At 45.8% G+C, this 137,989-nt stretch overlaps 12 protein-coding genes and 1 long non-coding RNA gene across 22 annotated transcripts in view; 3 read left to right on the plus strand and 10 right to left on the minus strand.

Moving 5' to 3' along the window:
• Positions 1-709: 709 nt before the first annotated feature.
• On the minus strand, positions 710-10,010 carry LOC309364600 (uncharacterized protein). 3 transcript variants are annotated; one of them, XM_081902251.1, is made up of 6 exons: positions 9,911-10,010; positions 7,021-7,402; positions 6,729-6,855; positions 5,776-5,858; positions 5,010-5,136; positions 710-3,227 (listed from the first exon to the last, which is right to left on the minus strand). In XM_081902251.1, the coding sequence occupies exons 2-6, from the start codon at positions 7,357-7,359 to the stop codon at positions 2,026-2,028; spliced, it is 1,878 nt and encodes a 625-aa protein (XP_081758377.1). In that variant the 5' UTR covers positions 7,360-7,402; positions 9,911-10,010; the 3' UTR covers positions 710-2,025. The 3 variants fall into 3 exon arrangements, with proteins under 3 accessions (XP_081758377.1, XP_081758378.1, XP_081758376.1); XM_081902252.1 differs by lacking the exon at positions 9,911-10,010 and adding an exon at positions 8,457-8,990 and having other exon boundaries at positions 6,729-6,834; XM_081902250.1 differs by lacking the exon at positions 9,911-10,010 and adding an exon at positions 8,457-8,988.
• A 2,423-nt stretch (positions 10,011-12,433) lies between these two features.
• Positions 12,434-23,741, minus strand: LOC309364366 (uncharacterized protein). 2 transcript variants are annotated; one of them, XM_081901459.1, is made up of 8 exons: positions 23,163-23,741; positions 22,826-22,952; positions 21,135-21,217; positions 20,254-20,529; positions 19,069-19,165; positions 17,868-17,950; positions 17,197-17,323; positions 12,434-16,025 (listed from the first exon to the last, which is right to left on the minus strand). In XM_081901459.1, the coding sequence occupies exons 1-8, from the start codon at positions 23,574-23,576 to the stop codon at positions 14,068-14,070; spliced, it is 3,165 nt and encodes a 1,054-aa protein (XP_081757585.1). In that variant the 5' UTR covers positions 23,577-23,741; the 3' UTR covers positions 12,434-14,067. The 2 variants fall into 2 exon arrangements, with proteins under 2 accessions (XP_081757585.1, XP_081757584.1); XM_081901458.1 differs by having other exon boundaries at positions 12,434-16,028; positions 23,163-23,740.
• Positions 23,742-27,813: 4,072 nt separating this feature from the next.
• On the minus strand, positions 27,814-51,647 carry LOC309361401 (uncharacterized protein). The gene is made up of 10 exons (XM_081896287.1): positions 51,524-51,647; positions 49,704-50,203; positions 49,068-49,200; positions 48,369-48,451; positions 41,984-42,110; positions 40,706-41,734; positions 38,368-38,507; positions 32,933-33,038; positions 31,300-31,487; positions 27,814-29,877 (listed from the first exon to the last, which is right to left on the minus strand). Exons 2-10 carry the CDS (start codon positions 50,115-50,117, stop codon positions 28,738-28,740), a joined length of 3,360 nt encoding a protein of 1,119 aa, XP_081752413.1. The 5' UTR covers positions 50,118-50,203; positions 51,524-51,647; the 3' UTR covers positions 27,814-28,737.
• Positions 31,353-38,981, minus strand: LOC309365205 (zinc finger and SCAN domain-containing protein 31-like). The gene is made up of 5 exons (XM_081903429.1): positions 38,188-38,981; positions 35,215-35,690; positions 34,958-35,035; positions 33,236-33,318; positions 31,353-31,487 (listed from the first exon to the last, which is right to left on the minus strand). The coding sequence occupies exons 2-4, from the start codon at positions 35,605-35,607 to the stop codon at positions 33,307-33,309; spliced, it is 483 nt and encodes a 160-aa protein (XP_081759555.1). The 5' UTR covers positions 35,608-35,690; positions 38,188-38,981; the 3' UTR covers positions 31,353-31,487; positions 33,236-33,306.
• Positions 51,648-54,124: 2,477 nt separating the features above from the next.
• On the minus strand, positions 54,125-62,667 carry LOC309364844 (putative zinc finger protein 75C). The gene is made up of 6 exons (XM_081902796.1): positions 62,494-62,667; positions 60,362-60,869; positions 60,092-60,173; positions 59,336-59,418; positions 57,033-57,159; positions 54,125-55,323 (listed from the first exon to the last, which is right to left on the minus strand). Exons 2-6 carry the CDS (start codon positions 60,776-60,778, stop codon positions 54,584-54,586), a joined length of 1,449 nt encoding a protein of 482 aa, XP_081758922.1. The 5' UTR covers positions 60,779-60,869; positions 62,494-62,667; the 3' UTR covers positions 54,125-54,583.
• Positions 62,668-66,179: 3,512 nt separating this feature from the next.
• Positions 66,180-71,707, plus strand: LOC309364655 (uncharacterized protein). Its single transcript, XM_081902365.1, has 6 exons — positions 66,180-66,261; positions 67,223-67,640; positions 67,803-67,884; positions 68,157-68,239; positions 68,952-69,078; positions 69,751-71,707. The coding sequence occupies exons 2-6, from the start codon at positions 67,242-67,244 to the stop codon at positions 70,812-70,814; spliced, it is 1,755 nt and encodes a 584-aa protein (XP_081758491.1). The 5' UTR covers positions 66,180-66,261; positions 67,223-67,241; the 3' UTR covers positions 70,815-71,707.
• Positions 71,708-76,847: 5,140 nt separating this feature from the next.
• On the plus strand, positions 76,848-80,530 carry LOC309364784 (putative zinc finger protein 75C; the record flags this gene model as incomplete). The annotated part of the gene is made up of 5 exons (XM_081902688.1): positions 76,848-77,261; positions 77,424-77,505; positions 77,794-77,876; positions 78,054-78,180; positions 79,346-80,530. 5 exons carry the CDS (start codon positions 76,848-76,850, stop codon positions 80,155-80,157), a joined length of 1,518 nt encoding a protein of 505 aa, XP_081758814.1. The 3' UTR covers positions 80,158-80,530.
• A 5,786-nt stretch (positions 80,531-86,316) lies between these two features.
• Positions 86,317-93,971, minus strand: LOC309364618 (uncharacterized protein). Of its 3 annotated transcripts, none has more exons than XM_081902286.1 (6): positions 93,698-93,971; positions 91,152-91,660; positions 90,591-90,666; positions 90,163-90,245; positions 89,138-89,264; positions 86,317-88,181 (listed from the first exon to the last, which is right to left on the minus strand). In XM_081902286.1, exons 2-6 carry the CDS (start codon positions 91,566-91,568, stop codon positions 87,046-87,048), a joined length of 1,839 nt encoding a protein of 612 aa, XP_081758412.1. In that variant the 5' UTR covers positions 91,569-91,660; positions 93,698-93,971; the 3' UTR covers positions 86,317-87,045. The 3 variants fall into 3 exon arrangements, with proteins under 3 accessions (XP_081758412.1, XP_081758410.1, XP_081758411.1); XM_081902284.1 differs by having other exon boundaries at positions 90,591-90,672; positions 93,698-93,970; XM_081902285.1 differs by lacking the exon at positions 93,698-93,971 and adding an exon at positions 92,318-92,788 and having other exon boundaries at positions 90,591-90,672.
• A 664-nt stretch (positions 93,972-94,635) lies between these two features.
• LOC309365309 lies at positions 94,636-97,796 on the plus strand. The gene is made up of 2 exons (XR_014165993.1): positions 94,636-97,375; positions 97,632-97,796. It is a non-coding gene; the product is annotated as an uncharacterized lncRNA (long non-coding RNA).
• Positions 95,932-104,261, minus strand: LOC309364798 (zinc finger protein 202-like). Its single transcript, XM_081902710.1, has 6 exons — positions 104,048-104,261; positions 101,703-102,126; positions 101,488-101,569; positions 100,654-100,736; positions 100,323-100,449; positions 95,932-98,573 (listed from the first exon to the last, which is right to left on the minus strand). The coding sequence occupies exons 1-6, from the start codon at positions 104,194-104,196 to the stop codon at positions 97,939-97,941; spliced, it is 1,500 nt and encodes a 499-aa protein (XP_081758836.1). The 5' UTR covers positions 104,197-104,261; the 3' UTR covers positions 95,932-97,938.
• A 2,489-nt stretch (positions 104,262-106,750) lies between these two features.
• On the minus strand, positions 106,751-115,189 carry LOC309365106 (neurotrophin receptor-interacting factor homolog). The gene is made up of 6 exons (XM_081903267.1): positions 115,042-115,189; positions 110,602-111,088; positions 109,867-109,948; positions 108,945-109,027; positions 108,131-108,257; positions 106,751-107,010 (listed from the first exon to the last, which is right to left on the minus strand). Exons 2-6 carry the CDS (start codon positions 111,055-111,057, stop codon positions 106,958-106,960), a joined length of 801 nt encoding a protein of 266 aa, XP_081759393.1. The 5' UTR covers positions 111,058-111,088; positions 115,042-115,189; the 3' UTR covers positions 106,751-106,957.
• Positions 115,190-122,935: 7,746 nt separating this feature from the next.
• Positions 122,936-137,989, minus strand: part of LOC309364504 (uncharacterized protein) — an 18,247-nt gene continuing 3,193 nt past the window's right edge. For 2 of the 5 annotated variants that reach the window (XM_081901955.1, XM_081901956.1), the window contains exons 3-7: positions 128,361-128,831; positions 128,084-128,165; positions 127,516-127,598; positions 126,144-126,270; positions 122,955-124,355 (exon numbers count right to left, since the gene is read on the minus strand). In XM_081901955.1, the coding sequence (XP_081758081.1) occupies positions 123,292-124,355; positions 126,144-126,270; positions 127,516-127,598; positions 128,084-128,165; positions 128,361-128,762 (1,758 nt within the window). In that variant the 5' untranslated portion in view covers positions 128,763-128,831 and the 3' untranslated portion in view covers positions 122,955-123,291. Of the gene's footprint in view, positions 124,356-126,143; positions 126,271-127,515; positions 127,599-128,083; positions 128,166-128,360; positions 128,855-129,970; positions 130,341-137,989 lie in introns of those variants that run through there. The other 3 variants (XM_081901954.1, XM_081901953.1, XM_081901952.1) reach the window with 3 other exon arrangements.
• On the minus strand, positions 132,670-137,470 carry LOC309365050 (uncharacterized protein). The gene is made up of 4 exons (XM_081903174.1): positions 137,322-137,470; positions 136,903-136,985; positions 136,413-136,539; positions 132,670-134,218 (listed from the first exon to the last, which is right to left on the minus strand). The coding sequence occupies exons 1-4, from the start codon at positions 137,353-137,355 to the stop codon at positions 133,071-133,073; spliced, it is 1,392 nt and encodes a 463-aa protein (XP_081759300.1). The 5' UTR covers positions 137,356-137,470; the 3' UTR covers positions 132,670-133,070.

Raw genomic sequence — 137,989 nt, forward strand, 5'->3', positions numbered from 1 at the left:
GAGCTGTCCCCCACTGCCTACACCCATGCAAAATAATCATTCCAGCGACTGGCAAGTCAAGAGAGTTTTAAACAGCTGCATAGGCAAGTGTGCACACCTACACACACACACACACACACACACGTCTTGGAAGAGAAGCGTTGAAGTAAAAAAAGAGTATGCCTGACTTGGTCATTCCAGAAAACCGGAAATCCAAGAAAGTGGGCAGCCTAAACGAGTGAGTGGCAGAAGATGGTTTGGTCACAAGTTGTAACCATGAAGGCGATTTTTGCCATCTGGTGGCATAGATTTCTAAGATGGACACAAGACCCACTGGCAATACAGACACCAGAGTTAAGAAAATTCCCAACCCCGGATCCACGGGCGACTTTGGGTCTTTTCTCTAAGGTAGTCTATTTTAAAGTTTTTATGTGTTTATATGTCTATTGCACTTTTAAACTTAAAATCCATTTTTGTATATTGTTTTAAACGTTTGTTTTGCTATTGGGATTGTAGTTCCATTTGTGTTTCTCAAGCTGGTCTCTGACCGTAATAAATTTCATGTTCGTGTTCAGACACCAGAGACACCTGCGGAACGCTGGAAAGCTCTGCAATCTCTATTTTTGTAGATTGACCATTAGTGCTTTTTACATTTGCCTTGTTTGTGCATAAAATCTTTTTTTTTTAAAGGGGGAAAAAACCAGCAAGGAAAGAGAAGCAGAGTCTGGACAACAATAAAAGAAATTGGACAGATTTATTTATATCAAAACTGGTGAAAATATGCAAGCTCAGCAACAGCTGAAATATAAGGACTGTATGAGTGACAGACCAGAGAACAATTTATAGATGGAAAACAAATTACCGTAACCAAACAGCTATCAAGGAAATATGCATATTACAAAAGGGCACCCACAATCCTGTCCCATGACTGAACTTTAACACAAGGATAGTTCTTTTATTTATCAGGCTGGACTAAATGTTTTCTCTATGCCTGAAAGTGCACGTTTAGAGTTTTTGGATCATTCTATTTTGCTTTTCTCCCAGGAGGGCAAGGTTGCATACATTGTATTCCCTGTGCCTTTTTAATATTTACAACAACCCTGTGAGGTAGGCTAGGCTGAGAATTAGTAGCTCAGGGTACAGCCCTAACCTAAGACCCACCAGGATGGGCGAGTTTTGATGTGGACGTAGAGCATCTCTGGCTCACTTGACTATGTCACATAATTCAAAACCAGATATACCCGTGTGATATGGCAGAGCCAGACAGGGGAGGACTTAAGGTGGGTCCTAATTCCATTTGACCTGGCAACCCAGAGGAAATCACACAATCCTTTTTACCAGTGTTGTCACACTTTTAAAAGAGGAAGCCAATGTAGGTTTCTTAAAGCCGGCTTTCTGGGAGTGGTACCAGGGAGCGGGTGGGGACTGGATTCTAATTCTGTTCAGTTTCTTCCTGTCCGGACTAGTTAAAATCCTTCTAGGAGTATGCTCAGCGGAAGCAGATTTAGGGGGAAACACATGAAAACAGCATTTCCTAAGAAACAGGATATACTACCAGGCAGAGGGCCTTCTTGGTGGTGGCGCCCGCAAGTTATTAATGTTTGATGTTTTATCATGTTTTTAATATTCTGTTGGCAGTCGCCCAGAGTGGCTGGGAAAACCCAGCGAGATGGGTGGGGTATAAATAATATATTACTTCTTATTATTATTATTATTATTATTATTATTATTATTATTATTTCTTCTGATGTTGGCAGAGAAGCATCACCACCACTGGTGCTGATTATAGATATGATTGTGCCATTTTGGGGTGAGAGCTCAAAATCAACGCCACAAGTGATGGTGCTTTAAACCGCTGGCAGAAGCAGCAGGGCAAGTGGGGCAGCCTTGGGGGGGGGGCCTTCTGCCACCTGAAGTAGGACCACTTCTGCCCTCAGGACTCTACTCAAGTCTTGCCCCACCCCCCATTCCTTGCCACTTTAGCTCTTCAGCTGTCTCAGACTCACATTCCATATTCAGACTGCTTCTACACTTTCCAAACTCCAATCATTTAAAAGGCTTCTCCCGTGTGTGAATTATTTGATGGGAAGTGAGATTTGACTTTCGAGTGAAGCTCCTCCCACACTGCATGCATTTATACGGTTTTTCCCCAGTGTGAATTATTTGGTGAGTGGTGAGATGGATCTTCTGTGAAAAGCTCTTTCCACACTCCAAGCATGTATGCGGTTTCTCCCCAGTGTGAATTCTCTGATGAGTAGTGAGATGTGTCTTCCTTAAGAAGCTGCTTCCACACTCCAAGCATCTGAACAATTTCTCCTCTACATGGATCTTCTGATGGGTAACAAGGGCAGAATTTCGATGAAAGCTCTTTCCACACTCTGAGCATTTATATGCTTTCTGCCCGGTATAAAGTCTTTGATGAGCAGAAAGATTTTTCTTCTGACGGAAGCTCTTTCCACACTCCAAGCATTTAAACGCTTTCTCCCCTGTATGGATCCTGTGATGATTAACAAGGGTAGAAGTGTTACGAAAGCTTGTTCCACACTCCAAGCATTTATATGGCTTCTCCCCTGTGTGAATTCTTTGATGCGATGTGAGATTCGTCTTCCGAGTGAAGCTCTTTCCACACTCCAAGCAGTTATACGGTTTCTCTCCAGTGTGGGTTCTTTGATGAGTAGTGAGATGTATCTTCTGACAGAAGCTCTTTCCACAGGCTAAGCACTTAAAAGGTTTCTCCCCTGTATGGATCCTCTGATGAGTAAAAAGGACATAATTTTGGTGAAAGCTCTTTCCGCACACTAAACATTTATATGCTTTCTCCCCTGCGTGAGTTCTTTGATGAGCAGTCTTCTGACGGAATCTCTTTCCAGTCTGCAAGCATCTGAACAGTTTCTCCCCTGTGTGAACTCTTTGGTGAATAGAGAGATGTGCCTTTCGTGAAAATCTCTTTCCACATTCCAGGCATTTAAATTGTTTTTCATCTGTGCGGATTTTGCAATGAGTTTTCAGTTTTGATTTAGAAGGGAAACCTCTCCAATATACAAAGCCCGTACTTGCTTCTTTTCTCTCTTGCGTATTTTCTGGGACTGGGATTTGATGGCTCACGCTGCCAGGAGAAGAAGGGGACTTATTCCTCCCCCTTTCTTCCCCTTCAGGTTTCTTTCTCGGAGCTTCTCTCTGTATACATGTGCTCCATTCTGCAAACACCCCATGTGGTTCTCCCTCATTTTTGGTTTTCCATTCATGTCCTGTCACAAAGAAGAGAAGAAACTGTTCAGAACCTGAGGTACAAATGGCGTTCCACAGCTAACTGGCAGTGACACATAAAGCTTGTGATAATGGAGGAATGGAAAGATCTTAGCTGCAAAGCAGGTCTTATCATCCATTTATCTGCCACTTTTAACACCATAACTGCCAGCCAGGGTTCTTTACTCTATTCTATTGGATCCATGGAGACCGGAACAAAACTGTCAGCTCAGACATGAAACTCCCTGCGGGATCTCAGGCAGCCACTCTCTGTCAGACTAGGGTTATGGAATGGGCAAACCATGGAACAATCACGTGTATTCTCTTTTGGCAGCAGCTCATTACAGTCATATCTCGGCTCCCGAACACCCTGGGAGTAGAACGTTCAAGCTCCCAAACGATCAAAAACAGGAAGTGTTCTGGTTTTCGAACATTCTTTTGGAACCTGAACATCGGAGGGGGCTTCCGATTGGCTGTAGGAGCTTCCTGCAACCAATCAGAAGACGTCCTTTGCTTTCCGAATGTTTCAGAAGTCGAATGGACTTCTGGAATGGATTGCGTACGACTTCCGAGGTACGACTGTAGTTCATTCATTGAATTCTACAGTTAAAGGATCTTGGAAGAAGCCCGTCAGTGATCTGAGCTTCACACATTGGAGAGATTCTGCGCCACAGCAGACAAAACTAGGTTAGGTGGTGTTAGGTAGGTTAGGTAGGCTATGGCAGGTGTCTTTCTTCTACAATGGCTTCTATCTCTATTTGCACTCATTGCAACTCTTGATGTTTCTTACAGCTTACTGTTATATACATTTTGTTGCCGTTTTACCATTTTGCCTCCTTGTGGTTTTTTGTTAAATGGAAATTAAGTGGTCAAAATAGAGAAAACCTTCTAGACTGATGGGATCCACAGAATGCTGTGTGAGATAGTAAGACTGCAGGCTTGAGGTTGCTAGCTGATGCACTACTTTCTATGAAAGTGCTGGGTCAGAATGACTCAGCAGTAATGTGCTGACAGTTGATTGGCTGTCATCAGTTTAAAAGGGAAACCTGTCCAGCAGTAATGTGGTGGTGTAAGAGGAGTGTGGTCAGAGAGAGAGAGAGAGAGTCTTTCTATTTGCCTTAAGGTGCAGCCAGGTACTCTGTTTGACTGTATGAACTGCTCGTGTATTATAGCCTGTAGATATTTGTATATATAAAGGTATATACGAAAGCAAGTATATATATTTGTATATATAAAGGGACCCCTGACCATTAGGTCCAGTCGTGGCAGACTCTGGGGTTGCGGCGCTCATCTCGCTTTATTGGCCGAGGGAGCCGGCGTACAGCTTCCGGGTCACATGGCCAGCATGACTAAGCCACTTCTGGCGAACCAGAGCAGCGCACGGAAACGCCGTTTACCTTCCCGCCGGAGTGGTACCTATTTATCTACTTGCACTTTTGATGTGCATTCAAACTGCTAGGCTGGCAGGAGCAGGGACCGAGCAACGGGAGCTCACCCCGTCACGGGGATTCGAACTGCCAACCTTCTGATTGGCAAGTCCTAGGCTCTGTGGTTTAACCCACAGTGCCACCCGTGTCCCTTTTTTGTATATATAGCTCACAATAAATATACTGCACTTACGAACCTGGAACTCTGAGCATTTCTGCTAAAGCGCCGCAAAGAATTCGCAACATAGACTGGAAGAAAGGGAACTGAGCTGCTAAAATAGAGGAAATGTGCAAACTGGCCCATTATTTTAGGCTCTAAATGCTATTCTCATCAACTCTGAAAACAAGGAGCCTTACCAAGAGAGAAAGCATTCCTACAATTCTCCTCCATGACTATTTTATGCAGTGCCCTTTGGTCAGCATCCAGCAGAGCCCACTCCTCCTCTGTGAAATCCACAGCAACCTCCTCAAACAACACGGGACCCTGTGAGAAAAGGAAATAGTTGCCTTGTTGTAGATAATCATTATTTTAAAGGTAAAGGTAAAGGGACCTCTGACCATTAGGTCCAGTCGTTTCTGGGGTTGCGGCGCTCATCTCGCTTAATTTGCCGAGGGAGCCGATGTTTGTCCGCAGACAGTTTTTCCGAGTCATTTGGCCAGCATGACTAAGCCGCTTCTGGAGAACCAGAGCAGCACATGGAAACGCCGTTTGCCTTCCCGCCAGAGCGGTACCTATTTATCTACTTGCACTTTGACACGTTTTCGAACTGCTAGGTTGGCAGGAGCAGGGACCGAGCAACAGGAGCTCACCCCATCGCAGGGATTCGAACCGCCAACCTTCTGATCGGCAAGTCCTAAGCTCTGTGGTTTAACCCACAGCGCCACCCGTGTCCCTTATCTTTATGTTATTTACCAGCAAAATCCAGACTACGCCTCAAAGTAAGATGACTTGAGTGTTATCCTGCAGAACTTAAACCTTCTTGAGGGGCACCCACAGCCTCCCTAGTGGGCAGTTTGACAAACTCAAAGAGAGAAGTTTACATTGGCCTACGGAGGTGAGCAGAAGACAGAGGAACCCAGGCTGCCCCCTAACGTCTCGCCCCACAGTGACCCTTCCCCCTACCTGATCTGGTGCCACAGCAACTGCTTCCTGTCTGTTGTGAACAGGAGACGGCTGAGCAGGTCTTGCCACCAGTATTTCTTCACCTGAGAGACAAAGATGGTGGGAAGGATGTAGCACGCGCTTGTCTCAGGGGCTAAGTGACATGTATCAGGGTAGGACACACTGACTTTACAAAAAGTCTCCTCCATTGTACTTATTTTTTTACCTACCTTGACATTATCTAATTAACATTAACACTGGCTATCTTAACATTATATAACATTATATATGAAAATGCAAGGCCCAATTCCACCTGGCCTAGGGGACGGGGCCCACACTCACCCTAAACAGCTAAAAGGCTCCTGGGAGGCTGGAGGGACATTGCTGGAACAACTCTTGGGTCCAGGCAACTGACTAAAATGTTTTTGCATGTTTTGTTGTTGTTTAGTTTAGTTGTGTCCGACTCTTCGTGACCCCCTGGACCAGAGCACGCCAGGCACTCCTGTCTTCACTCCTGTATGTTTTAAACAGTTCTAATTTTGGTTCCTCTGTTTCATTTTTGTTGTGTTGGTTAAATGTTTAGTTGAGGTTGGCAGTTACTTGAATTTGGGTATAACTGTAAATTGTTTGTTGTTGTTGTTGCTTTTATTTATTGGTTTGTTTGTTGCTGGCATAGGATATCTTGTTTTTAATGTTTGATGTTTGGCTGTGTTTTATATGTTGCAAACCACCCAGAGTGGCTGGGGAAACCCAGCCAGATAGGAAGGATACAATTAAAATATTATTGTTATTATTATTGTTGTTATTATTATTATTATTATTATTTATTTGTTCTCACGGCTTGAGGCCTCAAATACTGAAACCCACTCATTTTTCATCTTTGGAAAATGATGGGGGGAAGCATCTTCCCCTGAAAGTTTCGGGAGAATGTAAGAAGATCCCATACATTTCAGGAAGTTCAGGTTCATTCTTACTGAGTAATGCAGCACCTCCACTGCTTTCCAGAACGTTTCTCCTTAGCAGGAAGCACTCTTTCAAATCGAGTGAAGAACTCTCTCTCTCAGGGAAATTAGCTGCCACCTCCGCAAAGAGACCTTTTACCTGAAACAACAATGAAGATATCAAAGACAGTGAATGGGCAGAAAATCAGAGAAAAGGGCAAAACGTCAAGAGGAGTTTGGGACATTCCTCCGTGGATGGTTTCCAGGAAGTGATTGATTCACATTCTGGGCCCCTTGGAAGTAGCAGGATGAAACCCTCTCTCACCTGCTGCTCTGCCTGCTTCTTGTTCTCTGCCCAACTCAGGAGGAAACCTTCAGCCAGGGCCACCGCCTGGGAACTGGTCTCTGCTCCACATTCCCTCACCCAGCTCTCCATCTCTGAGGGAAGGACGGTCAGGAACTGATCCAGGATCACCAGGTCCAGGATCTGAGTCTTTGTGCATCTCTCTGGCTTCAGCCACTCATGGCAAAGGTGGTGGAGTCGGCTGCAAACCTCTCTTGGTCCCTCGGCCTCATGATAGCAGAACTTTCTGAATTGCTGGCGCCGCACATCTGAGCTGAGGGTCTTCTCCCCATCCAGGCCGGCTGAGTCTTGGTCTTCCATCTTTCTTACTGTTTCAAGATGCCTCCAACTGGGCTACAGACTCCTGAAAAGCGGAGATACAAGGTTGGATTAAGGAGCTGAGGGACCCTCCTTCCTCCAGGAAGGAACATATGAAGTAAAGTAGCACAAAATAATGATTTTGGTATCCTAAAGGTTATCAAATTTATTACCGCACAAGCTTCAGTATACTACAAAAGAAAACCCGTGGCATTTCACAACTCTCAGCATAACACCAACAGAATATATTTCACCACCCTTATAAAGAGAAAGAAAATACTCTGACCTTCCTTTGAGTTGTGCTAGTAGGTTTAATGGTTTTAGTCATCTCTTGTTGTTGGATTTTAATATTACTGGGATGAATGTTGTTTTATTGTTTCCTGCTGGCTTTATTTCTTACCTAGCAAAAGTTTTGAATTAAAGCTGCCATTCTGCTGAATGAATCTTAGTTGATTACTTTAAGATTTACTTAGAAATATTAACATTCATTTAGAAATATTCCAGTTGTTTACTGGAAACAAAATCATATTGCTTCCCTGTATCTGAGATCTAGTACACTGCTTCTCTAATGTGAATATTCTATTCCTCTCATTCACTGCAATATCTCTGGCCCAATATTTCCCTAACTGGACCAGGGTTTTGTCCACCTCTCTCTCTTTCCCTTTCTTTATCTGTATCATCGGTGGAGAAAAACACACCACATTTCTATCCAGTTGCGCTCCAAAATTTCTTTCAAGTATCACTGGCTAGGACTGTTCTCTGCTAGAGTTTACAGGCTCCATTTTCAGCCTGTAACCAAATGTCTGCAACTGTTTGTTGACTTTTGATGTATTGTTTTCAATTCTCTTTCATAAAAGCAGTTTGCTTCCTTTGAATCAGCCTCTCTCTACTGCCTTTGATTAAAAGGGCACAATTTTTCAGTAATGCCCATTGTGAAAAGATCCCCTTCACACTTCAGGGGTTTCCATGTCTGTAAGTGACCTTGTGCGGTTGTGTAACTAATGAATTCTCTTTTTCTCTCTCTCTCTCTATTTTGGTGGTGGGGTGTTCTATTTGAAATCAAAGTCCAGTTGATAGTTCACTTCTAAGCATCAACTCACCTGCTTCAAATCCTCCAAGCCCCACAAATCAGGGGCCTCCTGGCTTTGCAGAGGAGAGGAAAGACACTCCAGTCCCGGACACAGACAAGAAACTGTTGGTTATGTACATACGCCACATTAGTGTACCCTACCCCATGGGACTCTTGTGAAGATAAAAGGAGGAGCTGAAGAAAACATACACGCGGGAAACCCGTGCACGTTAAAGAAAGCCACTCAAGAGCTAATTCTCCACGATGCAGCTGCAAGGCACTTTGTGACTGCCTTGGCAGTGTTGCTGGACAGAACTGGCACAGTCAGGCTGCGTAGGTAAGGGGCTCAGGTTACAGCATTCAGAGTGGGAAAGGGAAGAGAGCATAGAGCACTCTGGAGAGAAGCACTGGAACTGACGCCTTTGAGGAAGAGTCGCAGGACTCCATTGCAAGAGAATTGCAAGAGAACTCTTGCCTTGAGGACTTTGGCACAGCAAGAGCTTCGTAAGCAAAGAAACCATCCGGGCTCAGAGAGGGAAAGCTGCTCGTAACATCTTGTAAATAAATAAGTGTGTATAAAGCGTTGGTGTTGGGCTAGTAAAGACTGCCCACCTAGCAATTCGAAAGCACGTCAAAGTGCAAGCAGATAAATAGGTACCACTCCAGCGGGAAGGTAAACTGCATTTCTGTGCGCTGCTCTGGTTCGCCAGAGGCGGCTTAGTCATGCTGTCCACATGACCTGGAAGCTGCCTGTGGACAAACGCCGGCTCCCTCGGTTTATAGAGCAAGATGAGCACCGCAACCCCAGAGTCGTCCGCGACTGGACTTAACGGTCAGGGGTACCTTTACCTTTACCTATAAAGCATTGGTGTTGGGCTAGTAAAGACAATTTGTGCTGTGTTTTAATTTGTGGGAAGCTGCCCAGAGCGGCTGGGGTAACCCAGTCAGATGGGTGGCATATAAATATGATTACAGTGGTACCTCGGGTTACATACGCTTCAGGTTACAGACTCTGCTAACCCAGGAATAGTACCTCGGGTTAAGAACTTTGCTTCAGGATGAGAACAGAAATTGCGGAGGAGCGGCGCGGTGGCAGCAGGAGGCCCCATTAGCTAAAGTGGTGCTTCAGGTTAAGAACAGTTTCAGGTTACTGAATTAAGTACTTAACCCGAGGTACCACTGTATTATTATTATTATTTATTTTCTGCTAAACAGCTGCTTCCTGCGATGAGCTTGATTGAGCTTCTGCAGTGCACACACCCAACACCCAAGAAGATGCACAAGCCATGGGCTGAAATAGGTTTGCTCTTCCTATAGGTACCCCTTTCCCCCTTTTAAACAGTTGTCACCTGGGCATCTCCCTTCCCTTCCCGTCGTATGTATTTTCCTGCCTTGCCTCTTGTCGTCCCGGCCCCCCATCCGCCTTTCAGCCCTCCAGACCCAGACCCACAAACTGGAGCCTCTAGGGCGAGGAAGGGGGCTCACCGGATCCCGCGGGGAGCCACCGACGCTGCGCTTGGGAGGGCGGGCCAGCGGCCAAGGCACGTCCCTCCAGGGGGAAAGTCCCGGCAGGAAGGCGAGTTGGGTGGGAGGGGCCTTCGCTCTGGAGGACCGGCCGCCCCTTCCCCCGCCCGCCTCGCCTTTTACCTTCCTCTCTAGGAATCCAGCTGAGCTCGTTTTAACCCTTAGGAGGCCACGCTGCAGGATCACTGAGGGACGCAGGCGACGAGCCCGGCTGGTGGACCAGTCTAGTCTAGCCTCTTACTCTTGAAATATTTTATGAAACAGCGGCCTAGAAACATATAATGTGTAAATAAACGAGGTAGAAAACCCACTCCAACCTCACCTCGAGTTGGGTGCCTTAATTATTGTTACCCGCTCTTCACCACGTGGTCCCAGACTACGTCAGAAAAATGTAAAACACAGAATTAAAAACCAAATTAGTCACAACTATATGGGTGTGTGTGAGAGAATGTAATTTGGTCTACACACAATATATCAATATATCTATATCTCCAGCACTTTAGCAATTTAACCTAGTGGTTATCAATCAATCAATCAAAATAATTATAATAATAGTACCCTGCCCATCTAGACTGGGTTTCCCCAGACACTCTGGACCCCGCTTCCAACATATATAAGCATATAAAACATTAAACACTAAGAAGCTTCCCTACACAGGGCTGCCTTCAGATATCTTGTAAAAGTTGTGCAGCTCTTTTATCTCCTTGACATCTGGTGGGAGGGAGTTCCACAGGGCGGGTGCCACCACTGAGAAGACCCTCTGGCTGGTTCCCTGTAACCTCACTTCTCTGAGTGAGGGAACTGCCAGAATACCCACGAAGGAGGACCTTGGTGTCCAGGCAGAACGATGGGGGTGGAGATGCTATTCCAGGCTTCAGGGCTGAGGCCATTTACAGCTTTCAAGGTCAGCACCAACACTTGAATTGTGCTTGGAAACATACTGGGAGCCATTGTAGACCCTAAAGGCGGTGTCAGCGATTCTATGGCTGTGATTCATTGAAGGGTTTAGAGTAGACCTTTTGGGTCTCTTCCATCTCTACAATTTTAAGGTTCTCTCTTGTGGGATGGTGGGGGATTATAGCTACCAGTCCAAGCAAGACATCCATCCCATTACTGCCCCCAAGCACTGGTCTAACACTTCAGCTGCCTCTCCTGATTCAGATGCAACAGAGAGCTAAAGCTTGGAGTCACTTGCATATAGATAATAGCTCCAAGAGGCTTCTTATAGTTGGGGGACAGGATGGAGCCCTGTGAGACACTCCCATGGCAAAGGTGCCATGACAACTTTCTGGAAATAGCCACAGAGAAAGGAACAGAACCACATTGCCCTAAATTAAACACTGGAATCAGAACAGTGGAATTCTGATAAATCTCAGCAGGGGCAACCAAAGCAGTTTCCGTATCATGACTAGGCTTGAAGCCAAAGTGGAACAGATTCAAAAATTATGCCAAAAATCCACCTCCATCTGCCGCCATTTTGTGACTAGTGGGCCTCAGTAATTTTCAGCCATCTCAAGTGGACCCTGGGAGTAGAAAGTTTGGGCACCTCTGCTGTGGACTGTTGCATTGGGTCCCTGGAGACCCAAGTTCAGATCCCAGCTCAGACATGAAGCTCACTGGGTGGACTTGGGCAATCACTCACTCACTCCCAGCCTAGTCTACCTCATGATTTTTTATTTTTATAGTTATTCATATTTTTATACTGTATTTTATGATGCTTTTATAATTAAGTGTTTTAAAGTGTTTTAAATTTGTTGTTAGCCGTCCTGAGCGCAGTTTTCGAACCGGGAAGGGCGGGGTATAAATAAAATTTTATTATTATTATTATTATTATTATTATTATTATTATTATTATTATTATAAGGTTGCTCTGCAGAAGAACCACAGAACCACTTGCCACTCTCTTCCAGAGCAATGGCAGGATACCGACATGATAAAATAAAGAGACCTTGTCATTTTCAGGCAGCAGGTCCTAAGGTGACTCCCTGACTTCTCCAGTTAGAGGATGTTGGAAGAAGCGCTTGGATGTGCTGGCACGAGGCCTTGGAGATGCTACCAGTCAAAGCAGGCAATACTGGCTTAGATATTGGGTGGTTTGGGGCAACGACCCAAAGGATCCTCTGGTCCCATACCTGGCAACTTCACTTTGCTGATGTGGGCACTGCTGAGAGTACCACAAGCACCAGATTGGACTGGACACCTTCATCTGCCCCAGCTGCAACAAAACATGTCTCTTCTGCATCAAGCTCTATAGCCACAGCAGGCGCTGCAGCCTTCTGGCAGCTTGACCTCATCCCAAAAGGCGCACTCCTCCATTGTTTCCTGAGACAGACGGATGCCAACATTGTGGCTTTGGAAATCCAATGCCCTTGTTCATTCCCTTACTGAAGGGCTGGATAACTTCCAGTCTACAATTTGTATATTCTGTATTTTATCTGTACTGTTACAAAACGCCTCAAAACTGTGAACTGATTTGTAAAATACTTCAACTAATTATTATCTTTATTTATTAAATACACAACAAACAACAACAACAACAAAATAACCCCCCAATACATTTTAAAGGCCATAGAATGGATCATTTAATCAGCCACAGGACTGGGTGAACAGGAATGTTTTTGCTTGGCGCCTAAGGATATTTAACGAAGGTGCCAGGCAGGCCTACTCAGGGAGAGCATTCCACAACAGGAAACCACTGGAGAAAAGGCCTACTCTCGTGATGCCACTATCCAGACCTCTAGCGGAGAGGGCATATGAAGAAGGGCCTCAGATGATGACCATAGGGTTCAGGCTGGTTCATAGATGGAGAAGTGGTCCTTGGGGTTATTACAACCTTTTTAAGGCTCTGTAAGTCATAACCAGCACTTTGAATTGGGCCTCAGATGACGATCGCAGGGTCATATGGAGATTGCTTTGTAGAAAAGCAGTCATTTGAGGTGGAGTATCTTCCATCAGCAAAGGGATGCGGGTGGCGCTGTGAGTTAAACCACAGAGCCTAGGACTTGCCGATCAGAAGGTCGGCGGTTCGAATCCCCGCGACGGGGTGAGCTCCCGTTGCTCGGTCCCTGCTCCTGCCCACCTAGCAGTTCGAAAGCACGTCAAAGTGCAAGTAGATAAATAGGTACCGCTCCGGCGGGAAGGTAAACGGCGTTTCCGTGCGCTGCTCTGGTTCGCCAGAAGCGGCTTAAGTCATGCTGGCCACATGACCCGGAAGCTGTACGCCGGCTCCCTCAGCCAATAAAGTGAGATGAGCGCTGCAACCCCAGAGTAGGCCATGACTGGACCTAACGGTCAGGGGTCCCTTTACCCTTTACCTATCTTCCATCAGCTTCAGTTGGTGGCCCAGCTGTGCCCCTATCTGGACAGGGATAGCCTAACACCTTTAGTCTAGACTCTGGTAACCTCTAGATTACTGCAGTGTGTCATATATGGGGCTGCCTCTGAAGATGGTTTGGAAACTTGAACTGCTGCAGAATTGAGCGGCCAGGTTGCTCACCGGGGCAAGACGGTTTGAGCATATAATGTCAATCTTGGCCCGATTGCATTGGCTGCCAGTTAGTTTCTTGGCCCAATTCAAAGTGCTGGTTATGAGTTATAAAGCCTTAAATGGGCCAGGACCGTAATACCCCAAGGACCACTTCTCCCTGTATGAACCAGCCTGAACCCTGCAATCATTGTCTGAGGCTCTTCTTCGTGTGCCTCCTCCACAAGAGGCCTGGAGGGTGGCAACATGAGAACAGGCCTTTTCAACAGTGGCTCCTCGTTTGTGGGATGCTATCCCTAGAGAGGCTTTGTAGAAATGACTTTGTTTTTACAAGTTTGTAACATAATACTACTGCTATTGGTGATAAATGGATTTATATCTCAGGCCATTCCATCAGGCTTGTCACATTCTACAACGGATCCAGTCTTCCAATCTGTATTTATCTCCAAATGGCCCTCAGGATTCTGCCAAGGCCAGGTCCCATCCCCCACCAACTCAACTCCAATCTGAAATAGGAGTTAAACTGGGACAGAATCGCATTCCATATTCCGATCATTTCTCTAGCTCCCCTTCTGAGTGAATTCTTTGAAGAGCAGTCTCTTATTACTGAAGCATTTTGTACACTCCCAAGAATTTATGGTTTCTCTCCTGCGTGGAATTTTTTATGAGAAACGAGACTTATCTTCCGCGTGAAGCTCTTTCCACATACCAAACACTTAAATGGTTTCTCCCCAGTGTGAATTCTCTGATGAGCAGCAAGTGATTCCTTCCGACAAAAGTTCTTCCCACAGTCCATGCATTTATGCGGTTTCTCTCCTGTGTGAATTCTTTGATGAGCAGTGAGCTGTGTCTTCTGACAGAAACTCTTTCCACACTCCAAGCATTTATATGGTTTCTTTCCTGTATGGATTCTCTGATGATTAACAAGGGCAGAACTATGGCGAAAGCTTTTTCCACACTCCACACATTTATGTGGCTTCTCCCCTGTGTGGATCCTTTGATGAATACTGAGGCCTCTGTTTCTCTTAAAGGCCATTCCACACTCCAAACATTTAAATGGTTTCTCCCATGTATGAATTATTTGATGAGTGGTGAGGTTTGTGCCTGTACTAAAGGTCTTTCCACATTCTAAGCACTTAAAGGGTTTCTCCCCCGTGTGAATTCTTCGATGATTACTGAGATTTATCTTCTGACAGAAGCTCTTTCCACATTCCAAGCATTTAAATGGTTTCTCCCCTGTATGGATCCTTTGATGGGTTACGAGGTCAGAATTTTGACAAAAGATCTTTCCACACTCCAAGCATTTATGTGGTGCATCCTTTCTGTGAATTCTTTCATGATAAGTAAGATGCATTTTCCAATAGAAGCTCTTTCCGCATTCCAAACATTTGTATGGTTTCTCCCCTGTGTGAGTTATTTGATGATGTGTTAGGCTTCTGTTTCTACTAAAGGTCTTTCCACATTCCAGACATTTGTATGGTTTCTCCCCTGTGTGAGTTCTCTGATGAGTGGTGAGATGTGTCCTTCGACAGAAGCTCTTTCCACATTCTGAACATTTATATGGTTTCTCCCCTGTGTGAGTTCTGCGGTGGGAAGCAAGATTTGTCTTCTGAGAGAAGCTCTTTCCACACTCCAAGCATTTAAATGGTTTCTCCCCTGTATGGATCCTTTGATGGGTAACAAGGAGAGAATTCTGAGAAAAGTTCTTTCCACACTCCAAGCATTTATGCAGTGTTTTCCTTGTGTGGATCCTTTGATGATAAGTGAGATGGATCTTCCAACAAAAGCTCTTTCCACATTGCAAGCATTTAAATGGCTTCTCCCCTGTGTGAATTCTTTGATGTGCAGTGAGATGTGTCTTCCGGAAGAAGCGCTTTTCACATTCCAAACATTGGTATGGTTTCTCCCCCAGGTGAATTCTGTGGTGGTTAGTGAGATTCCTCTTCTGAGAGAAGCTTTTTCCACACTCCAAGCATTTGTATGTTTCCGCCCCTGCGTGAATTATTAGATGAGTAGTGAGGCTTCCGCTTCTGTTAAAAGTCTTTCCACATTCCAAGCACCTATACAGCTTCTCTCCTGTGTGAGTTCTCTGATGAGCAGTGAGATGTGTCCTCCGACGGAAGGCCTTTCCACATTCCAAGCAATTAAATGGTTTTTCTCCGGTGTGAATTCTGTGGTGTGCTGTCAGATTTCTCTTCTGAGAGAAGCTCTTTCCGCACTCCAAGCATTTATGCGGTTTCTCCCCTGTGTGGACCCTTTGATGAATACCAAGGCTTGTGCTTGTATTAAAGCCCTTCGCGCATTCTAAGCTTTTGTGTGGTTTCTCCCCTGTGTGGATTTTGTAGTGAGTTTTAAGTTTAGATTTAGAATGGAAACTTCTCCAACATACAAAACATGTAATTGTTTCTCTTCTGTTTTGCGTTTTTTCTTGGACTGGGATTTCATTGGAGTCAGTGCCCTGAGAAGCAGGGGAATGATTCCTCCTCTTCTGTCCTTCTGTTTTCCTTCTCTGCTGCTCCCTCTTCATACATGTGTCTCTTTCTGCAAACACCCCAGGTAGTTCTCTCTGATTCTCAGTTTTCCATTCATAACCTACTGCAAAGAAGAAACGGAACTCTTAAGACAACGGAACATCAAATCTTGACAACCACACACAATTCTTTTAATAATGGAAGAATGCAAAAATGGAAAAGTCTTAGCTGGGAGGTAAATCTTCCCATCTGTTTATCTGCCTCTGTTAATACCTTGACTGACACCCAGTGTCCTATGTATTATTGGATTAGATCCAAAAGACCCAAATTCAGATCCCAGTTGAGACATGAAGTTCACTGAATTGTACAGTCATACCTCAGGTTACAGACGCTTCGGGTTGTGTGATTTCGGATTGCGAACCCAGGAGTACCAGAATGGGTTACTTCCGGGTTTTGGCACTTGCGCATGTGCAGAAGCGCTAAATCACGCTTTGCACATGCACAGAAGCGCCGAATCACAACACGTGGGTTGCGAATGCTGCAGGTTGCGAATGTGCCTCCCACACGGATCACGTTTGCAACCTGAGCATCCACTGTACTCAGCAATCATCCTCTTTAAGTAGCTCAACCCAAGCCACCAAACAACCCCATGCATTCTTTTCAGAACGCCTTGGAGCAATGTTGGGATAGAAGTGTGATCAAAATGCGGAGAGGCCCTGTGATTCAGAGCAATGGATTCAGAAGTACCCGCAGAGGGTCTTCAGAGGGTGCGTAACCCCATCAAGAGCAGGCTGTCTCCCACCCATCCGGTCTAGGGAACCTCTCTCAGTAAAGGTGTAAAGGGGAAGTAGGACTGTGTATCATGAGCACATTGTGGACAATGTACTCCGAAACCCCTGATAAGCACACTCAGAGGTTTCATGTGGATGTTAAGCAGCATGGGGGATAAAATAGAACCCCCCATGGAAGACTCCAGGGGACCAAATAGCAGTCCCCTAGCATCACCCTCTAGAAATGACTATCCAAGTAGACCTGGAATCACTGCAAAGCTGAGCAACCCACTCTGGCAACCACTCTAGAAGGACACCATGGTTGATGGTATCAGAGGCTGATGAGAGATGGAGGAAACATTCCCCCTCTCTCCAGACATAAATCATCACACAGGGCAACCAAAGCTGGGCCATAGCTGGGCCTAAACCCTGACTGATATGGATCTAGTAAAGTTATTTAAGTTGCTTATATAATATAGTCTAAATCATATAATCTTCAACCAAACGAACTGGGAGCCTTACTGAGAGAGACTACCATCCCACAATTCTCCTCCATGACTTCGTTATGCAGCGCCCTCTGGTCAGGATCCAGCAGAGCCCATTCCTCCTCTGTGAAATACACCGCCACCTCCTCAAAGGACACGGGACCCTGAAGAAGAAGAAGAAGAAGAAGAAGAAGAAGAAGAAGAAGAAGGAGGAGGAGGAGGAGGAGGAGGAGGAGGGGAGGAGGAGGAGGAGGAGGAGGGGAGGAGGAGGAGGAGTTCGGATTTGATATCCTGCATTTCACTCTCCTTAAGGAGTTTCAAAGCGGCTCACAATCTCCTTTCCCTTCCTCCCCCACAACACTCTGTGAGGTGAGTGAGGCTGAGAGATTTCAGAGAAGTGTGACTGGCCCAAGGTCACCCAGCAGCTGTATGTGGAGGAGCGGAGACGCGAACCCAGTTCACCAGATTACGAGTCCACCGCTCTTAACCACTACACAACGCTGGCTCTCCTTTCTGAAAGAAAAGGAAACGGTTGCCTCTTTACAGAGAACGTAAAAGATTATTGACCACCAAACTCCAGAAGATTCCTGAGGATTCTCCTGCAGAGCAACGAGGTGATCAGTTTGTTGAGGTCCAGGGAAACGAGCAGAAGACAGAGGTGCCCAAGTGGCACCTAGTTTCTGTTCCCCTAGAGATGAGCTCCCCTACCTGATCTGGGTTCACAACAGCCGTTTCCCATCCGTTGCCAAGAGGAGATGGCCAAGCAGGTCTTGCCAGCGACATTTCATCACCTGCGAGAGATGAAGTTGGTAGGAAGCCATTAGTTTGCCTCCGACATTAAGCAATGCACATCCAAGTACATGTTGGAATGACAAAACGTTTCATCCACCCTGTATATTTTGGATGTTAAGAGTGTAGGAAAGGGCTCTTGTTAAGAACATAAGAAGAGCCTCCTGGATCAGGCCAATGGCCCATCTAGTCCAGCATCCTGTTCTTACAGTGGCCAACCAGATGCCTTGAGAAACCCCCAAGAGTATCTGAGCACAAGAGCAGCTCTTCCTTCCTTTGGCTTCCAGCAACATGTGTTGAGAAGGATACTGCCTCTGACATGAAGACAGAGCATAGCCATCAGGGTTAGCAGCCATGAGAGCCTTATCATCCATGAATTTGTCTTATCTTCTTTGAAGGTGACCTGGAAACTACAATTAATCCAGAATGCGGCAGCTAGACTGGTGACTGGGAGCGGCTGCCGAGACCATAAAACATCGGTCCTGAAAGACCTATATTGGCTCCCAGTATGTTTCCGAGCACAATTCAAAGTGTTGGTGTTGACCTTTAAAGCCCTAAACGGCCTCGGTTCTGTATACCTGAAGGAGCGTCTCCACCCCCATTTTTCAGCCCGGACGCTGAGGTCCAGCACCAAGGATAGTTCCCTCCCTGCAAGAAGTGAAGTTACAGGAAACCAGAAAGAGGGCCTTCTCGGTGGTGGCCCTGTAGAACGCCCTCCCATCAGATGTCAAGGAAATAAACATCTGAAGGCAGCCCTGTTTAGGGAAGTTTTTAATGTTTGATGTTTTATCGTTTTTTAAATATTCTGTTAGGAGTCGCCCAGAGTGGCTGGGGAAATCCAGCCAGATGGGTGGGGTATAAATAATAAATTATTACTATTATATCCCAAGTCAGTGGCCCTCACTGATGCCACCAGAAATCCAAGGACTGATTTAAGTTCTCAAGTAATTAAAATACATCTATCTTTTGAAGTTTGAAAAATGCTGGGGATAACAGTCTTCCCACGATTAAACAACGCTAGGAGAAAGTGTTGCCCACCTCAAAGATTTAAGGGACTACAAAAGGATCCCATGAATTTCTTACATAATCAATATAGGGAGATCAATTTAATAATATTTACCCAATGAGATGGGATGTCCATCACTCTCCTGATTGTTACCTCTTTGCAGGGGACTTTCTCTTGTGTCGGTGGTCGCTTCTGCAGACAAACTCCTTATCTGAAATAAAAGAGGGTGAAATTCAAAGCAAAACTAAGGTGTTTGTTCCATCAGCGCAAACATTTCCGCTTGCCTGATGGAATGATCTCCCCTTTAGAGGCAAGACAAATGTTTAATGGTGAACAAAGGGTTGGGCCAATAATTCATTTCATCAGATATTAGGGGGGATAGTGGTGTAGTTTTGTATATTAACCAGAAATTGGAACCTAAGCAAAGATTAAAGGATGAGGAGGAGAGAATAATAGCAGTGGAAATTGGGAAGGGGAACATTTGTTAATCGTAGGAATATATGCACCCAATGAAAGAAAATCGGATTAAAAAAAAAACTAGAGGAATTTATGTTTGAACAATACAATGGCAAAATAATATTAATGGCAGATCTAAATGGAGTAACATTGTTAAGAGTTTGACGGGACAATACGTAAAACTGAAACAAAGGAAGGGAGATTACCCCATTCCTTTTCTGTATGGTCATAAACATGAATCTATTAGATCTATGGAGACTTAAACATCTGATAGACGTCAATTTACTTGTTACAGTGGTACGTTGGGTTACAGACGCTTGAGGTTACAGACACTTCAGGTTACTGACTCTGCTAACCTAGAAATAGTACCTCGGGTTAAGAACTTTCACTTCAGGATGAGAACAGAAATCGTGTGGCAGCGGCACGGCGGCAGCGGGAAGCCTCATTAGCTAAAGTGATACCTCAGGTTAAGAACAGTTTCAGGTTAAGAACGGACCTCAAGAATGAATTAAGTACTTAACCCGAGGTACAACTGTATTCCTTTGTGAAAAATTCTGCAAGCAGAACAAATGCCATATGGGCATCTAAAGTATTAGGGCCAAGGGTAAAAAAAAGTAGAGATATTACCAAGCATATTACCAATCTGGCCCAGTAAGGATTTCAAAGACAATAAATGTGCAGCTGAATTAGCAAAGGCATGATGGAGGGGAAAGGCCTTGGCAAGTTGGGACATTCCTTTGTGGTTGATATCCAGGAAAAGTGTGGCAAATATAGAGGGCTTTAAAATCCCCCCCTCCCCTATTCTGAGCCCTTTGGAAATGCCAGGATGCAACTCTCTCTCACCTGCTGCTTCCTGTCCTCTGCCCGGCTCAGGAGGAAACCTTCGGCCAGGGCCACCGCCTGACAGCTGGTCTCTGCGCCACATTCCCTTACCCAGCTCTCCACCTCCGGAGGGAGGACAGCCAAGAGCTGTTTCAGGATCACCAGGTCCAGGATCTGAGTCTTGGTGTGACCCTCCGGCTTCAGCCACTGACGGCAGAGATGGTGGAGTCGGCTGCAAACTTCATGGGGGCCCTTTTTGGCGAAATACACAGCAACATCCTCAAAAGACGCTCGACCCTGAAAGGCAGGGAGGTAGTTTCCCTTTTATGCAGCTCATAACGAATTCTTTTACTAGAATTCCAAAGACTACACAAGGAAAATTTTGACTTGCACTCATAAGTGGCCTCCGCAGCCCCTCCAGTAGGCAGCTTTGACAGATGCAAAGAAAATGAGATTCATTTGTTCAGATCCAAGAAGGTCGACAGAGCCTTTGTGTGCGCCCTCCTTGAGAGATCCGGAAGGTGGCAACACAAGAACAAGGCCTTCTCTGCAGTGGCTCCCTGTCTGTGGAATGCTCTTCCCAGGGAGGCTCGCCTGGCGCCTTCATTATACACCTTTAGGTGCCAGGCAAAAACGTTCCTTTTTAACTAGGCCTTTGGTTGATCCGATTTACATCCTATGCCCTTTTCAAATGTGTTTTTTGGGGGGCTATTGAGTTGTTTTTATTTTTAGTAGGTATTTTGTGATTTTATATCTTGATTTTATTTTGTGAACCACCCTGAGACCCTCGGGTACAGGGCGGAATACTACTACTACTGTACTACTACTACTACTAATAATAATAATAATAATAGGATGACACCCAGCCTCTCTTTCTCTCAATGAACCTTCTTCCCCCTTACCTGATTTGGTTCCACAGCACCTGCTTCCCCTTCACCACAAAGAGGAGACAGCCAAGAAGCTCTTGCCGGTTTCATTTCATCACCTGCGAGAGACAAAATGGTGGGAAGCCAATAGCAACTGCTTGTCCTACAGAAGGACACATCTCCAAGTATAAGTTGGCATTAGAAAATGGCGCATCTATCCTAGATATTCTGAATGCTCTAACCAGATAGAGGTTAAGTGGCACATGTTTTACGTACATGTTGACATTACAAAAATGTCATCCTCTCCATCGCACTAAGTCGTACCTTGGTTTCCGAACGGCTTAGCCACTGAACAAATCAGCTCCTGAATGCCGCAAACCTGGAAGTAAGGGTTTGCAAATGTTTTTCGGAAGCCAAAAGTCCGACATGGCTTGTGGTTGAGTGCAGAAAGCTCCTGCAGGTCCTGCAGCCAATCAGAAGTCAGGCCTAGGTTTTCGAACGGTTTTGGGAATCGAACGGACTCCCAGAACAGATTAAGTTCGAGAACCAAGGTACCACTGTACAGTCATACCTCTTGTTACTTTTGCTTCAGGCTGCGTATTTTCAGGTTGTGTCCCGTGGCGACCCAGATGTACTGGAAAGGGTTACTTCCGGGTTTCGCCGCTCATGCATGCGCAGACACGCAAAATGACGTCACACATATACGCAGAAGCAGCAAATCGTGATGTGCGCATGCGCAGATGCGAGTTGCGTTCCTTTCACATTGCAAACAGGGCTCTGGAGCGGATCCCGTTTGCAACCAGAGGTACCACTGTATTTGGGATGCTTCTACACATTGTACGTTTCATTTGTGGGAAACTGCAATTCTCCCTATTTGGGTTCTCAGCCAGAAAAAATGAGAGGCACAAATACACCTGGCTTGAGAGCAGTACATGTGAAAAGGATCTAGGAGTCTTGGTTGACCACAAACTTGACATGAGCCAACAGTGTGACGCAGCAGCTAAAAAAGCCAATGCAATTCTGGGCTGCATCAATAGGAGTATAGCATCTAGATCAAGGGAAGTAATAGTGCCACTGTATTCTGCTCTGGTCAGACCTCAGCTGGAGTACTGTGTCCAGTTCTGGGCACCACAGTTCAAGAAGGACACTGACAAACTGGAACGTGTCCAGAGGAGGGCAACCAAAATGGTCAAAGGCCTGGAAACGATGCCTTATGAGGAACGGCTAAGGGAGCTGGGCATGTTTAGCCTGGAGAAGAGGAGGTTAAGGGGTGATATGATAGCCATGTTCAAATATATAAAAGGATGTCACATAGAGGAGGGAGAAAGGTTGTTTTCTGCTGCTCCAGAGAAGCGGACATGGAGCAATGGATCCAAACTACAAGAAAGAAGATTCCACCTAAACATTAGGAAGAACTTCCTGACAGCAAGAGCTGTTCAAGGAGTGTGGTGGAGTCTCCTTCTTTGGAGGTCTTTAAGCAGAGGGTTGACAACCATATGTCAGGAGTGCTCTGATGGTGTTTCCTGCTTGGCAGGGGGTTGGACTCAATGGCCCTTGTGGTCTCTTCCAACTCTATGATTCTATGAACCCAAGCACTCGTGTAAGTGCACAAGTATTGAAAACAGATTCATTTTTTAACCATGGATAAGGCTATGAAAAGGGGGCCTCCCTCTGAAAGATTCATGAGAACATAAAAGCGTCCCGTGGGAGATGCAGTTAATTCTTACTGAATGAGGCTGCAACTCCCCAGCTCCGCTGAACATTCCTCCTTTGCAGGAAACACTGCTTGGCGTCTGACGAAGCTCTCTCTGCTGCAGGGAGGTCAGTTTTTGGTTCGGCAAACAGACCTTTTACCTGAAACGACCAGGAGATTGAAGTCAGTCAATGAGGTGAAGGATTAGAAAAGGGCACAATAGAGGCAAAAGGCCTTGGAGAATCTGGGGCCTGGTCCTGTGGGTTATTTCTTTTTTTTTTTAAAAAAGGTTTAATTACAGGCTGTTTTAAGATTTCCCCCCTTCCGTTTTTGACCCCCCCTGGAAGTACTAGGATGAAACTCTCTCTCACCTGCGGCTCTTCCTGCTTCTTTTCCTCTGCTTGACTCAGGAGAAAACTTTCGGCCAGGGCCACTGCCTGGGAACTGGTCTCTGCTCCATTTTCCCTCACCCAGTTATCCATCTCCAGGGGGAGGACAGCCAGGAATTGCTCCAGGACCACCAGATCCAACAGCTCATTCTTTGTGTGTTGCTCTGGCTTCAGCCATTCACAGCAAAGACGATGGAGTCGGCTGCAAATCTCTCGGGGCCCCTTGGCTTCTGTGTGGTTGAAATGCCCAAAGTGGAGCTGTAAATATGAGCTGAGGGTGTCCTCCTCTTCCAGAATCTTCTGCATTGTTCTTTCCCAGAAGTCCCCACTGCTCCCAACCTGGATTGTATATGGGCCTCTACTGTCTTCAAGAACGACCGAGTCTTCCTCTTCCATCTTGTTTCATCTGTGTTCCAAGGAAGACTCTCCAGTTGACCCCAAGAGACTCTTCCCACTTCCGCCCTAGCTGAAAGTGCTACCAAGTCCTGAAAAATCAAGCCATTCCCAGATGGTTTTATTAACCCACCGTCAGAACAGAAAGATTTCCCTTGAGGAACCAGACTGTTTTAAGATACTGGAGGACCTAATAATAATAATAATAATAGTAATAATAATATTTTATTTATATCTCGCCCTCCCCAGCAGAAGCCGAGCCCAGAGCGGCTAACCAGAGTAAAAATATTACAGTTTACATAAAATCATAATCATTTAATTGAAATAAATTCTAAAATCAATTCATTCTAAAATCAATTCAGAGTCAAATAAATGGCAACCATTGGGCTAGAGTTCTGAGGATTACAAAAGGAGGGGAAATATTGCATTTTCTTTCATTGCAATTTGAATTCTACAGAAATTTATTGCCTTTCAGTACAGTAATACAATGCACTAAAAAAGGAACGAAAGAAGCAATTGATATACAAATTAAAATCATTCAGCACTCAGAGCTGCTCACTGCAGTTGCTGCAGCAGACAGAAAAAAGCATTAAGTGGGGTCCACCAAGACCCTCAGTGATTTTCAAGTGGTCCATGTGGGGAAAAGTTTGAGAACCACAGCTGTGATTGATTTTGATTCCCAAACCTCCAAGCCTTCTGCCTGTTTACTAGATTGCTTTTTTTAATTTATTGAGTGGGAAAACATTTAGGATAAATAAGACTTACTATATTAATTGCAGATATCAGAGCCTATAGGAAATTTAACTGGCTGTAGCAGCAGTATTGGTTTCATAAATTTGTTTCAAGGTTGCTGCATATTAATAAGTAAATTACTAATTAAAAGCACACCAGCAATGGGGAAAAAGAGAACCAGGGCATTGAAACATCACCAATTCCCTATTTATTTCAAGTAGTTGCATTTTATACTATAAAGGCATATAGGAACAAAATTGTGTGGGCTCCACCCTCCCCTGTCCAGCAGCAGGCTAGCCCTCAACAAGGAGCTTTTTCTGCTTTTTCTCTGCGAAGAAGCCCCCTCTCTCCAGACTCAGTCCACATACCCTTCTGCTTAGCAACAGAGAACGAGGCACGCTTAGCAACCTTGTTTCCTGCAGAAGCCTTAGACAGCTGCCTCTGCCTATTCCTTTGCAAATGTCAGATTGGCAAACTGGTTGTTTTTTTTTTTAATAAAAAAATATTTAAAGAAAGCTAAAAGCCCATCACCACCACCCTGCCCAGTACGTGTGAACCCCATGTCTGCAGCTCTGCATCTCCCTATGGGTTGAACCAAATGGGGATAGAACCCCATTAACACGCCCATTCTCTCCATCGCAGAATCATGGCATTGTAGAGTCGGAAGGGTCCCCCGGGGTCATCTAGCCCAACCCCCTGAAATGCAACGTAGGAATCTCAGCTCGAACACCCACGACAGGTGGGCAGGATGCTGGGCTGGGTGGGCAGGGCTGAGCTCTTGGCCCCCCCCTCCCCACCGCTTCCCAGGGGGTCTTCTAAGCCCCACCTTGCAGCCCCTCCTGTGCACCCTCCTCCCCCCCAGGGAATCCCCTTCCCCCCCCCCAAATGCACAAAGCCAGTGGGGGGCTCACCGGACCTCAGAGGGGCCGCCGAGGCAGCGATCGCGCGAAAGAACCAGCCGCTCGCTTCTGCTCCAAAGGAATCGCATCATCAAGGGAAGAAAGAGCTTGGGGGAGGAGGGGACTTAGCTCTGGAGGACTCGCCCCCCCCGCACACATTCCTTTCCTCTCTAGGAAGCGGGTCGCGTTCGCTTTAACCCTTCGAAGCCCGGGCTGCAGGGTCAACGCCCCCACAAGTCACTCAAAAAGAGGATAATAGGGAGGAATTAGGAGGTTGGTTGGTCGGGAAGGGGCTGGTTTTCAAGCCTTTTCTTTCCTTTCCCCCTCCCCTCAAGAAGGAGGGCTTCTGATCTCTCTTTTTTCTCGTGTGTGTGTGTCTTAGACTCACAGACAGTTTAGGTTCCCAATCAAAAATTGAAGCACAGAGGACTCCAATGCAGACTTGGGATAGGAGGTAACAGCAGCCCTCCCCCCACATGCTTTGGAGGCTATATGATGATGATGATTTATGGATATGATAACCCACTGCATCTGTCACTCATAGCTCATAAAATGCAGATGTAGGGGATGTGCTCCCATCAGATGTCAAATAAATAAAAAACTATCTGACTTTTAGACAGCAGCGTAGCGTGGGTTGTCAGCACCCGGGGCAAGGCAAGTAATTTGCGCCCCCTAACCCGGGGAAAGGCAAGTAATTTGCGACCCCTAACCCGGGGCAAGGCAAGTAATTTGCGCCCCCTAACCCGGGGCAAGGCAAGTAATTTGCGCCCCTAACCCCTAACCTGCCGCCGCTGCCAGCTTCTTCTTGCTGCTGCCTGGGCTGGGGTATTTACGGTAAGGTAGCCACGGCGGCAGTGGCGGGTCCGTGTCAGGTGATCTGAGGCGAGTTGCCGCTGGCGCTGCTGCCCAAACGATGCCACTTGCCCGGAGGAGGAGGAGGGCAGAGAGGCGAGGAAAATGCAACATGGCCCAGCAGCTGCAGCGGCGGCGGTGGGGGGGGGCTGTGAGGAGGGGCTGCCTGGCGCGCCCTCCGCGGCCCTGACGCACGGGGACCGCGGCGAGCGCTGAGAGCCGCTGCCTGCCGGACGCCTTCAGCCCGGACGCGCGCACAGCTCGTCGGTTCCACGAGACATGGGGCTCTGCTACAGCCTGCGCCCGAGGCTCTTTGGCGACCCCGGAGGCGGCGAGCGCCCCCCCAGATGTTGCGCCCGGTGCGGCCGGGCCCCCCTGCACCCCCCACGCTACGCCACTGCTTTTAGAACACATTGGAAGGCAGCCCCGTTTAGGGAAGTTTTTAATGTTTGACTGTGTTTTTAATATTCTGCGGGGAGCCGCCCAGAGTGGCTGGTGAAACCCAGCCAGATGGGCACAGTATAAATAATAAATTATTATTATTATAATCTTCCGAGAGTCAGCCAGTGTTGTTGGAGTGTCAGATTAGGACACAGGAGACCAGAGTTCAAATCTACACCCAGTCAAGATGCTCACTGGATGACCTTGCCCCACTCATTGCCACATTGCCAGTGTGGTGTAGTGGTTAAGAGCGGTAGACTACTAATCTGGTGAACCGGGTTCGCGTCTCCGCTCCTCCACATGCAGCTGCTGGGTGATCTTGGGCTAGTCACACTTCTCTGAAGTCTCTCAGCCTCACTCACCTCACAGAGTGTTTGTTGTGGGGGAGGAAGGGAAAGGAGAATGTTAGCCACTTTGAGACTCCTTTGGGTAGTGATAAAGCAGGATATCAAATCCAAGCTCTTCTTCTCCACTCAAATTCATTGTGCTTGTGAGGAGAAGATGGGCAGGGGGAGAATTTCATCAGCTTCGGCTGATGTCTTGGTAATCCCACCCACCCACCTACAGGTTTAGGGAGCTGCTGGTTGTTTATGATCAATAACAAAAACCCTATAAATTAGTACACAGTACTGTAATACGTATTTTCTTCTCCTTGACCCTTTTTGGGAACGTAAAGGAACACTTGGAGAAAACCAAACCGAACTCCTGGAAATGCCAAATCCGTCTTTCACTTCTTCCCAGATATCCCAGCAGCCCCAAACCTCTTCCCCACTGATCCATCAGAAACACTGGAAATAAAGACACCCCTCTTCTTCCTAGAACCATCTTGATCATGCAGATCTTTCTCTCTCTCTTTTTTACTCCTATTTTGCCATGATCAGAAACAATGCTAGGGGCACTGGCGGAGGAAGGGGGCAGAGGGAGCGTATCGCCCTTGGCACCATTGGGGGGGGTACCATTGCGGTTGCCCCCGACACACGCCGCGCATCCCCCCGCCTGCTCTCCAAACCCCACCCTACCCCGGTACTGGAGCATGCAGCTTGCCACTGGCTAGGTGTCATTGTAATCAGCAGAAATATCACAGAACAGTTGTGCAAACTGGAATAGCGGTGAATCTCCCACACAAGGAGTGGAGTCAGAAGGAAGGTTAATATTCCATTTCTCCACAAACAAGCGCTATAGTCAGTGGGCTTTCACACCTTTTGGCAATATTGCAAGACTGGAGAAAATACAGAATACATTGAAGATCTTATTGTCAACAATCACATTCTCTCACTTAGTATGGTTTTTAGGCACTAGGCAAGGAAACATCTGTGAATGTTTCATCCATTTCTTTATTTACAAATCCACACCCTTCTCTTCAGTTGTGGCAAGGCTCCCAAAGTGGCCTACAGATATCAGTAATGATAATCCTATAATTTAAAAGACACATCAGAAAAAGAAAAGGGATGAGGAGGGAAGAGGAAAAAATCAAACCCATGCTTCAGATGTTAGCTGCAGAGTTCTAATCATAACCAGTTAAGAAGAGGAGCCAAATACTTCTGTTGCTTAGAAGTGCAACAGCAGGGGGAGCCACAAGTGGGATTTTCTGCTTTGGTGAGGTGCCAAAATAATTTGTCCAGTCTTGGATAATCTATACCAGGGACGGGACCTCCATTTCTTGCTCCACATCAGGCAGCAAAACGTCCCGTGCTAGCTCTGCCAGTGGAAGTTGTCAGTCTGATGGAAGAGAGTAAAAGGAAATAAGCTTTTGCTAAGGGCTAAGGCTAAGACTAAGACATGTAACTGGAGAATAAAAATCTATCAAATGAAACGGGCAGTGAATTAAAAAAAAATCTTATTTATTCTCGTCTGGGAATATTTATGGCAGGAGGTTTCCAAATTCTGTTTTATGTAAATGAATATGGAATTTAAAGAAAGGGTTCACAAGTGCCATCATGAAATGGTTTTATTCCCTTTATGAATCCTTTGAATATTCTTATTCCTGGGACCTCTACATCCTCCAGGAATTTATATGGTACCACCCCATGTGGATTTTTTTGATATGAAGTGAGAGTACTCTCCAAACCCCTTTCCACACTCCAAGCATATGTATGGTTTTTTTCGTGTGAATTCTTTGATGATAAGTGAGAGTTAAATTCTGTTTGACACTGTTTCCATATTCGAAGTTTTCAAATAATTCCTGCCCTGTACAATTTGTTTGATGAAAAGTGAGACATGTCTTTCCACACTCTAAGCATTTAGATGGTTTCTCCCATGTGAATTCCTTGATGACTAGTAAGGTGTGCCTTCCGACAAAAGCCCTTTCCACATTCGGAGCATTTAAATGGTTTCTCCCCTGTGTGAATTCTCTGATGACTAGTAAGGTATGCCTTCCGACAAAAACTCTTCCCACATTCCAAACATTTAAATGGTTTCTCCCCTGTGTGAATTCTCTGATGACTAGTAAGGTATGCCTTCCTACAAAAACTCTTCCCACATTCCAAGCATTTAAATGGTTTCTCCCCTGTGTGAATTACTTGATGCAGAGTGAGTGTTGTCTTCTGCGTGAAGCTCTTTCCACATTCCAAGCATTTAAATGGTTTCTCCCCTGTGTGAATTCTTTGGTGGTTAGTAAGATGTATCTTCCGAGAGAAGTTCTTTCCACATTCCAAGCATTTAAATGGTTCCTCCCCTGTGTGAATTCTTTGATGAATAGTGAGATCTGTCTTCCAACAGAACCACTTTCCACAGTCAAAGCACTGATATGGTTTCTCACCTGTATGAATCCTTTGATGAGTAGTAAGACCTGTCTTCTGACCAAAGCTCTTTCCGCACTCAAGGCATGTGTATGGCTTCTCCCCTGTGTGAATTCTTTGGTGTGAAGTGAGACTTGCTTTCTGTGTGAAGCACCTTCCACATTCCAAGCATCTAAATGGCTTCTCTCCTGTGTGAATTCTTTGATGAATAGAGAGAGTTCTTTTATCTGTGAAGTTCTTTCCACACTCCAAGCACTGGTGCCGTTTCTCCCCTGTATGAATTCCTTGATGAGTAGTAAGGTGTGTCTTGCAATAGAAGCTCTTTCCACACTCTAAGCATGCGTATGGTTTCTCCCCTCTGTGAATTTTTTGATGGTAAGCAAGAGTTAAATTCTGTTTGAAACATTTTCCACATTCCAAGCATTTAAATAGTTCCTGCTCTGCATGCTTTCTTTGATGAGCAGTGAGGCACTTATTATTATGGAATCTCTTTCCACACCCCAAGCATTTATGTAGTTTCTCCCCTATGTGAATTCCTTGATGACTAGTAAGGTATGTCTTATGACAAAAGTTCTTTCCACATTCCAAGCACTTAAATGGTTTCTCTCCTGTGTGAATGATTTGATGCAAAGTAAGAGTTCTCTTAGGGGACGCGGGTGGCGCTGTGGGTTAAAGCCTCAGCGCCTAGGGCTTGCCGATCGAAAGGTCGGCGGTTCGAATCCCCGCGGCGGGGTGCGCTCCCGCTGCTCGGTCCCAGCGCCTGCCAACCTAGCAGTTCGAAAGCACCCTCGGGTGCAAGTAGATAAATAGGGACCGCTTTCTAGCGGGAAGGTAAATGGCGTTTCCGTGTGCAGCTCTGGCTCGCCAGAGCAGCGATGTCACGCTGGCCATGTGACCCGGAAGTGTCTTCGGACAGTGCTGGCCCCTGGCCTCTTGAGTGAGATGGGCGCACAACCCCAGAGTCTGGCAAGACTGGCCCGTACGGGCAGGGGTACCTTTACCTTTACCTTTAAGAGTTCTCTTCTGTGTGAAGCTTTTTCCACACTCAAAGCATCTAAATGGTTTCTCGCCTGTGTGAATACCCTGATGATTTTTAAGATATGCCTTCCGACAAAAGCTCTTTCCACACTCTGGGCATTTAAATGGCTTCTCACCTGTGTGAATTCTTTGATGTAGAGTGAGAGTTGTCTTCTGTGTGAAGCTCTTTCCACACTCCAAGCAAATAAATGGTTTCTCCCCTGTATGAATTCTTTGATGAGCAGTAAGATGTGTCTTGCGATAGAAGCTTTTTCCACACTCCATGCATGTGTAAGGTTTATCCCCTGTGTGAATTATTTGATGGTAAGTGAGAGTTAAATTCTGTCTGAAACACTTTCCATATTCCAAGCATTTAAATAGCTCCTGCCCTGTATGTTTTCTCTGATGAGCAGTGAGATGTATTGCATTATGAAAACTCTCTCCACACTCGAAGCATTTATGCAGTTTCTCCCTTGTGTAAATTCCCTGATGACTAGTAAAGTATGATTTACGGCAAAAGCTCTTTCCACACTCTGAACATTTAAATGGTTTCTCTCCTGTGTGAATTCTTTGATGCAGAGAAAGAGTTGTCTTCTGCGTGAAATTCTTTCCACATTCCAAGCATCTGAATGGCTTCTCCCCTGTGTGAATTCTTTGATGACCAGTAAGGTATGCCTTCCGACAAAAGCTCTTTCCACACTCTGAACATTTAAATGGTTTCTCTCCTGTGTGAATTCTTTGATGCAGAGAGAGAGTTGTCTTCTGTGTGAAGCACTTTCCACACTCGAAACATCTAAATGGTTTTTCTCCTGTGTGAATTCTTTGGTGATCATTGAGATATACCTTCCGAGAGAAGCTTTTTCCACATTCCAAGCATTCATGCAGTTTCTCCCCTGTGTGAGTTCTTTGATGAGTAGTCATATGTGTTTTACAATAAAAGCTTTTTCCAGAGTCCAGGCATGGGTGTGGTATCTCTCCTATGTGGATTTTGTAAGGAGTTTCAAATGCTGGTGTAGGGTGGAAATGTCTCTGACAGAATATACTTGCTTCTTTACTTGTCTGTATTTCTTCAGCTGGGATCTGATGGCCATCACTGCACTGAGAAATAAGGAACTGATTCCACCTTTTCTCTTCTCCTTCTGGTTTCCTTTCCTGCTGCTCTGCCTTTAAAGTCATGTGTGCTTCTAGCAAGAACCAATGTAGATCTTCCTGATTCTCGGATTCCCACTCATGACCTGTTGAAAAAGAGAGAACACTATCAGGAGCCTGAGGTGTAATTGGAAGCTCGAATCACTGAAGCAAAACACATCATGCTTGCAATAAGGAGTGACAGAAAATTATTAGCAGACCTTACTATTCATGGGACGCGGGTGGCGCTGTGGGTAAAGCCTCAGTGCCTAGGACTTGCCGATAAAAAGGTCGGTGGTTCGAATCCCCGCGGCGGGGTGCGCTCCCGTTGTTCGGTCCCAGCGCCTGCCAACCTAGCAGTTTGAAAGCACCCCCGGGTGCAAGTAGATAAATAGGGACCACTTACTAGCGGAAAGGTAAACTGCGTTTCCGTGTGCGGCTCTGGCTCGCCAGAGCAGCGATGTCACGCTGGCCACGTGACCCGGAAGTGTCTCTGGACAGCGCTGGCCCCCGGCCTCTTAAGTGAGATGGGCGCACAACCCCAGAGTCTGTCAAGACTGGCCCGTACGGGCAGGGGTACCTTTACCTTTTTACTATTCATATCCCTGCCATTGTTAACACCTTAATCGATAGCTGAAGTTCTAGAGACTATTGGACTGAGTCCATGGGGACCCATGTTCAGCACCTAGCTCACACACAGATGTTGCTGAGTGATAGTGATAGGTTGCCTACCTAACAGGGTTGTTGTGACTCTAAACCATAGCACAACCCTATGTATTCTCTTCTGAACTCTTTTGGGCAATGGTGGGTGGATATATCATAAGTACGAGAAGAGAGCCTGTTATTCCGCATGGGAGCATGTAATTTGCATGCAGTCTAAACACTGAATTGTCTAGCCAGCATGGTGTAGTGGTTAAGAGCAGTGGACTCGTAATCTGGTGAACTGGGTTCGCTTCCCCGCTCCTCCACATGCAGCTGCTGGGTGACCTTGGGCTAGTCACACTTCTCTGAAGTCTCTCAGCCTCACTCACCTCACAGAGTGTTTGTTGTGGGGAAGGAGGGGAGAGGAGATTTAGAGCCGCTTTGAGACTCCTTAAGGGGAGTGAAAGGCGGGATATCGAGTCCAAACTCTTCTTCTTCTCTTCTAGTCAACCGATCCTGGATTAACGAACCCTTGGATGTGCTGGGCAAGGTTCTGTCATTCAGAGTACCCAATTCTGGGATAGATCGGCCGATGGCTATGGCAGGGCTGCTTTATCAGGCTTTTGGGATTCCACAATGGCCCCAATCTGTATCTGCACTTCTTGCAGATCTTGAAGTTTCTTGTTGCGGACTGTTAAATTGTTGGCTTTACCATTGTACCTGTTTAACCTACTGTTTAAATGGCAAGGTTAGCCATGAATCTTGTAAACAATAAAAATACAGAAAGCCTGTTGGACTGAGTCTGAAACATATACAAAATGTACAAAAATGCTTTATATTGCATTTTCTATACAATATTATGGTCAACTATGCAAAGAGGGAACCTTACAGAGAGAGGCAGTGATCTCACAATTCTCCTCCATGACTTCCCTGTGCAGGGTCCTCTGCTCCAGATCCAGCAGGGCCCACTCTTCCTCAGAGAAATACACTGCCACGTCCTCAAAGCACATGGGACCCTGAGGGAAAAGGAAAACATTGGCCTCCTGATTGGTATGATTGAATGCTAAAATACAGAAAAGTCCTGCAGAAATTAAACCTTCTCAAGCGGCATCCACAGCCTCCCTCATGGGCACCTTGAGGAGGGGGTTGAGTAGAAGACAGAGGCACCCTGGGTGCCCACAGCTCTGCTCCCCCCACTGATCCTACCCCCTACCTCCTCTGGTTTCATCACAACAGCATCAACGCCACCACAGAGAGGAGACTGTGAAGCAGATCTTGCCAGCATCATTCCATCACCTGTGAGAGACAAAGCACCTGATTCTCTCAGAGATCACATGAGACAAGCCGAGGTACATGCTGTTGTTACACAATGCCTCATCCACTTTCCTACATATCTTACACAATGCTTCCACACGTTATATTAGTGAGTAGTGTGAAAATATGGGACGCGGGTGGCGCTGTGGGTAAAAGCCTCAGCGCCTAGGGCTTGCCGATTGAAAGGTCAGCGGTTCGAATCCCCGCGGCGGGGTGCGCTCCCGCTGCTCGGTCCCAGCGCCTGCCAACCTAGCAGTTCGAAAGCACCCCCGGGTGCAAGTAGATAAATAGGGACCGCTTACCAGCGGGAAGGTAAACGGCGTTCCGTGTGCGGCTCTGGCTCGCCAGATGCAGCTTTGTCACGCTGGCCACGTGACCCGGAAGTGTCTCCGGACAGCGCTGGCCCCCGGCCTCTTGAGTGAGATGGGCGCACAACCCCAGAGTCTGTCAAGACTGGCCCGTACGGGCAGGGGTACCTTTACCTTTTTACTAGCGGGAAGGTAAACGGCGTTTCCGTGTGTGCTGTGCTGGCTCGTTATAATGGTACATTTTCGTTATAATGGTACATTTTCACGGTGTGTTTTCATGACGCGTGTTTTGATTTTTAATCTTTCCATAGATACTTTTTGTTTGCCAGCTCTTTGGAATCCTATTTTAGCATTAATATTAATAATAATAATTTTTATTTATACCCCACCCTCCCCAGCCAAGGCCGGGCTCAGGGCGGCTAACAACCAATAATAAAAACAAGTTGAATGAATACAACTTAAAAACAAGATTAAAATACAACATTAAGCGTTTTTAAAATCCATAAATAATACTGCTGTAATCACCAAGGGACACGGGTGGCGCTGTGGGTAAAACCTCAGTGCCTAGGGCTTGCCGATCGCATGGTCGGCGGTTCGAATCCCCGCGGCGGGGTGAGCTCCCGTCGGTCGGTCCCAGCTCCTGCCCACCTAGCAGTTCGAAAGCACTCTTAAGTGCAAGTAGATAAATAGGTACCGCTTTATAGCGGGAAGGTAAACGGTGTTTCCGTGTGCTGCGCTGGCTCGCCAGAGCAGCTTCGTCACGCTGGCCATGTGACCCGGAAGTGTCTCCAGACAGCGCTGGCCCCCGGCCTCTTGAGTGAGATGGGCGCACAACCCTAGAGTCTGGCAAGACTGGCCCGTACGGGCAGGGGTACCTTTACCTTTTTAGTGTGAAAATGCAATACTCCACACTTGGACTATTAGCTAGAAATTGAAGTACAGTGGCACCTCAGGTTACATACGCTTCATGTTACATACGTTTCAGGTTACAGACTCCGCTAACCCAGAAATATTACCTCAGGTTAAGAACTTTGCTTCAGGATGAGAACAGAAATCGTGCAGCAGCGGCGCAGCGGCAGCAGAAGGCCCCATTAGCTAAAGTGGTGCTTCAGGTTAAGAACAGTTTCAGGTTAAGAACAGACCTCCAGAACGAATTAAGTTCTTAACCCGAGGTACCACTGTACTCAGGCACTGAAAATACATTCATTTTTTCAACTTTGAAAAATTTGGGGGACAAGCAGATTCAGGAGAAAATAAAAGAAACCTAAGGATTTAGGGTATAATCGATAGAGGGAGATCCAGTTAATTCTTACCAAGTGAAGCGGCCACTCTGTCGCTCTCCTGAATGTTCCATTGAAATCAGTGGCCCCTTCAACAAACAGACCTTTCACCTGACACAACGATGGGGATATCAAAAACGAGAAGGATTAGAAAAAGCATGAGAAACCTTTGTGAGTTTAGGACATTGTGGATGATTTGCAGAAAAGGCCTGACAGTTACAGAGAGCATTAGGATACCCTCCTGCACATTTTGAGCACCTTGAAGGTACCAGGATGAAATTCTCACTCACCAGCTCTTCTGTCTGCTTCTTGTCCTCTGCCCAACTCAGGAGGAAACCTTCGGCCAGGGCCACCGCCTGGGAACTGGTCTCTGCTCCACATTCCCTCACCCAGCTCTCCATCTCTGGGGAAAGGACCGCCAAGAATTGCTCCAGGATCACCAGGTCCAGGATCTCATTCTTCATGTGTTGCTCTGGCTTCAGCCACTGATAACAGAGATGGTGGAGTCGGCTGCAAACCTCTCTGGGTCCCTTGGCCTCTTGGTAGCGGAAATGCCTGAAACGCTGACGCTGTGCCTCTGAGCGGAGGGGTCCCTCCTTACCCAGTACCTTCTGAACTGTTCTTTCCCAGAATTCGCCAGGGCTTCCATCTCTTCCTGCTTCAGTTGTGTCTTTCTCTTCCATCTTTGAGCTCTGTTCCAAGGAAGCCTCCAAGTGGATCCAAGAGACCCCTCAGTCTTCTGCCAAATTGGAGGTGCTATCAAGTCCTGAAAGTCAAGACATTATTTGGCTACTGAATAACACTTTCAAGAGAGGAAGAGTTTCGCTCAGGAAATGTGGCTGAGTCTGGATAACGATATTTTTAAGGATATAGAGATTTCTAACTATCAATATGGTGAAAGTGCTATCAACAGCATTATATTCTCTTCTTCATTATTCACTTTTATGAATATTTTTGAAGTGTTAAGATGTACAATCTATTAAAACTATAGAAATAATTACAATAAAAACAACACAGCTGTAGTAGTAGATATAAAATATATATAAATTCAAACACACATACAGTAAGCCTGCAGCTTATGTGCATCTAACTTGTGCATATTCAGCTTTAAGTGTGGCTAAATAAATAAATAATAGGTGCGGAAAATGACTTGGGCAATCCAATGGAATTTATTTTTTTGCAATTTTGGCTTTAGGCTTGATTCCCAGAATGCAACCCCCAAATAAGTTGTGGGCTTAATGTATATATACTGTAATGTATTACCTGCCCATCAGCCTAAGGTCCCTGGGTGGGTTACAGTATTAACACACAATATCAAAAACAGTTGAAAACAGTTTCCTATCATAAAAATTACGGTGGGTCCTAGCAGCATACACAAAACCGTCTCCCCTGTGAGAATTCAGGTTGACATCAGATATCAGTTTAATTAGGATTATTACAACAAGCATCCCTTTTCTTTTAAAGAAGTTACAATAGAATGGATCTCTAGAAAAAGCTGTTACTGCTTCTTCCACAGAGTCCCATGGAGAAGACGGTCATTCAGAGGCCCCAGTGGTGGCAGTTGGGGGGCGGGGGAGGCCCATTGTGGGATCTGATGGTGGGGTGGGGTTCCCCTAAATCCAATGGGATGATCCATTCAACTAAGCATTGCACACCTGCTTTGCACACCCTCCTCTTCCCCGACCCCCCATATCAAACCCCCTGGTTTATATATGGGGGTCCTAAGTGGATCTGCTGCACAGGGCCCCCTCCCTATGTATATAAAATGGGGCTAGGGTCCCAAAAGGTCCCCCTTCCCAAAAGCTGGCGACCCTCTCCTTTTCCTGGCTGGCATTGGATTTTGGAAATCAGCCCCCAATACATTTTTAACTCCCCCTCCTCACTTTTGTCCCTTGTGCATCCTCCCCCCCCCACTCCCCTTTCCCCAAATTTGTGGAGGGGCGCTCACCAGATCCCACAAAGGTAGCACTTTTGTGGGTGGGTGGGGGGTGGCAGAGAGATCAGTGACCAGTTTTACTCCAAGGGACAAGAAAGGGGTGGGGTGGGGGCTTTGGCTCCGCCCCTTTTGAATTTAACCCTTAGCATGCCAACCCCGCACACTCCGTTTTTTTCGGGGGGGGGAGGTGGCAAGAAAAATCAAAAGTAGGAAGAAAACCAGGCCCTTCCTCAACAGCTGCCTCCCATTTTTAATCAAAACAATGGGAGGAATGGTCTGGTATCCTGCCTACTTCTTGGCATCCCTCTTCCACGAAGCAGGGGCACCCCATCACCTCCTGCCCTGACAGCGATGTGCCCACCGGCGCAAGGAGGAGAGATAATAATAATAATAATTTATTATTTGTACCCCGCCCATCTGGCTGGGTTTCCCCAGCCACTCTGGGCGGCTTCCATAAAAACCAAAGATACAGTAAAATATCACAGATTAAAAACTTCCCTGAACAGGGCTGCCTTCAGATGTCTTCTGAATGCCAGGTAGTTGTTTATCTCTTTGACATCTGCTGGAAGGGCGTTCCACAGGGCGGGCGCCACTACCGAGAAGGCCCTCTGCCTGGTTCCCTGTAGCTTTGCTTCTCGCAATGAGGGAACCGCCAGAAGGCCCTCGGCGCTGGACCTCAGCATCCGGGCAGAACGATGGGGGTGGAGATGCTCCTTCAGGTATACTGGGCCGAGGCCGTTTAGGGCTTTAAAGGTCAACACCAGCACTTTGAATTGTGCTCGGAAACGTACTGGGAGCCAATGTAGGTCTTTCAAGACCGGTGTTATGTGGTCTCAGCGGCTGCCCCCAGTCACCAGTCTAGCTGCCGCATTCTGGATTAATTGCAGTTTCCGGGACACCTTCAAAGGTAGCCCCACGTAGAGCACATTGCAGTAGTCCAAGCGGGAGATAACCAGAGCATGCACCACTCTGGCGAGACAGTCCGCGGGCAGGTAGGGTCTTAGCCTGCGTACCAGGTGGAGTTGGTAGACAGCTGCCCTGGATACAGAATTGACCTGCACCTCCATGGACAGCTGTGAGTCCAAAATGACTCCCAGGCTGCGCACCTGGTCCTTCAGGGGCACAGTTACCCCATTCAGGACCAGGGAATCCTCCACACAGTATTCTGTCTTGTCAGGATTCAACTTCAATCCATTAGCCACCATCCATCCTCCAACCGCCTCCAGGCACTCACACACGACCTTCACTGCCTTCACTGGTTCTGATTTGAAAGAGAGGAAGAGCTGGGTATCATCCACATACTGAGATGTGCCAGACATGGCAGTACCTTGGGTGGGCAGCATGCGAGACGGACTCCCTCGCAAGGAAGGAGGTTGGGTGGCCATCTGTCAAGAGATCCTTTAGCTGCGATGCCTGCATTTCGAGGGGGGGGGTGCGTGTGTGGACTAGATGACCCTTGGGGGTCCCTTCCAAACCCTACAACTCAGAATCACAGGCAATGAATCACCTGGCCCCTACCCCCTGGCAACGCAAGTCCTTGGGGGCATTTAATGAGGCGAAAACCCGTCTCCGCCGCCCGGTGCCCCCCGTGAAGCGGCCGCGCGTTGAATTCTGCAGGCGGCTCCCCCTCCCTGCCCGGAGAAAACCCTGCGAGGAGACCCGGAAGTGATCAACAGCAGGCGCGAGTCTAGAAATAGCGGAGGCCATAGAGTGTCCATGCGGCGGTTGGCCGTTGGGTGACGCCTAGCAACGCCTCACTTGCCCTTAGCAACGCCGCGCGGCCGTTGGGCGCCTCCTAGCAACGCCTCGCGTACCCTTAGCAACGCCGCTAGGCCGTCCCTAGCAACGCCTCACGAGCCCGTAGCAACGCCGCCCGGCCGCCTTTTCCTTCGCTGGCTTCCTCCATTCCGGCGCTTCTCCTCAACCGCTGCCTTTGCCTCCCTCGTCCTTCGTCTCCGGCTGCTTCGAGGACCCCTTGCGGGTGTCTCCCTTTTCCCCCGCCCCGCCATTACGTTTATATACCACCTTTTCTTCCGAGGAGTTCAAGGTGGTCACGTCCCCAGTTCGCCCTCACAACAACCCTGTAAGGTAGGCTGGGCTGAGAGACGTTGGCTGCCCAAGGTAGCTTCATGGGGATACGAACCCTGCTCTCCCAGATCCAGCCAGGGGTACCAACTTTAATAATGGGGGGGGGGGCAGGTAAGCCCCACCCTGCATAATCGACCACATAAGACCAGATTGTTTTGCAAAATAATTTCATTTGAACAGAAAATAAAAGTTGCTTAGCAAAAAGGGAAGAAGAAATAACTTATAGCAGTATCTTACAATAATAATAATAATAATAATAATAATAATAATAATAATAATAATAATTTATTTATACCCCGCCCATCTGGCTGAGTTTCCCCAGCCACTCTGGGCGGCTCCCAATCAGTGTTAAAAACAGTACAGCATTACATATTAAAAACTTCCCTGAACAGGGCTGCCTTAAGATGTCTTCTGAATGTCAGGTAATTATTTATCTCTTTGACATCTGACATTTACTAGGGTCTTAACAGCCAAGAACAAATTATTTAATCGTTCATTTAAATGATTTTTTTTTTAAAAAAAAAACGATTTACCCCACATTTGATCCTGTGAACATCCCCCTGCCCTGCCTTGAAAGCCACACCTGGATTGGAGTCAGTGCACCTGAACTCCCATTTTCCTCTTCCTCATCCTTGTTCGGGGAGCTTCATAGAATCTTAAGAGTTGGAAGGGACCCCCAGGGTCATCTAGTCTAATCCCCTGCAATGCAGGAATCTCAGCTAAAGCATCCAGGACAGAGGGCCATCCAACCTCTGCTTAGAAACCATCAAGGAAGGAAAGTTATTCCTGATGTTTAGTCGGAATCTCCTGTCTTGTAACTTGAAGTGGTTAGGAGACCCCTGGGGCAGGGAGATGCCCAGATTACAATACCAGCTTGGGTAAATTAAATCTTTGGTGGGTGGGTGTGCGCGCGCGCAAAACATCATATTCTCCTCTCCCGCACCCTCTCCTTGCCTTTGCACATTTTCTGCACTTGGAAACCAGAGTACATTCCTTTGCCCTTTTCATTTCCTCTTTGCACATTTAATTTCCTGATTCCAAACACAGCCTCCTATATAAACACACACACAAAAAACATACCACCACCACCAATTCAAAATCAAGGACAGGTAAGCTGGAAATGGACTTTTTGTTATTCATTTATTATTACATTTATAGCCCACCTTTCCTCAAATGAACTTGAAGTGGCTTCATAGTTCTCCTATTCCCAATTTTATATATTCACAACAACCCTGTGAGGTAGAACTAGGCTGAGAACCCAAGGTTACCCAGTGAACTTCATGGCTTCATGGGGATTTGAACTCTGGTCTCCCAGGGCTGCTTCAGTTTAAATGAGTGGGGCCAAGAGGGAGGGGTGTAGCTTAAGGAAGAAAAGGAGGGTACTCTACGTCCCCAAGAAATGTTTAAATGGTTGTACCCTTATGTGCATCATTTCACGTACAGTCATACCTCGGGCTGAATGTGCTTCAGGTTGAGCGCTTTTGGGTTGTGCTCCATGGCAACCCAGAAGTAACGGAGTGCGTTACTTCCGGCTTTCACCGCTCGTGCATGCGCAGACGCTCAAAATGACGTCACACGCATGCGCGGAAGCGGCAAAACGCGACCCGTGCACGCACCGTCGCATCTTACATTCTATTCAGGATGCGAACGGGGCTCCGGAACGGATCCCGTTCGCATCCCGAGGTACCATTGTATTTCCACTCCAAGCACTGGAATAGTTTATCTCATGTTAATTCAAAGAAATGAGAACTTTATTTACGTGGAAAGTCTTTCCACACTGCAAACATTCATATCACTTTCCCCTGTATGCATTTTTTGATGGGAAATTAGTGTTTTCTTCGCACTGAAGCTCTTCCCGCACTCCGTACATTTATATGGTTTTACTCCTGTGTGAACTCTCTCATGACAACGGAGATTTGCGTTTGTATTGAAACTCTTTCCACAGTTCAAACAGTGATACGGTTTCTCCCCAGTGTGAATTCTTCGATGAGGAATGAGGTCTCTGTTCAGGCGAAAGCACTTTCCACACTCCGTACATTTATATGGTTTCTCCCCTGTGTGAATCGTTTGGTGAGACGTGAGGTGCCTTTTCCGTGTGAAGCTCACTCCACACACCAGGCACTGATAAGGTTTTTCCCCAGTGTGGATTCTTTGATGATAACTAAGATCAGTCTTCCGAATGAAGCTCTTTCCACACTCCAAGCACTGATACGGTTTCTCTCCTGTGTGTAGTCTTTGATGATTACTGAGAGTTATATTCTGTCTAAAGCTTTTCCCGCACTCCAAGCACTGAAATGGTTTCTCTCCTGTGTGGATTGTCTGATGGGAAGTGAGGTTTATCTTTCGAATGAAGCTCCTTCCACATTCCAAACACTGATACGGTTTCTCCCCTGTGTGAAGTCTTTGATGATAAGTGAGATTTATCTTTCGAATGAAGCTCTTTCCACAGTCCAAACATTCATAGGGTTTTTCCCCTGTGTGAGTTTTTTGATGATAGCTGAGAGTTACGTTCTGTCGGAAGCTCTTTCCACACTCCAAGCACTTATATGGCTTTTCCACAGTGTGGGTTCTTTGATGAGCAGTGAAAGCTTTCATATCACTGAAGCTCTTTCCACACTCCAAGCACTGGTGTGGTTCCTCTCCTGTGTGAATTCTTGGATGTGTCATGAGGCCTGTCTTCTCATTTAAGCGCTTTGCACCTCCAAAACATTTATATGGCTTCTCCCCAATGTGGATCCTTTGAGGGGTAGTGAGGCTAAAACTTTGACAAAAGCTTTTTTCACATGCTGCAACAAAGATAGAAAACAGGTAAGAACCTGAGGTAAAAATGCTAATGTTTTAGTTGCTAATGTTTTAATCAATAAAAATTATCCACTTTAAGAAATGTGCAAAGAAATATAATGCTAAAAGTTGATAGATTGCTAGACTTTCTAAACACTTTTAAACTAGTGCAGAAATTATGGGTGTTGCAGTCCTGTAATGTCTGTAATGCTGAGGATTCTCCGCTCCTGGACAAGTGAAACTTCGACCCTTACCAAGAAAGGTTGCCACCCCACAATTCTCCTCCATGACTTCTTTATGCAGATCTCTCTGATCAGGATCCAGAAGTGCCCACTCCTCCTTGGTGAAGTACACAGCCACCTCCTCAAAGGACACGGGACTCTGAGAAAAAGGGAAATAGTTGAAAGATTATATTAAGATATATTGATTCCCAAAATCCATGAGACTCTTCAAGGAAGAGGGGCTATTCTGCAGAAATGAAATCTCCTCTGTAGATAATAGTTTGTGTTATCTATTACATTGGTTCCCAAACACTTTGCCCTGTGGATGTTGTATGATTTTTAATTGTACTTTTATTTCCTATATTGTATTTTAAGGTAAAGGTAAAGGTACCCCTACCCGTATGGGCCAGTTGTGTCCGACTCTGGGGTTGCGTGCTCATCTCGCTTAAGAGGCCGGGAGCCAGCGCTGTCCGAAGACACTTCCGGGTCACGTGGCCAGCGTGACGAAGCTGCTCTGGCGAGCCAGCACCAGCGCAGCGCACGGAAACGCCGTTTACCTTTCCGCTATAAAGCGGTACCTATTTATCTACTTGCACTTGGGGGTTGTCAGGGAACTGACATCTAAAGCGCCGGAGGCGCAAAGGCTCACTGAGGGTGAGAGAGCAGTAGCAGCGGAAGAGGGAACCAGTAGAGGGCGAGCAAGAACTCCAAGGGAAAGTGAGTCGGAGGGATGGCTCAGAGACGCTTCAAGCGAAACCAGTGGGGAGGTCTCAGGACCTCCTATAGGGACACCCACACCTCGACGGAAACTGTCACGCCGAGAGGCCAGACGACGTGTTTCCGTTAAGGAGCTTTTATGTTGGAAACGTTTCCGAAAGCAGCCACTTTCGGATCCTACTAGTGATTGACGCAGCCATGCTGGAGGGGCTCCGTCACAGGCAGAGGTTTGAAAGCCTGATCAAACTCTGAGGGACTTGCATTTTACGCACAAGCAGCTCATCGTCCCATCACAGCAATCCGAAAGTCTCCGAAAGCCAGCTTGTGCAGGGAGAAGCATCATGAGCAATCCAGCCGGAACCGGGGAAGCAGGAGCAGCTGGAGGAGGTCCAAGCCTGGAAGAAAGGTACAGGGCGTTGGAGATCCAGTTGGCGCTGCAAACGGCGAGGCTTGAGGAGAGGAGGGCTCAGGATGCAGAAAAGGGAAAGGAGAAAACCACCCCGCTCGCCAGAAAGGTGCCAGGATTGGTGCAGAAATTCGGGGGGGATCCCAGGAACTATCATGCCTTTAGAACAGAGATGCAATACGCTCTAAACTTGCAGTTTGATGACTTCCCCGATGAGGAATCGCGAGTGGCGTATGTGATTGGCCATCTCGAATCCGGGGCGAAAGATTGGGTTAGACCCCTGATGGCAGCGAATAATGAGATCTTAAAGGACACGAGGAAGTTTTTTCGTGCCATGGACCTGATGTTTTCCAGCGATATTGAGCAGGGGGTGGTGCGAAGGCAGTTAATGGCTTGCCAGCAAGGAAGCAGATCTGTCCGTGAGTACTGGACTGAATTTACCATGTTGATTCACAAATTGGGGTGGGACCTATCGGCGGAGCCCATCCAAATGCTTTTCGAAGAGGGGCTTTCTTCAACCGTCAAAGATGAGCTTTCCCGGGGCCCCAGGGCGGAGTCTATGGACCAGTTAACCAAATCTGCGCTGGCCATAGGAGCGCGCCAGGAGGCGAGGGCTATGGAAAAGCGGGAAGGGAAAGGAGACCGTTGGAGGGAGTTCCGCATTCCAGACATTCCAGAGCCACCTTTCCCGCCGGCAGAGCCGATGGAAGTTGGAACAGCGCGGGCGCGCGCAGTTTCAAATCCCAGTGAAGGGCGGAAAAAGGAGGGAAAGAGCGCCAAGAGATGTTATCTCTGCCAACAGCCAGGGCACTTTGCCAGAGTTTGCCCACAAAGAAAGGAATGGCAAGGGATGGCAGGAGCTGTTGGGGGAAAGGAAGAGGAAGGCAAGGAGCAAGTAAAAGCCAACGCCTGGCTGCCACCGTTGGGGCACAGCAGCCAGGCCAAAGAGCAATGAAAGTGCCCATGCCAGAACCCCCCAGACCCGCTTTAGTGATAGAGGTGTTACTAGAACTGCCAAACGGACACCCACTAAAGGTCAAGGCGCTTTTGGATTCAGGCAGCTCCTGTAATTTCATGAGTAAGGAGTTTGCAGCTGAGCACCAGATACAGACTATCCCTTTAAGTAACCCCTTGCAGGTGACTACGATTGACGGCAGAGAGCTGTTGGGGGGAGAAGTTAGCCAACAGACTGTCCCGATGATAATGAGAGTGGCAAGGCACACCGAACAGATAGCGTTTAATGTGGCCATCCTGGGAGGAGCGCCCATCATTTTGGGGATGAGCTGGCTGGCGCTACACGATCCGCTAGTGGGCTGGCATCAGAGGGTGGTCTCCTTTGGGTCAGCGCATTGCCTAGAACACTGCAAGGAGGGGAAGGTTTCGGGAGGAGACAGAGTCACCCTAGCGGGGATGGAAGTGATGGACAAAGGGAAGGTGCCCCCGCAATACGCAGATCTGAGCAACGTATTCAGCGAAAGGGAAGCAGACAAACTGCCACCGCATAGACCCTTTGACTGTCAAATCAACCTACTCCCAGGGGCCCAACTCCCAGTAGGCAAGCTGTACGCCATGTCAGACAGGGAGATGCAGGAGCTGAGGGAGTTCATTGACAAAAACTTGAAGCGAGGTTTCATCAGAGAGTCCCGAGCGGTGGGGGGCAGTCCAGTGTTCTTTGTGGACAAAAAGAACACAGACAAACCGAGACTGGTGTGTGACTTCAGGGCCCTCAATGCAGTGTCGGAGCCGCTGGCTTTCCCTATGCCCCGAATTGATGACATTTTGACCAGAGTAAGGAAGGGAAAGATTTTTACAAAACTGGACCTGCGGGGGGCGTACAATCTGATACGCATAAGGAAGGGAGATGAATGGAAGACCACCATGTTTACCCCGTTGGGAGCCTTTGAATACCTCGTTATGCCCTTCGGTCTACAAGGGGGCTCCGCGTGTTTTCAAGCTTTTATAAACCACGTTCTGGGACCTTTGCTCTACAAGAATTGTGTGGCCTTTTTAGACGACGTGTTGGTGTATTCGGAAAATGAGGAACAGCATGTGAGGGACGTTCGAGAAGTGTTGGGCAGGCTGCAAGCCAACCAGCTGTGGGTGAAACTGGAGAAGTGCCAGTTTCATACCAAGGAGGTGGAATTCCTGGGGTACCGCTTGTCAGACAAGGGATTGGCCATGGATCCAGGCAAGGTCCAAGCGGTACTGGAATGGAAGACACCGAAGACCAAGAAGGACGTGCAAAGATTCTTGGGATTTGGGAACTTTTATCGGAAGTTCATCAAGAACTTTGCCCACTTGACGGCGCCCATCACCGACTGTCTCAGCAGCAAGAAGAAATTTGTTTGGACGGCAGAGGCGGATCGAGCCTTTGAAGAACTGAAAAGGGCTTTCGCCTCGGAAGAACAACTTCTGCATGTGGATTTACGAAAACCCATGAGAGTGGAAACAGATGCATCCGACCGGGCGGTAGGGGCGGTCCTTCTTCAACCGGGGAGGAGTGCGTCGGAGTGGAGACCGTGTGCCTTCTTCTCGCGGAAGCTGAATAAGTCCGAGAGGAATTACACGGTGTATGACAGGGAACTACTTGCCATTCACGAAGCATTCCGGAGGTGGAGACATTTATTAACTGGGGCACAACACAAGGTGCAAGTGTGCACCGACCACAAAAATTTAGAGTATTGGAGAACAGCTCGAGTGCTCAACCAACGACAAGTGAGATGGGCACAGGAATTCTCCAAATTTAACTTTGAGATTTGTTATGTGCCAGGCCCCGAAAACGTCAGGGCGGACGCGCTCTCACGCAAACCAGAATATTGGGAAGGGGAGGGGGTGATCGAAGAGAGACATGCCATCCCGGAGGACCGCTGGGTGTGTGGGGCGGCGATGGTGGGGCAACGAGAACTGGTGGAGGAAACGGAAAATGATGAATATGCCCAGGATAAGCTCAGAGGTCTCAGGGGGGAGGGCGAGAGCCCCGGAGGTTTTGAGGAAAGAAATGGGGCATTGTATTACAAAGGGGCACTGTATATACCCGAAGGTGAATTGAGGGGGAGAGTACTCAAGCAGTTGCATGATAGCCCCACGGCGGGACATTTTGGGCAACACAAGACCATGTGGTTGGTTACCAGGGAATTTTGGTGGCCTAAGGTGAGGGAAGATGTAAGGGAGTATGTAAGAGGGTGTGACCAATGTCAGCGAGCCAAAGGGGAAAGAAGGGCGCCGGCAGGGTTATTAGAACCTTTACCCACACCAGAACGGCCTTGGGAAGCGATATCAATAGATTTTATGACGGATCTGCCAAGGTCCAAGGGGAAAACAGCCATCATGGTAGTAGTAGACCTGTTAACTAAGATGTGCCACTTTGTAGCATGCTCACATGCAGTCACAGCGGAAGAAACGGCGAAGTTGTTTGTGGAACATATCTTTAGGTTGCACGGGGCTCCCTCGAGGGTGATCTCAGATCGAGGCAAACAATTTACTTCCAGGTTCTGGAGGAAGCTCATGAGCTTGTTACACGTGGAAGTCAATTTTTCAACTGCCCGGCACCCTGAAACCAACGGGCAGGCGGAAAGGGCAAATGGCATTCTTCAACAATATCTTAGGTGTTATGTCAATGACAGAGAGAACGATTGGGTCGGAAAGTTGGCGTTGGCAGAATTTGCCTACAATAATGCGGAGAATGTGTCCACAGGATGAGTCCCTTTTTGGCTAATTACGGGTGTCACCCCAGGGCATTTCCAGGGGAAGGAGGGGAGAGATGGAGCGTCCCAGCGGCTGAACATTTTGTAGAAGAGATGGAAGCCATCCATCAGCAGCTCCAGCTCAACTTAGAAAGGGCTAAGGCACAATATAAGAAGCAGGCAGACAAGAACAGAAGGGAAGGTGAAACCATAAGGGTGGGGGATCAAGTGTGGTTGTCAACCCAAGGGTTGCCGTTCAAAGGGGGTTGTAAGAAACTGAGGCCCAGAAGATTGGGACCCTTTGAGGTGATTCAGCAGGTCAACCCGGTAGCTTTCAAACTCCGATTACCCAATCACATGAAATTGCACCCAGTGTTCCACAGGTCGTTACTGTCACCATACAGGGGAGGAGGTGAAGGGGAGCACGTCAGGGGACCAGCCTTGGAAGAGAGGGAACGCCGCAACCATGTAGCGGAAATCCTCGATTCCAGGTGGAAGGGAAATCAGGTGGAGTATTTAGTGGCGTGGGAAGGGGAACCGGAGTCAGAAAACACCTGGGTAAGTGCGCAGGAAGTCAATGACGAGGTTTTAACAGAAACGTTCCATCAAAGGTTCCCGAGGAAACCTCAGCCGATAGCAAGGTTTAGGAGGGAGTATTTCGGCACCACCGATGAGGAAGAGGAAATGGAAGGGTTCGCGGAGTCGGAGTTGGAAGAGGGAGTGGACTCTGATGACGAAGAGTACCTAGAGAGTAGGAACAGCAACAAGTGGAAGGAAGTGTTCGCGACGTCGGAAGATGAGGGAGGTTCTTTCAAGGGTTTTACCTCCTCACCGCCAGTAGGAGAGGAGACGGGAGGGGGTGAAGGGGGCCCTGGAGGGGAGGTGGATGTCAGGGAACTGACATCTAAAGCGCCGGAGGCGCAAAGGCTCACTGAGGGTGAGAGAGCAGTAGCAGCGGAAGAGGGAACCAGTAGAGGGCGAGCAAGAACTCCAAGGGAAAGTGAGTCGGAGGGATGGCTCAGAGACGCTTCAAGCGAAACCAGTGGGGAGGTCTCAGGACCTCCTATAGGGACACCCACACCTCGACGGAAACTGTCACGCCGAGAGGCCAGACGACGTGTTTCCGTTAAGGAGCTTTTATGTTGGAAACGTTTCCGAAAGCAGCCACTTTCGGATCCTACTAGTGATTGACGCAGCCATGCTGGAGGGGCTCCGTCACAGGCAGAGGTTTGAAAGCCTGATCAAACTCTGAGGGACTTGCATTTTACGCACAAGCAGCTCATCGTCCCATCACAGGGGTGCTTTCGAACTGCTAGGTGGGCAGGAGCTGGGACCGAACGACGGGAGCTCACCCCGCCGCGGGGATTCGAACTGCCGACCATGTGATCGGCAAGTCCTAGGCACTGAGGTTTTACCCACAGCGCCACCCGCATCCCTTATATTGTATTTTATCATGTTACAATTTGAATTCTATGGAATGATTTAAATATTTCACTTCCTTGCAGGCAGTTCTGACAGAAGAACCAAGAAGCAGGGATTTTAGTTCAGGCCTAGGGAGGTGGGGACCGAGTAGCCTGCCTCCAGCCTGCCTCCTGTGATCTGTCCTCCCTACCTGATCCAGTTCAATAGCAACTGCTTCCCCTTCACCACGAAGCAGAGGTGGCTGATGAGGTCTTGCCAGCATCATTTCATCACCTGAGAGAGAAAAAGCTGGTGATAAGCCAGGAGCACTTGCTCCTCTCATAGGTTAATCGATGCATCCCTAAATACACATGGGTGTTAGAAATTTTTTTATCTGTTAAGCATATTTCAGAGCCTTATATTCCATTTTATATGTGTGTGAAAGGACATCTCTTCCCTGGGCTCTGGGCCCTGGGCTGCCTGTTTCTTCCCCCAAAAGATTAAAGGAGCCTGTGGATTTATTTAACACTTGACCAAGATAAACCCAATTGAGACATCCCATCAGTCATTATTATATTTATTTATATCCCATCTTATCCCCAAACCGGGACTTGAGGCAGCTTACATTAATTATAACCACACAGATGAAATACAAAAAAATAAAACATAAAAAGAGAACACCGGTAATTAAAATGTTGGTTAAACTCTAGGAGAATTAAAACAATATAAAAACAAACCTATTAAGATACAGATATTAAAAACAGCACAGCACTAGTAAAAGCCCTTTTCCACTAGTAAAAGCCCTTTCATTTAAAAACAGTCAATTCCCAAAGGAAATATGGTCTTTCAGATAACTTGGACCTAAGCGGTATAGGGTTTTATAGCTCATAACCAGCACTTTGAATTGCACCTGGAATCAGACTGCAAGCCAATGTAGCTGTTCTAACAAGGGAGTTCTTATCCGGTAGCCCCTGTCCAGTGTCTGATGGAGCCCTCTCTGCCTCTGGGAAATCCAGGCCGGCTTTGGCAAATAGACCTGTAACCTGAAACAACAATAAGAATTGGAGACGTCAACTTTGGAGAAGGATTGGAAAAGGAACAGCAGAGGCAGAAACCTGAAGGGTTATTAGAAGTCTTTCCTTGGATGCAGTTACAGATAGGTAGCCGTGTTGGTCTGCCATAGTCAAAACAAAAAAATTTCCTTCCAGTAGCACCTTAAAGACCAACTAAGTTAGTTCTTGGTATGAGCTTTCGTGTGCTCTGAAGAAGTGTGCATGCACACGAAAGCTCATACCAAGAACTAAGTTGGTCTTTAAGGTGCTATTGGAAGGATTTTTTTTTTGTTTTTCCTTGGATGCTTTCATTTTCTGTGTTCCACAGAATTCAATTTGTTATGCATTAAAATACAAGAAATAAAATAAGCAACCAAGACGCAATTAAAAGTAAATATAAATATTTAACGTTGATCAACTGAATAAAACTCATGGACCACTAGCAGCTCACATTCCACAGTTTGGGAGACCCCTGATCCAGATGACAACCTCACCTGCTGCTCTGCCTGCTTCTTGTCCTCTGCTTGACTTAGGAGGAAACCTTCAGCTAGGGCCACCGCCTGGGAACTGGTCTCTGCTCCACATTCCCTTACCCAGCTCTCCATCTCTGGGGGGAGAACAGCCAGAAACTGCTCCAGGATCACCAGGTCCAGCATCTGAGTCTTGGTGCATCTCTCCGGCTTCAGCCACTGATGGCAAAGATGGTGAAGTCGGCTGCAAACCTCTCGGGGCCCCTCGGCTTCCTGGTAGTGGAAATGCCTGAACTTCTGGCATTGCACATTTGTGCTGAGGGTGTCCTCACCTGGAATCTTCCATCCTGTTCTTTCCCACGGTTCCCCAGGGCTCCTGGCCTGGATGATAAACAGACCTCTTACTGCTTCAGGCCCAGCCGAGTCTGTCTCTTCCATCTTTGATATCTGTTTCCTCCCACAGGGTCCAAGAAGCTTCTCTTGCTTCTGCCAAAGACTGCTGTTACTGGAGTCACTGCCAAGTCCTAAAAATTCAAAACATTGTAGGGTGAGTGAATTATTACGCTGTCAGGACATGAAGATTTTCCTTGAGGAAATGTGGATGAGTCCAGCCACCCATCAGAAGGAGGGGCAGGTGAATGACAAGAGGACTCTAAGATGAGCTTCTGGGGAGGTTCCTTCATGTGTGGGCCATGGATTAAAAGCCTTCAACCTGGTTGAAGGTCAGAAGGGAGTTGGTTTGGTGTAGGGCTAAGACCTGGAAGAGATTAGAGTTCTAGTAGCTACCCAACCAAGAAGCCCACTGGGTGACCTTTGGCCAGTCACTGCCTCTCAGCCCAACCTACCTCACAGGGTGGTTGTGAGGATAGGATGAGGAGGAGGAGAAGCATATCTGCTACCTTGAGTTCCTTGGAGGAAAAGGTGGTATGTAATTGTAACAAATAAATACATAAATAAATAAGGTGCAGCATCCGTCCAACAGCTCTGTTGCTCACAGCTCCTCCCTCTCTCAGGTGTACATAGAAAAACAGGACAGTACACATCAGAAAGGTGAGTTGGGGGTTGCTTGGAACTCTGTTGGGGAAGTTGGTTTAGGGTGGGTTACAGAAAATTGGTACCTCGGGTTACAAACACTTCAGGTTACAAACTCTGCTAACCTGGAAGTAGCCAGGTTGCAAACTTTGCCCAGGATGCAAACAGAAATCACGTGCTGGTGGTGGGAGGCCGTATTAGCGAAAGCACACCTCAGGTTAAGAACGGTTTTGGGTTAAGAATGGACCTCTGGAGCGAATTAAATTTGTAACCCGAGGTACCACTGTATTTCATTGACAAGTTAATATGTATTCAGCATTTGTGATTGAGTTAATTTCCCAGTATTTGCTCTCTTCCCGGGTACATAGAAAAAGGATTTACCAGCGGCACTGGCATTGACAATGCCATTAATTTACAGATCAGGAGATAAGCATGTAGATACGAAGTAAATTATGTTGCCACCTAGGAGACACAGTTTACATACGGAGAAAAGTCATTACAATTTCCAGATGGCACGCTAAATGCATTTGTTATAGGAAAATAATGGATGCCGTTTATTCAGTCTTGAAAATGAGATAAAGGCATTTTCTAAACGTCCTATTGCAGCTCAGGAACTTGACAGCTCAGGGAAGGGTTTCTAGCCTAGGGAGTGCGGGGAAGGAGTTGGGGTGTCATCAGGCATTTATTTACATGCCCCAGAGTAGGCAAAATGACAGCTGGGTGTCCAATAAAATTCTTATACTCAACGTGCAGCTGAGGATGAATTTCCCTAGCGCTCAGCTCAGTGCTGCATAAAATGGGGAGACACTCACCAGGCTACAGAAGGGGCCAACGATGCAGCTCATGGGAGAGTCAAAGCCCACTTTCGCCCCCACTCTGCAAGCAGGAAGCCACACAAGGCGGAGCGGCATCGGCTCTGGAGGATCCCGGCTGCCCCCCTCCCTCTCTCTCTCTCTCTCTCTCTCTCTCTCTCTCTCTCTCTCTCTCTCTCTCTCTCTCTCTCTCTCAGCAGGAGCCAAAGAGGAAACGCTCACAGATGGGGCTCAACTGGCCGGATGAAGACTCAGTGACACTTCGGGTTCCCAAGCGAACATAGGGGGGGTTGCAGTGGGGGGGCAAGCGGACAGCAATACAAAGACTTTGGAAAGAAATCAGAGGCAGAACACATTGCACATGTTTGTGCTCCATTCATAACAATAGTCAAATGTGAACTTGAAGTTGAGGGTTGGTTTCCTAGAGCGGAAAAGAATAGCGGGTGATGGGTACTGGGTCCCCCAGACAGGGGTCAGCAAACTTTTTCAGCAGGGGGCCCAGTCCACTGTCCCTCAGACCTTGTGGGGGGCCGGACTATATTTTGAAAAAAAAAAAGAATTCCTTTCCCCCCATCAATAACCCAGAGATGCATTTTAAATAAAAGGACACATTTTGCTCATGTAAAAACACGCTGATTCCCAGACCATCCGCGGGCCGGATTTAGAAGGTGATCCGGATCCGGCCCCTGGGCCTTAGTTTGCCTACCCATGCTCCAAAGCAACTTGCCAGCTGCTTCCTGCCTCCGCCTCCACCTTTGCTGCAAAGGCTGCATGGGGCGTGGGAAGTGGCTGGATTCCTTCTTTTGCTGTAAGGGCTGCATCTGGAGTTTACCTCCCAGTCTGGGGTGGGCTCCCCTTGGCGCTGTGGGTGAAGGGGGGAGTCAGAGGGCCTGGAGGGGGAAGAAGCCTGGGAAAGGTGGAGGTGGAGATGCGGGGAGATCAGCCAGTTAAATTGGGATAAAAATGGGGGCACGTAAGCCCCACCCTGCATAATCGATCACATGATGTGGCACGGACATACCATTTGAATAGCAATGTATGTCAACATGGGGGCAGCCCCCATTTTATTTCATTCGGGAGGAGCTGAAGGAACCTGGCCTATGGGAGTTGGCTCCTATGTCCCCCATGCATCCCCCACCAGAACACAACTGGTGAACCCCAGTTCCAGATGGTCACTGCTGTGTCCTACATAAAGGGGAAAAAACAGTTATGATTTAGTCAGAAATGTAGGTGAGCTCAATAGGCTAATAAATGACCTAAGAATTATTGTAAACAGGTAAAAAACGTCAGCAGGTTTAGAATAAATTCAGCAGTATAAAGTATGTGGAAATAAAATGTGAAAAGAGAAGATATGGATTGATTAGAATATGCAGTGGTAAAAGACCGTAAAAGATCAAGCCATGGAAAGGTGGAAATGTCTCAATTTTTGATTGTAATAATGTTGAAAACTGTAATGATGAAAAAAAACAAATAAAACCATATTGTAAAAAAAGAAAAAGATCTTCTGGTCTGAAAATTTATTCCATGAGCATTTCTAGAGCTGAGTGGCAGCTTTGATATGAATTAGCCTTGCCAGCCAAGACAACCTAGACAGCCTTTTAGCATAGAAGTCAAAGAAAGAGGGTGACCATACATGTGCAAAAAGTCCTGAATGGCGTGGTGAGAACTTGTGGAAAGCAGTTTTCTCCTCCCATTCATAGTCCTAGAAGCTCAGGCTATCCCATGAAACTGACTGGTGAGAGATTCAGGGCAGGTATAAGGAAGTACCGATTGACACAGAGCATATATCTATCTATCTATCTATCTATCTATCTATCTATCTATCTATCATCTTATAGGGCTTTATTCACCTGCTGTTTTTATCTCATCAATGGATAAAAACTAATCAGGGAAAACAAGAGTGTCCCTATTGCAATTTTTAAGATAAATAATTACATAAAGATATGGACAGTTTCTAGTTGCTCACTTCCTACCTGAAGCATTTCCTTTCCCCATTCATAGCAGTGGCTTGTATCTAATGTTAATCCTGCCCAAAGTACACCCACTGAACTTAATGAACATGACAACTTGGGTCTGTTAATTTCAGGGTGGTTCAACTTTTCATACCAAGGGGCTGCAAGAATACTTTATCGCAGAACACATGAGCCACAGAATGAATTAAATTTCCATATCGTAAATTGAAGTGTTCACAATATAGTTAATATTATTTAATATACACAATTAAGGAAATTAATGAAATATACAGTACCTAAGTAAATACACATATATTTAATATATTTACTTATTAAAACAAATTTAATACACAAACAAATGGAGGTGCTTTTGTTAACACACGGAATTTTTTAAAAAAGGCTTTAAGATTCCCTCCCGCTTGAATGTTGTGGGGGCCATGAAAAAAAGCTGGACCACCTTGGTCTACTCTAAGCAAGATTAACACTGGATATGACCAGTTTGCATGATGTCTCTCTATATGAATTCCCTGATGGAAAGAAGGGGAAAATTGGGATGGAAGCATTTTTATGGATTCACCCCATGTGATTTTTCTGTTAAGTGAGCATCACCCTCCCAAGTGTTAATACAGTTTCCCCCTTTTAAATTCACTGATGGCAATGGATATTTGTGTTTCTTTGAAGCTCTTTCCAAACTCCAAGCTTTAGGCTGCATAAGAGTCTATTGGGGCAATGTCCCACCAAGTGAAATTTCAAGCAAAAGCCCTGTTTAGGGAAGTTTTTGATGTGTGACATTTTAATATATTTTTAATCTTTGTTGGAAGCCGCCCAGAGTGGCTGGGGAAACCCAACCAGATGGGCACAGTACAAATAAATTATCATCATCATCATCATTTAACATCCCTTCCCACCCCTTCTCAAAACCTCACAATCTTCTGCCAGAATACATGTGCAAAGTCTTGAAGGTGCTATTATGTTCTTTTTGTTGCCCCATTACAAAAAAAGAGTAGGATGGGCCACACTCCTGGCACTGAAATGGATTCTTCCTGCTGTGAAAACCTCAATGAAGATGGGAAATGGTACCGTACATTTAATAAAATTCTTTCCCCATTTACAAGCATTGATATTGTTTCTCCCCTGTATGGATTCTCTGATGGGAAGTGAGACTTTCCTTCCAGCTGAAGCTCTTCCCACATTCCAAGCACTGGTAGGGTTTCTCCCCGCTGTGAATTCTTTGATGGCGGCGGAAATGTGTGCTTCTGTGGAAGCTCTTTCCACACTCCAAGCACTGATAGGGCTTTTCCCCTGTATGAATCCTTTGATGGGAAGTGAGACTGTCTTTCCAGCTATAACTCTTCCCACATTCCAGACACTGATATGGTCTCTCCCCAGTATGAATCCTTTGATGGGAAGTGAGACTTCTCTTGGTGGTGAAACCAATCCCACATTCCAGACACTGGTAGGGTTTGTTCCCACTGTGAATTCTTTGATGGGCATGGAGGTTGGAGCTCTGACTGAAGCTCTTTCCACATTCTAAGCATTCGTACGGTCTCTCCCCAGTATGAATTCTTTGATGACGACAGAAATCTGTGCTTCTGTTAAAGCTCTTCCCACAATCCAAGCACTGATATCGTTTCTCTTCGGTATGAATTCTTTGATGGGAAGTGAGATTTTTCTTCCAGCTGAAGTTCTTCCCACATTCCAAGCACTGATAAAGTTTCTCCTTGTTGTCAGTTCCTTGATGGGAACTCTGATAGACGCTCTCTCCACACTCCAGATATTCGTATGGCTTCTCAACTGTGTGGAGTTTGTCATGGTCTCCCTGATTCTTGGTTTCCAATTTGTCACCTTCTGCAATGACAACAAAAACTAATGAGAGAGCCTTAGGAGGAAACGGAACCCCAAATTACTGAACAATGCCCAATAATGGTTGTGATGAAGGAAGAAATGAAAGGACTTTGATGAGAGGTAGATCTTACTACAGAATTAGCTTCCTTTGGTCGCCAGCATTAACTGAGAGCTGGCTTGCTACAGACTGTTGAATCTGGCCTGTGTAAAACTGGGTTGGGCTTAGTGTTGAAGATCATTGGGTCATCTTTGACCAATCACTCCCCCCTTTCAGTCTAGCCTACTTCACAAGGTTGATGTGTAGGTAAATGATACAACCATGTCCATTCTCTTCAGAACTGTGAGAAGTAACAGAAAAGATGAAAATACGATAGAATGTAAAGGTTAGGCTTAGAAGTTCCATGGGCAATCCCTGACTTCTCTAGCTAAAGCAATGGTGGTGAACCTCTGGCACATGGGTCTGATGAGGGCCTGTGAGGTTGTTTTCTGCTAGACCTGCAACTTCTGGTGTGGGAAGGTAAAACGTTGCTGTAAATGAATAACGAGGAGCTTAAAATACACTCCTGATTGCTCCTTGCTGGTGGGGCTCCCTCTCAGTAACCATCAGCTGATCGTCTCTGTCAGGATGTCCCACTGGGATCAGCAGCATTAGGGAATTCTTCATCAGGAACTGCCTAGGTCACCTGATGAGGCTCTTGGAGCTGATCAGCTGATGAGCCTGAGATTTATCACTTCAAAGTTCATCTGCAATTGCCCATGAAAGGCAGTTAAGCCAAATATCAAATTATACAAATTGTACCTACGGGACCGCCTCTCCTGGTATGCCCCGCGGAGGACCTTAAGGTCCACAAATGACAACATTTTGGAGGTCCCAAGTCACAAAGTGGTTAGATTGGTCTCAACTAGGGCCAGGGCCTTTTCAGTACTGGCCCCAACTTGGTGGAAAGCTCTGTCACAAGAGACTAGGGCCCTGCAGGACTTGACATCTTTCCGCAGGGCCTGCAAGACAGAGCTGTTCTGCCTGGCCTTTGATTTGGACTCAGTCTGGCCCTTATGTTTCCCTCCCCTTTATGGTTTTGACTTTTAAAATGAGGCTGCATTTTAAATTGCATTTTAACCTGTATTTTAAATTGTTCTTTTTCTTTTTCCCTATTATGTTTTTACTGAAATTTTATTGGTGTTAGCCGCCCTGAGCCTGACTCTGGTCAGGGAGGGCGGGGTATAAATAATAATAATAATAATAATAATAATAATAATAATTATTATTATTATTATTATTATTATTATATTGGTGGGTAGGACTCTGGGTAGGGAGGACTCTTGAAGAGATATTTCTACGAAGGCAAAAGCATCATATAGCTATGGGAATCTGAGATGAGTAAAAGCCCACCTCTTTTCTGAGATGGATTGCTGTTTGGGCCAATCATGAAATCCATCTCTGAAGTCAGTGGTTTCCTTTGGCCAACCAGAAAATTAATGAGGGGCTACTTCTACCCTGAGCAACCCTGAAGCTCACATTTCAAAGGCCTGGGAAGTTCAGACCAGTCTGATCATTCTTTAGAAGGGCATAACTGGTGTACGAGTCCTGAGACAACACAGTAGATACTTGTCCAAACGCTGTACGTGGTGCCACTGAGTTGCATCAGATCATTCATCCTAAAACATCATATTGAATTTCACAGCAGATATTATCATCCAATGGGGAGCCATACCAAGAGACGCCACGATCACACAGTTCTCCTCCATGACACTGTTATGCAGCGTTCTCTGGTCAGGATTCAGCAGGGCCCACTCCTCATCCGTGAAGTATACAGCCACATCCTCAAAGAACACTGTACCCTAAAATTAAAAGAAATTATATACTCCTGATAGACAGAATAAAAGCTTTCTACTACTATTTGCTGTCCAATATATTCTATCTATTAAGTGCTGTGCTGTCTTAATTGGGTTCTTTTATTTCCCATTTTAAAAGTGGGCATTTATATTTTAGTATCTGTGTATCTGGTGACAATAGTCACGAAATCAAAAGACACCTGCTTCTTGGGAGAAAAGCGATGACAGATCTAGACAGCATCTTAAAAAGCAGAGACATCACCTTGCCTATAAAGGTCCATATAGTTAAAGCTATGGTTTTCCCAGTAGTGATGTATGGAAGTGAGAGCTGGACCATAAAGAAGGCTGATCGCCGAAGAATTGATGCTTTTGAATTATGGTGCTGGAGGAGACTCTTGAGAGTCCCATGGACTGCAAGAAGATCAAACCCATCCATTCTGAAGGAAATCAGCCCTGAGTGCTCACTGGAAGGACAGATCCTAAAGCTGAGGCTCCAATACTTTGGCCACCTCATGAGAAGAGAAGACTCCCTGGAAAAGACCCTGATATTGGGAAAGATGGAGGGCACAAGGAGAAGGGGAGGACAGAGGACGAGATGGTTGGACAGTGTTCTCGAAGCTACGAACATGAGTTTGACCAAATGCGGGAGGCAGTGGAAGACAGGAGTGCCTGGCGTGCTCTGGTCCAGGGGGTCACGAAGAGTCGGACACGACTAAACAACAAAATCTGTGTAACTGGTTTTTACGCTGCTGATAAGTCTTGCTGGCACCTGTCTGTCTCAAGAGACAATGGAGTGTTCCTCCAGGGGTGAAGTCAAACCACTGCATTAGCAGCACCAAAGTGACCTCCCTGGGGCACAATCCTGAGCAGTGTGTCTGGAGGTCCTGGGCTGCCCACATGACAAGACTCCGCTCTCGGCCTCACTGATGTGGTCCAAAGGAAAGCAGAGCAAGACGTTTGGCACCAGCTTGGCTGCAGAAGTTGCTGGAAGGAGGCCTGGAACTGCCGCCCAACCATCTTAGAGACTCCAATCCCCTGTTCTCACAGTGGCCAATGGGAAGCCCGCAAGCAAGGCCTAGGACACAACAGCACTCTGCCCACCTGTGATTTCCTGCAACTGGTATTTGGATTCATAATGTCTCTGACAGTGGCGGTAGAACACAGTCATTGTGGCTTGTAGCCACTGATAGCTTTATCCTCCATGACCTTGTCTAATCCTCTTTTAAAGTCATCCAAGGAGTGGAATGTGAATGGACAAAGGGCGGTGGCAATAAATTATCTCTACACTCCAGGTCCGGAAACAGAGTGCTGGATATTCACATGTTCGGGAAAACAACAAAGGTGCTGACTGCAAGGAAACAACAAAGGCTAGCTATGAAAACGGATTAAAATTAATAGAAGGATGAGAAGGTGATTAAAGAAGAAGAATGAAGTAGCTACATCAGGAAGCAATGGACATATGTTTGTAACAGGAGCGGGAAACCTTTTTTTAAAAAATAATAATTTAAAAATGTATTAAATTTATTCAGTTTCATTTGATGCCCACAAGTCTTCCTAGTGTAATGAGAGAAGGAGAAACATTTGCCCACGCTGTGTAGAATTTTATACACTTCTATTCTGATGAGTCAGTGCTTGATCTGACTTTTATTCTGCTTCATTGTGGGAAAAAATATTTTAAAAAATTTAAAATTGTCCAGTAGCACCTTAGAGACTAACTAAGTTTGTTCTTGGTATAAGCTTTCGTGAGCATGCACACGAAGGCTTATACAGAGAACAAACTTAGTTGGCCTCTAAGGTGCTACTGGACAATTTTTATTTTTTAAAATATATTTTGATTGCGTCACTCCAACACGGCTACCTACTTGAATTGTGGAAAATAGTCCCCCTGTGGCCTCTAAAATAAGTGTGGGACCATCTGGGGAGCTGAGACCAGGCTTCCTAGCTTCAGAGGATGCAACTGGCAGACATTAGACAATTGACCCCGGCGCAAAAGAATGCAAAATAAGGAAGAACCTAAAATTGATAGCTAACTGCTAGGCGACGTGGCTCCTTATTCTCAGGATTTAAACATTCATTGAGTAGCTTTGAAAGCAAGGTGGAAGAGAGAGAGATTGCTAAAGTCTGAAGGAGGGGGCAGGAGAACCCAGACTGCCCCCTGTCTCCTGGATGACCCTTCCCTTACCTGATCTTGTTCCACTGAAATTGCTACCCTTCCATTGCAATGAGGAGATGCCTGAGGTGATCTTGCTGAAATCATTCCTTCACCTGCAAGATATAAAGGGGGATAGAAGACAGGAGCACACGCTTGTCTCCAAGATTCAGCAATGCATGCCTAACTAAACATGGATCTTAAAGGTAAAGGTACCCCTGACCATTAGGTCCAGTCGCAGACAACTCTAGGGCTGCGCACTCATCTTGTTCTATAGGCCGAGGGAGCTGGTGTTTGTCTGTCCGCAGACAGCTTCTGGGTCATGTGGCCAGCATAACTAAGCCGCTGCTGGCAATCCAGAGCAGCGCACAGAAATGCCGTTTATCTTCCCGCCGGAGCGGTACCTATTTATCTACTTGCACTTTGACGTGCTTCCGAACTGCTAGGTGGGCAGGAGCTGGGACCAAGCAACGGGTCGGCAAGCCCCAGGCTCAGTGGTTTAGACCACAGCGCCACCCGCCACATAGATCTTCGAAGATACCTATTGAGTATTTCTACTCATTTTATATTATAGTGTGGAACACATCTCTCCCACTTTGGATGCTTGGAAAAAAAGGTCGAAATGCTGGTCTCCATGTATAAATGATGAAATGTTGTAAATCAACACATTTCTCAGGGGTGGAAAAGGCTGGAAGACAACAATCTACTACTCCAAATGATTAAAGGGGCCTTGGATTTATTTCAAAATCAATAGACCAGATTGAGATACAAATTAAGATTAATCCTCACCCAGTGGTCCCTGTCTGGTGTCCAATGGATTCCTCTCCACCTCTAGGACATTAGTGCCCTTTTTTGCAAACGGATCCTGTATCTGAAACAGTAACGAGGATGGAAGACATCAAATGGGGAGAAGGGTTAGAAAAGCCATGACAGAGGTAGGAACCGAAGAGTTGCTGAATATTCTTCTTTGGATGTTTCCCCCCAAAAAATTAAGAGAATTTTTGGGACGCCCTCCCTCACATTCTGCGCCCCTTGAGATTATCTAGATGAAACTCTCACCTGCTGCTCTTTCTGCTTCTTGACCTCTGCTTGACTCAGGAGGAAACCTTCGACCAGGGCCACTGCCTGGGAACTGGTCTCCGCTCCACATTCCCTCACCCAGCTCTCCATCTCCAGTGGAAGGACAGTCAAGAATTGCTCCAGGATCACCAGGTCTAGGATCTGAGTCTTGGTGTGCTGCTCCGGCTTCAGCCACTGACGACAAAGACGGTGGAGTTGACTCCAAACCTCTCGGGGCCCCTTGGCCTCCTGGTAGCAGAAAGCCCTGAACTGCTGACGCTGAACATCTGAGCTGAGGTTGTCCTCCTCACCTAGGATCTTCTGCACTGTTCTCTCCCAAAATCCCCTACTGCTCCCGGTCTTGATGGCATCACAGCCTCTTCCTTTTTCGGGGCCTGCTGAGTTTTCCTCTTCCATCTATGCTCCAAGGAAGCCTCCAAGAGGTCTGAAGGAAGTCCTCGGTCTTCTGCCAATTTCAGTCTGCCCTAGTTAGAAGCGCTACAAAGTCCTATAAAGCCAAGACGTTGTTCTGTTATTAGATGCTGCACTGTCAGGAGAGGAAAAATTGTTCCCTGAGCCAGCCTGGAGGGTTCTTGCTAGCAACCAGGCCAGATTATAGTGATGCAATAGCCCTCCTCGACTGAAAGTTACAAAGCAAAATGTGCCAGCCACCTTTTACACCAGCTTTCCTCAACCTACAGGCCACGGGACACTCCTGGGCCTCAGCACCCTTCCAGGTGGGCCTTGCAGCCTCAACGCTCCCCAGCCTCACTCTTAGATATAAGCAAGGGAGTCAGCCTGGTTCCTCATTTGCATTAAAGCAAAGAGTGAATTCAGAACTGTCATAACAAGTGAGTTGTTTTTGAGCATCAGGCAAAAGTTAGAAATCACCCAGGGTCCCGAAGAGAGACTGTCCCCCAACCCACCCTGATTTAGTGCATCCTTTTCATCCTAGCAAGCTAAAGGCAGCTTTTTTGTAACATCTGAGATCACAAAACGGTTGTTTTCTGCAAATCCTTCTACGCAGTCATGTGACTGAAAGTCCCCTGGCAGGTGTGATCAATGGGGCTCTGCAGTGCCCCACCACCAATTGGCCAGAGAGTGTATTAAATGGGATTATTTCCCTTTCATACAACAGGATGTGGGGCAGTCATGAGAATTTTTCCCAGGGAGGAGCAAAGCATTGCTATGAATATTAAGTATTCAATCCATATCCCACTCTTCCTTACGAAGGGGTAAAACACTGAAAGGTGGGGTGAGGTAGTTTGTCCCCCAAAATGTACACACACACACACACACACACACACACACACATCCTGCCTACAAATACTTGAAACTTTGTCTCTCTTTTAAAATGGGAATCTGGATTATGGTTCATGGGGAAGGGAGGAATTTCCCCCTTACACACCCACTAAACAAATCCATTCGACCACGTTGGTTTGCTTTCCGTGGTCTCTCCTGCATTTGATTCCTTTGATTAAAAGACCGCTTGTAGTTTTAAGGAATGTTTTCCGTTCAGTCTCATGTTTTGGGGTCTGCATGTCTGAATGGGCACATGCATGTCAGTCAGGAGGCTTGATATCTCCACTTGCTTTTTTGGGGGGGGGGGAGGGGTGCATTATCATTCTAATCAAAACTGCAGTCGAATGCGCACTTCCATTGAGGTCAGCTCAGCGTGGTACTTTAAACACTTCCCTCTGGTATGATTGACATCCTATGCCCTTTTAAAATCTGGGCTTTTTGGGGAGGGCGGGTTATTGGATTGCTGTTGTTTTTATTTTGAGTATGCATCTTGCAGTTTTATATTTTGATTTTATTCTGTGAACCGCCCTGAGACATGCGGGTATAGGGCAGTATATGAATTCGATATAATAACAACAACAACAACAACAACAACAACAACAACAACAACAACAACAATAATAATAAATATTATTATTATAATTATAATAATTCCAAAGCGGCCTCGACCTTGCAGAGAGGGAATAGACCTGATCCCTGACTTGGGTGCTCTGGGGGGATCTCGGATGGATCAGCTGAGCAGGCACCCTCCCCGCTGCAGCCCTGGGAATCCCCTTTACCCAAATGCATCAAATTGGGGCGGGGGGGGGGGCTCGGAAATAGAGACTCACCAAACCACAGAGGTGTCCACCGATGTAGCACTTGCGAGGCACAAAGGCCACTTTCGGACCCCGAAGGTGGGAAGCCAGGAAGGGGCACCGTGGGGAGGAATGTTTGTTCTGGTGTTCCCCCTCCCTCGCCCCCAAATCCCATTTCCCTTCCTCTCTAGGAAACCAGTTCCGGCCCATTTTAACCCTTAGAAAGCCAAGCAGCGAGAGGGGCTGCGCTTAGCTCGGTGGGGCAACTCCTGCAAAAGGCGTGCGGAAGCTCCCAAGCTCAATCCGCGGCATTTCCACGTGGCAAGTGATGGGGAAGAGATCCAGGGAGAGAGAGAGAGATGGCCAGGCTGCAACGTCAGTTATCTTAATTTGGGTATAACTGTAAACTGGTTGTTGTTGTTGTTGTTGTTGTTGTTGCTGTTATTGGTTTTATTGATTTATTGGTTTGTTGCTTGTACAGTGGTACTTCGGATTACATACGCTTCAGGTCACATACTCTGCTAACCCAGAAATAGTACCTCGGGTTAAGAACTTTGCGTCAGGATGAGAACAGAAATCGTGCAGCGCAGCGGCAGCGTGAGGCTCCATTGGCTAAAGGGGTGCTTCAAGTTAAGAACAGGTTCAGGTTAAGTACGGACCTCCAGAACGAATTAAGTACTTAACCCGAGGTACCACTGTATAGGATTTTTTTTTTTTAATGCTTGGTGTTTTGTTGTGTTTTATATGTTGTAAGCCACCCAGAGTGGCTGGGGAAACCCAGCCAGTTGGGTGGGATATGAATTAAAAGTTGTTGTTGTTGTTGTTGTTGTTGTTGTTGTTGTTGTTGTTGTTGTTGTTGTTGTAGTGGCTGGGGAAACCCAGCCAGTTGGGTGGGATATGAATTAAAAGTTGTTGTTGTTGTTGTTGTTGTTGTTGTTGTTCTTCTTCTTCTTCTTCTTCTTCTTCTTCTTCTTCTTCTTCTTCTTCTTCTTCTTCTTCTTCTTCTTCTTCTTCTTCTTCTCCTCCTCCTCCTCCTCCTCCTCCTCCTCCTCCTCCTCCTCCTCCTCCTCCTCCTCCTCCTTCTTCTTCTTCTTCTTCTTCCTATCATAGAGTTGGAAGAGACCACAAGGGCCATCGAGTCCAACCCCCTGCCAAGCAGGAAACACCATCAGAGCACTCCTGACATATGGCTGTCAAGCCTCTGCTTAAAGACCTCCAAAGAAGGAGACTCCACCACACTCCTTGGCAGCAAATTCCACTGTCAAACAGCTCTTACTGTCAGGAAGTTCTTCCTAATGTTTAGGTGGAATCTTCTTTCTTGTAGCTTGGAACCATTGCTCCGTGTCCGCTTCTCTGGAGCAGCAGAAAACAACCTTTCTCCCTCCGCTATGTGACATCCTTTTATATATTTGAACATGGCTATCATATCACCCCTTCACCTCCTCTTCTCCAGGCTAAACATGCCCAGCTCCCTTAGCCGTTCCTCATAAGGCATCGTTTCCAGGCCTTGGACCATTTTGGTTGCCCTCCTCTGGACACGTTCCAGTTTGTCAGTGTCCTTCTTGAACTGTGGTGCCCAGAACTGGACACAGTACTCCAGCTGAGGTCTGACCAGAGCAGAATACAGTGGCACTATTACTTCCCTTGATCTAGATGCTATACTCCTATTGATGCAGCCCAGAATTGCATTGGCTTTTTTAGCTGCCGCATCACACTGTTGGCTCATGTCAAGTTTGTGGTCAACCAAGACTCCTAGATCCTTTTCACATGTACTGCTCTCAAGCCAGGTGTCACCCATCTTGTATTTGTGCCTCTCATTTTTTTTTTGCCCAAGTGCAATACTTTACATTTCTCCCTGTTAAAATTCATCTTGTTTGTTTTGGCCCAGTTCTCCAATCTGTCAAGGTCGTTTTGAAGCGTGATTCTTCTTCTTCTTCTTCTTCTTCTTCTCCTCCTCCTCCTCCTCCTCCTCCTCCTCCTCCTCCTTCTCCTTCTCCTTCTCCTTCTCTTGAAGGAGGAATCAGGCCCTGAACTCGAGGGTGTTTCGGTCTGGGGCAGCATACATGCCCAAGACACTGCAAAAGGATCCTGGGGAACTGTGGTTTGTGAATGGTGCTGTAGCTCCGAGGGGTACACTACAGTTCACAGGATTTGCACACATGCTTTAAACGTATGGCGTGTGCGTTGCTTCAGAGCTTCAGATTTCTTGATCCAAAGGACTGGGCTGCCTGTAACTGATCAGCTTCAGTGGTGCCCTATGATCGTAGAATTGTGGAGTTGGAAGGGACCCCGGGGGTCATCTAGTCCAACCCCCTGCAATGTAGGAATGATCTTTACATTTGGCTGTTTACTTCCAATTTACGGGCTCCCCATTCCAGCGCAGGAACCCTGGTCTGCCAGTCTCCTCTTTTAGAAGCAGCTAACACCAGTAACACTTCCTGCCAACCTAGCAGTTCGAAAGCATGTCAAAGTGCAAGTAGATCAATAGGTACCACTCCGGCGGGAAGGTAAACGGCATTTCCGTGCGCTGCTCTGGTTTGCCAGAAGCGGCTTAGTCATGCTGGACACATGACCCGGAAGCAGTGGCGTAGCGTGGGGGGTGCAGGGGGGGCCGGCCGCACCGGGTGCAACATCTGGAGGGGGGCGCGCGCTCGCACTCGCAGCTCTCTGCCCCTACCTGGCTCACTCACTCTCTCTCACTGCAGTGCTGGCTGTGCAAATCCGATCCGAGCTGCCGGGTCACCGCCCACTGTGGAGGGGGTGGGTGCCAGGCGTGCAGTGCGGAGAGAGAGTGAGGGACTATCTGGGGGAGGGACAGTGCAGTGGCCGCCCAGCGCAGCGCTGAGCGCGGGAGAGAACCACACCAGACCAGACCAGGCAGCAGCAAGAAGAAGCTGGCAGAGGCGGCAGGTTAGGGGTTAGGGGGCGCAAATTACTTGCCTTGCCCCGGATTAGGGGGCAGTGGCGTAGCGTGGGGGTGCAGGGGGGCCGGGCGCAACATCTGGGGGTTAGGGTTAGGGGGCACAAATCCACGGGTTAGGTGGCGCAAATCCACGGGTTAGGGGGTGCAAATTACTTGCCTTGCCCCGGGTGCTGACAACCCATGCTACGCCACTGCCCGGAAGCTGTATGCCAGTTCACTCGGCCAATAAAGTGACATGAGCACCGCAGCCCCCGGCTTGCCCGCGACTGGACCTAATGGTCAGGGGTCCTTTTATCTTAACATCAGTAATCGCTGCCACTCTCATGGAACGTGTAAAAAAAGATATCCATTCCCTTTCAGGCCAGAAGGGGGCGAAGAAGAAACACACATATATACAGAGGGCAAACCAAGGTTTAATGTGCTGAGATAAGACAATAGGCACACAAACCACAGTTCCTCGTGATTCTTCTGCAGGGGTTAAATGTGCTTTGGATGTATTTGGAGTGCACGGAGAGATGCAGAGGGAGCTGTTCCTGCTGCTTGGCGGTCTCTCTCCCCCTAGAGGTTTTCCCCATAGCTTGTCACCTTACAAAAAAAAAAAAAAAGGAATGTCCAGCATTGAACTCGGGGGCTTCTGCCTGCAAAGAGCTGCTGCCCTGCCTCTTGCGTTACAGCCAGCCCCTCTCGCCTTTTTGGCTTTCTAAGGGTTAAAGCGAACCGAACTGGATTCCTAGAGAGGAAGGGGACCAGGAGGGGAGGAGTGCAGAGTCCTCCAGGAGAGAAAGCCCTTCCCTCCCAAGCTGGCTTCTCTCTGGGGGGGACAAACGTGGTCTTTGTCTCTCCCAGCGCTGCATTGCGGGGGACCCTTCTGGGAGCCGGTGAGTTGTTCCCCCTTTATTTTGTGCATTTGGGCGAAGGGGAGTCCCAGGGCTGCAGGAAGGAGGGTGCAAAGGGGACCTGATCCATCCAGGGTGCCCCCCAACCACATGGGCAACCTTTTTCTCTCCCTCTGTGCAAAGACAGGAGATGCGTTTTGAAATATTGCAGGGAGGGGAGGATTTAAAGTTGATCTCGGTGCAAGTGTATCTCCAATTGAGTTTTGATTAGATTTAGTGGCCCTTCCCTGTTAATCAGGCAGTGGCTTCTCCAAGGCTCCTGGCGACACCATTCAGACGTGCAGCTCCTGTGAGACAGAGAGGATGATTTGAGACCCAATACAAAGCACTGCTCAGAACTATTGGAGGGCTAATAACCAGAGGACTCAAATGCAGGAGAGAGTCTGACTGAAAGTAAACATACCTTTGCAATGTTTATTGGAGACCCAGTCAGATGGGTGGGGTACAAATAATTAAATCATTATTATTATTATTAATGGGAGAGAAGTAATGGATTCCCACTGATTCCCAGCTATATTTTTGTTGTTTTAAGGAGTGCTGTAACAAAAGCCTGGGAAGAAATCTCCTCACCCCCTGTGCTTCAATTGCTCCAATCCCACTTTTGCATCAAAATACAGAACACCGACCAATTTGCCAGCCTTGAAAAATAGTAGCAAAACTGCCTTTTTTCTGTATGTTTGAGAAATGCTGGTATAGACGGTGGCCTGCGTATTTTGTTTTGCAGCTTTCCTTTTAGGAGAGCTAGAGACTCCTGCTGCACTGCTATAATCTGGCCCTGGTTCTAGCGAAACTCATCCAGGCTTGCTTGGAGAATATTTTCCCTTTCCTGGCAGTGTAGCAATCCCGTAACACAACAATATCTTTGTTTTGTAGGGGTTGGTATCAGCTCTAATTAGGACAGACTGAAATTGACCTAAGACAGGAATTCTTTTGGACCTCTTAGAAGCTACCTTGGAGCAGAGATGGAAGAGCAAAACTCAGCTGGCCCTGAAACAGGAAGAGGCCACAGTACCATCAAGCCTGGGAGCTCTGGAGTATTCTGGAAGGTCCTGGGTGAGGATACCCTCAGTTCAGATGTGCAGCGGCGGCAGTTCAGAAATTTCTGCTACTACGAAGCCAAAGGACCCCGAGAGGTTTGCAACCAACTCCATCATCTTTGCCGCCAGTGGCTGAAGCCAGAGCGACACACAAAGAATCAGATCCTGGACCAGGTGATCCTGGAGCAGTTCCTGGCTGTCCTCCCCCTGGAGGTGGAGAAATGGGTGAGGGAATGTGGAGCGGAGAGCAGTTCCCAAGCGGTGGCCCTGGCTGAAGGTTTTCTCCTGAGCCAGGCAGAGGACAGGAGGTGGAAACAGCAACAGGTGAGAATGTTTCACCATGATGGTTCCCAAGGCATTCAGAATGTGAGGGAGGGTATCTCAAACTTCCCAACATTTTTTGGAAAGCATCCAATGAAGGTTGTCCAACAACCTCTGTCCTTCCTTCTCCTCGATCCCTGTTTTGACTCCTTATTACTATTTCAGGGACAGGATCTGCTTGCAAAAATGGGCACTGATTTCCCTGAGATGGAGATGATTCCATTGGACAGCAGACAGAGGCCACTAGGTAAGGACGGTTGGGATGTATCTCAGTTTGGTCTCTCTCTGTTGAGTGTGAAATAAATCTAGTGACTCTTTTACTCTTTGGTGGCAGACGAGACTCCCCTGCAGCTTTTTTCACTGCTCCCAATTTCCCTTAGGTGCTTTTACACAACTGATACACAGAATGGGTATAAATACATGTATTTATAAAGACTCATTTGTAGATAAATGCTTATCACATAACCTCTGAAACAAGGAAGTGCTCCTGCCTACCCACCACATTTTTTTCCCTCACAGGTGACTGGATAATGCTGGCAGGACCTCCTCAGCCATGTCCTCTTCACAGTGGAAGGGAAGCAGCTTCTGTGGCACTGGATAAGGTAGGGTTGGCAGGTCAGTGGGGAAAAGAGGCTGGGGGCATCCAGCCATATCTCTGTCCCCTCCTCACCTCCCTGGGCCTGAATGAATCTCTCTTTCACTTTGCTTCTTGGAAGCCTGTCCTCAATGAAGTCTTTGAAGGCCGCTCAGGGAAGGTTTCAATCCAAAGACGAATGATCAGCCCCTCAACTTAACTAGGCCTTTGGATGGAGCTAGAACAGTGGTGTCCAAACTTTTTTCAAAGAGGGCCAGATTTGATGAAGTGAAGGGCCGTGAGGGCCGACCAAAGTTGTTGACTGTACCTTGGTTCCCGAATGGCTTAGTTGGTGAACAAATTGGCTCCTGAATGCCACAAACCCAGAAGTAAGTGTTCTGGTTTGCGAACGTTTTTTGGAAGCCCAACGTCCGACGTGGCTTCCGCTTGAGTGCAGCCAATTGGAAGCTGCACCTTGGTTTTTGAACGCTTTTGGGAGTCGAACGGACTTCCAGAACGGATTAAGTTCAAGAACCAAGGTACCACTGTATTTATAAATTCAAAAAATGCTTAATACTAAGGTAGATTTTCAAGAAGCTAACAAAGAAGAAAAGGCAGTTACACAAAGATAAAACACCCATCGTTGAAATACACAATTCCCATTAAAACCTTAAGTAAACACCCATAATTAAAAAGTGCTAAAAATGGTCCAATCAGGAAAGGCTTCTTTTTTCTTTTAGAGTCCAGCATCCTTCGAGGATGTGGCTGTGCATTTCACAGATGAGGAATGGGCACTGTTGGATCCTGACCAGAGAGCTCTGCATACAGAAGTCATGGAGGAGACCTGTGGGATCTTTGCCTCTCTTGGTAAGGCTCCCAATGGCTTGATAGTATCTGTTGTGAATTATCAATTGTTATCCACAATCAATTGCTGATAAAGATGATGAATCCCTATATTCTGATGTGGTTCAAAGGTGTTACCTACAACATCAGGGATTCTTTTTTTATATATAAATAATGTTTATTAGTTTTTAATTACAAAATTCCAATATATGCCACATTGTATCAATGCCAAATTACAATTGCAATTCAAATATAATTAAACAGCCAATTACACATGCGGTACATATTTTTTATGACTTCCTGTGTGTTAGATTTCAGGGTGCAGTATTTTTGTTTACATTCTGCTTCTGAAGGGTTATTTAATCCAATTCCATTCATTCTTAATCAAAGTCCCTTATCCACAGCTACAATGTTTTTAACTTCCATTCGTATTGAAAGATTAATAATTTATATTTCTGCAAGAAACGTTCTGTAATCTTTCTATTTCCTGTGCGTGAGGTTTGTTTTATATTTATATTAATTTATTTTGTTTTGCCCATATTGTTTCTTCATTCTATTTAGTCTTCGTCCTGCAAAGCTCAGCCACTTTTGGTCTTTCTTTCTCCCTTTGTCTCAAAAACATGAGGCTGTAATTGCCATACATAATGTGAGGCTCCATTTATTACTAAGGCTCTAATCAGTTTGTCTTCATTTCAGATCGTGGAGAATTGGAAAGCAGAAATAAGAGAAACTGCTGTGAAATCTATACAGTGGGGGAGCCATATAAATATTGGGAGTGTGGAGAGAGCTTCAGTCAGAGCTCCCTTCAAATAATTCATACAGGGGAGAAACAATTTCAGTGCTTGGAATGTGGAAAGAACTTCATTCGGAGTGATCATCTCACTTCCCATCAAAGAATTCACACATGTGAGAGACCATATCAATGCTTGGAATGTGGAAAAAGCTTCAGGTTGAAACATAATCTCACTTCCCACCAAAGAATTCATACCGGGAGGAAACCGTATCAGTGCTTAGAATGTGGAGAGAGCTTCCGCTGGAAGAGAAGTCTCACTTCCCATCAAGGAATTCATACAGGGGAGAAACCATACGAATGTTTAGAATGTGGAAAGAGCTTCAGTCGGAGACACCATCTCACTTCCCACCAAATGATTCACAGTGGGGAGAAGCCCTATCAGTGCTTGGAATGTGGGAAATGCTTCAGCCAGAGTTCACATCTCACGACCCATCAAATAATCCACAGCAAGGAGAAACCATTTCACTGCTTGGAATGTGGAAAGAACTTCAGTCGGAGCAGCCATCTCATCCTCCATCAAATGATTCATACAGGAGAAAAACCCTATCAGTGCTTGGAATGTGGAAAGAGCTTCCGCTGGAAGGAAAGCCTCACTTCCCATCAAAGAATTCACACCGGGGAGAAGCCATATCAGTGCTTGGAATGTGGAAAGTGCTTCAGTCGGAGCAGCAGTCTCTGTTACCATCAAAGAATTCACACAGGGGAGAAGCCATATCAGTGTTTGGAGTGTGGGAAGAATTTCAGTCAGACCTCCCATCTGTATTCCCATCAAAGGATTCACACAGAGGAGAAACAGTTTCAGTGCTTGGAATGTGGTAAAACCTTCAACTTTAAGAAAAACCTCACTTCCCATCAAAGAACTCACACAGGGCAGAAACAGTATAAATGCTTGGAATGTGGAAAGTGCTTCAAAGACAGTGAGAGTCTAAGTTCCCATCAAAAAAGTCATACAGGGGAGAAACCATAAAATGAGTGACAGCTGAGGGTCACTGGTGTGGCTTGGCTACTTAGAGGTCACAGTGGCTCCACTAAGCTGTTTCTCCCTATGCTTTCTTGCGAAGTTACTTAAGCATTGCAGTTGAACAAATTCTGTGCATCTAACATACTGGAAACTGGTTCAGAAGGACTGGTCTCTGCCATCACTGCTGATTCACTGCTAGGACAAAAGTTGTATTGCCTCCACCTGAACTGTTTCTCTGCCTATTGCCTTCCTCTGCAAAGTGGACACGTAAAGATTACAGTTGTATAAATGCTCAGGAGCTAACTAAGTATCTTACCTTGGTTCAGAAACGCTGTCAGAATTCCTGGAGTTGGTTCATGCCACGATAGTATTGATGTATATACATGGATAGGTAGTCTACATGTGAAGAGATTTCAAAAGAGTGTGTGAAAGGATATTGTTAGGAGAATCTGCTTACTCTGTGTATTAAGGAACGTTTGTGCAGGGATCAGTAATATAAAGCAGACATGATGCCTCCAGTTCTGATGATAATGCAGGCATGCTCTTAGTCCAGTGGACTCTGCTGGGGTAGCTGGACATAGGAACGGGTTCCTCCGCGAATATCAAACACCCCACGGGCAAGGTGATCACAAGTGCTAGGTCAAATGAACCAGTTACGGTGGTAACAGCTTTGAGGTCTCACTATATCTATAATTAATGTATGTCAACTCGTTCAGTTGTACAGTGGTGTTGTATCTTGGTTAGTGTTGGTGTTTTTTAGAGCAACAGTGATAGCTTGTCTCTGTATATACTTGCATCTGAGAAGCCTACAAACTGGAACTTACTTTTCCGTGCTTAAACTGGCACAGAGCTGTTTACTGAACCTATTACTTTTACAACATTAAAAGATTTGGACCTTACTCTGCTTCTGTGTGGTGAGTGTTGCCTTAAGCAAGATCCACACTTCCACATCAGATTCCCAACAGCCTCCAGTCTGTGGGTTCCGCACTGTTCTTCTGACCAAATAAAAGCTGTGTTAAAACATTGGAGTGGTTAATTGGAGAAAAATCCACTTCAGATTGGCATATCTCTGCACATTGGCAGCCATCCCATTACTTGAACTATTGTTTAAAGGGACATACTAGACTAGGGGACGCGGGTGGCACTATGGGTAAAACCTCAGCGCCTAGGACTTGCCGATCGCATGGTCAGTAGTTCGAATCCCCCCAGCTCCTGTCCACCTAGCAGTTCAAAAGCACCCTTAAGTGCAAGTAGGTAAATAGTTACCGCTTTATAGCGGGAAGGTAAATGGCGTTTCCGTGTGCTGCTCTGGTGCCGGTTCGCCAGAGCAGCTTCGTCACGCTGGCCACGTGACTTGGAAGTGTCTGCGGATAGCGCTGGCTCACGGCCTCTAGAGTGAGATGAGCGCACAACCCTAGAGTCTGTCAAGACTGGCCCGTACGGGCAGGGGTACCTTTACCTTTACTAGACTACTGTACAGTGGTACCTCGGGTTACATACGCTTCAGGTTACAGACTCCGCTAACTCAGAAATAGTACCTCGGGTTAAGAACTTTGTTTCAGGATGAGAACAGAAATCGTGCTCTGGCAGCACAGCGGCAGCAGGGTGAGGCCCCATTAGCTAAAGTGGTGCTTCAGGTTAAGAACAGTTTCAGGTTAAGAACGGACCTCCAGAACAAATTAAGTACTTAACCCGAGGTACCACTGTACTTGGAAGCTTGGGGGCTGCTGTTCCTCTTAAGCACTAGAGAAAGAAAGCATCTTATTGTTCTATTAAAAACATCAGAAGCCCTTCTTCATGCACCTACTCCATGAGAGGTCCAGATGGTGACAACATAAGAATGGGCATTTTATGTGGTGGCTCCCTGTTTGTGGAATGCTCTTCCCAAGGAGGATCGCTTGGCACCTTTTAGGGTTGCCATATGTCCTCTTTTTCCAGGACACGTCCTCTTTTTCATGGTAGTCATCATAGAGATCTACAGTTAAAAGCAGAAGTCAGCAAATGTGTCCTCTTTCTTGCCCTTTAAAATATGGCAACCCTAGAGCCTTCATTACATATCTTTAAGCTCCAGGCAAAAATGTTTCTCTTCAATCAGGCTAACCATCTATGGTCTTTTAAATGTGTTTGTGTGAGGGGGATAATTTTGTTTTCATTAAGTATTTTGTGTTCTCATTTTGTATTTTTATGTTGTGAACCAGTCTGTGACCTTCTGATGAAGGGTTGCATACAAATTTAATAAACAATACTGATATTATTATTATTATTATTATTATTAATAATAATAATACTGTGCCGTGTTCTTTGGATAAAGGGCAGTATACTGAATGAATGAATGAATAAAATAAATCTTCAAAACTTTCCCAAGGGGCTATCACAGAGAAGAGTGAATAAATTTATATTTGGAGCATACACTTTATTTAAAACTGAACTGTCAAGTTGTAGGCAGAAAAACCAGACTAGCATCTGGATAGTATCTATATTCATGGGCAAACTATAACTAAGCTACAAATATTTTACGGAAAAATTTATTCAACTGAGCGTATTTCAGGAGCTCCTTAAGCCAATATATTGAAAACTAAAAAAAGAGAGGCAGCAACTCCTTTTCCATAGCTAAAAGAGAAACCCCAAGAAACTAGAAAAAGGACCAGCGAATCTTGCAGTTTCATCTGGCAGAGTAATTCCAATTCATTCCTCTAGACGTAGACACATGAAGCAATTTAAATTATTTAGTTATTTCAAAACTAGATATTTAGAAGGAACAGCTGCCCCTGTAAATTCCTCCACATACAGGGGCCTGTACATCTAGGCCTTATCGCCAGCAGAGGAAGCGGGAAATATTCTGAATCCTCATGAAAAAAAACTCCAGAGAGAATTAGTGTTTGTACACTTATTTGACTGTGGTCTTGCAGAGGCTGTTGCCTTGTTGTTTAGTCGTTTAGTCATCTCCGACTCTTCATGACCCCCATGGACCATTGCACACCAGGCACTCCTGTCTTCCACTGCCTCCCGCAGTTTGGTCAATATGCTGCCCTGGAATAATAATATTTATTATTTATACCCTGCCCATTTGGCTGGGTTTCCCCAGCCACTCTGGGCGGCTTCCATAAAAACATTAAAATACAATAATTCATCAAACTTTAAAAGCTTCCCTAAACAGGGCTGCCTTCAGATGTCTTCTGAAAGTCAGTTCTTTATTTCCTTGACATCTGATGGGAGAGCTTTCCACAGGGAGGGAGCCACCACTGAGAAGGCCCTCTCCCTGGTTCCCTGTAACTTCGCTTCTCACAATGAGAGAACCGCCAGAAGGCCCTCGGCGCTGGACCTCAGTGTCCAGGCAGAACAATGGGGGTGGAGACGCTCCTTCAGGTACACCGGAAATAATCCCCTCACCTTCCAAGGCCTCGAGAGGGGCAAGAGAGAATTGTTTGGATCCTGCAATTCTAGTACTTTTCTGGAAGAGGGGAAGGGAGAAGGTGGAGAAAATCCACTAGATCACGGTTTCCAAAAACTTGGGTCTCCATCGGTTTTCTTTTGGACTACAATCCCCATCAACCCTGACCACTGGTCCTGTTAGCTAGGGATGATGGGAGTTGTAGTCCAAAAACAGATGGAGACCCATGTTTTTTTGGGGGGGAAGCTGCTGTCAGTAGCTCATCCTACACTCGAGTAGGACCCTGTCAGAGACACATGCCTGACTGGCATGTTCTCTTCCTCCTGGTCGTTTGGGAGCTTCAAAAGCTTTCTTCTGCCTGAACATCACATCGGCACACTCAGGCATCTGCAGAGTTTGCACAGTCCGCGTAAACTCAACATTTTGGCTAATCTACTTTACTTACATATTAACACACACGGAGCACTGCAACATGACTCCCTCTCTCTCTAGAGTCGGACAGCAAAGAGAGAACAAAGGACAATAGAGTGGCACCTCGGGTTAAGTACTTAATTTGTTCTGGAGGTCCGTTCTTAACCTGAAACTGTTCTTAACCTGAAGCACCACTTTAGCTAATGGGGTCTCCTGCTGCTGCCATGCCGCCGGAGCACGATTTCTGTTCTCATCCTGAAGCAAAGTTCTTAACCTGAAGCACTATTTCTGGGTTAGCGGAGTCTGTAACCTGAAGCGTATGTAACCCGAGGTACCACTGTAGTCCCACTTCACGGAACACAGTAACACAAACATCCTGTCTCTGTCACTTCCCACTCTGTGGAGTCAAAACATACATCGTCATGTGATAGACAAAATTCCCATGACTGCAATCACAGAGCAGGAATTCTAACAGCTGCTCTAGGAGGACTGAGAAGTGCCCAAAGAGAAACAATTGGGGAATTATTAAAATTCCCCACCTGACATCTCGCCATCTTCCCCCTTAGCAAGTCTGATAGCTGGCTCCACGATGACAGGAGAAGAGCAGCTGCCCAGCCTCTGCATTACAGACAGCCCTTCTCGCTTTTTTGGCTTTGTAAGGGTTAAAGCGAACCGAACTGGATTCCTAGAGAGGAAGGGGACCAGGAGGGGAGGAGTGCAGAGTCCTCCAGGAGAGAAAGCCCTTCCCTCCCAAGCTGGCTTTTCCCGGGGGGAGGAACGTGGTCTTTGTCTCTCCCAGCGCTGCATTGGGGCGACCCTTCTGGGAGCCGGTGAGTTGCTCCCCTTTTATTTTGTGCATTTGGGCGAAGGGGAGTCCCAGGGCTGCAGGAAGGAGAGGGTGCAAAGGGGACCTGATCCATCCAGGATGCCCCCCAACCAAGGAAGCAACGTTTTTCTCTCCCTCTGTGCAAAGGCAGAGGAGATGCGTTTTGAAATATTGCAGGGAGGGGAGGATTTAAAGTTGATCTCAGTGCAAGTGTATCTCCAATTGAGCTTTGATTAGATTTAGTGGCCCTTCCCTGTTAATCAGGCAGTGGCTTTCCAAGGCTTCTGGTTGGCAGACATGTGCCCATTCGGAGGTGTGCAACTCCTGAGTGATGGAAAGGATCATTTGGGAGTGAATACAAAGCACTGCTGAGAATCATTGGAGGTTTACTAATCAGAGGAATCAATTGAAGGAGAGAGTATTTAAATATCATTTTTAAAAAATTAAAATTTAAATTCAAAATTGAACACCTGTAATACAAAGCATCTCCCCATCCTTAGTGCTACGTACCACTCAGATATTTTGCACCAAAAGTGAGAACACCCACCAGTTTGCCAACCTTGAAAAAGAGCAGCACGTATTGTTTCTGTGGAGTTTCACATTTCAAACCTACTTTACTCCGGCTTCATTTTGCTCATTAAGTGCCTTGGTCCAGTCACTAATGCTCTGCTGAACCTACCTCAAATTGCTATTGCCAGTTGTCAATCACAGCTCTGACAGTCCCTCATTGTTTTCAAACATGTGGGAAAAGGCGAGGAGTCAGGCTGACTTCTCTGGCATTGTAATACCAGCCTGTTTCATATCACAGGTTGAGAAGAGGAAGTGAAGAGGCTGTGAGATCAATCTATAAGGAATCCGAGATCTAGTAGTAATTCTTGGCCTATGCCATGGGTAGGCAAACTAAGGCCCGGGGGCCGGATCCGGCACAATCGCCTTCTCAATCTAGCCCGCAGACGGTCCAGGAATCAGTGTGTTTTTATATAAAATGCATCTCTGGGTTATTTGTGGGGCATAGGAATTCGTTCATTTCCCCCCAAAATTATAGTCCGGTCCCCCCACAAGGTCTGAGGGACGGTGGACTGGTCCCCTGCTGAAAAAGTTTGCTGACCCCTGGCCTACGCTTTGAGAAATGCTGGCTTAGAAGGTAGTCTGCATATTTTTGCTTTTTAAGTTTCCTTCTAGGAGAGCTAGAGACTCCTACTGCACCACTATAATCTGGCCCTGGGTTCTAGCGAAACTCATCCAGGCTTGCTCAGGGAATATTTTCCCTTTCCTGACAGTGTAGCAACCCCATAACACAACAGTGTCTTTGTTTTGTAGGAGTTGGTATCAACACTAATTGGGACAGACTGAAATTGACAGAAGACCAAGGAACTCCTTTGGACATCTTGGAGGCTTTCTTGGGGCACAGATGGATGAGCAAAACTCAGCTGGCCCTGAAGCAGGAAGAGGCTGCAGTGCCATTAAACCAGGGAACTCTGGAGTATTCTGGAAAAACTCAGTGCAGGAGGACCTAGGTGAGGATAACCTTAGTTCAGATGTGCAGCGGCAGCAGTTCAGACATTTCTGCTACCACGAAACCAAAGGACCCCGAGAGGTTTGCAACCAACTCCACCATCTCTGCCGCCAGTGGCTGAAGCCAGAGCGACACACAAAGAATCAGATGCTTGACCTGGTCATCCTGGAGCAGTTCCTGGCTGTCCTCCCCCCGGAGATGCAGAGCTGGGTGAGGGAGTGTAGGGCAGAGACCAGCTCCCAAGCGGTGGCCCTGGCTGAAGGTTTCCTCCTGAGCCAGGCAGAGGACAGGAAGCAGGAACAGCAACAGGTGAGAGTGTTTCACCATGATGGTTCCCAAGGCATTCAGAATGTGAGGGAGGGTATCTCAAAATTCACAACATTTTTTGGAAAGCATCTAGTGAAGGTTGTCCGAAAACCTCCGTCCTTCCTTCTCCTCGATCCCTGTTTTGACTCCTTATTACTGTTTCAGGGACAGGATCTGCTTGCAAAAATGGACACTGATTTCCCTGAGATGGAGTTGATTCCATTGGACAGCAGACATAGGCCACTAGGTAAGGATGGTTGGGATGTATCTCAGTTTGGTCTCCCTCTGTTGCGTGTGAAATAAATCTAGGGGCTCTTCGAATATTTGGCAGCAGATGAGACTTCCCTGCAGCCTTTTTCACTGCTCCCAATTTCCCTTAGATGTTTTTACACAGCTGATACTGTATATAGAATGTATACATTTGTAAATGCTCAAAATACTTTTAAAAAGGCCCATTGGTAGCTAAATGTTTATCACTTCACCCCTGAAACAAGGAAGTGCTCCTGGCTACCCACCATGTTTTTTCCCCTCGCAGGTGACTGGATGATGCTGGCAGAACCTCCTCAGCCATCTCCTCTTCACAGTGGAGGGGAAGCAGCTTCTGTGGCACTGGAACAGGTAGGGGTGGCAGATCTGCGGGGAAAAAGAGGCTGGGGGCACCCAACATATTTCTGTCTCCTCCTCACCTCCCTGGGCCCAAATACACAGTTCTATTAAAACCTTAAAACAAATACCTGTTATTAAAAAGTGCAACACGATGATCCAATCAGGAAAGGCTTCTTTTTTTTCTTTTAGGGTCCCGCATCCTTCGAGGATGTGGCTGTGCATTTCATGGATGAGGAATGGGCACTGCTAGATCCTGACCAGAGAGCTCTACATACGGAAGTCATGGAGGAGACCTGTGGAATCCTGGCCTTACTTGGTATGGCTCTCAGTGGCTTGATAATATCTGTCATGAATTATGAATTATTATCCACGATCAATTGCAGATAAATTTGATGAACCCCTATATTCTGATGTAGTTCAGCAGTCGCCTACAACAGCTGGGATTCAGACTCCCTGTAGTTAACCTTGAATGGGCATCTGTGTACTGTATTGCCTTTCAAGATGCATCCTCCAGTTATGCCCATTTAAGCGATTGCCTGACTGGTTTTTACTGCCCTGGTAGTAAGCTGGATCTGGCCTGCAGCCCCTGTGAGTCAACCAGCACCCCTACGCATGGTCCAACTTGGATAGGTGGGCAGGGATGACCATCTGTCAATCACCTACCATCATTATGACATGATGTGACAATTTGAAAGGAGCAAGAAAATGCCCCCCTTGATGGCCTTCTGTCAACATCAGTCTGCAGATCAGGATGGAGAATGAATTATCAGGATGGAGAATGCAGCTAATCCCAGTGGGGCTGATCAGCTGATAGCTAGGGAAGTCACTGACAGTGAATGTTGGGGCCTAAGTTTTTATTTAATCATGTTTGTATCTTTCCATTGTTCTTATAAGTTCCGAAGGTTATGCATGTACTTGAGACATACGACACGAAGATCTTTTCTATGCAAAAGAGGAATAATAGAATTGTAGAGTTGGAAGGTTCCCTGAGGGTCATCTAGTCCAACCCCTTGCAATGCAGGAATCTCCACTAAAGCATCCATGACAGATGGCCATTCAACATCTGCTTAAACTCTTCCAACAAATAATAGGGAGCCTGTTCAACTTTCCAACAGCTCTTACCTTTGGAATGTTATTCCTGATTTTTTAAATTGTTTTTATATTTTTTTTCTAGAAGGCTGGGGAAGAAGAAAGGTATGGAGAGAGCAGAGGAGAGAGAAGGGGGGTAGTAAATCAAAAATTATTCCTCATGTTTAGTTAGACTCTCCTTTTTTGTAACTTGAATCCACTGGTCTGGTCTGCTCCTCTGGAGCAGGAGAAAACAAGGTTGCTCCATCTTCTATGTGACAGCCCTCGAGATATTTGAAGGCTCTCATATCTCCTCTCAGCTGTTCCTCAGAAGGCTTGAAAAATTGCATTTTTACATAATTTGAGGCTCCATTTCCTTCTAAGGCTCTAATCAGTTTCTGTCTTCATTGCAGAAGGTGGTGAATTGGACAGCAAGACTAAAGGAGACTACTACAAAATATATACAGTAGGGGCGCCATGTAAATATTGGGAGTGTGGACAGAGTTTCGACCAGAGCTCCCTTCAAGGAATTCATAAAGGGGAGAAACAATTTCAGTGCTTGGAATGTGGAAAGACCTTCAGTCGGAGTGACCATCTCACTTCCCATCAAATAATTCATACAGGCAACAGACCATATCAATGTTTGGAATGTGGAAAAAGCTTTAGCTTGAAACATAATCTCACTTCCCACCAAAGAATTCATACAGGGAGGAAACCATATCAGTGCTTGGAGTGTGGGGAGAGCTTCCGCTGGAAGAAAAGTCTCACTTCCCATCAAGGAATTCATACAGGAGAGAAGCCATATGAATGCTTAGAATGTGGGAAGGGCTTCATCCAGAAGGAAACTCTCACTTCTCACCTAAAAATTCATACAGGGGAGAAACCGTATCAGTGCTTAGAATGTGGAAAGTGTTTCAGTCGGAGAGATCATCTCACCTCCCACCAAATGATTCACAGTGGGGAGAAGCCCTATCACTGCTTGGAATGTGGAAAGAACTTCAGCCAGAGTTCACATCTCATGACCCATCAAAGAATTCACAGCAAGGAGAAACCATTTCACTGCTTGGAATGTGGAAAGAGCTTCAGTCGGAGCAGCCATCTCATGGCTCATCAGATGATTCATACAGGAGAGAAACCATATCAGTGCTTGGAATGTGGGAAGAGCTTCCGCTGGAAGGAAAGTCTCACTTCACACCAAAGACTTCATGTAGGAGAGAAACCATAGAAGCTGTAGAAGCTGGGGGTCAGTGGATCTGGCAGGGCTGCTAAGAAGTCACCGAGATGTGCTGCAAGTAGCCATTGACAGCCTCCTCCATGAATTTATCCAATCCCCTTTTACAAACATATGAGTTGATGGCTTTCAATATTTCTTGTGAGTAGGGGTGAATTCCACAGTTCAAATGCGTCCTTCATCAGCCTTCCTGCTGTTTTGAACATCTGTGTGTCCTTGAAGGAAAGGAGGGCAGCTGGTGAGTGGTGGTGGCAGCATGGTGGTTTTAGACCTGGGGTGCCATGGTTACCTCCCGTGATCCTGCCACCACTAGACATATGATTAGGAATCCCTAACAGTAAATATGGACTAAACCAGGGATAAGGGACCTGTGGCCTTCTAGTTGTTGTTGAATATGGACATGTGGGGTGGGGGGTTAGAGGGGGAAGAAAAATGCAACACAACTGATGTAATTCTTTTGTCTGACTAAAAAGGGCAATGTAAGAACATTAATTCAGTGGTCTAACATTACCTGTCTGCTGCTTTGGTTTCCTGGCTTGCACCAGGAAGATATATGGCATCACATGGCAGGACAGAGGCTCAAACAAAGATGTGCTCTCCGAAGCCAAAATTCCCAGCATGTGTGCATTCCTGTCTCAGCGACAACTACCCTGGCTTGGTCATGTCTGCATAATGGAAGATGTCAGGATCCCTAAGGACATGCTCTACGGGCCTGTTGGCAGACAAACTCTGTGATACAGAGACGTCTGCAAACGTGACAAGAAGGCTGGCAACATTAACCCTGCATGTGGGATAGCCTAGAGATAGTCAGGTTGTGTATTCACAGCAGTGACCCTAAACCTCCATCCCAGCCAAATTCACCCACAACCCAGTCTACCTCCTAGGGACAATCTGCCTTGGTACCCCAAATCTCCTCTAGCTGTAATCCTCAATGCTTGGACAGTTTGGCCAACTTTCACAAACACCCTTGGGTCACTTTCCTCTGGTACAGGCATGTTCAAAGTCTGTTTTGGGGGCCCAATCTGGCCTACTGGTCGATTTAATCCAGCCCCCGTGGCAGTATATGTCCTCGGGTAAAAAAAGCTCAGCAACTTCAATCCTAAAAGAAACCTCAACAACTTTGGTTGGCCCTCATCCATGTTTACTTCATCAAATCTGGCCCTCTTTGGAAAAAGTTTGGGCACCCCTGCGTAAGACCTTTTACACAGGGCAGCCTCTCAGACTAGCTCATTCCCCAGCTTCCTTCTCCTGATCTTCAATATTAACATATTGTGTATTAATATTTAGGCCTTAGCCATTCTCCTCAGCTTTTCTCTCTGGTCTATTCCTCACACTTTCCTCATAAACTCCCTATCTCCCAACTGAACTCCCCAACTGACTAAACACTCCCTTGTTGATAGTCAGCTCCCAACTGACAGGAACCTCCAACCAATCAGATTCTGCTGACACCCAAACCAACCAATCAGACTGAATTCTCAAAAGCAATCCTCTCTCAGAACCTGCCATGGAAAACTACTGCTATGCAGGCTTTGCAGCTTCGTAACAACACAAGGCCTCAAACCTTTAGTCACAGAATATTTTCCCTTTCAAAACAGAAACATGAACTAATATATAAACGGCAATTGCCGAAAAACATAGTATAGTAGTACCTTGGGTAAAGTACTTAATTCGTTCCAGAAGTCAGTTCTTAACCTGAAACCGTTCTTAACCTGAAGCACCACTTTAGCTAATGGGGCCTCCCGCTGCCGCTGCGCTGCCGGAACACGATTTCTGTTCTCATCCTGAAGCAAAGTTCTTAACCCGAGGTAATATTTCTGGGTTAGCGGAGTCTGTAACCTGAAGCGTATGTAACCTGAGGTACCACTGTAAAATTATTTAGGTAGCTAAGTAAATAAAGAATTGTGCCATTATGTAATATATCCTTGCTCAATGCCTTTAAAATATTTAATATATACTCCACCTTTCCTCCAAGGAACTCAACGTGGTGTATATACTTCTCATGAACTATCCATATACAGTGCCTCAGTCTTATTTGGATTAAGGTTCGCTTTTTGGCTCTCACCTGGTCAGTCCATTCCCAAGCCTAGACCAAAACAGGTACTAGACTGGAAACGCCTTCAGATTATATTCAAATATATTCATATAAAATGTTAAGTTTGGGCAGTGACTGGCCCAAGGTCACCCAGTGAGCTTTGTGGCTGAATTGGGATTTGAACCCTTGTCTCCCATGTCCTTGTCCAACCCTCCACAACACAATAAGTACATAAAGAATAAAGGTTTTGGCCTGGTGGAAAAGGCGAGGTGTGAGCTGGGGTATTTTGTTGTTGCTGCTGTTGCTGTTATTTATAATAATTGTTTGTATCTTTTTAGATCTTACATGGAAATTGTTCAGTTTTGTTGTGTGCCTTTTGATGTCCTTTATTTAACCATAACGACTTCTTTTATTACATTTGTACATCTTTTCATGTTTAATGTTTTATTATGTATATATATATATATTGTATATGCTGGAAGCTGCCCAGAGTGTCTGGGGCAACCCAGTCAGATGGACGAGATATGAACAATAAAATTGTTGTTGCTGTTGTTAAAACGAAGCTGATGATTATGATGATCGGGGTGGAGAAAGCAACACAACTGTTGAACTTTCCCGGCCAGCTTCCTCAGGTCCACACAGAGGAGGCAATGCAGGATTCCTTGAGAGAATGCAAGAGGTAGATGCTTGGCCATGGGTCCTGCCCATAGCTGTCAACTTTTAGATTTGAAAATAAGGGATCAGCAGCCTTACCTGTCCCAGGGACAGTCTACGGGGTATCTAACAATCTGGGATAGCAGCGGGAAACGGTGCTGGAATAAGGGAATTTCCCGCATAAAAAGGGAAGGCCTTGCTGGGGAGAGAAAGTGGCTGGACTTCTTTTGCTGCGGAGGTAGCTTTTGGGACACCCCCTTCTAAGATGGGGTGAGCTCCCCGTTGCGCTGTGGGGTGAAGGGGAGTCAGGCGGCTACAGAAACAGAGTCTGGGAAAGAGAGAAAAGGAGGCGGTGCTTCTAATTGGAAAGTTGGGGAAGTTTCCCATTGAAAGGACACCCACCCATTATCCCTGCAATGCCAGCCTGTGAAGTTTTGACGTGGTCAAACCCTGAGCAGAGAGAAAGCTTATTTAAGAAGGAAAGTGGGCCCAACAGGTGCCAAGGGATTTATTTATTTTTTTGGAAGGGCGGGGAGCTGGGGATAATAAAATGCTGTTAAAAAATTAATAAATATTATTTATTCACATATTTACACCTGAGTTTGGATGGAGGGAGTTCAAATCTTACAATATGGTCATCTTAAGAGGGGCTTGTTCCCCACAGCAGTGAAGCAATGGAGTCCAGGGCATCTCTCCCAGCCTGCCAAAAGGTGGATCTCTGCCTTTTTCTCTCCCCTTCTTCTTCCCAGCACACCTTGCTCGAAACACTATTTTCCTTTCCCCTCTGGTTCTGATAAATGATGATAATGATGAAGGCAAGCTTTGGGTGAGGCAGCTGTGGTATAACATAGCCAAGCTACAGGGAACCAGGCAGAGGGCCTTCTTGGTGGTGGCACCCACCCTATGGAACACCCTCCCACCAGATGTCAAAGAGAAAAACAACTACCAGACTTTTAGAAGACATCTGAAGGCAGCCCTGTTTAGGGAAGCTTTTAATGTTTAACAGAATATTGTATTTTAATATTTTGTTGGAAGCCGCCCAGAGTGGCTGGGGAAACCCAGCCAGATGGGCAGGGTATAAATACAGTGGTACCTCAGGTTACGTACGCTTCAGGTTACAGACTCTGCTAACCCAGAAATAGTGCTTCAGGTTAAGAACTTTGCTTCAAGATGAGAACAGAAATCGTGCTCCGGCGGCGCAGCAGCAGCAGGAGGCCCCATTAACTAAAGTGGTGCTTCAGGTTAAGTACGGACCTCTGGAACGAATTAAGTACTTAACCTGAGGTACCACTGTAATAAATTATTATTATTAATATTATTGAAGCCCAGCACCTTGGCAACCTCCTGTCCAGGCCCAATAATTCCTTTTCAGTTGGGTATCAACACCTTTTTGCCTCTATCCAAGGTGAGGCACTGGCTTGGAACGGAAGCTTAGCCTGTATTGTTCCACTGGCCTGCAGTGTTTGAAGTTATCAAAATGCTCTTGGGTACAATAGGAACCTCCATGTGTAGAGGAACTATATCAGATTGCAAATGCCCCACAGAGAAGTTACTGTGCTTTTCTATTGAACAATTAAATTGTGCCTGAATTAAGGGGGGAAAGGTTATGCAAATGTAGGGTTTTGGGGTTTGTTTGTTTTTTTAAGAGAGTTCAGTGGGTTAATAACCTGCCTACATGTATGAAAATTAAGTTGCATTTTAATATTCAACCACCCCACCCACCCATTATTGATAGTTGCTTCTTTTACAAATATGTGAAAATAATAATAATAATAGAATATTTGGAGAGGAGACTCAAGCTGCATTTCTGTAGTTCAACTGAAGTAAGTTTAGTTTGGGCTTTTCCTTGGGGGCTTTAAAAACTTAGAACCTGAAGAAATATATACCCTCCCAAGGGATTACATGCCTGCAACCTGAGACTTCTCCTGCATGTTTGGTGGACGTGCCCAAGGATTAAGGCTTTCTGGGAAATGATATATAATGAAATGAAAAAGGTATTCAAATATACCTTCCTGAAGAAACCAGAGGCCTTTCTTCTGGGCATGGCCGGCCAATTGGTGCCAAAGAAGGACAGAACATTCTTTATGTACACAACAACAGCAGCAAGAATACTCATTGCAAAGTACTGGAAGACACAAGATCTACCCACTTTGGAAGAATGGCAGATGAAGGTGATATGGGACTGGCAGAAATGACTGGCAGAATCCGAGACCAGGAAAGAGAGACGGCGGAAGATTGGAAGAAATTCAAGGACTATCTTGGGAAATTTTGCAAAATTAATGAATGTTAGAAAGATGTTGGTTTAGAAATTAAGTGGTTTTCAGCTGTAATGATTAAGTAAAAAGAAAAGAAAGGTTGAAAATTAAATGAAAACTAAGGGAGAGGATTTGCTGAATTAATAATTAGAAATTGGAATACAAAAAGGGGAGGTATGAGGAGGTCGGGGAAGTAAGTTATAAGAAAATAAGGGAATGAAACTTTACTCGTTTTTAAATAGTTTTTAGTTTTGTATTTTTTCTATATTTGTTATTTTTTGTGTTTGTGTTTTGTTATTTTTATTATTTTTTTTGTATAACCTTTGAAACTTTAATAAATATCTTTAAAAAAAAAAAAGACTTCTCCTGCATGGAAGCTGGGGAGTCTACTGACCTGTCTTGTCATCAAGCAGCCTCTTCTTCCACCACTGTTTCAAACTGCCCTGACTCTTCCTCCTTTCCCTGCTTTGACTCCCGCCTTGTGGGCACCACCAAATCCCACAAATCGTTGGTCACCTCTCCTGGGTCACCCCCTGGGCCCCGTCACACGCCCCAGAGCCCTGCCAGTCCCTGACAATCTGCAAGATGGCATTTTGTATTCTCTGCCGATTGCAAAAAAATGAAGCTTTTGCAGAGGATTTCTGGATAATCTCGGGCTGCATGCACACAACAGTCTATTCTGTTTTCCCGATGTTTTCCTGTTAATTTCTGCATTGTTTTTGAGCTTTCACATGACACAAAATCCACTTTCAGAAATATAGCAGAATATAGAGGAAGTGTGGTGATCATTCCTATGTTATTGGCTCCAGAAAAAAAATATCTGTTTGCCAATCACTCAGAAATGAACATTATATTGCACTATATTTTCGGAAGTTGATTTTACATCATGTGAAAGCTCGGATATAAGGCGGAAATTAACAGTTAGGGAAATGGGAAAATGGAAGAAACTGTTGGGTGAATGTGGCTTCAGCCTCAGCTGGGAAAGGCCTGACTAGGAAATGGCGGAGTTTAGTAAGGCAAGGCCAAAAGGGATTAATAGATTAGCAGCGGTTCACTGGTCTGGCTCGCTAACTGGATCGCCTCTCATGCCCAGCTGAAATTCCTTTTCTGTTTCTCATGTGTGTGTGTGGAAAAAAGATATGGGGAAATGTTGAATGTAACACTCCTTCAAGAAAGCAAAATTAAAGGGGAAAACTGTTCCCACTGATGAAGAACTTTGTTGAGGCCATGTTTCTGTACTACTACAATACTGGTACAAAATTAAAATACCAATACAATACAGTAACACGGAATATAATCAATGCACCAATCACCACATTTGTCAGAATATAAAGCACTTCTCAGTATAACACACACCGCAGCTTCAAAATGTTGAACTGCAGAAAAACAATAATTGATAATATTAAACATGTTGGGGGAAATCTTCTAGGACATTTTCTTGCAGTTCCACTGCAATTTGATCCTTGTGACCTAAAAACGCTGCTTTATAGTTCCTTATTAGGTTCAACGACTGCAGTTTTTGAGTAGCCATGTTATGAAGATTCAAGCCTCCATTAACTCTTAGTGTACATTACAGTAAATATAAACAGAATATGTTTTACAACATATACTTGTGTTACAATAGAGACATCCACATTCAGTAATGACTGAGAGGGAGGGCACACATGAGATAAAATTAATAACTTGGCCAATCTGGAGAAAATAGCAACACGACTTGGGAACACTTTGGGTGATTTGTTTCAACACTTACATAATTTGTGAACATGTTGTCCCTGATGTTGCCTGTCATTTAAGTGCTTAATAAACACAAATGTCTATTGTGTCTAATCCCCCTCCCCTATTTTTTAAACAGCATATTGTCAACTTTCCAATTGTACAAAACTTTTTCCAACAACACAGTCTGCATCCAATTGCAGATTAAAAACTTGATGGCAGGTAGTTTTATGATTCTTCTTGAACATGGATTCTTTGATGGGAAGTGAGGCTTTTCTTGCAGCTAAAGCCTTTCCCACATTCTAAGCATTTGTATGGTTTCTCCCCAGTATGAATCCTTTGATGGGAAGTAAGATTTGACTTCTGATGGAAGCACTTCCCACATTCCAGGCACTTATATGGTTTCTCCCCTGTGTGAATTCTTTGATGGGAAGTGAGTTTGGAGCTTTGACTGAAGCTCTTTCCACATTCCAAGCATTTATATGGTTTCTCTCCTGTGTGGCTTCTCTGATGTATAATAAAGCTTAAGCTATTGCAGAAGCTCTTTCCACATTCAAGGCATTTATATGGTTTCTCTCCTGTGTGGCTTCTCTGATGTATAGTAAGACCAATGCTGTGACGGAAACTCTTTCCACATTCCAGGCAGTGATATGGTTTGTCCCCACTGTGAATTCTTTGATGGGAAGTGAGATTTTTCTTCTGGCGGAATGTGTTTCCACATTCCAAGCACTGATAGGGCTTCTCCCCGCTGTGGATTTTTTGATGACAATGGAAGTTTGTGCTTTTGTTGAAGCTCTTTCCACATTCTAGACACTGATATGGTTTCTCCCCTGTATGAATTCTTAAATGGGAAGTGAGCTGGGAGTTCTGAATAAAGCTCTTTCCACATTCTGAACATTTATATGGTTTTTCCCCGGTGTGAATTCTTTGATGGGAAGTGATATCACTCTTCCGAACAAAGCTCTTTCCACACTCCAAACACTGAAATGGTTTCTCCCCACTGTGAATAACACGGTGACGATAGAAGTTTGTGCTTCTGTTAAAGCTCTTTCCACACTCCAAACACTGAAATGGTTTCTCCCCACTGTGAATTCTTCTGTGGCGATGAAAGCTTGTGCTTGTATAAAACTTCTTTCCACATTCCAAGCATTGATGTGGTTTCTCCCCCGCATGAATTCTTTGATGAGAGGTGAGGCTTTTCTTCCAAGTGAAACTCCTTTCACATTCCAAACACTTATATGGTTTCTCCCCTCTGTGGAGATTCTGGCCAAAGCTCCCTCCACTCTCTAGATATTTACGTGGCTTCTCCACTGTGAGGAGTTTGTTGTAGTCTTCCTTATTCTTCATTTCCAGTTCATCACCTTCTGCAAAGACAGACACTCATTAGAGCCTTAGGAGGAAATGGAGACTCAAATTACTGAACAATGCTAATAAGCATTTGTGATGAAGAACTGAAGGGACTTAGATGAGAGGCAGATCTTACTGCCTCTGTTGCTGACATCTGCTGTGCTACAGAATGTTGGATTTGGACCTGGGTTTTGTTTCCATCTCAGGGATGGAGCTCATTTGATGGGCTGAATCAGACACTCTCTCTCTCTCTCTCTCTCTCTCAGCTTAGCCTGCATCACAAGGTTGCTGTGCAGGTATATGGAACAAAAGCACATGCATAATGATACAAATGTCATGGAATAAAAAATAAAAAGGATAGCCCCCATAATTCACTGGCAGAGGATGTCATTTGCATGGAGAACCTTTGGTCTGTGGTTGCCCATGGAGGCCATGAACTCCCAAGCCGATCCTGAAGCATTCTCAGCATGGATATTTAAGTCACCCAAATCCACAGTTCTGGAATCCTCCAGCATCACACCCGAAACAACCTCAGGCAGCTTGGTCAGGGAGGCAGATGAGCAACAGCATCTCTAGCCTATCTCTTTGACCCAGCACCAGATGAAGGGCCTCCAGTCTAAGGTTACCAGACATCCCTGTTTCCCGGGGACAGTCCCCGGATTTACAAATCAGTCCCCTGACAAAATCCTATCATTCCTATTGAAGTTGAAAAATGTCCCTGGATTCATTGAAAAAATCTGGTAACTTTACGTCCAGTCCCACACTACAAGAGAGAGGGATTTGGTAGTAAATGAACTCCTGTGAACTACAGAAACATCTCCCTGCCCCTCCAGTCTGGGCTGATATCACACCAAGTATTTGGGTGGGCAAAGTTGAATCAAAAGTGGCCCAGCCAACTCCGCCACTCAGGTCTCAATAATGTACCAAGCTTCTGGTTTTCAAAATAGATATTATGCCCCAATAGGAGCCTTACTGAGAGAGGTCATGATCCCACAGTTCTCCTCCATGACCTTGTTATGCAGAGCTCTCTGGTTGGAATCTAGCAGCGCCCACTCTTCGTCCGTGAAATACACAGCCACATCTTCAAAGGTCACAGGACCCTGCAAGGAAAAAGAAACATTTTCTCCTCCTCAAAGATAGCACAAAGGTTATTTACTACTATTGTTGATAAAATTTTATGTATGTCTATGTTTTAGGAGAAGATATAACCCGTGACTGCCATGGCACCTCAAATCAGGGTTAGATGAACCATTAAGCAAAATAAGCACGTCCTTAGGGCATCAAAGAAAGGGGGGGGGGAATTTTCCATTGCCGCATTTACCACGATTTTTGCAATTAGAAAAAGTAGGGAATACATCCCCCAAATATAAATAAAGTGGAAGCATACAAAAATAAACATTATTTTCCATCTTACTGTAGGTTTTGATTCATTAAAAAAATAAGAAATTATTTTATGGTTTACTATTGTTTATATTTTGATTTAGATATATATGGGGGGCACCAAAATCTTTTAAGGGCTTAAGGGTTCCGGTTTGCAAATATTTTTTGGAAGACGAATGTCCGACGTGGCTTCCTCTTGAGTGCAGGAAGCTCCTGCAGCCAATCGGAAGCTGTGCCTTGGTTTTCGAACGGTTTTGGGAGTCGAAAGGTCTTCCGGAACGGATTCAGTTCGTGAACCAAGGTACCACTGTAGAAGCTTGGTGGTTCAAGCCTACCCAGGGACGGCTGTGGGCAGGATTCCTGCATAGCAGGAGGTTGGACTAGATGTCCCTTGGGGTCCCTTCCAACTCTACAATTCTATGATTGCTAATTTATTATTCCTCTCATCCACTGGTTTGTGATGTCATTATTCTGCATAATCATTATTCTCCGCATTTAAACCTTCCTTGAGTAGCCTTTCAAGCTTTCTTGAGGACAGATTTATATAAAAATGAAGAGATGGAGAGATTTGGGGAGCTGAGCAGAGGAGCCTCTTTCGCCACTGACCTGTCCCCTTACCTGATCCAGCGTCAAAGAAGCTGCTTCCCTTCCACCGTGAAGATGAAGTGGTTGTTGAGGTTTTACTGGCATTGTTTGGTCACCTGGGAGAAACAATAGGTAAGTGGGAAGCTGGTAGCACGACACAGAGATTCAGCGAAGTATGTCTAACTATACTTGGGCCTTAGGAAAAATCCTACCTGCTAAGTGTTTCTACCCATTTTATATTTCAGTTGTGTGAAAAATCATCTCTTGCCCTTTGGGCTCTTGGCTGCAAAACAAAGTGCAGGTCCCCGTGTATAAACTAGAGGAATGTTGCAAGTAATCACATTTTTGAGCTGTGGGAAAGGCTGGAGACAAGTGTCTTCTCTCAAAGGATCAAGGAGCCCAGATAATTATTTCACAATGGAGAGAGGGACACCAAATGGAGATACAACAGTGATCCTTACCCGGTGGCCTCTGTCTGGTATTCAGTGGAGACCTCTCTGCCTCAGGAAGACCAGTGCTTACTTCTGTAAACAGACCCTTTACCTGAAACAGCAACAAGTATTGAAGACATCAAAGAAGAAGAAGAAGAGGAGTTTGGATTTGATATCCCGCTTTATCACTGCCCGAAGGAGTCTCAAAGCGGCTAACATTCTCCTTTCCTTTCCTCCCCCACAACAAACACTCTGTGAGGTGAGTGGGGCTGAGAGACTTCAGAGAAGTGTGACTGGCCCAAGGTCACCCAGCAGCTGCATGTGGAGGAGCGGGGAATCGAACCCGGTTCACCAGATTACGAGTCTACTGCTCTTAACCACTACACCACACTGGTTCTACACTACACCACACACATCACACACATCAAATGGACAGAAGGATTAGAAAAAGAGTGGCAGAGGCAAAAATAAAATAAAATACTGGCATTGGCTATCCTCCCTTGGATGCTTTCCTGGAAAAGTTGGACAATTTTAAGAGATGCTCAGGATATCTACCCTAATGTTGGTTCTATCTAGCTTAAATGCTCTCACCTGCTGCTCCTCCTGCTTCTTGTCCTCTGCCTGGCTCAGGAGGAAACCTTCAGCCAGGGCCACCGCCTGGGAACTGGTCTCTGCTCCACACTCCTTCACCCACCTCTCCATCTCTGGTGGAAGAACAGCCAGAAACTGCTCCAGGATGACCAGGTCAAGCATCTGATTTTTCGTGTGCCGCTCTGGCTTGAGCCACTGATGGCAAAAACGGTGGAGTCGGCTGCAAACCTCTCGAGGCCCCGCAGCCTCCTGGTAGGAGAAATGCCTGAAGCGCTGGCATCGTACATCTGAATTGAGCTTGTCCTCTTTACCCCGCATCTTCTGCACTGTTTCTTCCCAGAATCCCCCACTGCTCCCAGTCTTGATGGGCTCATGTCCTCTTTGTGCTTCAGCGGCAACTGAGTCTTCCTTATCCATATTTCTTTCACAGAAGCTTCTAACAGGTCCGGAGAAACTCCCTTTGGCTTCTGCCAATTTCTCTCTGTCCTAAATGGGAGCGCTGCCAAGTCCTACAAAGCCAAGACATTGTTCGATTATAGAATTACTACGCTGTCACATGTCCCTGAGAACATAACAAAGTAAGGACATAAGAAGAGTATGCTGGATCAGGCCAATGACCCATGCAGTCCAGCATCCTGTTCTCAAAGTAGCTCACCAGAGGCCGGTGGGAAACCTGCAACCAGGAGCTGAGTACAAGAGCCCTCTCCCCTTCTGTGGTTTCCAGTATCTGGTATTCAGAAAGATTGCTGACTTCAACTATGGAGGCAGCCATGGATTGCAATATCCTGTAAAGTACATAGGGACGTGGGTGGCACTGTGGTCTAAACCATTGAGCCTCTTGGGCTTGCCGATCAGGAGATTGGCAGTTCGAATCCCAGCAACGGGGTGAGCTCCCATTGCTCTGTCCCAGCTCCTGCCAACCTAGCAGTTTGAAAGCACACAAGTGCAAGTAGATAAATAGGTACCGCTGCAGCGGGAAGCGTTTCTGTGTGCTCTGGATTCCGTCACGGTGTTCCACTGCACCAGAAGCGGTTTAGTCCTGCTAGCCACTTGACCCGAAAAGCTGTCTGTGGACAAACACTGGCTCCTTTGGCCTGAAAGCGAGATGAGTACCGCAACCCCATAGTTGCCTTTGACTGGACTTAACCGTCCAGGGGTCCTTTTACTTTTTACCTACTGTACATGTCTGGAGCTATGCATGTCCTCCTTCACAAACTCATCAGCCAGAAAAAACACACCGCATCTTTATCAAGCTGTCTTCCACCATTATATCCATGGATCTTTAACTAGGCCTGGTTTTCATCTACGGCTTTTAAAGTCATTTTTCACCCTCAATAAGCTTTTTGCCTGCCCCGGCTTCTCCCCCAGCAGGTGTGATTTATGGGGTGGCAGATAAAGTGATTCCACCCCATCAATGTGCAAACAGATTTGGAATGTGTCATTTATCTGTTTTGTTTTAGTTTCCATTGTGATGGGTTTCCAGGTGACAGGGGTCTAGAGGAATTTTTCCAGGGAGGGGCAAAGCAGAAAACCAAAAGGTGGGAGAAGGCTAGTTTCTGAGGGCGGGGGAGGGGAAAGAAGTTAAAATTATGCATTTTGCTTCATATTTCTACATGTGCTAAGAATTAACTCTCCTTTAAAATAAAATTACAATGGAAACTGGGAATCCATTATTATTCACGGTGCGGGGACACCTGTGTGAAATACAGCCTCCATTACACACCCTTTCTACCATGCAACAAATTGGCTTAGATTTCTTCAGTTAAAAGACTGCCAGTAGTTTTCAGGGAGGGCTGCTATGTATTCAGTCTGAAAAGGTCCCCTTCTACATTCGTGGGGGTTGCATTTCTGAATGGGCACATGCATGTCAGTCATGAGCCTGGTAAGCGTGTGGGGGGGTGTGGGAGGAGGTGTTAAGGTAATTCTAACCAAATTAAAATGGAAAACCGGCACCTAAAAATATGAAAAGGGGGAGCATGGGGCGGGGGGGGGGAGGGCATTAATTGTATTTCGATTGCAGTTGAAGACACCCTACCATGGAGATCAAGTCAGCGTTGCAGACCCACTTAGAATGCTCTCCCACCCACAACGTATCAAAAGGGGGCAGTGGCGTAGCGTGGGTTGTCAGCACCCGGGGCAAGGCAAGTAATTTGTGCCCCCTAACCCATGGATTTGCGCCCCCAAACCCGTGGATTTGCGCCCCCTAACCCATGGATTTGCGCCCCCAAACCCGTGGATTTGCGCCCCCTAACCCATGGATTTGCGCCCCCAAACCCGTGGATTTGCGCCCCCTAACCCATGGATTTGCGCCCCCAAACCCGTGGATTTGCGCCCCCTAACCCTAACCCCCAGATGTTGCGCCCGGTGCGGCTGGCCCCCCCTGCACCCCCCACTACGCCACTGAAAGGGGGCTCCTGGCTTTGCAGAGAGGTCCGCTCTCTGGCTTGGGTGTTGTGGTTGATCCCCACTGGAACAAGTGATCCACTGCGGATCAATTGCGAATTCAATCAAATTCACAAAATGGAGCAGGGGGCGACGAAACTCACCAGATTTCAGGAAGAGCCAGGGTTGCATCAATGGGGGAAACAAAGGCCACTTTCACAGACCCACGCCCCTTCAAATGAGACTCCAGGCAGGAAGTGATTTTGGAAGGAGGTGCTTTTTGCTCTGGAGGACCTCGCCCACTTCTCCCCCCCCAAAAAAAAACCCCTTCTTCTCTGGGAATCTAGTTCAGTTAATTAACCCTAAGGAGGATAAACAGCTGGACCACTTCTCTTTGCCTGCATCTCTGCAAAGCAGGAGCCAAAGAGGAAAAGAGCACTGTGCACACACTGCACAGATGGGTATTTTTAACAACTCAGCGACACTTCAGGTTCAAAAACGAAACGGCCATTCGGTGAATGGGAAGACCCCACTGCGATCACAAAATTGAAATAAATGCTGCCCCTGCCTGCAGACCTTGCAGCTTGGGGGGGGCGGGTGGGTTTGATTTATTACACAATACTTCGTTGCTGAGCTGTGGCTTCTAACTAACATGGAGAAAACACCTGCCTAGTGAGCCCGGAGAGATTCAGACGAGACCACCCACTCTTGACATAACTGTCCCAGCAGACCTGCAAAATCACAGATAGCTGTGATGAGCTGTGATTATACAGGACAAAGCCATTTTTCACCTTCTCACCCCTTGCTTTTTCCTGTAAGACCTATTGCAATCGTTAAGAGTCGTCAACAGGCTCATCACAGCTATCTGCCAATCACCCATTCCCACCACCCTTCTGAGTAATACCCCTCCCCACCTTCTCACTATATAGAAGGGTCTGGAAACTTCTGTTTCAGTGTATCTGAAGAAGTGTGCATGCACACAAAAGCTCATACCAAGAACTGACTTAGTTGGTCTTTAAGGTGCTACTGGAAGGAATTTTTTTATTTTGTTTTGACTATGGCAGACCAACACGGCTACCTATCTGTAACTAGACATAAGGCAAACAGGGAACATGGCAGGAGGGAGGCTGAGAGAACTTTTATAAAGCAAAAGTGTTTAGTGGTTGGAGTTCAAGGACACTCTTACTCCAAGTGTTGGGCTTGGGTAGGGGAGGGTATGACAAGTGGCTGTTCTGCGATAGGCCCAGGCCAGATAGCTACTCTGAACCATGCTAAGACATTTCCCTGAGCCGATAAGGTTGCTTTCAAGGTAGCACTATAGAGAATGTTTCTTTTTTGCTAGGATTTCTCCTTGCACAACGGAAGGGATTGCTTCCACACACCCCTTATATTTGCTCCAACACTTTGGCCACCTCATGAGAAGAGAAGACTGTCTGGAAAAGACCCTGATGTTGGGAAAGATGGAGGGCACAAGGAGAAGGGGACGACAGAGGATGAGATGGTGGGACACTGTTCTTGAAGCTACCAGCATGAGTTTGACCAAGTTGTGGGAGGCAGTGGAAGACAGGAGTGCCTGGTGTGCTCTGGTCCATGGGGTCACAAAGAGTCGGACACAACTAAACAACAACAATGGTGGTGTACGAGGTTCTTCTTGGCAGTGGGCAACAGCGACCACAGAGGTGATGGGTGGAGGCTGGGCACCCACAGCAATTTTTAGGTGGGTTCCTGGGCCCCTGGAGATGGTGCCAGTGCCTCCACATGCTATCCTCACAACAACCCTGGGAGGTAGGTTAGGCTGAGAGATCATGACTGGCCCAAGATCATCCAATGAGCTTTGTGACTGAGTGAGTCCTGGTCCCCTAGGTCATAGTCATACTCTCCAAGGATTCCACCACCCTGTTATGGGGCTCCCTCATCCCTTCAGAGCAGATGTGGGGGTGGCATGGGTGCATGCAGGAGGAGCAGCAGCACACATATAATTGAATGCCACCCTAAGGATTTATACAACTGTCATGTTTAAATGTCCACTGCTTTGTTGCAAATGAGGAGGAGGAAGGGAATGAGAACAAGTGGAAACCACACTTTTGTCCTAGCAGAGAAGCAACAGTGACAGCAGGGGCCTCTTCTGAACCAAAACAAGACAACTTTATTTATTGTGTGTATTATTTCATTTTATATACCATATTTATATACTGCTTTAAACATAAGACAGTCCCTAGCTGGCTAACTACCATTATTATTATTATTATTATTATTATTATTATTATATTTATTTATTTATTAAATTTATATTACAAACCATGTAGCAATGAAACTGAGAAGCTACAATATAATACTACCCAATGCAATGTTAAAGAAAACTGCAATGTGGTAAAACCAGTGCTTTTTTTCTGGGGTCTTCAAGGGTACATGGTACTGGCACCGTTCTTTTTTCCAAATGCTAAAAAGTGTGGCACTTGCGGTAACAACCTCATGGTGAGTACCGGCACCTTTTCTCCTAAAAAAAGAGAGCACTGGATAAAATAATATGATCTTTAAAAACAAAACCATTGCAAACTTTAAGAACAAACACTTGGAAACATATTTAGAGTCAGGGAATATTTTAGAGTCTTCAGCCTTCCAAATCAGCCCCCTGATTCACAAAGTACTACAGATCACACCTAAATTCTACCTTACATCTACAAAGATCATATAACACCTAATGCTCATTCAATGTCACTCTGTTCACACACCCACACATACCCACAGACGTACCATCCAAACACTCCAATATCTCACTCTCGATCTGTAATGTCAGCCACTCCTTCCTCCTTCCTCTGAACAAAAGGATAGTGGAAAAACATCAAGGAGGTAATGAAAACATTCATTGACAATACACGTTGGTCCTGCTATCCAAATGCTTGTTATATGAAAATTCACTTATCCAAACATGACGGATTAGTACCTAAACCTCAATATACACACCACAGATTCAGATATCGAAACAGCCAGACCTGTGTGTAGTATAAGTCTTAAACAAGCCTTTTTATGTGTTGATGGTCCCCAGCAGCTGTTTCACCAGAAACCGTGGTGGGTGTAGGGAAAGGGGGAGAGAGCAGATAAATAAAAGGGTCTTTTCCCCTTCCTTGTTTGCCTTCAGCAAGGTTTCAGAGTTTTCCTGGGTTTTTCCATCATTTGGGGGGTCAAAATTATGTGGCTGAGAACACATTAGAAATTTCCCCATAGGAATAAATGAAATTGTTGACTTGTTCTGAGAATGCTCACCTAACAAACAATTTCCTAAGAATGCACTGTGTTTAAATAGCAGGTTGCTATCTCTCACCAAAGAACTGGTGGAATGGTAAAAGGTAAGGTAAAGGTAAAGGACAGTTAAGTCCAGTCGACTTTGACTATGGGGTGCGGCTCTCATCTCCGTTTTCAGGTTGACAGGTTGTCCACAAACAGCTTTCTGGGTCATGTGGCCAGCATGACTAAACCACTTCTGAAGCAACAAAACTTCTTGATGAAAGCCAGGGTGCACAGAAATGCTGTTTACCTTCCTGGCGCAGCGGTACCTATTTATTTACTCATGCTGGTATGCTTTTGAACTGCTAGGTTGGCAGGAGCTGGGACAGGGCAACAGGAGCTCACCCCGTTGCGCCAATTCAAATGGCTGACCTTACGATTGATTGGCAAGCGCAAGACACTCAGTGGTTTAGACCACAGCGCCACCCGCATCCCATGCGGGTGCAATGGTAAACACCTCCCCTTTGTACTACTTCCTCTCACCAGGTGCCCTCAGACAATTTAACCCACAAAAGAAAGTACTCCATACACAATCTTGAAGGAGAAGAAGAAGAGGAGTTTGGATTTGATATCTCGCTTTCTCACTACCCGAAGGAGTCTCAAAGTGGCTAACATTCTCCTTTCCCTTCCTCCCCCACAACAAACACTCTGTGAGGTGAGTGGGGCTGAGAGACTTCAGAGAAGTGTGACTAGCCCAAGGTCACCCAGCAGCTGCATGTGGAGGAGCGGGGAAGCGAACCCAGTTCCCCAGATTATGAGACTTCCGCTCTTAACCGCTACACCACACACTACACCACAGTGGCTCTCTCACAGTTTGCTTCAGCAATGCCGGTCTTGAAGTTTTCTGGCTCTGGAGGGCAACTGTCAACAATGAATGGTTCCACTCACTTCCTCTGCACTTCTGCCCCAACAAAACATCTCCTACGGCCACCAGGAAGCAACTGGTGGCCTTCTCTCTCTTCCTCATCATTTGCCCCTTACCACTAGAACTGGAAAGCTTAAAGTGATTGTCTTATCAGTTTAGCATTTGTACGTGTAATGGTTAAGTGCCCACAGTAAGTTTGCAAGAGAGGAAGATGGAGAGAAAACCAGAACTTGGTTACAGCAGAAGGCACAGCTTTTATGATTTCACCCCTGTGTGAATTTGTTGATGGGAAATGAGACTTCTCTTGCAGCGGAAGCTCTTTCCACATTCTAAGCATTGATACGGTTTCTCCCCACTGTGCATTGTTTGATGATGATGGAAGTATATGCTTCTGGTAAAGCTTTTGCCGCATTCCAAGCACTGATACGGTTTTTCTCCACTGTGGATACTTTGATGACAACGGAAGCTTGTGCTTCTAGTAAAGCTCTTCCCACATTCCAAGCACTGATATGGTTTCTCCCCACTGTGAATTCTTTGATGGCGGCGCAAGTTTCTGCTTGCATTAAAGCTCTTCCCACATTCCAAGCACTGATGTGGTTTCTCTCCTGTATGGATTCTCTGATGGGAAGTGAGACTTTCCTTCCAGCTGAAGCTCTTCCCACATTCCAAGCATTCAAATGGCTTCTCCCCTGTATGAATTATTTGATGCGAAGTGAGACTTTTCTTCCACTTGAAGCCCTTCCCACATTCTAAACAGTGATATGGTTTCTCCCTGCTGGCAGTTCTTTCGTGGGAATTCTGACTCAGGATCTCTTCACACTCTAAATATTTAGATGGCTCCTCCGCTGTGGGGATTTTCTCATGGTTCGTTGTTTCCAATTTGTTACCTTCTGCAATGGAGATAGAATTTTTAGAGCTTTAGGAGGCAATGGAGACCTACATTACTGGAACATACAATAGAATCATAAGAGCTGGAAGGGACCCAAGGGTCATCTAGTCCAACCCCTGGAAAGCCGGTGAAAAAGAAAGAACTGAAGGGACTTAGATGGGAGGCAGATCTTATTGCACAGAGCTGCTAGCATTTTCTGAGAGCTGGTGTGCTACACTGTTGGATTTGGTTGTTGTGAGAAAAAAGATGCTCGTTAACAGTAGCCTATAAAACAAAGCTAATCCAAATTTCAAAATATAAATAATTTTGGCAAACTCCCTCAGAAAATATTGGAGTGAGGTAACATGACCAGGTTTTAGGTGTTTTAAAATGTTGACACTCCCTGTCAGTAACATTTGAGACGTCTAGTTCCTTGGTATTTGGTAGCATTTACAAATACCCAGCAAGGACTCCTAGTAATGTGGAAGAAAATCCTGTGGCCACTTATCCCTCAACCAGAGGATCAAAGTAAGGTTGAGGGACATTGGAAACAAAACTAAAATTTCATATACAGTCCATGAGGGTTAAAGCTGAATGGTTACTCTAATTAGCAATGGTAATCTTTACAAAACTTTATGGTTGCCATCAATTTTGATTTTAATTAATTTTTATAATGTTTTTATAATGTTGCACTACTTTGGTGTTGTTAGCCGCCCTGAGCCCGGCTTCGGCTGGGGAGGGCGGGATATAAATAAATTTTATTATTATTATTATTATTATTATTATTATTATTATTATTAGGCACAACGGTTTTGTTTCAGTCAAATCCACTTTACAGAAATAATATTTTCACTCAAAACTTCCACTTTAAATCTGTTTCTAATTAAACTGATTCCTCCTAAAATAGCTATTTATTCTACTTGGGCCTAGAATAGCTTTTTGTTCTACTAAGCCAGTAAAACACTTCCAACCGTCTTCTAGGATCTTTCCCTTCTACTCAGGGAAATGATCTGGGTTGCCATGCCTAGCAAAACCCAAAACAATCTCTAGCCAAGACCTTTCTAAACCCAATCCAAGCCATATCTGACAATTAAATTGTCAGCTTCTATCTTTTAACTCTCCATTCCCTCCTGATTGATTGATACACCACCCAGCCTAGATTGGTTTCTGGGTCTCCAAGGTCCACCCATCACAAAAAGCACAATCAAACAAAACACAATTTTCTTACTAAAACCAGTCTAACTTTGCTAGTTACATGTTACCTGTCTTGGATTTTAGAGCAAGTGTGCAGTTCCTTGAACATGGCTGGTTGTTAAAGAGAGCATCTTTGGACTCCTGTCCTGATGTTTTCAGGAGGGGAAAAGCTTAAAATGTTATGGGAATTTGATACTAGTAAAAGCCCACCTCTTTTTTGAGATGGATACTTGCTTGGCACAATCATGAAATCTGCTCCATTTCTGATGTCAGCGGTCTCTTTCGCCAACCAGAAAATGACTGAGAGGCTACTTCCACTTCCATAACAATTCCAAAATTTACATTTCAAAAGGCCTGGGAAGTTCAGACCTGTTTGATCTCTGTTTAAAAGGACATAATTGGACAAAGTATATTCTGAGATGAAACAATAGATTGCTGTTCATTCAATGTTAAACGCGGGGGCATATAGAATCCAGATGCTATAGGTGGCACTTTTGAGTTATATGATAATTTTGTTGATACATCACACATGTAACTATTTTCAAAGTTGATATTATGATTCGATTGGGAGGCTTACTGAGAGAGGCCATGATCCCACAATTCTCCTCCATGACTTCGTTATGCAAAGCTCTCTGATCAGGATCCAGCAGCGCCCACTCCTCGTCTGTGAAATACACAGCAACATCTTCAAAGGACACTGAATCCTAAAATAAAAAGAAAACATTTACCCCTCAGAGACAGCATAAACATTAACTACTTCTACTCAGCACCCTCTGGAGACTTTGCCAAGGACAGATTTCAAAGCAGCAAAGTGGTAAGAGATTCATTCAGGCCTCGGAAGGTGAGGAGGGGACAGAGGTGCCCTGGCTGCCCCCAGCCTCTCTCCCCACACTGATCTGCCCCACTACCTGATCTTGTGCCACAGAAGCTGCTTCCCCTCTGCTGTGAAGAGGAGATAGCTTAGGAGCTCTTGCCAGCATCACGCTATCACCTGCAAGAGACAAAGTTGGTGGGAAGTCAGTATCAAGAACTACAAACAGGCCTTAGAAAAAGGCTTATGTGTCAAGAGTTTATGAATACAGTGGTACCTCGGGTTACATACGCTTCAGGTTACATACGCTTCAGGTTACATACTCCGCTAACACAGAAATAGTGCTTGAGGTTAAGAACTTTGCTTCAGGATGAGAACAGAAATCGTGCTCTGGCAGCGCAGCGGCAGGCCCCATTAGCTAAAGTGGTGCTTCAGGTTAAGAACAGTTTCAGGTTAAGTACGGACCTCCAGAACGAATTAGGTACTTAACCCAAGGTACCACTGTATATGTGTTTAAACCTATTTAATATTTCAATTATGTGAAAACACTTCTTTCAATGTACAGTCATATCTTGGGTTACAGACGCTTCACGTTGCGTGTTTTCAGGTTGCGCACCACGCTGAACTGAACCCGGAAGTACTGGAACGGGTTACTTCCAGGTTTCAGCGCTAAAATCACACTTTGCGTATGTGCAGAAGCGCCACATCGTTGCGGATCACGTTCGCAACCTGAGCTTCCACTGTATCAGCTTTTGACCACAAGTCAAAGTACAGGTCTCCATAGATAACATAGCAAAACATTGAAAATAAATACATTTTTCATCTCTGGAAAAAGGCTGGAGAAGAGGGTCATTCACCTCAAAGAGCCCACATATTTTTTTCACACTTGAAATAGGGGGACCATATTGAGATAGATCCCATCAGCCCTTACCCAGTGGCCTCTGTCTGGTGTCTGATGGAGTCCTCTCCCACTCGGAGAAATCAACGTCCATTTTTGCAAACAGATCTTTTCCCTGAAAGAGCAACAAAGATTGAAAAAACAGAATGGGAAGAAGAATAAAAAGAAGGAATGAGAGAGGAAGAAACCTTCAGGGTTACCGGATATCCTTGGATGCTTTATGGAAGTACCAGGATAAACACTCTCACCTGCTGCCTTCTCTGCTTCTCGTTCTCTGCTTGGCTGAGGAGGTAACCTTCGGCCAGGGCCACAGCCTGACAGCTGGTCTCTGCTCCACACTCCCTCACCCAGCTCTCCATCTCCAGTGGAAGGACAGCCAGGAACTGCTCCAAGATCACCAGGTCCAGGATCTGAGTCTTAGTGTGTCGCTCTGGCTCCAACCACTTGTGGCAAAGACGGTGGAGTCTGCTGCAAACCTCTCGGGGTCCTTCGGCCTCTTGGTAGTGGAAATGCCTGAACTGCTGGTGCTCAACATGTGAGCTAAGGGTGTCCTCCTCACCCAGGATCTTCAGTCGGGTTCTGTCCCAGGATCCTCCGCTGCTCCCTGCCTGGATGATACCGGGACAACTTCCTAAATCCTCATCCATCTTTGATACTTCTTTTATGGAAGAACTGAACAGAACCAAAAGAACCCCTTTGTCTCCTTTCAGTTTCTGTCTCCAAGAATAAGACAAAAGTAGAAGTGCTACGAAGTCCTGAAAAGGCAAGCCGTTGAATTATTGTTAAGCTATAGAATTATTACACTGCCAGGACAGGGAAAATGTGGATGAGTCTGGCTAGCAACCAGATATATTCTGTATTGCTGTAATCCACCGTGGGGCATTTTAGTGAGGGCAGGCAATAGAGCTCAATAATAATAATAGCAGCAGTTGAATGTAAGAAGGTGCGGTATCTGTTCTACTGGTCTGTTCCCTGACACTCCTTCCCCTTGCGGCATCCTCCCTCTCTTTAACACTGTCATCCTTTGTTTCTGAAAGTTCCCAGCCACAGCTCTCCTCATCCCTAAGGACCATGGCCTTGCATGCACAGGGTCCCGGGTTCAAGTCCTGGCACCTCCAAGTACAGTGGTACCTTGGGTTACATACGCTTCAGGTTACAGACTCCACTAACCCAGAAATATTACCTCGGGTTAAGAACTTTGCTTCAGGATGGCTCGGCGGCGGCAGGAGGCCCCATTAGCTAAACTGGTGCTTCAGGTTAAGAACAGTTTCAGGTTAAGAACAGACCCCCAGAACGAATTAAGTTCTTAACCTGAGGTACCACTGTATTTATTTATTTATTTATTTATTTAGGCATTTGTACCCCTTTCTTCAGCTAAAAAGGTTCCCAGAGTGGCTTACAAGCAGTGACTGTATTAAAAAAATATACCGTATTTTTCGCCCTATAGGATGCACTTTTTCCCCTCCAAAAATGAAGGCGAAATCTGTGTGCGTCGTATGGGGCGAATGCAGTCTTTCGTTGAAGCTTGGAGAGCGAGAGGGGTCAGTGCGCACCGACCCCTCTCGCTTTCCAGGCTTCAGGAGGCTATCGGCAGCCTGGGGAGCCTGCGGGAGGTCCCGCAGGGCTCCCTAGGCTGCGGATAGCAGCCTGCTTGCCCGGAGCGCGGGGCGCCCTGAAGCAGAGTGCCCCGCGCTTCGGGCAGACATCGGGCAGCCCCACAAGCTCGGGGGACAGCAGGGAGGCGCAGCGCCGCCACCCCGCTGTTCCCCGACCTGGTTTGGATTCCCCGACCTGGTTTTGGGGGGGAAATAAAGGAAATTCCCCCCCTTTATTCCCCCCCCCAAAAAACTAGCTGCGTCCTATGGGCCGGTGTGCCCTATAGGACAAAAATACAGTACTCCCTGCCTGCAAGTTTACAATCTGGAAAAAAACAACCCATGACACACAATGGAAAAGTGACAGGGAGGGGAAATCAAACTCAGGAGCCAATTCTTATACTGATCAGCTTGCACAGTTCGGGGGCGGCAGGTGCCTATCCTATGTGGTTTAAAAACTCCATTCTCATCTGTTTCAAAAGCCTGACTTTGCACTCCTAACCCTTCTGAAGGAAGGAAGCTGATCCTTGCCCACCGACTCACCCCACAACCCTTCACTCTGATGGGTTTGGGACCGCTCTGCTTGCCTATTTTAATTTCTCTTCCGAACAGCTGGATCTCTGCTGCTTTTGATCAGCAATGCTTTCTTAGCAGATCTCAAAAAAAGATTTCCCCCTCCACCTCTTCTGAAGGGTTGGCTGCCTGAATGGGTAAATGCGTGTCATCTTAGGAGGCTTGATGAATTGCTGTTGCGTGTGTGTAATTCTAATCAAAGTGCAATTGAAGAAACACTTCCATGCAGATCAGTTTTAACACCCCGCCCCTCACACTCAAAAGGGACCGTCTGGCTTTGGAGAGAGAGGACGAACCTCCACCCCCAAATTTGGGGGCGTCCCGTGGATGGGTCGGCTGCACAGACCCCTCTCTGCAACCTCCCCCCCTGCAGCCCTGGGACTCCCCTGAACCCAAATGCACAGACTAGAGAGGGGTCGACTCACCTCCAGGTTTCAGAAGAGCCCTTGGGAGAAATAGAGGGGTCCCTCCCTCTCTGCTCAAAGTGATAGATCCAGGCAGGCAGGGGCTTTGGGGGGAGACGCTCTTCCTCTGCAAGACTCCAGACCCTCCTCCTCCTCCCCGCCCTCCTCATTCCCTTCCTCTCTAGGAATCCAGATAAGCTCACTTTAACCCTTAGAAGCCCCAAGCCGCCAGAGCTGCTTATAATAATAATAATAATAATAATAATAATAATAATAATAATAATAATAATTCTTTATTTATACCCCGCCCTCCCCAGCCAAGGCCGGGCTCAGAGCGGCTTACAAGCAATAATAAAAACAAGATGAATGATTACAACTTAAAAACAAAAATAAAATACAACATTAAAATAATGGAACATTAAAATATAGCCTCATCGCAGGAGGAGAAGGAAAAGGAAAAAGAAAGAGAGGGAGGGAATCAAATTGGCTCCATGCCAAAGGCCAGGCGGAACAACTCTGTCTTACAGGCCCTGCGGAAAGAAATCAGATCCTGCAGGGTCCTGGTCTCATGAGGCAGAGTGTTCCACCAGCCGGAGCCAGAGTTGAAAAGGCCCTGGCTCTGGTTGAAGCCAATCTAACTTCCTTAGGGCCTGGGACCACTAGGGTGTTGTTATTTATGGACCTTGAGGCTCTCCGTGGGGCATACCAGGAGAGGCGGTCCCGTAGGTACGAGGGTCCTAGGCCATGAAGGGCTTTAAAGGTCAAAAGCAGCACCTTAAATCTGACCCTGTACTCCACCGGGAGCCAGTGCAGCTTGAAAAGCACTGGGTGAATATGCTCCCATGGCAGAGACCCCGTGAGGAGCCTCGCTGCAGCATTCTGCACCCGCTGGAGTTTCTGGGTCAACTTCAAGGGCAGCCCCGCGTAGAGCGAATTACAGTAGTCAAGCCTGGAGATGACCGTCACTGTGGCCAGGTCGGGGCGGGAAAGGTAAGGGACCAACTGCTTGATGCAGCGAAGGTGGAAAAATGTCGCCTTGGCTGTTGCTGTAACCTGCGCCTCCATGGAAAGGGAGGCGTCAAGGATTACACCCAAACTCTTAACGGAAGGCAATGGCACTAATTGGCCCCCCGCAAGTTAGTGGTAAAGCACTGCCTTGACATACAATAGAGTTCAATCTGTGTGGCCTTTAAACTTTAAAAGATCAGGTGGCTAAAGAGGGAAGATTTCAAGGTGGAGGGCAAGGGCACGCAGCTGGATCATCTCTCAAAGGAGAAGCCAAGGAGGAATCATGACCTGAGCACAGGTTTGATCTGGGGCTGTGTGCACTTCAGATACATTGAAAACACATTTTACCTCCACGAAAGAATTTTGGAAACTGCCGTTTGTTAAAGGTGCTGGGAATTGTAGCTTGGCAAGCTACAGTTCCCAGGATTTTTGCATTGGCAGAAATGACAGCTCGGTTAGAGCATGGTGCTGGTAACACCAAGGTTGCAGGATCAGTCCCCGTATGGGAGATCTGCAGATTCCTGCATCGCAGGGGGTTGGACTAGATGAGCCTCAAGGTCCCTTCTAGCTCTGTGATTCTATTATATGTAGGGTGTGTATGCAGACTGAGGGACACCTTTGGTTCCCAGCTCCTGATTTATTGACTGAGAGGACTGGACTGATCAGGTCAATTGGTTTTGGCCTTGCAATTTCTACGCTGGGTTACTGAAATCTGTTTAGAGGCCAGGCTCTCCATTTCTGCACAAGAACCGTGACCTGCAAGAAACCTCTTTAGAAGCAGCAAATTGCAGCCATGTCGATTCTCCCTTTGAAGCAATGCCCTGTCCTTGTATGAACTTACAAAAGACTTTATTTTTAATTCAATGTGGTTGTTTTGAGGACTGTGCTTGACAGCTCTGGAATCAGTCGTCGCACACTGGGTCAACATTTTCATCTACTGTGACCCCAGGGTCTCCTTCTGGTCCGACTCTATGAGCGTATATATGAAATTAAGATTTTGTTTTACTTTTTGCTTCAACGAGGTCTTAGAAATCTCTTTTTGCTTAAACCACTCCAAAAAATTAGAATCATCAGCAAAGTAAGGGGCAATGATTCTCTTGTTCACAAAACAATTTTACTCATACCATTTTTTTGGGGGGGGGGTCCATGAGCGATTGGAGGACTTAAATTATGAAGCTGTAGAGACCTAAGTAAAAAGTCCCTTTTCTCTGCCAGAGGCTCATTCTATGGCACTGGCTCTATAAAATTCTCTGGTGCTCTAAAGAATTCAGTGACATTTTAAAGGCTAGCAAATGTATTATTGGATAAACTTTCATAGGTTATCAAGAACAATGCATCTGATGACGTTTACTACATGTACTGCAGCTCCAAAAAGAGAGCTTATGCCACAACGAATCTGTGAACCTTGAGGGTGTTGAAGATAGAAGAAAAGCCCTTGGCAAATTTAAATCACAATTACAAAAAGTGGGGTAGTGCAGATGAGAACCAGTCTACAGAGCTTATATGTAGTACGGATGCGTCAACTGAAAGCCTCTCCCCAGCAGACAACCACACTCTGGATATGCTGATGACCTACAAGTAAAGTTCAATGTTTGTAGGTCTCACTATCCTGATCGACCCCCAGAGTGATTTTTCTTTGACTTTTAGGATGCGCTTTTCATGATTTCAAACCTGGCCACACAGACCCCACTCCCCCCAATTTAAAGTAAGTGACAGACCAAGTGAAAACAACTTTTATTTATCATCATTGTTCATTAGCATTTCATTTACATCTGTCCAACTTTCCCTTCAAGGAGCTTGAGGCAGCATTCATGGGTCTCCTTAGCCCAATGTTATTCATACAACAATCCTGAGAGGTAGCATAGGCTGAGATACAGCGACTGGGCTGAGGTCACCCAGGGAGTGTCGTAGCCGAGAGGTGATTTAATCCCTGGTCTCCCATGTCCAGTTAATATTCTTCCGCTTTATTCCACATTCTGGAAAATAGACATAAAAGCTGATACACACCTTGCCCAAAAATGGAAAGAAAAATTCTAACAAAAGAAGAATGGATTCAAAAACTTATGGAATACGCAGAAACAGTGAGACTTACCAGAAAAATAAGAAATCAAGATAACAAACTTTTTACAAAAGAAAGGAAATGGTTTACTGAATATTTCCAAACAAACTGTAAATAGATAATAACACTGGCAAGATTACTGAAATAACCTGCAGTTTTATAAGAGTATACATTTAAAGTAGATGAATAAATGATTAAGTTAAGTTAATTCGGAATATGCAGAAAAGATTAAAAAAACGCAGAAAGGAACCGGAGAAAGAAGGGGAAGGAAGTAGTTTCGAAATGTTAAAATCATTGTAAAATTATTGAAATGTACAAAACTGAAAATCATAAAGAAAAATTATATATATAAAAACAGAATCCCAGGTTATCTAGGTGGTGCTACTCAGCTACATGAGAATATTGTTGGTTCATCACATATAAAATTACCGTATTTTTCGTCCCATAGGAGGCACCTAGTTTTTTGGGGGGGAAATAAAGAAAAAAAATTCCCCTTTATTCCCCCCCCCCCAAAAGCAGGTTGGGGAAACCGAACCAGGTCGAGGAACAGCGGGATGGCGGCGCTGCGCCTCCCTGCTGTCCCCCGAGCTTGTGGGGCTGGCCGATGTCTGTCCAGCGCGAGGGGCGCTCTGCTTCAGGGCGCCCCGCCCACCGGGCGGCAGGCTGCTATCCGCAGCGTGGGGAGCCCTGCGGGGACCTCCTGCAGGGCTGCCTAGGCTGTGGATGTGTTCCCAAAGCGCCGGGCGCTCTGCTTTCAGGGCGCCCGATGCTCCGGGAAGCAGGCTGCTATCCGCAGCCTAGACTGCGGGAACTCCCGCAGGGCTGCCTAGGTTGCGGATGTGTTCCTGAAGCCTGGAGAGCGAGAGGGGTCGGTGCGCACCAACCCCTCTCGCTCTCCAAGCTTCAGCGAAAGCCTGCATTCGCCCCATAGGATGCACCCAGATTTCCCCTTCATTTTTGGAGGGGAAAAAGTGCGTCCTATAGGGCGAAAAATACGGTATGGTTTTCAAAAAAATATATACAGCATGGAGCCTCACCAAGCGAATCCATGATGCCACAGGTCTCCTCCATGACTTCCTTATGCAGAGCTCTCTGGTCAGCATCCAGCAGAGCCCACTCTTCCTCCGTGAAATTCACAGCCACATCTTCAAAGGTTGCTGGATTCTAAAAGGAAAAGGAAACAATTCCACCTCAGAGATCGCATATGGAATATCCATTACTCATCACTGGGTTGTTTTAATGGGACTGCCTTGCTGTGCATTCTGATTATGGGTGTTTATTTTAATGTTATACAGTGGTACCTCAGGTTACAGACGCTTCAGGTTACAGACACTTCAGGCTACAGACTCTGCTAACCCAGAAATATTACCTCGGGTTAAGAACTTTGCTTCAGGATGAGAACAGAAATCGTGCTCCGGCGGCGCGGGAAGCCCCATTAGCTAAAGTGGTGCTTCAGGTTAAGAACAGTTTCAGGTTAAGAACGACCTCTGGAATGAATTACTGGTAAGTTCTTAACCAGAGGTACCACTGTAATGGTACATTTTCATGGTGTGTTTTCATGGTGCGTGTTTTGATTTTTAATCTTTCCGTAACTACTTTTTGTTTGCCAGCTCTTTGGAATCCTATTTTAGCATGTTTTGAAAATCCATAAATAATTCTAGCTTTATCTGAAGGGCTTGTTAATAAGAGGTGGATGGTCATTATTGTCAGAATTTAAGCCTCCTTTGAGTCGCCTTCAAAGCCTTTGCTGGGGACAGATTTTAAAGAGGCAAAGCGGAAGAGAGATTCATCCAGGCCCAGGCAGGTGAGGGGACAGAGGCACCCTGGCTCCCCACTGATCTGCCCCCCTACCTGATCTTGTGCCACAGAAGCTGCATCCCCTCCACTGTGAAGAGCAGATGGTTGAGGAGGTCTTGCCAGCATCATCCTGTCACCTGTGAGAATCAAGGTTAGTGGGAAGACAGTTGAACTTGCTCCTCTCGGAGGTTAAGTGATGCATTCTTAAGTATACACAGGCCGTAGGGGGAAAAAACCAACTTATTTTATTCAAGTGTTTATAAACAGATGTGTTTACAGTTGTGCCCCGCAAGACGAACGCCTCGCAAGACGGAAAACCCGCTAGACGAAAGGGTTTTCTGTTTTGGAGGCGCTTCGCAAAACGAATTTCCCTATGGGCTTGCTTTGCAAGATGAAAAAGTCTTGCGAGTTCCTTCGGTTTTTACCCCCTTTCCCCCCTTTTCCTAAGCCGCCAAGCCGCTTATCAGCTGATCCGCTGATAAGCCGCTTAACAGCTGATCGCTAAAAGCGGCTAAACCGCTAATAGCGCTAATCCGCTAAGCTGTCAATGGGCTTGCTTCGCAAGACGAAAAAATCGCTATACGAAGAGCCTCACGGAATGAATTAATTTCGTCTTGCGAGGCACCACTGTATACCATTTTATATATCAGTTGTGTGAAAATGCGACTCTCCTCCTTTGGGCAAAATGTGCAGATCCCCATGCATAAAGTAGTGAATTGTTTTAAGCGAGGACATTTTTCATCTGTGGAAAAAACTGGCGACAAGTGTCTTCCCCCCCCCAAAAAAAAAACAATTAAAGGACCAACCGGATTTATTTTACACTCAACAGAAAGAGGCTAGTTTGAGATACATCCCATTAATATTTACCCAGGGGGTGGAAAATACTAGAGAGAAGTGTCATTCCAGAAGAGATTAAATGAGCCCAAAGCCTATTTCCAAGATCCATGAAATTGGGATAAATCCCATTAAATATTACCAAGTGGCCTCTCTCTGGTGTCCAATGCAGCCGTCTCTGCCTCTGAGCAATCAGTCTCCATTTCTGCAACCAAATCCTCTCTCTGAAACAATAATTATGATTGTGGCGATCATACAGGGCCCCCGGACTTTTGACAGTCTATTGACCCTGTGCCACCATTGCGATTGCTTTTTCCGCTGCCACCACCCCGTATCTCATGGGGACACGCAGAGTCCAGTCAGTTGTTAACATTAACAAATAATCAAGTTTATTTTTAAATGCAGGAACAAGCTTATGGTTACAGCTAATTTTTCTTGTCAGTTTCTTAATCTTAGTTCCTAATGACTTCAAACTGGTTATTCCCAACTATCTATCTGACTCCACCTAACAGTTCCTCTCACTCTCTCACAACACAACTCCACCAACCCACACCTAATCTTCCCTCTTCCTTCTTCAACTCCCAAACCTCAACTGACTTTCAAAACCTCCCACTCTAACTTTTACTCCTCCCCTTGCATTCTCACTGGCCAATCACATCACACACTCATTTAACCCTTTCCTTATGACCCACCTAGGAGGCAAACGCCACAATGATTCAAAACACAAAATGGGAAGAAGGATTAGAAAAGGAATGACAGGGGGCTGGGGAAACTTCCTTAGATGCTTTCCAAAAGAGAATGGGCAATTAGTAGCGACTTTTGGGATACCCTCCCTCAGATTCCAAAACTTTTGGGACTATCTAAATGAAACTCTCACCTGCTGTCCTGCCTGCTGCTTCTCCTCTGCTTGGCTCAGGAGGTAACCTTCCACCAGGGCCATCGCCTGGGAACTAGTCTCCGCTCCGCATTCTTTCACCCAGGTCTCCATCTCCGGTGGAAGGACGCTCATGAACTGCTTCAGGATCAGCAGGTCCAGGATCTCCTTCTTTGTGTGTTGCTCTGGCTTCAGCCACCGATGGCAAATGTGGTAGAGTCGGTTGCAAATCTCTCGGGGCCCCTGGGCATCTTGGTAGTGGAAATTCCTGAACTGCTGGCGATGTAGATCTGAGCTGTGGGCACGTTGCTCACTCAGGACTTTCTGCAGCGAGGTTCTCCAGGATGCCCAACCGCTCCCAATCTTGGTGGCATTGCGGCCTCTTCCTGCTTCCTTGGCCATCTGCGCTCCAAGGAAACCTCCAAGAGGTCTAAGGGAACTCCTTCGTTCTTCCGCCATTGTGTGTCCTAACAAGAGGTGCTACCAAATGCTACAAAGTCAAGACGTTGCTCTGTTAGAAGACTGCTACAGTCTCACTAGCAACCAGGGCTGGGTTATAATGGTACAATATTATTATTATTATTATTATTATTATTATTATTATTATTATTATATAATTCAATAGTGCTCCTGGAAGAAAAGTTGATGCAAAATTTGCAGGCCAACTTCTATGTCAGCTTTTCTCAAAATGTTGGCCAAGAACCACTTCAATAATAATAATAATAATAATAATAATAATAATAATAATAATAATTTATTTATATCCTGCCCTCCCCAGCCAAAGCCGGGCTCAGAGCAGCGTCAGGCTTCTTCCAGGTGGACCTCAGGGTCACTTCATTCTCCCTCCTCACCTTGCGAGACAAGCAGACCTCAGCCCTGTAACACCAGAGGGGTCAGCCTAGCTCTGTCATGGAATTCTACTCAATATTGATCCAGAGCAGATTCCAATGTATAGTTGCAGAGTAAAAACTTAAAACACGTTGCAGGATTCCAAAAAAATAGACCAGAGGCAACTGATATTTCATCCAGCAGAGCTTTACTGCTCCTGAAGGCAAATAAGCATAATGGTCACAAATCCAATACATTCAGGATTGGCACTGTCCAGAAGAAATCCAGTTGCAACAGACTTAAACTTACAATAACTTAAAATAAGACTAAACTTTCACACTAAGCATACTATCTACAGACCACACCAGAAGGAAGAGAGACAGAAAGTGAAACCCAGGCTCCTTCTGGCCTCTTTTTATAGTCAGCAAGACCTTGAAGAAGAGATAACAGAACCAGTTTAAGCAAGCTGTAGTCATACCTCGGGTTACACGCTTCAGGTTGCGTTTTTTTGGGTTACGGACCCACCAAAACCCGGAAGTACTGGAACGGGTTACTTCCAGGTTTCGGGGGTGGCGCATGCGCTGAATCTCAACCTGTTCATGTGCAGACGCACCGTTGCGGGTTGCAAATGTGCATCCCGCATGGATCACATTCGCAACCCGAGCGTCCACTGTACTCAGCTTCTCTGAAGGAATAACCCAAACATCAGGAACCTTCTGCTTGTTTTTTTTCACACAGAGAAGCTTCCGGAACCCTCTTTCTGCACTAAGAAATGCAAAGTGACATGTTCCTCCCTGCCTTAAAAGGTAAAGGTAAAGGGACCCCTGACCATTAGGTCCAGTCGTGGCCGACTCTGGGGTTGTGGCGCTCATCTCGCTTTACAGGCCGAGGGAGCCGGCGTACAGCTTCCGGGTCATGTGGCCAGCATGACTAAGCCGCTTCTGGCGAACCAGAGCAGTGCACAGAAACACCGTTTACCTTCCCGCTGGAGCAGTACCTATTTATCTACTTGCACTTTGATGTGCTTTCGAACTGCTAGGTTGGCAGGAGCAGGGACCGAGCAATGGGAGCTCACCCCGTTGCGGGGATTCGAACCGCCGACCTTCTGATCGGCAAGTCCTAGGCTCTGTGGTTTAACCCACAGCGCCACCCGCGTCCCTTCCTCCCTGCCTTACTGTGTTTTAAAACAATGTGAGCGTAGTCAACGGTTGTGACTGAGAAGTGAGTTGCTTGATCACAAGCCAATGGTAAGAAATCCCTTGGGTCCTAATGAGTTGCCATTTCAGTGATGATTCAGTGTACATTTAATCCCAACAAACACAAGGTGGCTTTCCTGTATTTCTCAAAATACCTGTACACAATCATTATATGTAGATTCATCACTGCCAGCCCCCCCCCCCAAAAGGCAAATAAAAAATGCTGGAAGGAGGCTTATAAATGTTTCCTGTTGTGATAATTCACTGTACAATGAAATTATAGACCAATTTTGTACATGTCCACTCAGAAGTACAGTTATACCTTGGAAGTCGAACCGAATCCGTTCTGTTTGACTTCCAAAACTTTCAGAAACCGAAGTGCGGCTTCCAATTGGCTGCAGGAAGCTCCTAAAGCCAATCGGAAGCTGCAGAAGCCCCGTCAGACGTTCGGCTTCCAAAAACAGTTCACAAACTGGAACATTCATTTTTGGGCTTGTGGTGTTCAGGAGCCAAAACGTTCGAGAACTAAGCTGTTCTAAAACCAAGGTATGACTGTACATCTCCTTTTGTTTTTGGGCCTTACTCCCAAATAAATTAATATGCAGACAGGATTACAGTAATCAGGTCACATTAAGATTGGTTGAAACTGTATGGATCTGCAAGTGGGGCAGAAAAATGTGGCTCTTTATAGTACAAAAATATATTGGTCTGGTTAAAGGAAGCAAAACCTAAAGCCTTTAGCAGCCATCTTATTCCTTTTTCTATTACTTCAGAGAAGCCGTGTGATGTAAGTGAGGCTGAACCTCAGTGATTAGACCAAGGCAATCAGTGCGAAAAAACCAATAATGTAAGCTTAAAAAGTGAAACAGCAGGGACTCAATGAGTATTTTTGGTGCTATTTCTCAAGGGGGAGTAGGATGTAGCAATCTAAGCTTGAGGGTGGTGCTTAATTTCTTGGGCATTGTTTATCTTCCACAGCTCCAGGAGTCTGTTTTTAATTTTCAAATATTCAGTTCAATTTTTAATTCTTCTATCCATGGCTTCCAGATTTTTGACTAAAGGGAGGGATTTGTGCACTGTGTTAAATTGGACTACTGCAATGCGCTCTACGTGGGGCTACCTTTGAAGGTGACCCGGAAACTACAACTAATCCAGAATGCCGCAGCTAGACTGGTGACTGGGAGCGGCTGCCGAAACCATATAACACCGCTTTTGAAAGACCTACATTGGCTCCCAATACGTTTCTGAGCACAATTCAAAGTGTTGGTGCTGACCTTTAAAGCCCTAAACGGCCTCGGTCCAGTATACCTGAAGGAGCGTCTCCACCCACATCGTTCTACCTGGACACTGAGGTCCAGCACCAAGGGCCTTCTGGCGATTCCCTCACTGCGAGAAGCCAAGTTACAGGGAACCAGGCAGAGGGCCTTCTCGGTAGTGGCACCCTACCTGTGGAACGCCCTCCCACCAGATGTCAAAGAGAACAACAACTACCAGACTTTTAGAAGACATCTGAAGGTGGCCCTGTTTAGGGAGGCTTTTAATGTTTGATGTAGTACAGTATTATAAAAAAATTTTGGAAGCCGCCCAGAGTGGCTGGGGAAGCCCAGCCAGATGGGCGGGGTATAAATAATAAATTATTATTATTATTATTATTATTATTATTATTATTATTATTATTATTATTATTATTATTATAAAAGGGCCAAGGACAGCTTGAGGGCACAGAATATGGCCACTGTAGCCCAAGATGAGGTTAATCCTAAAGGGCAGAAATGGCCAATCAAACCACTGGCCCATCTTGCTCAGTAGTGTCCACTTGTGACTGGTAGCATCTCTCTAAGGCTTCAGACAGTAGACGTAAAAGGTGCAGTAAAAGAAATGGTCATCACCAACCAACCTCCCTTCCCTTCCTATGCTAGTAACCATCCAGCTTTTCCCCATAACAGGGGAATCTGTGAATTATGGTTCTTTGCAGGTTGGGGTGGGGGCTCCCTCCATTACTTCTCCTCCCCCATTACAACCACTTGATTCTTCTGATTACTAAGCCTCCAATAGTTCTCAGTATTCAGTCTGAAATGATCCTCTCCGTCTCACAGGCATCGCACTTCTGAATGGGCACATGCGTGTCCTCCAGACCCCTTTGTGAAGCCGCTGCCTGATTAATGGGGAGGGGCCACTAAACCTAATCAAAGCTCAATTGGAGATACCCTTGCACCGAGATCAACTTTAAATCCTCCCCTCCCTGCAATATTTCAAAACGCATCTCCTCTGCCTTTGCACAGAGGGAGAGAAAAACGTTGCTTCCTTGGTTGGGGGGCATCCTGGATGGATCAGGTCCCCTTTGCACCCTCTCCTTCCTGCAGCCCTGGGACTCCCCTTCGCCCAAATGCACAAAATAAAAGGGGGAACAGCAACTCACCGGCTCCCAGAAGGGTCCCCCCAATGCAGCGCTGGGAGAGACAAAGACCACGTTCCTCCCCCCGGGGAAAAGCCAAGCAGGAAGGGGCTTTGAAGGGAGGGGCTTTCTCTCCTGGAGGACTCTGCAACCCCCCTATCTCCCGCCCTATTCCCTTCCGCTCTAGGAATCCAGTTCGGTTCGCTTTAACCCTTACAAAGCCAAAAAGGCGAGAGGGGCAGGAGGTGGGGTGGCTGCTCTTTGCAGGCAGAAGTTCCGGGTTCAATCCGTGGCAGTTTCCCAATTATGTAGCAGGAAACCGCCCCCCCAATCATTCAGTTTGTACAAACTTCACACACACTCACACTACATACGCTACACTTCTGTTATAAATTCAAAGAAAATCAACCATACATCGGATTTGCACTGTTCTACTTTTATTTTACTCCATGAAGGAAGACAAAATGGGGAAGGTTTGATACAGGCCAGGCCAGCACATCCACAGGAGCCCTGCCCAGTTGCTATGCCAACCCTGATGGTCCTAGGCAGAAGACAATCAAGATCACAAAGAACTTGCATATGGGAGTGGATTCAGCATGGACTGGAACAAAGGACAATGATCAGATCTTCCCTCAGGGGGCAGGAAACTGCGACTACCTTTTGTCTTCTGAAAAATGACTCATGAGGAGGGGGGGAGAAGGGAACCAGCCAGGTGACAGGACACTCAAGTTACCACCACAACTCCTCCCTCAACCCCTCCTTTCTGCAATGTATGCATGATGTTTCTGGGGGTGGGCTTGACCTAGAGGATGGGAATTTCAAAAGTTTTTATAAGGCCTTGCACACCATTTTTCTGTGTCTTTCCTCTCTCCTGCAAGTGAGGGGAACACCCTGTTGCAACAGTTCAATAAAGGCCAAGCCTACAGGCTGCTGTTTTGCTCCAAGTTATCCTGGTTGGTGTCTTTGTTTTTGTCCAAGGGAGCCCTCGGATTTTTCCGGTAACATTATGAAAAGCCAGGGGGCAAGTCCTGGGGAAGACCAAAGGGCAAGATCACCTCCTTATGCGCCTGTCCATGAAGGAGGCAAGGAGGAGCCACCCCCTGAACAAAGAAGGGTGTTTTGAACAGGGTTCTGGGCACGCGCGAAACAAATTCACACCGCATGTTATCCTTGCAAAAGGATCCTGGGAGCAGTAGTTCTTTAGAGGCGCTGTTGGGAATTGTGCCTCTTGTGAGATGGAAGCTACAGTTCGCATAATTTTGAAAAATTTGGTTGGGTGGGGATGCCCTTTAAAGGCATTGATGCGCGCAAAATTCTGTGCGACTGCCATAAAACTTAGGGAACAAGCTGTACTACCAAAAGGTTTTAAATGACAATTTTAGGTTATATTTTGGTGATCAAGATTTAATATATATTTTTAACTGCAACTATATCTGTATTGTCTCTGTGATACCCAATTGCAATTCAATGTATTCCTCTTGTGTTTTGTGATTTTCCTGATATTGCAAGTGAGCCGGAACTGGTCTGTGACCGTAATAATAAAATCCATTCATTCATTGATGCGCTCCAGGGTCTCAAACTTCCGATTCCTAGACCTATAGGACTGGGCTGGTTAAAGCATGCCATAGGATTTCTGGGCTTGGTTGCCTACTTCCAACTCAGAGGCCGGGCGCCCCATTTCAGCGCAGGGACCCTGGTCCGCCAGACTCCTCTTTAGGCCTTGCAAACACCAGCCCTGCTGGCTCTTATCTAAGCACCAACCCACACTTGCTCCCTTGCTGTTGGCCATCTCTGCGGCACTGCCTTATTTTTGCCCTGCAACCGTCTCCACAACGCCCCCCGCGCCCCATTTTTTTTTGGGGGGGGTTGTGCTTAGTTCGATTTTTCCGCCTTTCCTGCTCCTTGAGACTCGGACTGTCTCTTATTAAAGATTGCTAATGGCTCTCTGTTGTCTTTGTCCATGGAGTTTTCTTGGCAGGGATACTGGAGTGGCTTGCCGGTTCCTCCTCCATGAGATGGCAAGAATAAATATTGACATCCTGGGCATCAGTGAACTAAAATGGACGGGAATGGGTGAATTCAGTTCGGATGACCATCATATCTACTACTGTGGGCAAGAAACCCGTAAAAGAAATGGAGTGGCCCTCATAGTCAACAAAAGAGTGGCGAAAGCTATACTGGGATGCAATCTCAAAAATGATAGAATGATCTCGATACGAATCCAAGGCAGACCTTTTAACATCACAGTAATCCAAGTTTATGCACCAACTACTTGTGCTGAAGAAACTGAAATCGACCAATTCTATGAAGACTTACAAGACCTTATAGAAGTGACACCAAAGAAGGATGTTCTTCTCATTATAGGGGATTGGAATGCTAAAGTAGGGAGTCAAGAGATAAAAGGAACAACTGGCAAGTTTGGCCTTGGAGATCAAAACGAAGCAGGGCAAAGGCTAATAGAGTTCTGCCAAGAGAACAAGTTGGTCATCACAAACACGCTTTTCCAACAACACAAGAGACGACTCTACACATGGACATCACCAGATGGGCAGCATCGAAATCAGATTGATTATATTCTCTGCAGCCAAAGATGGAGAAGCTCTATACAGTCAGCAAAAACAAGACCTGGAGCTGACTGTGGCTCAGATCATCAGCTTCTTATAGCAAAATTCAAGCTTAAACTGAAGAAAGTAGGAAAAACCACTGGGCCGGTAAGATACAATCTAAGTCAAATTCCTTATGAATACACAGTGGAAGTGAAGAACAGGTTTAAGGATATAGATTTGGTGGACAGAATGCCTGAAGAACTATGGATGGAGGCTCGTAACATTATACAGGAGGCAGCAACGAAAACCATCCCAATGAAAAGGAAATGCAAGAAAGCCAAGTGGCTGTCCAATGAGGCCTTACAAATAGCGGGGGAGAGAAGGCAAGCAAAATGCGAGGGAGATGGTGAAAGATACAGGAAATTGAATGCAGATTTCCAAAGAATAGCAAGGAGAGACAAGAAGACCTTCTTAAACGAGCAATGCAAAGAAATAGAGGAAAGCAATAGAATGGGAAGAACCAGAGATCTGTTCAAGAAAATTGGAGATATGAAAGGAACATTTCGTACAAAGATTTCCATAATAAAGGACAAAAGTGGAAAGGACCTAACAGAAGCAGAAGACATCAAGAAGAGGTGGCAAGAATACACAAAGGAATTATACCAGAAAGAAATGGATGTCTCGTATACCCCAGGTTGTGTGGTTGCTGACCTTGAGCCAGACATCCTGGAAAGTGAAGTCAAATGGGCCTTAGAAAGCACTGCAAATAACAAGGCCAGTGGAAGTGATGGTATTCCAGCTGAACTATTTAAAATTTTAAAAGATGATGCTGTTAAGGTGCTACACTCAATATGCCAGCATGTTTGGAAAACTCAGCAGTGGCCAGAAGATTGGAGAAGATCAGTCTACATCCCAATCCCAAAGAAGGGCAGTGCCAAAGAATGCTCCAACTACCGCACAATTGCACTCATTTCACACGCTAGCAAGGTTATGCTTAAAATTCTACAAGGAAGGCTCAAGCAGTATGTGGACCGAGAACTCCCAGAAGTGCAAGCTGGATTTAGAAGAGGCAGAGGAACCAGAGACCAAATTGCAAACATGCGCTGGATTATGGAGAAAGCTAGAGAGTTCCAGAAAGACATCTACTTCTGCTTCATTGACTATGCAAAAGCCTTTGACTGTGTCGACCACGGCAAACTATGGCAAGTTCTTAAAGAAATGGGAGTGCCAGATCACCTCATCTGTCTCCTGAGAAATCTCTATGTGGGACAAGAAGCTACAGTTAGAACTGGATATGGAACAACTGATTGGTTCAAAATTGGGAAAGGAGTACGACAAGGCTGTATTTTGTCTCCCTGCTTATTTAACTTATATGCAGAATTCATCATGCGAAAGGCTGGGCTGGATGAATCCCTAGCCGGAATTAAGATTGCCGGAAGAAATATCAACAACCTCAGATATGCAGATGACACAACCTTGATGGCAGAAAGTGAGGAGGAATTAAAGAACCTTTTAATGAGGGTGAAAGAGGAGAGCGCAAGATATGGTCTGAAGCTCAACATCAAAAAAACGAAGATCATGGCCACTGGTCCCATCACCTCCTGGCAAATAGAAGGGGAAGAAATGGAGGTAGTGAGAGATTTTACTTTCTTGGGCTCAATGATCACTGCAGATGGTGACAGCAGCCACGAAATTAAAAGACGCCTGCTTCTTGGGAGAAGGGCAATGACAGGCCTAGACAGCATCTTGAGAAGTAGAGACATCACCTTGCCAACAAAGGTTCGTATAGTTAAAGCTATGGTTTTCCCAGTAGTGATGTATGGAAGTGAGAGCTGGACCATAAAGAAGGCTGATCGCCGAAGAATTGATGCTTTTGAATTATGGTGCTGGAGGAGACTCTTGAGAGTCCCATGGACTGCAAGAAGATCAAACCTCTCCATACTGAAGGAAATCAACCCTGAGTGCTCACTGGAAGGACAGATTGTGAAGCTGAGGCTCCAGTACTTTGGCCACCTCATGAGAAGAGAAGACTCCCTGGAGAAGACCCTGATGTTGGGAAAGATGGAGGGCACAAGGAGAAGGGGACGGCAGAGGACGAGATGGTTGGATAGTGTTTTCGAGGTTACCAGCATGAGTTTGACCAAACTGCGGGAGGCAGTGGCGGACAGGAGTGTCTGGCGTTCTCTGGTCCATGGGGTCACGAAGAGTCGGACACGACTAAACGACTAAACAACAACAACAACAATGGCTCTCTGGCCAGAACTCGTTGCTCCCTGCTTCCTCCTCTGTTGTTAAGAGGGGTTGCTAAGGGCTCTCTGGGCAGCGTGGACTCGTTGTTTCCCTTCCGTTGCTAAGAGGGTTGCTAAGGGCTCTCTGGGCAGCGTGGACTCGTTGCTCCCCTTCCGTTGTTAAGAGGGGTTGCTAAGGGCTCTCTGGGCAGCGTGGACTCGTTGCTCCCCCTTCCGTTGTTAAGAGAGGTTGCTAAGGGCTCTCTGGGCAGCGTGGACTCGTTGCTCCCCCTTCCGTTGTTAAGAGAGGTTGCTAAGGGCTCTCTGGGCAGCGTGGACTCGTTGCTCCCCCTTCCGTTGTTAAGAGAGGTTGCTAAGGGCTCTCTGGGCAGCGTGGACTCGTTGCTCCCCCTTCCGTTGTTAAGAGAGGTTGCTAAGGGCTCTCTGGGCAGCGTGGACTCGTTGCTCCCCCTTCCGTTGTTAAGAGAGGTTGCTAAGGGCTCTCTGGGCAGCGTGGACTCGTTGCTCCCCTTCCGTTGCTAAGAGGGTTGCTAAGGGCTCTCTGGGCAGCGTGGACTCGTTGCTCCCCCTTCCGTTGCTAAGAGGGTTGCTAAGGGCTCTCTAGAAGACAGGAGTGCCTGGTGCGCTCTGGTCCAGGGAGTCACAAAGAGTCGGACACGACTAAACAACAACAACAAAGGGCCCTCTAGGCTTTCTGCTCCTTTCACTTCGTCTGGAGACGCCAGGTTTTGCATTTATGCAAAGGTGTGTCAAAATCAGAAAAGTAGAATGGTGTTTTATTTATTTATTATTTGCCTAACAGGATCATTCCAGCTCCCAGGCAAAACTCTCTGTACTCTGTAGATATTTATACAGTTTCCCTCTTGTGTGAATTCTTTGGTGCAAAAACGAGGCTCGACTTCCTGTCAAAGTTGTCACCACATTCCAACCATTGATATGGTTTCTCCCTGCTCTCGCTTGTTTGGTGGGAGCTCTGGCTGAAGCTCTTGACAAATAGTTATATGGTTTCTCCCTAGCGTGAACTCTCTGATGCAAAATGAGACTTGACTTCTTGTCAAAGTAGTCTCCGCATTCCAAGCACTTCAATGTCGTATTCCACAGGTGAAATTTTTGATGGTTGCCGAGAGCTGATTTTGTGTTGCAGTTGTCCCCACGTTTCGAGCGCTGCTTTGATTTCTCCTTTGTGTGATTTCTTTCATGTATAATGAAACTTACCTTCCTGCTGAAGTTTATTTCACATGCCATTTGCACTGTCAGCTGAGATTGATTTGATTCTCCTACACTTCTTCCCAATGTAGACATTTATTCCCCTCTTCTTCCTACTGACCCTTTCTTCCCTGGCAGGCGTTCGGGTGCCATCAGGTGCCAAAATGCCATGGAAAGGCCCTGAGCTGAGGGAAGCATATCGGTTGAAGTGGTCTGACACAAAAGCTTCTGACAGAATCACAGGAATGTCTTCCAAGTCTGATGGATTTCAGTGGCGCTGCCGTATGTCTAAACACAGTGGAACCTCAGTTGTCGAACGCTTGGGAAGTCAAAAAATTCGGAACCTGAATGCCAACAACCTGGAAGCGAATGTTTCCGTTTCTGAATGCGCCTCAGAAGTTGAACAGCTTCCAAGGCGTGTTTCTCCATTTTTAAAAGGGAATTTGCCGAGCGGCAATTGCGCCTTGGTTGTCAAATGGTTCAGAAATTGAACGGTCTTCCAGAACAGATTGCGTTCGACAATCGAGGTTCCACTGTAATTTTATTCATTCCTCTGGATCCTATGGTTTAAAATGAACTGAGCTGGATTCTAACAGCTGTAGGGACATTTGTGGGGTTGGGATTGGGGAGAGAGAAGCGAGTAGAACCCTCCAAACACTCAAAAAGTCAACTCCCTTCGTCCAGCAGGTGAAAACTTTCTTGTTCTGATACTTTGGAGAACTGACTGCTTTGAATGAAAGGGCCGGTGCTGTGCTGTTCTTGCTGTCATTATTTTTTTATGGTTTAACAATTGTTTTAAAGAAAAGATGGTTCTTTTCTTTTATAGCCATTCTTGCTCTTATCCACAAACTGCCTTGAGTCCCATAAGGGGAAAAGGTAGGGTATCAGTAAATAGAAGGATAACACAGTACTGCATAGTCTTTCATGGATTATCAAGAATGATTCATCTGATCAAGTGGACTACAACTCCAAAACAGCTTGTGCCTCCACTAGATTTTAACCCTGATCTCCCAGGTCCCTGTCTATTCAATATCTCTCTATTTTATTTCACTTTCTGGAAATAAGACATAGGAGTAAATAAGGTGGGTCCTGGGGGAATTCTTTTTCCATAGTCCTAGAATTGGATGGGTACTTTGTTAAAAGTCCTGCGAGTAGCCTATTCAGCCTGCAATTCTGGACACAATTATCTGTAGATTACATTGAATTCAGTGAGGATTCCTTCTGAGAAATGTACAGCTATCATGACACAATTCATTTCTAGAAATCGTGACCTGTGATGGGTCCTGGAAGTTTAGGGTAAATGCAGACTAAATGTGTGTTGCCAGCAATGTTTAATTACCAGCAAATAATAATAATAATGATAGTATTAATTTTTATTATTATTTATAGCCCGTCCATCAGATTGGGTTGCCCCAGCCACTCTGGGTGGCTTCCAACATATTTTAAAGCATAATAAAACATTACATATTTAAAAGCTTCCCTATACAGCACTGTATCTTTCCTATCAAAAGAAAGAATGGAGATCTCCAGGGTCAATATTATCGTTCTCCAAAGGAAAACTCAAGAAACAGGAAAAATACAGGAAGCAGGAAAGATAACCATTCTGTCATTTCTAACTAGGGGCATCTCCTTTCAACTTCAAACTTAGAAATATGAACAGCATAGTAAACGTAGAGGGACTTGTAGGAAACAATGGTACAATGAAATAAAGGCATTATGAACCTCACTCATGCAGGGAGACCCTCCCTTCCCCGTAAGGATACATTGGCCCAAAATAGTACAGTGGTACCTCAGGTTAAGAACTTAATTCGTTCTGGAGGTCCATTCTTAACCTGAAACTGTTCTTAACTTGAGGTACCACTTTAGCGAATGGGGCCTCCCACTGTCCTGCCACATGATTTCTGTTGTCATCCTGAAACAGAGTTCTTAACCTGAGGTACTATTTCTGGGTTAGTGGAGTCTGTAACCTGAAGCGTCTGCAATTTGAAGTGTCTGTAACCCGAGGTACCACTGTACTTAATCCCAGATTTTCATTGGTTGGGTAGCTTTAGGCTCCAATGGAATACCCTTCTTCATGCCTTGCTGGAAATGGACGAAAAGAAGGACTGAGAGAGATGCTGTAGCCTTGCTGGTAGAGGTTATTTGTGGGGAGAGCAGAACTCATCACCATAGGTACAGAGATATATGTGAGAGCTGGACACACCTGTGCATTCAGATGGGCACCATGCAACACAGCCCTATCCAGACCTATGACTTGCCAGCATTTATTCCTTTCATAGTTTGATTCCATCATGCTTTGCTTGATGGGAAGTGAGATAGGCCCTCTGACTGAAGCTCCGTCCACATTCCAAGCACCGATACGGTTTCTCTCCGTTATGAATTCTTTGATGAGCCGTGAGATGGTAGCTCCGGTTGAAGCGCTTTCCGCATTCCAAGCACTGAAATGGTCTCTCCCCTGTGTGAAGCGTTTGATGGGAAGTGAGAATTTGCTTCAACCTGAAGCTCTTCCCACATTCCAAGCACTGATACGGCTTTTCCCCAGTGTGAAGCGTCTGGTGGGAAGCGAGAGTTTGCTTCAACCTGAAGCTCTTTCCACATTCCAAGCATGGATATGGTTTTTCCCCTGTGTGAAGTGTTTGATGGGAAGTGAGGTTTACCTTTAAACGGAAGCTCTTCCCACATTCCAAGCACTGATAGGGTTTCTCCCCTGTATGAATTCTTCGATGGAAAGTGAGATGGTCGTTCCGAGAGAAGCTCTTTCCACATTCCAAGCACTGAAATGGCTTTTCCCCTGTGTGAAGTATCTGATGGGAAGTGAGATTATGCTTTAAATTGAAGCTCTTCCCACATTCCAAGCACTGATATGGTTTCTCCCCTGTATGAATCCTTTGATGTGTAGCCAGGCTGTCACTCATACTGAAGCTCTTCCCACATTCCAGACATGAATATGGTCTCTCCCCTGTATGAATTCTTTGATGGGAAGCAAGACGGTTGTTTCGACTGAAGCACTTTCCACATTCCAAGCACTGATAAGGTTTTACCCCTGTGTGAAATATTTGATGGTTAAGGAAGTCTGTGCTTCTTTTAAAGCTCTTACCACAGTCGAAGCATTGATACGGTTTCTCTTCTGAATGAATCATTTCATGCCTAGTGAGATTTGACTTCCTGCTAAAGTTTTTTCCACATTCCAAGCACTGATACTGTTTCTTCCCACCGTCAGTTTTTTGTTGGGACCTTTGGCTGAATCTCTCTCCACTCTCCAAATTTATATTCTGTTCCCCCACTGTGTAGACATTATTGTGGTCTCCTTTATTCTTGGTTTCCAATTCATCACCTTCTGCAATGAAGACAGAAACTGATTAGAGCCTTAAGATGAAACTGAGTTCCAAATTATTGAGCAATGCCAAGGAACAGTTGTAAAAATGGAAGAACTGAAGGGACTTTGATGTGATGCAGGGGTCCTAAGGTGGACCGAGAGGCTATTAGCCCCAGAGCTATGACTTCTAGTGTGGAGAAGAAAATATGTGACTGTCCATAACCAGCTGGCTGCTTAAAATGCACTCCTGACTGCTCCTTCACAAGTAAGGCTCCTGTCAAGGAGAAACCACCTCCCTATCCTGATCCTTCCGGGGGGGGGGGAGGAAGAGGGAGATATACTGATTTGCAACAGGGGTTTGAGGGAGGTAGCAGCTCAGAGGCAGATGAGGGGAAAAGCTGGAAAATCATGGGATAGCTGGAACAACAATCAGCTGACATGTAGGCATTAGAAAGCATTCCAGACCCACCATCTCCCAGAACCCGGCGAGCCTTAAAAGTAGGAGAGCAAAGAGCTCAAAGACAGAGGGCACATAGTAGCACCCGTAGAAGTGACAAATGAGGAAGTGGGAGAGGCAAGGGTGGAGATTCACTCAGGACAACACCATTATCCAAGAGTCTGGGTTCTATAGCCTCTCTCTGTAAAGATTGAAATAAAAAAGTGGATTACATGGAATTGGCGGAAATGACCGGCAGGATCCGAGATCAGGGAGAAGAGTAAGTGGAAGAAGACTGGAAGAAATTTAAAGACTATTTACAGAGACACTGCAAAATTAATGAATTTTAGAATAATGTTGGATTGAAATTAAGTGGTTTCTAGCTGTAATGGGTTAAAAGAATATGAAAAAATGGGTTTATATAAGTAAAAATTCAAGATTGTAATAATTTAAGAATAAAGATTTGGGTAGTATAAAGAGGGAAAGAAACTGCTGAGCTAATAAATTGAATTGGAATACAAAAAAGGGAGGTATGAGGAGGTCCGAGAAACAAGTAAATGAAAAATAATGTGATGGAAAGATTGATTGTTTTTAACAATTTTTATTTTGTATTTTGTATTTTTTTTTTTGGGGTAATGCAAAAATCTTAATAAAAATTTTATTAAAAAAAATGAAATAAAAAAGGACGGTAAGAAACTTTTCCTTGTCTTTATACTTTCCTGGGCAACCTGTCGGGAGCCGCGGACAGCATCCCAACAGCTCCCTTCTCAGCATTGATCAGCAGATCTGCCAAAACTAAGATCAGCTGCATTAGGGTGTTTTAGAAACTCCCAGGTAAATGTGAAAGGATTTTCCACACTGATCAGCTGATTGGCGCTGAAAGCTGGCCTTCAAGGGGGCTTTGAATTCCCCCCTTTCTAATTGCCACCTGATGTCATAATGTCGTCAGAAGATTGATAGACAGATATGAATGACCACCTGTCAAAGTTGGCTTATGCATAGGGCAGGGAACTATCCGCCTCACCAGCCAGACCCAGTTCCCCTTGCTCATCTAATGGATCTTAGATGGAACTGTTCAATGTGCTGGCATGGAACTTTGGAGGGATGCTGTCAGTCAGAGGAGACAACACTGGGCAAGACTGACCAATGGTTAGAGCAGTCAAAACCACTTTGCTAATTGTTTAGAAGGGGGAAACTGGAGGAATCATATTCAGAGACGAAACAATATACCATCTTCCATTTGAGGTTAACAGCAGAGGCGTTAGAATACTAGATGCCGTAGGTGCTGCTGCTGAATTCCAGCACAAGGTTGTATGTCCATCGCACATATAAACACCTCACTTTCATAAGAGAGATAAAACAGACAGCCTTACTGAGAGAGGCAATGATCCTACAGGTCTCCTCCATGACTTCCTTATGCAGAGCTCTCTGGTCAGGATCCAGCAGCACCCACTCCTCATCTGTGAAATGCACAGCCACATCCTCAAAGAATGCTGTACCCTAAAAGAAAAAGGAAATATTTCCACCTCAGAAATAGCTCATTGTTCAACAATGAGCTCAACAGCTCAACAATGGTTGTCCATTGTCTATAAATTGTTGTGTTGCTTTAATGGCATAATTTTTTTTTGCACAATTTAATTATGATTGTTTATTTTAATGTTTCAACGGAATTGCTTCATTTCTGTAACTGCTTTTTCTACTTTGTCAACTGTTTAGAAGCTTACCTTAGCATTAAGTGTTATTTAAATTCATACGTAGCACTGCTACTACTAAGAAACAATTCTAGCTGCATCCAAAAGGATAGTTAAGGTGAGGTAAAGGTAAAGGGACCCCTGACCGTTAGCTCCAGTCGGGATGACTCTGGGATTGTGCCGCTCATCTCGCTTTACTGGCCGAGGGAGCTGGCATACAGCTTCCGGGTCATGTGGCCACCATGACTAAGCCGCTTCTGGCGAACCAGAGCAGCGCACGGAAACACTGTTTACCTTCCCGCTGGAGCAGTACCTATTTATCTACTTGCACTTTGCTGTGCTTTCGAACTGCTAGGTTGGCAGGAGCAGGGACTGAGCAACGGGAGCTCACCCATCGTGGGGATTCGAACCGCCGACCTTCTGATCGGCAAGCCCTAGGCTCTGTGGTTTAGACCAGTGTTTTTCAACCTTTTTTGGGCAAAGGCACACTTGTTTCATGAAAAAAATCACGAGGCACACCACCATTAGAAAATGTTAAAAAAATTAACTCTGTGCCTATATTGACTATATATAAAGTAATTCTCTTGAATAGGAATCAAATAACCACAAAGAAAGTATTTTATAATTACATCAGAAAAGTGGAGGGTGTCCCCCTGAGGAGCACCAATCGACGCCCCTGCTGGCCGAGGGTGGGGTCAAAAACCCTACCCCACCCATACCCAGGACACAGTCCGGCGCCCGCCTAGTGGGCGAAAATTTGACATTTAAAAAAAATTCAATTTTTCCCACGGCACACCAGGTAACATCTCGCGGCACACTAGTGTGCCGCGGAACAGTGGTTGAAAAACACTGGTTTAGACCACAGCGCCACCCACATGGTAGCTGTTCCTTATTCTCAGGATTTAAAGTTTCCTTGAGTGGCCTTCAAAGCTTTCGTTCAGCTCACATTTCAAAGAAGGAAAGTGAAAGAAAATTGATTCTGTCTCAGAGAGGAGAGGACAGAGTCAATCTGGCTGCCCCCAGCCTCTCTCCCCCCTCTGATTTGCCCCACTACCTGATCTGGTACCACAGAAGCCGATTCCCCTCCTTTGTGAAGAGAATATGGCTGAAGAGATCTTTCCAGCATCATCCCATCACCTGTGAAATACAAAGTTGATGGAAAGTTTGTCTCAGAGGTTAAGCATTGCATGTCTAACTACAAACAGGCTTTAGAAATAGTCTCAACTGTTGAGTTTTTTGTTCCAATTTTATATTTCAGGATCTCTCCCACTCTGGGCTTTTGTCCGCAACTCAACATGCGTGTCCCCACATTTAAAAACAGGGAAATGTTGTTTTGACTTATGGAAAAGGCTGCAAAGAAGTACCGTATTTTTTGCACCATAACACTCACTTTTTTCCTCCTAGAAAGTAAGGGGAAATGTCTGTGTGTGTTATGAAGGGTATGCCTACGGGTGGCATGCCTACGGATTTTCCTCCTCTAAAAATTACGTGCGTGTTATGGTCGGGTGCGTGTTATAGAGCGAAAAATACGGTACTTTCTGCTCCAAACACTAAAGGAGCCCATGGAAGTATTTTGCAATGAAACACAGAAGACAAACTGAGAATGTTTCTGCAATGCTTACCCAGTGGGTGCTTTCTGGTGTCTGGTGGAGTCTTCTCATTATCAGAGAAATCAATGCTCATCTCTGCAAACAGAACCTTCCCCTGGAACGGCAATAAAAATTCAAAACATGGAATGGGGAGAAAAATTAGAAAAGGCATTACAAGAAGCAGAAACCTTAAGGGTTATTGTATATCCTTCCTTGGAAGCTTTAAAAAAATGTTGCAATTACTAGCGAATTTTGGGGTACCCTCCATCACATTTGAAGTTCTTGGTGCTTTCTAGATTTCAGCACTCACCTGCCAGTTTTCCTGCTTTTTCTCCTCTGCCTGGCTCAGGAGGAAACCTTCCACCAGGGCCACCGCCTGGGAGCTGGTCTCCGCTCCACATTCCCTCACCCAGCTCTCCATCTCTTGTGGAAGAACAGTCAGAAACTGCTGCAGGATCACCAGGTCCAGGATCTCCTTCTTTGTGTGTTGGTTTGGCTTTAGCCACTGATGGCAAAGATGGTGGAGTCGGCTGCAAACCTCCCGAGGCCCTTTGGCCTCCTGGTAAAGGAAATGCCTGAAACACTGGGGCTGAACATATGAGATGAGGGTGTCCTTCCTCCCTGTGTTCTCCCAGAATCCTCTACTGCTCCCAGTCTCGATGGCATCCCGGCCACTTCCTGCTTCAAGTCCTCTGGAATCTTCCTTCTCCATCGGTGCTCCCAGGAAGTTTCCAAGAGGTTCACAGGAACTCCTTTGCTCTTCTGCCAATTTCTGTCTGTCCTAATGAGAGGTGCTAGCAAGTCCTAGAAGGCCAAGACATTGTTCTTCTGTAAAATTGCTTCATTTTTAGAATAGGAAGAATGTTCCCTGAGCAAAGGTGGATGGGTCTCAATAGTTAAAAGTAGGTAAAGAACCCCTGGAGGGTTAAGGCCTCGGTCCAGTATACACCCCCATCGTTCTACCTGGACACTAAGGTCCAGTGCCGAGGGCCTTCTGGCAGAGTGGTGCATGCTCTAGTTATCTCCCGCTTGGACTACTGCAATGCACTCTACGTGGGGCTACCTTTGAAGGTGACCCGGAAACTACAACTAATCCAGGATGAGGCAGCTAGACTGGTGACTGGGAGCAGCCGCCGACACCATATAACACCGGTCATGAAAAACCTACATTGGCTCCCAGTCCGTTTCCGAGCACAATTCAAAGTGTTGGTGCTGACCTTTAAAGCCCTAAACGGCCTCAGCCCAGTATATCTGAAGGAGCATCTCCACGCCCATCGTTCTGCCTGGACACTGAGATCCAGCGCCGAGAGCCTTCTGGTGGCTCACTCATTGTGAGAAGTGAGATTACAGGAAACCAGGCAGAGGGCCTTCTTGGTAGTGGCGCCCACCCTGTGGAACGCCCTCCCATCAGATGTCAAAGAGATAAACAACTGCCTGACATTTAGAAGACGACATCTGAAGGCAGCCCTGTTCAGGGAAGTTTTTAATGTGTGAAATTTTAATGTATTTTTAATCTTTGTTGGAAGCCGCCCAGAGTGGCTTGGGAAACCCAGTCAGATGGGCGGGGTACAAATAAATTATTATTATTATTATTATTATTATTATTATTATTATTATTATTATATCATCATTTAAGGTTCGTTGCCATCCAGACAACCCTATTTCCCAGATCCTGGAAGCAGAAACAAGGGAACCGTCTGTCTTGGATCTGGTCCTCACCAACAGGGAGCAATTGAAAATGCATTCTGCTTAGGTCAGCTAAATGTTTTGGACCTGCTTTGCACCCTCTCCCAACGTTTCAAAATTTGGCTTTGCAGGGCGGGAATCTGCGCTCCCTGGCTGGAGGGCTTGGGGGTCCCCTGGATGGATCAGCTGCACCCTCCCCCCAAATGCACAAAATAGAGTGGGGGGTCGACTTACCAAATCCCAGATGATCTCCCACCCCCAAGTCCAAAGCCAGGCAGGAAGGACTATGGAGTGGGGGCATGTATTGCCCTGGAGGACTCCGCTCCCTTCCCTTCTCGCCAAGTTCCTTCCTCTCTAGGAAGCCAGTTCAGTTCTCCTTAACCCTTAGATGAAAACCACGCAGCTGACGTTGTTTACTAGACCCAATAGGGGGCGCTATTGATTTTTTCCCCTAGGATTGTTTTGTTATTTTGAGAGTTTCGGGGAAGTTTTTTTCCCCTTTCCAAAGTAGTTTGGCGGTTTAGGGGCTGGGTGACCTTTTTTTCAGCACAGGGACGATGACCACCTGCCAGACTCCTCTTTAGATGCAACAAACGCCAGCAAAGTTACTGCGCCATTTGAAAGAAATGCTACATCCTTATGTGAACTTCCAAAACATTGCATTTTTAAATTTATTTCATGTGATTGTTTTGAGAATTGTGCTGGAGCACAGATCTACACCAGTCTTGCTTTCAGATGACAAATGTGTCCTTGCGCTCCAAAAATATATTCTTCCGACTGTTCACTTTCCAGTGAAAAATATTGTTTTAAAGATTATTAGATCTAGAGGTAGTAAAATTTTGATCTCTTTGGCATCAATGGGATAAGTTAATCTGGACTTCGTCTCTGTGTGTGAATAAGCACTGTGAACAACATAATTATCACCGTATACACTTTTCTGTATTTCATTCCTTTATTCAACTGACAACCCTTCTGCCCCAAAACTTGAGTATACATATAACTGAGGGTAGCATTTCACACCTCTGTTGAATATAGGCCACAAAAGCTTCTGCCAGAATAAATTGGTTGGTCTTTTAAGGCACCACAGGATTGTTTTTAAGTCCCATGGATTTAAATGGAGCTACAGCCTGTCAAAAAGACTTTGGGCAAAAATTGCGGAGAGAGAAAAAGTAAAGTCCGGCAAAATCCGAATGTACGGCAACCCATGTCAGCAGTGTTGTTGAGGGTTGTTTTCCTTAAAAATAGCTCAAAAACTTTGGCCAAAAAGAAAAAAAAAAGAGCTCAACAATTTTTGTGTCCGGATTTTCACTTTTTGAAATATGACCACCCTATTTTATATTGTTTGATAGCTTTCCCCCGTTGCTAGTGCAGCCCATTAAATGAGGATCCCCTCATGTGACCAACATATACAGGTGTAGCTCAGCTGTTTCCTTGAAGGCTACACCTCCACGGAGCCCAGAAACATGTTTGCTTCCTCAGCAGCTTCCCTTCCCTTCCCTGACCTGCCATTACTCCCAGGAAGATGTAAATTATGTGGTTGGAACAGCCAGCACCACTCTTCAAAAAGAAAGAACAAGCAGCATGTCAAGTGTTGGATCAACATCTTATTGACATCCAGCTATGAGCTGCCATGCGTTGTCATGAACCAGCTGTTTGTAACCTGTGAACCCATGTTGAAGTGCTAGTGATTTAGTCAAGAAAGCTTTCAAAAGCTCAACTGGGAGTGTCAGAGAAGAACCAGGACAAGACTTGATCATTGTGAGTAAGCACCACACTATAGTTTTCATTTGCAAATGTTTCACTCATACTATCTAGGAGAGTGTAAGGGATTGGGAAGACTTAAGGTGGAGACACCTTCTCATTGTTGGTGGTTCATTATAAAATATTATATGTCTACTATATATTCTATATTATATAACAACCAGTCTCACCAGGGTCATGTATTTTCAACTTCAAACTTAGCAAAGTGAACAGAATAGTAATCAGACAGGAACTTGTAGGAAATAAAGAATAGTACACATAAAGGTGTTATAACCATCACTCCTTTATTTCTGTGTACTACTTTTTATTTCCTACATGTTCCTGTCTGTTTACTATTCTGCTCACTTTGCTAAGTTTGAAGTTGAAAATACAGAAATAAATGTGTTATAACGATCACTCACTCCCTGGAAAAGACCCTGAAAGACCCTGATGTTGGGAAAGATGGAGGGCACAAGGAGAAGGGGACGACAGAGGATGAGATGGTTGGACAGTGTTCTCAAAGCTACCAGCATGAGTTTGACCAAACTGCGGGAGGCAGTGGAAGACAGGAGTGCCTGGCGTGCTCTGGTCCATGGGTTCATGAAGAGTCGGACACGACTAAACAACAACTATCACTCATCCAGGGCAAACCCCCCCTCGCTTTAAGGATTCATTGGCTCAAAATAGTACTTAAATCATTGGCTCAGAATAGTACTTAAATCCCAGATTGCCAATGGTTGGGTAGCTCAGAGCTTCTTCTTTATTCCTTGCTGGAAATGGACCCAAAGGAGGACTGTGAGAGATGCTGTAGCCTTGCTGGTGGACAGGGAGAGCAGAACTCCCAGACCAAAGCCACAGAACTCTGCTCCTTGACTTAGGTTCTGCATACTTTGGGCTAGATATGTGCATCCCCCTCCTTTCTCACTTTATTTCAAGTGTGTGCACTGTGGCAAATTAACACACTCGCTTTCTAGGCTTTTGGAATAGCAAGGTATCATTTTTACTCTCAAGATCGTGGTGTGTGTGCTGCGCGACTTGCTACTCACTTATATTGCAACCACTCTTTGAAAACCATCCCCATATTATTTCATTTCCATACGGCCTTTCATCCGAAGATCACAGTTTGCAATACTAAAACAACAACAGCATGAGACATAATACCGTAATAGCAAACGAAAACAGCACCCCTCCAGTATTCTGTGTCGTTTTTATTTCATTTAATAAAACAATCTTTTTTTTATTATTATTTCTCTGATGTGTGCAACATTTTTATGGGGCATAAGGTTAAGGACAGAAACAGATATTCATAATGGATGCATGTTTAACTCCAGTAAAGACGCTCATAGATCTATAAAGTTGGAAGGGACGACGAGCGTCATCTAGTCCAACGCCATGTAATGCAGGAATCTTTTGCCCAACATGGAGCACTAACACACAACTCTGAGATTAAGAGTCTTGTGCTCTACCGACTGAGCTATCCCAGGTCTTAAATATCCTGAATATCTTACATGAATGCCGGACCAACTTGTGGGTTCAGATGCACACTTTGTGGCACAGCCTTGTCAGGTCCAGTGACTGCCAGCTGTCACTGCTTTTATAATATCATTCCATCATGAATTCTTTGATGGGAAATGAAAGTTTCTTTCCAGCGGAAGCTCTGCCCACATTCCAAGCACCGATACGGCTTCTCCCCTGAATGAATTCTTTGATGGGAAGTGAGACGGTGGTTCCGACTGAAGCTCTTCCCACACTCCAAGCACTGATATGGTTTCTCTCCGTTATGAAGTCTTTGATGGGAATTGAGATTCTGCTTTAAGCTGAAGCTCTTCCCACACTCCAAGCACTGATATGGTTTCTCCCCCGTATGAATTATCTGATGGGAAGTGAGATTATCCTTCCGACTGAAGCGCTTTCCACATTCCAAGCACTGATATGGTTTTTCCCCTGTATGAACTCTTTGATGATTATATAAGTTTGCCCTTAAATTAAAGCTCTTTCCACAATCTAAACATTGATATGGTTTCTCACCTGTATGAATTATTTGATGTGAAGTCAGGTGGACCCTCTGAATGAAGCGCTTTCCACATTCCAAGCACTGATAGGGCTTCTCCCCTGTATGAATTCTTTGATGGGCCGAGAGACTTGCCTTTTGGCTGAAGCTCTTCCCACAGTCCAAGCAATGATAGGGGTTCTCCAAGGTGTGAACTCTTTGATGTGAAGTGAGATGGGAGCTTTGACTGAAACACTTCCCACATTCCATGCACTGATATGGTTTCTTTCCTGTATGAATTCTTTGGTGGGAAGTGAGATGGGCGATCTGACTGAAGCGCTTTCCACATTCCCGGCACTGATACGGTTTCTCCCCTGTATGAATTCTTCGATGGGCAGTGAGACTTGACTTCTGGCTAAAGCTCTTTCCACAGTCCAAGCACTGATACGGTTTATTTTCTGTATGAACTCTTTGGTGGGAAGTGAGATGGGTGATTTGGCGAAAGCTCTTTCCACATTCCAAGCATATATATGGTTTCTCGCCAGTGTGAATTCTTTTGTGCTTAGTGAGACTTGACTTCCTGCTAAACTTCCTACCACATTCCAAGCACTGATATGGTTTCTCCTCGCTGTCAGTTTCTTGTTGAGAGCTCTGACTGAAGATCTCTTCTTTCTCCAAATATATATTCAGCTCCACCACTCCGTGATTATTGTTGTGGGTTCTCTTATTCTTGGTTTCCAATTTTTCACCTTCTGCAAGGAGAACAGAACTGATTAGAATCACTGGATGAAGAAGTGATTACTGAGCCATGTCAAAAAACATTTGTGATAAAGAACAAACTGAAGGGATTTTGATGCGATGCAGAGCTTTCTACAGAATTAACTGCCCCTTAACTGGCATTAAGGAACAGGCGCCATGCTACAGACCACTGGTTCTCAAACTTCTTCTCTGGGCCAGACTTTCAGAATAAAAATTTGCTCACGCCAAACCATTTTTTTTATTGATAAGAAATACATTGGAAAAACAAAAGAAATCACCCCTATCAGTGCTTGATTTATAAAATAGAACACAACTGCTTTATAATATGATCATGGGACACCCTGAAAGTATAAAAGAATGTAGTTACATAAGAACAGGCATCATTTACAAAATTTAATTATAAGTTAGCCTCTTGCGTAAGTGCCTTAAGTATGTATGCAAACTCAATGAGAGGCGTGAACTTGCTTTTATATTAGGTCTACTTTGAGACAAGCAAAGACTTGTATCCTCATCAACACAAAGAAGGCATTCTCTTTTCTGATCTTTCATATCTGTCAGGAAAGATATTTTGATAAGATATCTATCCAGATACCATACTCTACTATACGCTACACTGAAGTGTTTAAATTTTTCTTCGATTGTCTTTTAATCTTCCCACTGCACTTGCCATCCTCTCCTGCAACACAGGCTGGCGTGCCAAACCCTTTGAGAACCACTGCTATAGACAGCTGAAATTTGGCCATGGGTTACAGGGAACCGGGACGCAGGTGGCGCTGTGGGTTAAAGCCTCAGCGCCTAGGACTTGCTGATCGAAAGGTTGGCGGTTCGAATCCCTGCGGCGGGGTGCGCTCCCGCTGCTTGGTCCCAGCGCCTGCCAACCTAGCAGTTCGAAAGCACCTCCGGGTGCAAGTAGATAAATAGGGGCCGCTTACCAGCGGGAAGGTAAACGGCGTTTCCGTGTGCAGCTCTGGCTCGCCAGAGCAGCGATGTCACGCTGGCCACGTGACCCGGAAGTGTCTCCGGACAGCGCTGGCCCCTGGCCTCTTGAGTGAGATGGGCGCACAACCCCAGAGTCTGTCAAGACTGGCCCGTACGGGCAGGGGTACCTTTACCTTTTACCTTACAGGGAACCAGGCAGAGAGCCTTCTTGGTAGAGGCACATGCCCAGGGAAGAGAAACAATTATATGACCTTCCATAGGGAAGCTGTGTCTGTGTGTGTGTGTGTGTGTGTGTGTTATATGATACGTATGTAATATTTGTTTACAATGTTTTTGGATTGTTTTCAATCTTTTTTGTTGCTGTTTTGTTTTTTTCCTGTATTATTTAAACAAAAATAAACATGCAAGCAATTATATGACTTTCCGTAGACATCTGAAAGCAGCCCTGAATCAGGCTATTTTCAATATCTGATGTATCATGTTGTTTTTATATATATGTCCAACTACCGAGAGACTGCTATCTACTCCAAGTATGAAAAAACTGGTTGTGATCTACCCACTGTCATTGCCAGGAATTGTTGAGCTTTTTTAATAAGGACCATCCAGGTGATCACTTTACTAAATACCAAGATCGACTTCAAACGCCCCCACGATTGACCGGTCAATCGCAATTGACCCATGGTACATGCCTGTTTTATATTATGTTGGAAGCTGCCCAGAGTGGCTGGAAACCCAGTCAGATGCGTAGGGTACAAGTAATAAACTATCATCATCATCATATTCAGAAACAAAACGGTTGATCGTTTTCCATTCCAGGTTAACTGCAGGGGCATTAAAATAAAGGCAATGGCCCCTGTACAGTTAAGTCCAGTCAAAGGCGACTATGGGGTTGTGGCGCTCATCTCCACTTTCAGGCCGAGGAAGCCAGCGTTTGTCCACAGTGATGGAAACCAGAGTGCACGGAAACGCCGTTTACCTTCCTGCTGCTGTGGTACCTATTTATCTACTTGCACTGGCGTGCTTTCGAACTGCTAGGTTGGCAGGAGCTGGGACAGAGCAATGGGAGCTCACTCCATCACAGGGATTCGAACCACCAACCTTCCGATCGGCAGGCCCAAGAGGCTCAGTGGTTTAGACCACAGGGCCACCTGTGCTGTAGTGGGTGTGGTTGAATTCCATCACAATACCGTTGGTTCATCACACATCCGATTTTCAAAACAGTTCTTGTGACCCAAAAGAGAGACTTACCGAGAGAGACCATGATGCCACAGGTCTCTTCCATGACTTCTGTATGCAGAGCTCTCTGGTCAGGATCCAGCAACACCCACTCCTCATCCGTGAAATGTATAGCCACATCCTCAAAGGTTGCTGGATTCTAAAAGAAAAAGGAAATGTTTCCACCTCAGAGAAAGCATATGGATTACCTGCTCTTCATTATCTATTAATTGCTGTGTTTTTTAATGCCATTTTCGTGCTGCGCATTTTAATTATGGGTGTTTTAAGGGAAACGCTTCATTGCATGTTTTAATGGTGGCTGTTTTGAGCTTATTCTTTCTGTAACCACTTTTTGTATGTTGTCAACTGTTTAGAAGCCTAGTTAGCATTAAGCGTTGTTTAAATTCATAAGCAATACTACTACTAAGAAAAAACACTTAATTCAGGTCTAGGGAGGTGAGGAGGGGACAGAGGCACCATGGCTTTCCCCAATTCTCCCCCCATACTGATTTGCTCCCCATACCTGATCCCGTGCCACAGAAGCTGCCTCCCTTCCATTGTGAAGAAGAGATGGCTGAGGAGGTCTTGCTGGCATCATCCTGTCAACTGTGAGAGACAAAGTTAGTGGCAAACCAGTAGCACTTGATGGTCTCAGAGATGCATGCCTAAGTACACACGGGCCTTGGAAAAAGTTTTATTTTTTAGTGTTTAATAAAGAAATGTGTTTATATGTGTTTGTATTTCCGTTGTGTGAAAACGCATTTCTACTACTTTGGGCTTTTGTTCTCAGCTCAAAAGTGCTGGTTCCCATGTATTGGAAATAAATGCATGTTTAAGCAGTGGGAAACAGTGTCTTTTGTTCCAAATATCAAAGCAGCTCCTAGGTTTATTTTGCACTCAACAGAGGGAGACCAAACTGATATACATCCCATTCATCCTTACCAAGTGGACTCTGTTTGGTACCAAATGGAACCATCTTAGGAAAAACCGTGCTCCTTTCTGCAAACTGATTCCGTCTCTGAAACAGTAATGAAGAATCAAAACAAGGAATGGGGAGAAGGAATGACAGGAGCAAAATCCTAATGCAGGGGTCAGCAAACCTTTTCAGCAGGGGGCCGGTCCTCAGATCTTGTGGGAGTCCGGACTTTACAAATTCCTATGCCTCACAAATAACCCAGGGATGTATTTTAAATAAAAGAACACATTCTACTCATGTAAAAACACACTGATTCTCGGACCGTCCGCAGGCTGGATTTAGAAGGTGATTGGGCCGGATCTGGTCCCTGGGCCTTTGTTTGCCTACCCCTGTCCTAATGGGATCTGGACATCTTTCCTTGGATGCTTTACTGAAAAAGTTGGGCAAATAGCAGAGTTTTAAGATACCCTCCCTCATGTTCTGAACCCCCTGGGGACTATCTAGATGGAACACTCACCTGTGTCTCCTTCTGCTTCTTGACCTCTGCCTGGCTCAGGAGGAAACCTTCAGCCAGGGCCACAGCCTGGGAACAAGTGTCTGCTCCACAGCCTCTCACCCAGCTCTCCATCTCCGGTGGAAGGACAGCCAGGAACTGCTCCAGAATCACCAGGTCTAGGATCTCCTTCTTTGTGTT

Source organism: Podarcis melisellensis, assembly GCF_964234715.1.
Source record: "Podarcis melisellensis genome assembly, chromosome: 2".
Classification (NCBI taxonomy): domain Eukaryota; kingdom Metazoa; phylum Chordata; class Lepidosauria; order Squamata; family Lacertidae; genus Podarcis; species Podarcis melisellensis.

Coding starts and splice junctions, on each gene's coding strand:
- LOC309364655 (XM_081902365.1), top strand. CDS start 67,242: ATGGAAGAGCAAAACTCAGCTGGCCCTGAAACAGGAAGAGGCCACAGT. Junction 67,641..67,802: donor GGAGGTGGAAACAGCAACAG/GTGAGAATGTTT, acceptor TTACTATTTCAG/GGACAGGATCTGCTTGCAAA. Junction 67,885..68,156: donor CAGCAGACAGAGGCCACTAG/GTAAGGACGGTT, acceptor TTTCCCTCACAG/GTGACTGGATAATGCTGGCA.
- LOC309364798 (XM_081902710.1), bottom strand. CDS start 104,196: ATGAGGAGGGCGGGGAGGAGGAGGAGGGTCTGGAGTCTTGCAGAGGAA. Junction 102,127..104,047: donor GGCTCTTCTGAAACCTGGAG/GTGAGTCGACCC, acceptor GGTTCTGTTCAG/TTCTTCCATAAAAGAAGTAT. Junction 101,570..101,702: donor AGAAGCAGAGAAGGCAGCAG/GTGAGAGTGTTT, acceptor TTGCTCTTTCAG/GGAAAAGATCTGTTTGCAAA.
- LOC309365050 (XM_081903174.1), bottom strand. CDS start 137,355: ATGGTTCCATTTGGTACCAAACAGAGTCCACTTG. Junction 136,986..137,321: donor TACCAAACAGAGTCCACTTG/GTAAGGATGAAT, acceptor TGTCTCTCACAG/TTGACAGGATGATGCCAGCA. Junction 136,540..136,902: donor CTTCTGTGGCACGGGATCAG/GTATGGGGAGCA, acceptor TTTTTCTTTTAG/AATCCAGCAACCTTTGAGGA.
- LOC309364600 (XM_081902251.1), bottom strand. CDS start 7,359: ATGGAAGACCAAGACTCAGCCGGCCTGGATGGGGAGAAGACCCTCAGC. Junction 6,856..7,020: donor AGAAGCAGGCAGAGCAGCAG/GTGAGAGAGGGT, acceptor TTGTTGTTTCAG/GTAAAAGGTCTCTTTGCGGA. Junction 5,859..6,728: donor TGGAGGTGCTGCATTACTCA/GTAAGAATGAAC, acceptor TTTGTCTCTCAG/GTGAAGAAATACTGGTGGCA.
- LOC309364366 (XM_081901458.1), bottom strand. CDS start 23,576: ATGGAAGAGGAAGACTCGGTCGTTCTTGAAGACAGTAGAGGCCCATAT. Junction 22,953..23,162: donor AGAAGCAGGAAGAGCCGCAG/GTGAGAGAGAGT, acceptor TGGTCGTTTCAG/GTAAAAGGTCTGTTTGCCGA. Junction 21,218..22,825: donor GGGAGTTGCAGCCTCATTCA/GTAAGAATTAAC, acceptor TGTCTCTCGCAG/GTGATGAAATGAAACCGGCA.
- LOC309365106 (XM_081903267.1), bottom strand. CDS start 111,057: ATGGCGGAAGAACGAAGGAGTTCCCTTAGACCTCTTGGAGGTTTCCTT. Junction 109,949..110,601: donor AGCAGCAGGCAGGACAGCAG/GTGAGAGTTTCA, acceptor TTATTGTTTCAG/AGAGAGGATTTGGTTGCAGA. Junction 108,258..108,944: donor CTTCTGTGGCACAAGATCAG/GTAGGGGGGCAG, acceptor TTTTCCTTTTAG/AATCCAGCAACCTTTGAAGA.
- LOC309364618 (XM_081902284.1), bottom strand. CDS start 91,568: ATGGATAAGGAAGACTCAGTTGCCGCTGAAGCACAAAGAGGACATGAG. Junction 89,265..90,162: donor CTTCTTTGACGCTGGATCAG/GTAAGGGGACAG, acceptor TTTTCCTTGCAG/GGTCCTGTGACCTTTGAAGA. Junction 88,182..89,137: donor TGGGATCATGACCTCTCTCA/GTAAGGCTCCTA, acceptor CTGTCTTTGCAG/AAGGTGATGAACTGGAAATG.
- LOC309361401 (XM_081896287.1), bottom strand. CDS start 50,117: ATGGAAGAGACAGACTCGGCTGGGCCTGAAGCAGTAAGAGGTCTGTTT. Junction 42,111..48,368: donor TTGCTATTGAACTGGATCAG/GTAGGGAGGACA, acceptor CCTTTTTCTCAG/AGTCCCGTGTCCTTTGAGGA. Junction 33,039..38,367: donor TGCCAGGGGGTAGGGGCCAG/GTGATTCATTGC, acceptor CTTTTCCCTCAG/GGTCCCATGTGCTTTGAGGA.
- LOC309365205 (XM_081903429.1), bottom strand. CDS start 35,607: ATGGAAGAGAAAGACACAACTGAAGCAGGAAGAGATGGAAGCCCTGGC. Junction 35,036..35,214: donor AGAAGCAGACAGAAGAGCTG/GTGAGTGAGAAT, acceptor TCGTTGTGTCAG/GTGAAAGGTCTGTTTGTTGA.
- LOC309364844 (XM_081902796.1), bottom strand. CDS start 60,778: ATGGAAGAGGAAAACTCAGCAGGCCCCGAAAAAGGAAGAGGCTGTGAT. Junction 59,419..60,091: donor CACCAGACAGGGACCACTGG/GTGAGGATTAAT, acceptor TATATCTTGCAG/GTGAAGGAATGATTTCAGCA. Junction 55,324..57,032: donor TGTGATCGTGGCGTCTCTTG/GTATGGCTCCCC, acceptor TTGTCATTGCAG/AAGGTGACAAATTGGAAACC.